The sequence below is a fragment of the Manihot esculenta genome, chromosome 17, assembly GCF_001659605.2.
Source record: "Manihot esculenta cultivar AM560-2 chromosome 17, M.esculenta_v8, whole genome shotgun sequence".
In the NCBI taxonomy this organism is placed as follows: domain Eukaryota; kingdom Viridiplantae; phylum Streptophyta; class Magnoliopsida; order Malpighiales; family Euphorbiaceae; genus Manihot; species Manihot esculenta.
Window position 1 is genome coordinate 31,779,979 of NC_035177.2, and position 144,179 is coordinate 31,924,157.

At 33.6% G+C, this 144,179-nt stretch overlaps 9 protein-coding genes, 1 non-coding gene and 1 pseudogene across 37 annotated transcripts; 7 read left to right on the plus strand and 4 right to left on the minus strand.

Moving 5' to 3' along the window:
* Positions 1–5,655: 5,655 nt before the first annotated feature.
* On the minus strand, positions 5,656–8,272 carry LOC110605054 (SUPPRESSOR OF GAMMA RESPONSE 1). The gene is made up of 5 exons (XM_021743355.2): positions 7,571–8,272; positions 7,301–7,487; positions 6,731–7,206; positions 6,317–6,652; positions 5,656–6,217 (listed from the first exon to the last, which is right to left on the minus strand). The coding sequence occupies exons 1-5, from the start codon at positions 7,715–7,717 to the stop codon at positions 6,164–6,166; spliced, it is 1,200 nt and encodes a 399-aa protein (XP_021599047.1). The 5' UTR covers positions 7,718–8,272; the 3' UTR covers positions 5,656–6,163.
* A 4,769-nt stretch (positions 8,273–13,041) lies between these two features.
* TRNAD-GUC lies at positions 13,042–13,113 on the plus strand. The gene has a single exon. It is a non-coding gene; the product is annotated as a tRNA-Asp (tRNA).
* Positions 13,114–15,991: 2,878 nt separating this feature from the next.
* LOC110604955 (alkane hydroxylase MAH1) lies at positions 15,992–17,590 on the plus strand. Its single transcript, XM_021743237.1, has one exon. The coding sequence runs from the start codon at positions 15,992–15,994 to the stop codon at positions 17,588–17,590; it is 1,599 nt and encodes a 532-aa protein (XP_021598929.1).
* Positions 17,591–19,671: 2,081 nt separating this feature from the next.
* Positions 19,672–21,255, plus strand: LOC110604956 (alkane hydroxylase MAH1; the record flags this gene model as incomplete). Its single annotated transcript, XM_021743238.1, has 1 exon — positions 19,672–21,255. A coding segment is annotated over one exon (1,584 nt), but the record flags the coding sequence as incomplete, so codon positions are not given.
* Positions 21,256–25,406: 4,151 nt separating this feature from the next.
* Positions 25,407–27,063, plus strand: LOC110604469 (alkane hydroxylase MAH1). Its single transcript, XM_021742643.2, has one exon. The coding sequence runs from the start codon at positions 25,407–25,409 to the stop codon at positions 26,988–26,990; it is 1,584 nt and encodes a 527-aa protein (XP_021598335.1). The 3' UTR covers positions 26,991–27,063.
* A 1,281-nt stretch (positions 27,064–28,344) lies between these two features.
* Positions 28,345–29,592, plus strand: LOC110605568 (annotated as a pseudogene).
* Positions 29,593–31,888: 2,296 nt separating this feature from the next.
* Positions 31,889–36,144, minus strand: LOC110605458. Its single transcript, XM_021744051.2, has 5 exons — positions 35,716–36,144; positions 35,524–35,609; positions 34,187–34,492; positions 34,030–34,113; positions 31,889–32,524 (listed from the first exon to the last, which is right to left on the minus strand). Exons 1-5 carry the CDS (start codon positions 36,124–36,126, stop codon positions 32,164–32,166), a joined length of 1,248 nt encoding a protein of 415 aa, XP_021599743.1. The 5' UTR covers positions 36,127–36,144; the 3' UTR covers positions 31,889–32,163.
* Positions 36,145–41,537: 5,393 nt separating this feature from the next.
* On the minus strand, positions 41,538–85,744 carry LOC110605204 (nuclear pore complex protein GP210). Of its 2 annotated transcripts, XM_021743599.2 has the most exons (41): positions 85,307–85,744; positions 83,585–83,850; positions 82,702–82,868; positions 82,396–82,612; positions 81,138–81,484; positions 79,638–79,817; positions 79,393–79,531; positions 79,167–79,315; positions 77,240–77,351; positions 76,535–77,130; positions 76,314–76,437; positions 75,930–76,204; positions 69,382–69,489; positions 69,151–69,213; positions 67,322–67,513; positions 66,336–66,395; positions 66,192–66,260; positions 65,734–65,880; positions 63,886–64,005; positions 63,466–63,585; positions 62,145–62,300; positions 61,998–62,060; positions 61,822–61,922; positions 61,190–61,598; positions 60,089–60,191; positions 59,886–59,998; positions 59,617–59,688; positions 58,368–58,443; positions 58,094–58,201; positions 57,840–57,981; positions 57,105–57,185; positions 56,792–57,014; positions 56,360–56,426; positions 50,514–50,605; positions 50,176–50,236; positions 49,743–50,070; positions 44,864–44,904; positions 44,602–44,765; positions 44,374–44,473; positions 44,111–44,280; positions 41,538–42,438 (listed from the first exon to the last, which is right to left on the minus strand). In XM_021743599.2, the coding sequence occupies exons 1-41, from the start codon at positions 85,474–85,476 to the stop codon at positions 41,896–41,898; spliced, it is 6,834 nt and encodes a 2,277-aa protein (XP_021599291.1). In that variant the 5' UTR covers positions 85,477–85,744; the 3' UTR covers positions 41,538–41,895. The 2 variants fall into 2 exon arrangements, with proteins under 2 accessions (XP_021599291.1, XP_043808457.1); XM_043952522.1 differs by lacking the exons at positions 41,538–42,438; positions 44,111–44,280; positions 44,374–44,473; ... (1 more) ...; positions 44,864–44,904; positions 62,145–62,300 and having other exon boundaries at positions 49,488–50,070.
* A 7,938-nt stretch (positions 85,745–93,682) lies between these two features.
* On the plus strand, positions 93,683–98,119 carry LOC110605388 (glycosylphosphatidylinositol anchor attachment 1 protein). The gene is made up of 6 exons (XM_021743951.2): positions 93,683–93,932; positions 94,033–94,124; positions 94,272–94,371; positions 95,060–95,915; positions 96,082–96,215; positions 96,976–98,119. The coding sequence occupies exons 1-6, from the start codon at positions 93,823–93,825 to the stop codon at positions 97,841–97,843; spliced, it is 2,160 nt and encodes a 719-aa protein (XP_021599643.1). The 5' UTR covers positions 93,683–93,822; the 3' UTR covers positions 97,844–98,119.
* A 6,360-nt stretch (positions 98,120–104,479) lies between these two features.
* LOC110605556 (cyclin-dependent protein kinase inhibitor SMR6) lies at positions 104,480–105,542 on the minus strand. The gene has a single exon (XM_021744177.2). The coding sequence runs from the start codon at positions 105,255–105,257 to the stop codon at positions 104,928–104,930; it is 330 nt and encodes a 109-aa protein (XP_021599869.1). The 5' UTR covers positions 105,258–105,542; the 3' UTR covers positions 104,480–104,927.
* A 6,284-nt stretch (positions 105,543–111,826) lies between these two features.
* Positions 111,827–134,327, plus strand: LOC110605373 (titin). 27 transcript variants are annotated; one of them, XM_043952201.1, is made up of 47 exons: positions 111,827–111,983; positions 113,220–115,424; positions 115,556–115,783; positions 115,933–116,163; positions 116,300–116,761; positions 116,895–117,158; positions 117,239–117,649; positions 117,732–118,271; positions 118,352–119,137; positions 119,223–119,732; positions 119,843–119,995; positions 120,100–120,258; positions 120,348–120,467; positions 120,650–120,820; positions 120,901–122,094; positions 122,356–122,622; positions 122,754–125,030; positions 125,113–125,256; positions 125,389–125,547; positions 125,688–125,846; positions 125,981–126,127; positions 126,221–126,364; positions 126,494–126,646; positions 126,789–126,947; positions 127,082–127,231; positions 127,337–127,480; positions 127,601–127,747; positions 127,863–128,006; positions 128,139–128,219; positions 128,315–128,458; positions 128,593–128,739; positions 128,878–129,036; positions 129,123–129,320; positions 129,428–129,571; positions 129,707–129,838; positions 129,927–130,103; positions 130,199–130,387; positions 130,471–130,611; positions 130,741–130,899; positions 131,036–131,194; positions 131,275–131,472; positions 131,569–131,712; positions 131,847–132,005; positions 132,388–132,597; positions 132,682–132,891; positions 132,979–133,221; positions 133,396–134,327. In XM_043952201.1, the coding sequence occupies exons 1-47, from the start codon at positions 111,942–111,944 to the stop codon at positions 134,095–134,097; spliced, it is 15,366 nt and encodes a 5,121-aa protein (XP_043808136.1). In that variant the 5' UTR covers positions 111,827–111,941; the 3' UTR covers positions 134,098–134,327. The 27 variants fall into 27 exon arrangements, with proteins under 27 accessions (XP_043808136.1, XP_021599593.1, XP_043808140.1 ...); XM_021743901.2 differs by having other exon boundaries at positions 130,483–130,611; XM_043952205.1 differs by having other exon boundaries at positions 129,978–130,103.
* Positions 134,328–144,179: the final 9,852 nt, after the last annotated feature.

The following is a 144,179-nucleotide window of genomic DNA, read 5'->3' on the forward strand; positions in this document are numbered from 1 at the left end:
TTAATCTTTTCTATAAAAGAAAAAAAGAATGAAAAATATATATATATTTGTTGAAATTTTAAGGTTGGCTGTAAAATCCCAGGTTGGCAAGTTAGAGAGAAAATTAATAAATGAAAAATAGACGAGGTCGGACTGACATTTCAGGTCGGATAGGGCGTCAGGTCGAAGGAGACACGAGTCATAGCCATCCAACTCGATTGCAGAGCAACGCCCCTCAAGTATCAGAGCAACCTGGAGACAATAGGAAATAATCAAATATCCAGGCAGGTCGAGGTGGATAAGTTCAGACGCAGTATGTCATCCAGCTCGAAGACAAGGTGAACTGAGATACCCAGGTCGGCATGGTTGGCCTTAGTCCGTCTGATTGTCGAGAGAACGACTGATCAAACACCGCTGGTAAGGCCGTCAATGGTTTCGCTGGTCGGAGTAGCAGAACTGAAAGGAGCTCGACATATCCAATGACCCCAGCGTCAGATTACTCGCCGAGGTCGGATCCGTGCTCGAGCTTAGACCTGTGATCGAGGTCGGAGCTGCGTTGGAGATCGGGCTCACTTTTCAGGTCGGATAAAAATGATCGTCGCGTCCAGTCGCCCCAGTCCGTCTCCAGTCACCCATTGAAGATCCTCTCTACGAGCATATCTCTCCATTTCTCTCTGAAACAGAGTTCAAAAACGTAAGATAGTCCCAAAACACCCCAGTGTTTCCAATGGATCTATCAATGACAAAGGAACCTGCATCGTCGCCTCTGGTGGCACAATGGCAGCAGCAATTACAGTCTGCGCCGCTTGGTTCCCCAGTCATGCCGATGGTGAATAAGTTGCAGGACATATTCACGCAGCTCGAGAACCAGTCGACGATCGAGCTGCCGCAGCAGGTGGCGGTCGTTGGAAACCAGAGCAGTGGGAAATCCAACGTGCTGGAAACTCTCGACGGGAGGGATTTCTTGCCTCGGGGGAAAGATATTCGCACCCGGCGGCCGTCGGTTTTGCAGCGGTCGCAGACTAAAAGGAAGGCCGATGCCATAGAGGAGGGGTGGGGTGAGTTCCTGCGTCTTCCTGGAAAACGCCTCCATGATTTCTCAGAGATTCGGAAAGAAATTCAAAATGAAATTCTAGCTTATTACAAGTGCTATTCAAGTGACGCTGTCAAAAGAGGCTTTGCGTAAGTCACGTGACTGAGATGGATGCATCTTCTCAACTAACTGGGCAATCCCAAGGGATCCAGCGGTGGATCTAGGAGGTGGGACCCAGTAAAAGAAACCAGGGAGGGAGGAAAGCCAATCCTTTGACCGATGAAGAGTCCCTCTCTGTGACCACACTCAAAGATTGGCCTTCCTCTGATTACTTTATTAAAGGGGCACTCCCGCATTCAACGGAACTGATCTTGACATCGAATAAAGAAGTGGAGACGAAGGCAACCTCCAATGATGCATCTAAATCTGAAGAGGAGGCCCGCCACATTTGGGATAATCATGCCAATTGATGTTGAAATAAGGTACACATAACTTACCACGTGTTATTAGCATAATTACTGTAGGAAAAATTTATAAGCTCTTAATCACTTATTTTACATACTCATGATATATACGTATGCTCCAGTTGCTCAAAACGCGCTTTGCTGAGTATATTTATTATCTTGGTTTATAATTTCAAGAATGCTTTAGTTATTGACAATTATCTTTAATTAATTAAACATCATAAAAAACAAATGATTTTATAAATTGATTAAAAGGCATGCTTCGCATGTAAATAGTAAGACTAAGTTTAATATACCTCTATGAGTTTAGATATCCTGATAATTACTTACATTTTATAGATTGAAAAATCCTGGAGAAATTTACACATGCAAAATATTATTTATTGCATCTCTAAAACTGCATGAGTTAACGTTGATAGAGTTAATACTTGCATTCGTCCATCTGAAGTATGAAACTAAGTGACATGTGCGACATATTATTTATTGGTGAATATTATTGAATTAACAACGAGCATTCTCGTTATATACGCTCTGTGCAAGCTCTTATTTTGCAGAAAAATTCAGAAAAATGAACAAGACCTCAGTTAGGCACAAAACCAGCTGAGATGACGAAGCGACAGTAAGGCCAATGAGTCTGAATCTTACCCAAGACCTCAGTTAGGCACAAAACCAGCTGAGATGACGAAGCGACAGTAAGGCCAATGAGCCTGAACCTTGTGCAAGACCTCCTAAGGGAGCAAAGAAGGCCGGCAGGATCACAAAGATCTCCCCGGAACAAAAAAGGCCGACGGGATCACAAAGATCTCCCCGGAACAAAAACGGCCGGTGAGGATCTTAAAAGACCTCCCGGAGCATGAAGACCGGGATCCCCTAGAACTCCCGGGAAAACAAAGAAGACCGGAATCCCCTAGAACTCCCGGAAAAATAAAATAAAAATGGCCGGTGAGGATCTTAAAAGACCTCCCGGAGCATGAAGACCGGGATCCCCTAGAACTCCCGGGAAAACAAAGAAGACCGGAATCCCCTAGAACTCCCGGAAAAATAAAATAAAAACGGCCGGTGAGGATCTTAAAAGACTTCCCGGAGCATGAAGACTGGGATCCCCTAGAACTCCTGAGAAAACAAAGAAGACCGGGATCCCCTAGAACTCCCGGGAAAACAAAATAAAAACGGCCGGTGAGGATCTTAAAAGACCTCCCGGAGCATGAAGACCGGGATCCTCTAGAACTCCCGGGAAAACAAAGAAGACCGGGATCCCCTAGAACTCCCGGGAAAATAAAATAAAAACGGCCAGTGAGGATCTTAAAAGACCTCCCGGAGCATGAAGACCAGGATCCCCTAGAACTCCCGGAAAAACAAAGAAGATCGGGATCCCCTAGAACTCCCGGGAAAACAAAATAAAAACGGCCGGTGAGGATCTTAAAAGACCTCCCGGAGCATGAAGACCAGGATCCCCTAGAACTCCCGGGAAAACAAAGAAGACCGGGATCCCCTAGAACTCCCGGGAAAACAAAACAAAAATGGCGGGCGAAGATCTCCAAGATCTCCCGGAGCAACAAAGACCAGGATCTCCAAGATTTCTTGGCAAAAGAAGACCTCAGTGAGGTCCTGGCAAAAGAAGACCTCACTGAGCCATAGAAGACCTCAGTGAGGTCCTGGCAAAAGAAGACCTCACTGAGCCATAGAAGACCTCAGTGAGGTCCTGGCAAAAGAAGACCTCACTGAGCTATAGAAGACCTCAGTGAGGTCCTGGCAAAAGAAGACCTCACTGAGCCATAGAAGACCTCAGTGAGGTTCTGGCAAAAGAAGACCTCACTGAGCCATAGAAGACCTCAGTGAGGTCTTGGCAAAAGAAGACCTCACTGAGCTATAGAAGATCTCAGTGAGGTCCTGGAAAAAGAAGACCTCACTGAGCCATAGAAGACCTCAGTGAGGTCCTGGCAAAAGAAGACCTCAGTGAGGTCCTGGCAAAAGAAGACCTCACTGAGCCATAGAAGACCTCAGTGAGGTCCTGGCAAAAGAAGACCTCACTGAGACATAGAAGACCTCAGTGAGGTCCTGGCAAAAGAAGACCTCACTGAGCTATAGAAGACCTCAGTGAGGTCCTGGCAAAAGAAGACCTCACTGAGCCATAGAAGATCTCAGTGAGGTCCTGGCAAAAGAAGACCTCACTGAGACATAGAAGACCTCAGTGAGGTCCTGGCAAAAGAAGACCTCACTGAGCTATAGAAGACCTCAGTGAGGTCCTGGCAAAAGAAGACCTCACTGAGCCATAGAAGACCTCAGTGAGGTCCTGGCAAAAGAAGACCTCACTGAGCTATAGAAGATCTCAGTGAGGTCCTGGAAAAAGAAGACCTCACTGAGCCATAGAAGACCTCAGTGAGGTCCTGGCAAAAAAAGACCTCACTGAGCCATAGAAGACCTTAACTGCATACCAAAATACAAAGCCAAACAGAGAATCAGGGGCAATCATAAGAGGCACCGACCTCGAGAATTGACTGCTAGCACTAAACTAACTCAGCTGGCCTAGAGAGAGGTCCAGGCAACAAAGAGCCCGCAAAACGCTCGGGAGCAGACAACCCATAAATACTCGGGGGCAAAAAACATACACGAGAGTCCAACGCTCAGATAAAAAAATAATAAGGCAAGTAAAGGACGTTTTGACAAGAGCCATTCTCGAGCTGCACGGTCATTAGTGGAGCCTAAGTATTTACCCCCTCACCAGTCATGGAATAACTGCTGAGGAGGTAAAGGGGCAATTGATAACCTCCAGATCTTTCCTAGCCCAGGAATAAGGTCGGGTCCAAAAGAAGGCCACAGGACCAAAGCCCATCAGATCATACACTCGAGAGGCGGCTCGACTTCACGAGCCTGGGCCAGCAACCCAGGATGATCCGGATCAGATGTAAGCACAAGCCCCATAAGGGAGTAGGCCCAATCACTCACCAGCCCTACCCGCATGCGCTCTAGAGAGCATTAAATGGTCGTTACGCATGGAGCAGGTGCCTGATACACCCGTACGTACGGGCCTGAGTGACAAGGACAGGAAGCACTATATACCGAGGGGTCTTCTCTTGCAAGGGGGATATCTTCTTCTTTTTCCTCTCCTGCTTGGACTCCATTTTTATATTCTCTGCAACTCTTGCATGAATACACTCTTCTAATTCATGAAACCTGACTTGAACGTCGGAGGGTCTCCGCCAGGGCATCCCCGGTGGACCCCTGACCCCCTTTTCCCTTATTTTGCAAGTCCTTTCCTCAAAAGAAACATGGAGAGACCCATTTGACAGACCCATCAGAGAGCCCAAAAAAGGAATCAGATCCATTTAATAGGGGACGAGGGAGAACCAGATCTATCGGATATGGAACCCAGATGACCCAACGTCATCAGCTATCAATTTATCTTATAGTTGAATAAAAATTTTATATATATTATAAATTCTAAAAACTTTAGGAAATGTACATGCAGCTAATCCATTCAAGAAATATAACATGAGACAATAATTCAAATATAAAAAAATTTAATATTTAATAATTAATTTTGAAAAATTTATTAATTTATTTTTTTATTTTAAAAAATATATTAAAATATTATTAATATTTTAAAAAATTTATTAATTAATCTATCAATTAAATTTATCTGGTAAGTATTATAAAAATATTTAAAATACTTTCCACAATGAAGAATTAATTAATAAATTTTTTATAAATATAAAAAATTAAATAATAAATTTTTTCAAATTATAAAAATTAAATAATAATAAATAATAGTTAAAATTAACATAAAGACTAAATTTTTTAAGACACTATTTTGATATATTTTTTTTAAAGCAAAATATCCGACTAATAAATTTTAAGAACTAAATACTGTTTCCATCTCATAATTTTTTTTATTTTATTTTTAATACATACTAAAATATATAAATTTTTTATTAACTTTCTAATTATATACATACTAAATATATTAACATTTATTAAATACTAAAAGATATTTTAATTTTTTAAAAAATAATATAAAATTAAATAAATTTATAATAATTAATGTCTATGTTATTATAATTTAAAAAATAAAATGTACAATAATTTGGACCGTAAAATCTAAGTTTAGAGTTAATTGTGATTTTTTTAAAAAAAAAATCTAACATACCATAAATAGCAAACATGTACTGAAATGATATAACAAATCAAGAAATTAGAACTAGTCAGCATTCAGCGAAATTCTCCTTCAATGCACAACAACGATTTCCTCTAAAATATTCAAGTTTCATCCAGGAATCTAGATGCTAGATTCATTTGTTGCTTCCATATAGTTCTCAATTTCTAAGAGATCATCTGCTGAAACAGCCGTAGAAGCAGTAGATTTATCAAGGCCAATAGCTCCCCTGATTAAAAAACATCCTTCATCAACCATAACATCAAACACACTTTTTAGGACATTTAGATAGAGACCAGACCACAAAGACACACAGCTACATCAGTCTTTAACAACCCCACAGCCTCATATTTTGAGCTTGATGGAGTTTCACTTTCATACACTTCAATAACCAGAAATAAAGCAATGAAGCGGACTCTATGCTGCTGAAGCAAATGCTGGGAAAACCAGACAGCTTCCGCCAGAAACTTGGACGGCACAAAATGAAGTGGTAAGCCATGTCATTCTCGGGAGGCTTAGCCCAATTATGAATCTTCATAATCTGTCAATCCAACCAAGAATACTATCTTGAGAACTAAACTGCAGATCCTGCAGAACATATCAGAAGTTCAGATCATAATTTCAACTCATGCATTAGTTTAAATAAAGTAAACTTGCTGATGAATTGGGATGAGAGGTGAGGTTTACAGCAAGCTGGAAATCCGGTGGAGTGTCAAGCTCCAGATTCTCAAGGTCAGCAATTCCACAAGGCGCATTATTATTGTTGTTGTTGTTGGTAGTATCTCCGGTCACTTCATTTCTAGTATGAGCAGAGCCATTGTATGAGACATTTCCTGAATTGCTGAGAAAAAGTGAAGAAGAATCGAAAATTTCTTTGCACAACAAGGAATCATCAATGCTGCTGAAATCATAGTTCTCTACAGCCTGAGATTCGCCAGCCAACCATGCTGAATATCCCACATCATCTTCAGGATGAACAGCAGGTACTTGGACATCAGATGCTCCTTTGATAATGTCTTGTTCCTGGAACAGACACAAAAAAAATCAAACTTGGTAAGAATTGTGCTTCAAATGAAATGAATTTGAGCAAGTGCTTCATACCTTCTCATCAGCAACATCATCAAGTATATCAGATTTCTTCGGCCGAGGTGGATTGGGAGGATTGGTAATGGGTGTCCTTGGACTAGTATGAAGTGCCAAAGTATCAGAATCTTCAAAACCAAGACCATCATCATTCAGATCATGCTGCTTTTGCTGTTGGTAGAAAATTTTGGAAACAACATATTCACCCTCTTTTTCATCTTCATCAGTCCCCAGATGGTACTGATGCATCACCCAATTGGACTTATCTGGCTTGGTCCCCTTCTTTGAGCTTTTATAAAGAACCATGATCTTCTTGCAGCCCTTCTGCACTCCATTTTCCATGACAGATTTTGTCTTGCCTGTCTTATGCCAGCGGACATGCTCCTCACTTGAACCTTGTTGATTGTGGACCTTGCGACGCTTCCTTCGGCCAGTAGCATAAGCATTGATGTTTCTGTGAAAAAAATGGATATTGCTTCCATTTTTCTTGGCACCTGAAACCAAATTTGAACAGAGTTATCAGAAATCAGGACAATAATTTGACTCATCCAATGCCAAGATTGTGTAATAGAATTGGGAAGTTCTTACCAGGAAGATTTTCAGGGTGAGTATAGCAAATCCCTTTGTCGTCATGTAATGTAGGAATAAATTCGTCGATGAACGCATGTGGATTTGTGTCTCCAACACCACATTTAGCAGATAAATGCTCTAAGAGCTCTGCATCAGATGGATCAAATTTTACACCAGCTGGAAGACCAGGCCAATCATGACAAACCTGAACAGAAGAAATTATCAATTGCAAAAGCTATTTCGCCACATTCAAAACAGAGAGAGCAAGAGAGCTCATATGCAGCTTACATCACTGTTATCTATACAATGATGACAATTTGGGCATTCACGATTTGCTCCATAGTCTTTGATTTGATAAGCAGAAGCTCGAGTCGGATTTCTAACTTTCCTCGCAATTGTTCTGCTATCAATAAGCCAAGCCCTGCCAAACATCATAAACACACTAAAGATTTAGACTCAGAAGCTGCTACGAAAGACAGTATTCAGACAATAAAACTGAACCAGACAACCATGATCAATCTGATAACCATTTGCCATTTCCATTAACAGATTTGGGGGAAAATTTTGAAAGTTTATCAAAAGTGGGCACAAGAAGCAATAACAAAAGAATCTTTAAGCAATGCTTTACCGTAAATATTAGAACACACAGAAGCTGAACTTGAAACGACTGATTCGGAGGAACCAGACCAGACCACAAATGATCGTAGACACCATTACCATTTACAATCAATCAATTTGGGAGAAAAAAAAGCAAGAGACGGCATTAAAAAATTCAATCAGACCCATCAAAACCATGACAACAAAAAGCAAAAATCAAATGAACCCATCAACCAAGATCAAAAGAAATGTTCGTTAGGTCGTGTAAATTTTAATTTCTCTTCAACTAGTGTTTGAATGATCAAACAAAATCAAAGCAAAGATGGACGTTCTTCAAGAGGGAAATAATTTTCAGATTAAAAAAATCACAAATTTGTTTCCAATTCGTCATTAGCTTACCTTGCCATGTCTAAACAGAGAAAGAAGTGTGTGTCGTAAGCTTTATAATACTCTCCTCGGTCTCTTTCCACTAGTTATATGAACTCAGGAGAGAGAATGTCGCCTAGTCTAGTCTCTGTAGAGCGGGAAATTTTAGCTCAATGGAAGCCGTAGGTTCAGACACGAAACCTGAGGTTCGGGGACAGGCATTTTCCTAAACAATGCATGCCACGTAGGTGTATTGTGGGTCCAAGGTTGACTAGAGGTAAGACCGAGGCTGTAGGTTAGGACACGAACCTGAGCCCTGTCGAAAACTGTAAATGGCTGGACGCTGGGGAACCGAGTTGGAGTGGCATAATTGTAAATAAAGGGAAAAATGACTTGGGTCGCAAGCAATAAATGGGAACTTCTTGGATTTGAAAGCGGTGTTTCCTTTTCCTTACGCGGTGAGATGTTTTTGCCTCGCTAATTGAGAATCTTTGAAGGATTAATGTGTAAATTTACTCCTATATTTATTAGAGAACTCTAGTATTTCCATTTTTAACTTTTTATCTATATATTATAGAAATTTTAATTTAATCTTCATTTAGTTTAAAATTCAAACAAATTAAGAAATTAAAATTTTCTATTTTTGGGAAAATCAATAAATTAAAATATTGAACTCATTTAATACATTAAAAATTTTAAATTAGTTGAAATAGTGAGCTCTCCAATAAATTTAAATAAAAAAAACTCCAAAAATCATGAAATTGAGTTTTCATTTTTTTTAATAAAATTAATAAATTTAGAAAAGAATTTATATTTTGTCAATATCAAATTTAAATTGGGAATTTCATGCTCATTTGAAGAAAAATGAAGACTTGGTAAATTAAAATTTTCTCAATAATTACATAAGTAATATTGTTATATTTATAACTCATACTTATACTGGGATATTTTTTTTAATTAAAGTATAAGATTTATTTCATAATAAATTTAAAATTATAAAAAGTAAATATTTTATTTGTATTATTCATAAATTAAATAAAATTTTTAATTAGATTAATATCGAAAGTCAACAATATAAATAAAATAATATGGGCCCAGAGAGATTTTTGTTCATTGTGAAAATAAGTTTTGTTGATCTTAGTACAATACAATGCAGTTCTATCGAGGAAGAGAGATTTCAATTTAAAGTAAAACAAAAAGAGTTTTACTTACATAAAAGAAATATAGTTATAATAAATATATTAAAATTATTTTTATAGAAGATTGAGAAGATATAACTAATAGTATAATATAATTATAGTAAAAATATTGAGTTATTTTAAAAAAAATAAGTTAAAATTAAGTATTATTTTATTATTATTTATGAATGATTATTACAACAATAATTAAAATTAAACATTTAGCTATAATTGCCAAAATTCAATACTACTATAAAAATGCATTTAAAGTAAATAATTATCTTATATACTTAAGACTTGAATCACAATGGAGCTATTATTCAGAAAAATACTTTCTTATAAATATTATTTAAAATATATTAAAAAATAATTTAAAATTATTTTTGACATAATTTAATTATAAGAATCCCAAACTAATAAAATAATTTTTTCTAAACAGTTTTTTTAACATCATCTAAAATGTTTTTTTTTTTTTTTTTTTTTTTTCCAAAAATCACGTTTTTTAACCTCAAAACTCAATATCAATATCAATATCAAATAGACTCTTAAACTGTAATATGATAAGTCAATAGAAATGGGTAAGTTTCGGTACCTTATAAGGCAACCATTTACATACTTTTTTGATACATATAAAAAATTATTAAAATTATGATTTTATTAAATATAAAATAAATTATTTATTAAAATATATTATTATATGGACTGAAAAGTTAAAATTTTTCAATAATTTTAAATTATTGCTAAATTGTTATTTTAGTATATTAAGGTAGTAATTTTAAACCCCTACTACCATACTACAGTATAAACCTTAAAATGTAATAGTATAATTTCATAGTTTTATTTTTAATTTGATTTATTTTGATGTATTTTATTTTTTAATATTTTAATTTAATTTAGTTTAATTTTTAATATTTTTAATTCATTTAATTATTTTTTTAGTTTAACTTATTTTTTAATTATTTAATTTAGTTTTTAAAATTAAAAAAATAAGATTATTATTATAAATAATTGTAGATGGATGTTTAAAACGTAATGTAGTTGCTCGGGTCATTCACCAAATTGAAGGGAGGACCCCTTATCTGGATTAGATAATAAAACGACATTTGGTCAAAAAGTTCTCAAACTTTCTATTCTACTCATGTTTTTCCTCTATACCTAGTTTTTCCGTTGATTTTTCCTCTCCCTATAATTATAGGATGGGATGAATTTTTTTTAAAATTTTTCTAAAGTAGTTTTTTCTTTGATTTTAATCATTATCATTAGTTTAAATTTATATTTACATGTATATATGAAATTATTTTATAATATTTAAACTAACGACTGTTTATTTAAGAATTTTATTAATTTTCGATGTTTAGTAGTAAAGTCATCTCTAGAACGCTCACAATTACTATCGTTGGATTGCTCCGGTTACTCACGAGTTCTATCCTACCGCCATATGCAAGCCCGTCATTCTTTTATACCTCTATTTTATGGCTCTCAAGATTCATCCTAACCACAATTTATTTTAGTCCTTTTGGCTTTTCATCATTTGCCTCTTTGTTACCTTATAGAAAAACTTCTAGAAGTACAAGCCAATAGTTTTGATATAGTGATCTATATATGAGAGGGTTCTCCTTTTAGATTTGGCTTTGGAAAGATATTTAGAATTGAACACCTTTACCGCAATCCAGATTGCTTTCTTTTGCTTTTGAGGTCGGTTAGTCTTATTAAGGTTAACCCAGTTATTTAATATTTGTATGGGCAAATCAGAGTTTTTTTTTTAAATTTTAAATTTTAATGGCTCTCTTTTTATTTACATCGTTAAATACTTTAATTAGACAAATTTTTAAGCTTATTGGACTGAACAATATTTAACAGTTATCAATCTATAAGAAAAAAAAAAATCTTAGAGTAAATTCATATATAAGTCCATTTTATAGCTAACACTATTAGATTAAATGTTAGTCCACAATTCGAGCTCTTTATATAATATTCTAAAAAGGAAAGTGCTTTGATACGGATAATAACCAATAGCTTGAATTAAAAAGGTCTCTCTTTTTTTAACTATTACTAAAATATGTGATGATTAAAAAATTAATTTTAAGTTTGCAAAGGAATTCCATCTCTTGAGAAATAGAGAATAAGCAGCTCGCCGTCAGAAATTTCCGTCAATAAATAAGTTATAAATAGGGGACTCCAACTTGATACCCTTTAAAAATAAGACTCTAATGAGATTTTAAGATTTAGTCTAAATAATCACGCGCTCCTTTTAACACCAAATGAAAAAATATTTTATATGCAATAAAATAAAATTTTAGAGATTAATTTGTTTATGATTAAAAGAATACAGAGTAAATTGTAAATTTTTTTTAAAATAAAAAATTATAGTTTAATTAGGTCATTTAGTTGAACATATGGGATTGAATGAAATATTTAATCAAATGGCTTTTTAATAAAATGTATAATGTTCTTTAAATATAAATATAAAGTTCAATTAGAATTATATTCTTATAAGATTTAAAAATCGCAAGTTAACTTTTAAAAGGCTTTTATTAGAAGTAAATTTACGTCGTGTCTAGGATGTAGCTAAATTACTTGAATTTTCTTTTTATACGATGAAATTATAATTTTGAACACAAACAAAAAATTTAGGCCAAACTTGCAAGAATTTAAGTCAAATTAACTTTTTTTAATTATTATGTTTGGAAGTATAGTAAGTAAAATAATTTAATTTATAACTTAAAAAGAGCTCATTTTAAAAAGATATAAATTATGAAAAAATATAATTAATTATTTGAAAATTACAAGAATTAAATTTATTTTATTTTTAATCTATTCTTATATTTAAAAATATAATAAAAAGATAATTATTGTTTAGTTTTTATAGTGTGAAGAAACTCACTAGTTGATTTATTGATTTTAAAAAATATATTAAAACGTTATAGATTTTTAAAAGTCTACTAATTAGTCTTTTTATTAATTTTAATTGTTAATTATTATAAAAGAGTCTAAAATACTTTTAATATGAAAGGATTAATTACTAGAATTTTTAAAAATTTAAGAGATTAACTAATAATTCTTTTTAAAAGTATAAGGATTAACTAGTAAAATATTTAATGGTTAAAATTAATAAAAGGACGTACTATAGACTTTTTAAAATGTCAAAAATATTTTAATGCAGTTTTTAAAATTGAGAAACCAATTAATAAATTATTTTATATTATAAAAACTATATAATAATTTTTTTATAATAAATAAAAAATTTTAATTATTTTAATTTAATAATTTATTTTTTTAAAAAATTATTTATTTAAATACTACTATTTGATGAATTTAAAGTAATAAATGGCAAATTGATATCATATATTTAAATTATAAATATAATTTAATAATAATTATTTAAAAATCATAAATATATTTTTTGATTTTATGATATAATTATCTTTTCGCAATAAATAACAATTTTATACACAGTTCAAAATTTTGTAGTGAAAAAAATAGTGTGATTATGTGATAATTAAATTTATTTATTTTCTTACATATAGTTTATTTTGAATGAAGATAATTTGATTTTCTGAATTGAATTTATTTATTTTAATAGCTAAATATTAAGACAAGAAACAGAAATCACATAGGGTCGTTGTAGTATAGTGGTGAGTATTCCCGCCTGTCACGCGGGTGACCCGGGTTCGATCCCCGGCAACGGCGATGTTTTTTTATATGTTGTGTAATATTTACTTTTATTTTTTAATTATTTTGGGAGTTGGATATTGTTTTGAATAGGTTTCTAACATCTATTGTCTATAGATCTCTTTAAATTTTTGTAGAGGAAAAAATAAAATATTTTCTAAAACAAAGTCATTGAAATATTATAAAATCGTAACATGTAAAAAAGGAGAGAAAATAATCTTAAACTGATTTATTAAAAATACACATTATACTATATAACAGTTAAATCAATCAGATCCTACATTACATATAAAATTTTTGCAAAACTTGAGACTTTGTCTAATATAGAGAGAATGTATCTACAAGAAAACAAGCCTGCTGTGTGCAGTAGAAATACATATATGAATGCAAATATGTCCCAGAAATCAATAATCATGGTGATTCTTATAAAACTCATTTAGATTCATGATTATCAACAGGAGTCATGAAGCCTTTGAATTATAAACCTTATTTTACAGTAATGATGATATACATCATAGCAAAACCCTAACACCAGGTGAACTTATTCAGAATAAACTGATATATTCATGTCAAGGAATGGAGACTTTCAGTAATTTATACTGGTTAAAGAAGAAAAAAAAAACCTCTTGGTTTGTCTTCCACATGGTCTTTTGGCCCTCTAACAGCCATTGAAGGACTTTATCAGAGCAAGGATGACGGGTTCAAGCGGTGAAATAGTAGAAAAATAGCGCAGGAGCATCTGTATAATCTGGCTGAATTTGGGTCGAGCTTTTGGATTCTCTGGCCAACATGAGGGATCATGATCCTCCCCAAATCCTCGGGGAGGTTTCCGCACTGGGTCTCTGGATTACAATGCCACCTTTTAAGTGGGCTTGTCACATGTAATATTTTATTATTTTTAAATATAAATTAATTTTATATATATAAATTAAATTAAATTTAATTTAATTTTGACTGTTGCTTGCTGGGATATACAAAATGGAAAGGTAGAGAGGTCCACCTCTACTCTAAAAAATTAGAATGAAAATCCTTTTCATGTGTCTCTTAACTCTGAACACAATATGTGCATTTTCCAAACAGATCCTTGTGAGTTTTGTATGACTTCTCTATTCCAAAATCTTCCATTCCATTGATAATTTGGTGTTTTTGTTTCACTTGTTATTATAAATTATGCATTAAATATTTAATAAATCACATAAAAGTATATTTTTATATCCAAACTTTATTTGTTTACATATATCTAAAAAATATTTTTCGTAAAAAATATTTTTTACAAGACATTTAAAAAAATATTTTTTATTATTTAATTTTAATTTAAAAATAAAATATATTAATAAATTTATATATAAAAATATTAATAAAATTTTTAAAATACAGACGTAATTTTTTATTAAAAAAATATTTTTTAATTACTTTTTTAAAATATCTAAATAATAAAAATGTGAAAAATATTTTATATAAATTAAAAGAGACTTATTTTAAAAATAATTTCTATTTAATTAAATTAATTTTGCTCTTATAAATTATATAATTTAGAAAAATACAATTAATTTTTTAATTTTAAAAAATATATTAAAATGTTTATAATATTTTAAAAAATGTATTAGTTAACTTTTTTTTTGTTAGTTTTAATCGATTTTTTATATGGAGAGATTAATTAATATATTTTTAATAAATTTTTTAAAATTATAGAAATTAAATAATAAATATTTAATGAAAAAATTAATTAATAAATTTTTTAAAATTATAAAAATTATATTTTAATATTTTTTTAAATTAAAATAGTAATCTCACCGATAATTTATCTTAACCTGATGCAGATATCTAGAAACTGGTCTGGAAACAGACTCGCACCTTACGGCTAAAATAGGCAATTATTTAAAGGAATGTGATATTTTGAGACGTCATTTCCATTATCGACAAAATTGGAAGCAGGCCGATCTAAGTAATCAGCCTTTTTGAAGTAAATTTAATTTTAAAATATTTATTATAATTTTTTTAATAAAAATATAAAAAAATATTTTTCAAATACAATTTATCCTCCCTAAATAAATGGAGGCTAAAAATAAATTTTGCATTGTACTCCGAGGCTTAGTCTGGTGGAAAGTGCATCCTGTAGCCTTGAAAGGTCTAAGGTTCGACTCCTCCAACCCCTATTTCAAAAAAAAAAAATAAATTTTACATTATAATATAATATAAATCAATGATCATAAATTGATCTCATAATTTTCTTTTTCACAAAAATAGTTTTTTTTTTTTTTGACCTTTTTAAGTAGAGAATTGGGGGAGCAGAGATTCAACTTGAAATTATCATGTGAATTATATATGTTTCTAACTACAGCATTAAATCAGGATAAGTATCTAGATACCATAGGAAAGGGTTTAAAACTCGGAAAATGAAAAACAGGAAAGCAAATGTTACTAATAATATCAGTAAATAGGAAGCAATTATGGAGTTGAGTTACTGAGAATTTGTTGAGAAGAGAAGAGCACCTTTCAGAAGAGAAATTAAAGATGCAATTTGGTTATTCAATCTGCTTCATGAGAAAGGGAATTGAAATGATTTGTTTGAATAATATTTAACGTACGTAACTCAAGAGTTGCATGAGCAACAACAGCATCTACAATCTCATAAGGAAAATCCTCCGCTCTTCCTTCTTCAATCCTATCCAAACAAATTCCAGATTTGGCTCATGCAAAATTTGTGCCAGAAAAATCGCATTATAAACGGCTCATGCAACGTAAGTGCTATTTATACTTCTCGTACCAAAAGGCAACTACACATGCCCTAATCTTCTATATAAACATATGTTTTAGAAGCGTTTTGTAAGAAGATACCAAGAGTTGCTAGTATAAAAATATTCAAGTAAGATTATTAATTACTTGGAAATTTGAAATGGGCATACTTGGTTACTCAGAGATGCTAGAAGCAATTCTAGGATTTCTTGCTATTCTTACATTTGCTCTTTGGGTTTGGTGGTGGAATGCGAACGAGATACTTATCAACTGGCCTGTCGTAGGGATGCTTCCGCAGCTTTCTTGGAACAGCTCTCATCTCCATGATTTTATCACTAAAGTTCTCCAGCAAAGTCAGGGCACATTTTTGCTCAAGGGACATTGGTTTGGTAACAAGGATTATCTTTTAACTAGTGATTCTATGAATGTTCACCACCTTACAAGCAAGAATTTTGCGAACTACCATAAGGGCGAGGAATTTAAGCAGATTTTTGAACCTATGGGAGATGGGATTTTCATTTCTGACTCAGATAATTGGAGAACTCAAAGGAGAATACTTCATTATATACTTAGAAGTAAGAGCTTCGTGTTTGCTGCAAGGAGCACTATGGAGCAGAAGATCTTGAAAGGCCTATTCCCAGTCCTAGAGAATGCTTCAATGCTTTCAACTGAGGTAGATTTACAAGTTATTCTTCAGCAATTCATGTTTGATAATATCTGTTTGTTGGTTTTAGGCTTCGATCCGGATTCTCTTTCCACAGAATTACCTCAAGTTCCTTCTGTTGCAAAGGCATATGATTGCTTGGCGGAGGGTGCAATTTATAGGCACCTCATTCCAGGATGCATTTGGAAGTTGCAAAGATGGTTGCAAATTGGAAATGAGAAAAAGTTTACAGAAGCTTGGAACATCTTTGATGATTTTGCAGAGCAATGCATTACAAGCAAGCGACAACAATTAAGCCAAAGCAGAAAGGATCAAAAAGAACAAGAGGATTTTGACTTGTTGACATATTTTTTAGTGAATGATGATGATTGTGCAGATGATCAAGGAGGAGAAGATGTCACAACGGATACTAAATCAAACAAATTTCTAAGAGACACTGCGTTTAATCTCCTGGCAGCTGGAAGAGACACAATAGCTGCCGGACTTGTTTGGCTTTTCTGGCTAGTGGTAACACACCCATCTGTAGAGAGCAAGATTTTGGAAGAGATGAGAGCAAATTTAAGTCAAGGAACTGATGGTAAGTGGAAGATTTTCAGTATTGAAGAGGTTAACAAACTACTTTATCTGCATGCTGTTGTATGCGAGACACTTCGACTGTATCCACCTGTACCTTTTGAGCATAGAGCTTCTGCAGGACCAGACATTCTTCCAAGTGGCCATAAAATCCCTGGAAATATGAAGATAATATATTCTTCATATTCAATGGGAAGGATGGAAGATATATGGGGCAAAGATTTCTTGGAATTTAAGCCAGAGAGATGGATTTCAGAGAGGGGTGAAATCAAGCATGTACCCTCTTACAAGTTCACAGCATTCCATGCAGGACCTAGAACATGTTTAGGTAAGGATTTGGCTTTTTTGCAAATGAAGATAGTAGCTTCTGCTGTTTTATGGAATTTTTCTCTTAAAGTGGTCGAAAACCAGCCTATCAGTCCAAGGGTTTCTATTGTACTTTCCATGAAAAAGGGTTTCAAGGTTAAGGTCTTTGAAAGATTAGCTTCTTTAAATGGAGGAAATGAAGGAAATCACATGTGACAATTTCCTCTAGAAACTATGAGCTTGCGTGTAAATCAAGCAAATAAAAGTTCTTATACAAGAGCTAGTTTTTAGATTTCTTCCAATAATGAGGAGCCCTAATATTTGTGGGTTTGCTCCACAACTTGTATTTTCCTACCCTTCTTATGAAATTAAAAATTCATAAAATTAATTAAGAATAATTATATAATTTTAATACTTGAATCTAAATATATCAATTATAGTTAATGATTATAAAATAACCACTTAGTAAATATAATGATTATATAATAACATTTCTCTTAAAAAGGTATAAATAAAATAATTAAAAAATATAAATTTATTATATTTAAGCAAACAAAAATAATTAAAGGCAGATTTATATCCAAAAATAATAGAATTTGATCTCTACCATTGAAGGGTAAATTTAACTTTTTAATTCTTTTTAATATTTAAGAATTCTCTTTTTTATATTTAAATTGATGTATAAATACTTTACAAGATTCACACCGCTTACAATTTCACCTTTAAAATTATTTTTAAAATTTATTAACGATCTCTTTTGACTTGAAAAAAAAAAGCTTAATTAGGTATTTTAGTTCAACATATTGGGTTGGATGAAATATTTAATTAAATGACTTTTTAATAAAATGTATAATATTCTTTAAATATAAATAAAAAATTCAATCAGAATTAGAATTATATAAATGTAAAATAATTATTTTTAAAATTTTCTAAAACAATTTTATTTTATTTTTTTTTCTCTTAATTACCTAATTTTTAATTGTAAATAAATAGAAAGACATGGAATTAAAATAAATTAGAAAGGAAATTTTAATCATTATCAAATGATAAATAAAAAGTGGAGAGGAGTATTCTCTATCTAATTTTATCTGTCATTAATTTTTATAAATTAATATTTTAAATATATTAACTATTATTTGTAAATATATTAACTATCTTTATAATGTTTTAAAATAAATTTTCTATTTAATGAAAAAAAATTTAAAATTTTCTATTTTTAATAAATAATACAAATATAGTACGTAGATATAAAAATTTAATAAAAGGTTACTAATTTTATTCTGAAGGTAAAACAGTGATTACATAATTTATAATTTAAAAAATAAAAAATATCAATAATATTTTATATATAATAGTGTTAGTAAAATTTTTAAGATATAAAAAATAATTTATGCACTCAGAGACTTAGCTTGTTGGTAAGTGTATTCGAGTAAACCTGATAGATCTCAGTTTTGAATTCCCAACCCCCCAATTCAAAAAAAAAAATGATTTATTTTTTTTAAAAAAGTCATTTTTATTAAATACAATTAATTTTTTTTCTTTGACTAAATATTTTTTTATTAATTAATTTTTTGAGTGATTCAAATATTAAAAACATATGAAAATAATTTTTAATAAAACAAATAAAAGTTTAATTATCCAACTAGTTGTATATTTTACCCAATTTTTCTAGCTCTACGTGGAAGACAGTTCCTGCTGGCCACGAGGAAGAAATTAAGCAGATGCTAGCGATGATCGATGGCTTTCGGAGGACGAGAGGAGCTTGACAATGGACTCCAATGGCTGCGACAGAGAATCTAGAAGAGAGAGGTAAAAGGATCGGAGGCTATGGTGAAAGCTGAAAAATAAGTTGGGGCGAAGGAATTAGCGACGGGCGAAGAGAAGCCCTTCATACACTAGAAACCCTCTGTAAACCTGTCGTAAACATGCAGTGCAAGAGGAATATTAGCATCCATAGTAATCAACCAATCAGAATAAATCTCCACTTATTTAATTCTATTAAAAATAAATATTTCAAAGAATATACGTAAACTCGAGCATCTGCAATTTCGCAAGGAAAGTCTTCCACTCTTCCTTCTTCAATCTGATCCAAACAAAATGCTGATTTTGCTCATGCAAAATTTGTGCCAGAAAAAGAGCATGATAAATGGCTCATGCAACGTAAGTGCTATTTATAATTCTCGTACCAAAAGGCAACTGCACATGCCCTAATTCTCTATATAAACATATGTTTTAGAAGCATGTCGTAAAATATACAAAGAGTTGCTTGTCCAAAAATATTCTAGTAAGATTATTAATTACTTGGGTACTCAGAGATGCTGGAAGCAATTCTAGGGTTTCTTTCTATTCTTACATTTATCCTTTGGGTTTGGTGGTGGAATGCGAATGAGGTACTTATCAACTGGCCTGTCATAGGGATGTTTCCGCAGTTTACTTGGAACATACCTCGTCTCCATGATTTTCTCACTAATATTCTCCAGCAAAGTCAGGGCACAATTCTACTCAAGGGACATTGGTTTGGTAACAAGGATTATCTATTAACTAGTGATTCTATGAACGTTCACCACATTACGAGCAAGAATTTTGCAAACTACCATAAAGGCGAGGAATTTAAGCAGATTTTTGAACCTATGGGAGATGGGATTTTCATTTCTGACTCAGATAATTGGAGAACTCAAAGGAAAATATTTCATTATATACTTGAAAGCAAGAGGTTCAAGCTTGCTGCAAAGAGTGTGATGGAGCAGAAGATCTTGAAAGGCCTGTTCCCAGTACTAGAGGATGCTTCAATACTTGCAAGTGAGGTAGATTTACAAGTAGTTCTTAAGCAATTCATGTTTGATAATATTTGTTTGTTGGTTTTAGGCTTCGATCCGAATTCACTTTCCACAGAATTACCTCAAATTCCTTCTGTTGCAAAGGCATACGATGTCTTGTCCGAGGGTGCAATTTATAGGCACCTCATTCCAGGATGTATTTGGAAGTTGCAGAGATGGTTGCAAATTGGAAATGAGAAAAAGTTTAGAAAAGCTTGGAACACCTTTGATGATTTTGCAGAGCAATGCATTACAAGCAAGCGACAACAATTAGGTCAAAGCAGCAAAGATCGGAAAGAACAAGATAGTTTCGACTTATTAACGTACTTTTTAGTGAATGATGATGATTGTTCAGATGATCAAGGAGGAGAAGATGTAACCATGGATATTAAATCAAACAAATTTCTAAGAGACACCGCGTTTAATCTCCTGGCAGCCGGGAGAGACACAATAGCTGCTGGACTTGTTTGGCTTTTCTGGCTAGTTGCAACACACCCATATGTAGAGAACAAGATTTTGGAAGAGATGAAAGCGAATTTAAGAGAACGAACCGATGGTAAGTGGAAGATTTTCAGTATTGAAGAGGTAGACAAATTACTTTATCTGCATGCTGTTGTATGCGAGACACTTCGACTATATCCACCTGTACCTTTTGAGCATAGAGCTTCCACAAGGCCAGACATTCTTCCAAGCGGCCATAAAATCCCTGGAAATATGAAGATAATATATTCTTTATATTCGATGGGAAGAATGGAAGATATATGGGGTAAAGATTTCTTGGAATTTAAGCCAGAGAGATGGATTTCAGAGAGAGGTAGAATCAAACATATACCCTCTTACAAGTTCATAACATTCCATACAGGACCCAGAACATGTTTAGGTAAAGATTTGGCTTTTTTGCAAATGAAGATTGTAGCTTCTGCTGTTTTATGGAATTTTTCTCTTCAAGTGGTTAAAAACCATCCTATTGGTCCAAGGATTTCTGTAATACTTTCCATGAAAAAGGGTTTGAAGGTTAAGGTTTTTGAAAGATTTGCTTCTTTAAATGAAGGAAATCACCTGTGACAATTTCCTCCGGAAACTATGAGCTTGCATGTAAACCAAGCAAATAAAAATTCTTACATAATTAGATTTTCTTTTTCTTCAAATATATTTGTTCTTAATAATAATAATAATATCTTAATTTTTTCTTATGATATTTACATCATTAAAAATTTTAAGAATGTATAATTAATAACAAAGCTTTTTCAACTATAATTTTATCAAAATATTAAATTTAGTGCTTCCTATTTCAATTAGACAAGTAAATGATTTTCTATTAAAAATTTAATTTTTAAATATATTATGGGAAATTTATGTGAATAAGTAATTGGATTTTTCACTTATTAATGAAAAAGAAAATACAAATCTACAAATTAGCAGAATCTAAATCAATGGAAAACTAGAAGCCAGCAATAAATTATTCTGCATTTGAGAAAGATTATTGAGAAATTTAATTGTTTCAAACATTATGGATGCTTAATTGGTTAATTTGATTCATTTAATATCACTTTGTAGAAGTTTTATCCATAAGTGTTGTCATTTTGAGATGAGTATACTTAACTTTATTTCCAATTTTACTAATATTTCGACTAAATACAATAATTATAGATACTATTTTATCATTTCTATTTTTATCTCTTTTAATTAGTCCATGTTTCTTGTGATAAAATAATAGAAAGAAATGATATTAAAGTAATTACAAAAAATAATTTAGTCAAATTAAAAAATATTTTATTATATTTAACGTGATTCAAATAATTTTTTTAAAAAAATTAAAGAAATTTCATTATTAGAAATAAAAAATCAGTACATGAAAAAGAAAATCAGGAGGAATAGGACTCCACTTCTGAAGATCCGTCTAAGAAATGCTAAGGTGTGAGTTACGCTATTTGCTAATCTACGAGAAAAACAACAAAGCAATTTGAAAACGTTAAATGATATATAAAAAGCGGAGAGGAGTAATTTACCATCCACTGGAGGTGGAGTCGCGAAGTGAGTCTTGGGCACGTCTCATATTGTGGACACAATTTACTTTACATGGTTTATATTGAGAAGTGAATAAAGGCACGAAATAAATTTTAGACACGTTTTATATTGAGATTATAGGTAGAATTCACCGAGAAGTAAGTAGGGCCGTACTGTAAACTTTGGATAAGGCGTATACAAACTTTGGACACATTTTATGCAATATTACGGGATTTTCATATATCTAATTCTCTGATAAATTGCAGAAATCCGTTCAATAAAAAATGATTTCAATAAGAAAAGAAAATTTTAGAGTATTACTTTCACTTTTAAATGAATTTTCTTTTATTTTCTTTTGTTTAGGATTACTCCTTTAAAAAAGTAAAGTTGTTTGAATTGAATTTTATTTTATGTTGGTTAGAAATATGAGTTTCAGTAGCTAAATTTTTTTATATAATTAAAAAATTTTCGAGGTGTAATTTACAAGAATGGTGAGATTGAATCAATTTTAATTCTCATTCTTATTTTTAATTTCTATGCTATTTATGATATTTTTAAGATTATTATTTATTTAGTTGATACAATATGATCAATTATTCAATTGAGTGAATAGTATATAGTCGTTTAAATTTATTAAGTCTATAATCACGTTTGAGTTTGATACTTATGACAAACAATACTTGATTGTGAAATAATATATTCTGATTTCATAATTGCGCTAAGTGTGAGCTTTTTGGTTAGAGTCCAATCTTTTTAATTTTTAATATTGTTATCAAATTAAAATTATTTAGTTTATTTATTGATTAAAGGCTAAATAATGATCTGATTCTTTTTAATCTATTATTTAAGGAAAGATTAAGTTTTAAAACCGTATCAATAAATATAACTGATTGATCAAAAAATAATTTAGACATTCTTGCATCTATAATTAATTTTGAGAACTAACACTAAAATATTACCAAAATTAAATGTTTTTCTTTTAATATGATTAATCTCTTTAATTATTTATTACTTTTCCGTTCAGTTAAATCTCTTCAATTTAAGACTCATTTTATAATTATATTTTAATTTGATTTGTTCTCACTAAAAATACTAGTTAATTCATTTCATGTGAATTCGATTCTATTCACCATATTTACAATTCATAATTATTGAAAATAACAAAATTTATTTTTGTTGAATTCGACACCCGTTACCTTGTTAAATTAAACAAATTTCTAAGAGACACTGTGTTTAGGGCTGAGCATTCTGTCGGTTCAGTTCAAAATCAAACCGAACCGAATAAACAGAAATTTTAGTATTTATGAAAACAGAACCGATTTTGGTCAGAAACCGAATCGAACCAAATCGGTCTGATTCGGTTCGGTTTAATCGGTTTCGATTTTTAATAATTTTTTTATTTTTTACACTTTATTTTTAACTTTTTAAAATTTAATTAAAATATTTTTAATTTTAATATAATTTAATTTCTCTATATTATTAAAAATAACATATTATTATCACTAATCGGTTCGGTTTGATTTTTTCAATTTTTTCTGATCAAAACCGAACTGAACCGAAATAACTAAAATTTTTGAAATTAAAAACCGAAACAAACCAAATTGAATAAAAAACCGAACCAAATTTTAAAATTAATTCGGTTCGATCGATTTTTTCAGTTTGAACCGAATTTTGCTCACCCATATGTTTAATCTCATGGTAGTGGGAAAAGACACCACAATAGCTGGACTTATTTGGTTTTTTTTGGCTTGTATTAATAATCGAACAATCATACAATCAAATTATAAGAACAAAAAATAAGCAACACATAAGCTATATTTATTTTATTTCTCTATGAATTTTTAGAACATAATATACTAAAAAAATATTATATATTTATATATTCAGAAAAAATACAAAAAAATATAATAATCCATGGTGGCCGAAAGAAATATCATAATAGTTGGGTCTGCTACTGTGGGCTACGGTCTACAGTTCATAATATATCATTACACTCCATATATTAACAACTAGTTGGAACACATAAATAAAGAAAAAAGATTTTGGAAGAAATGAAAGAAAATTTAAAATTAGGAACTGATAGTAAATGGAAGATTTTCAGTATTGAAGAGGTAAGTAATCTAGTTTAATCTCCATGCTGTTGTATGTAGGGGTGAGCAGTATTCGGTTCAAACTGAAAAAATCGACCGAATCGAATTAATTTGAAAATTCAGTTTGATTTTTTATTCAATTCAATTCGATTTTTAGTTTTAGAAATTTCAGTTATTTCAATTTAATTCAATTTTGATAAAAAAAAAATCGAAAAAACCAAATTGAACCGATTAGTGATAATAATATGTTATTTTTAATAATATAGAGAAATTAAATCATATTAAAATTAAAATATTTTAATTAAATTTTAAAATACTAAAATGTAAAAAATAAAAAATTTTATTAAAAATTGAAATCGATCAAACCGAACTGAATCAGACCAGTTTGGTTCGATTCGATTTCTGACTAAAATCGGTTCGATTTTTATAAATACTAAAATTTTAATTTTTTATTTATTCGGTTCGATTTAATTTTAAACCGAATCAACTGAATGCTCATCCTAATTGTATGCGAGACACTTCGACTATATCTACCTATACCTTTAGTACATAAAGATTCCATTGGACCAAAAGTTCTTCCAGGCGGCCATAAAATCCCTAGAAATATGAAAATCATATATTCTTTGTATACAATGAGAAGAATGGAAGATATATGGGGCAAAGATTGGTTAGAATTTAAGCCAGAGAGATGGATTTCAAAGAGAGGTGAAATAAAGCATGTACCATCTTACAAGTTCATAACCTCCAAATCCAATGCAGGACTCAGAACTTGTTTAATTCCATTAAAAATAAATAATTCAAATAATAATAGGTTTTTGCAAATATATATAAACACGAGCATCTACAATTTCATAAGGGAAGTCTTCCACTCTTCCTTCTTCAATCCGATCCAAACAAATTTCTAATTTGTCTCATGCAAAATTTGTGCCAGAAAACGAGCATGATAGATCGCTCATGCAACGTAAGTGCTATTTATATTTCTTGTGCCAAAAGGAAACTGCACTTGCCCTAATCCTCCCTATATATAAACATATGTTTTAGAAGCATGTTGTCAAATATAACAAGAGTTGCTTGTGTAAAAATATTCAAGTAAGATTATTAATTACTTGGAAAATTGAAATGGGCATGGAGATGCTGGAAGCAATTCTAGGATTTCTTGCTATTGTTACATTTATCCTTTGGGTTTGGTGGTGGAATGCGAACGAGATACTTGTCAACTGGCCTGTCGTAGGGATGCTTCCGCAGCTTTCTTGGAACATGTCTCGTCTCCATGATTTTCTCACTTGTATTCTTCAGCAAAGCCAGGGTACTTTTCTGTTTAAAGGACATTGGTTTGGTGACTATGATTTTCTATTAACTAGTGATTCTATGAACATTCGCCACGTCCTAAGCAAGAATTTTGACAATTACCACAAGGGTGAGGATTTCAAGGAGATTTTTGAACCTATGGGAGATGGGATTTTCACTTCTGACTCTGATAATTGGAGATTCTTAAGGAGAATATTTCATTATGTACTTAGAACCAAGAGCTTCGAGCTTGCTGCAAGGAGTAGTATGGAGCAGAAGATCTTGAAAGGCCTATTCCCAATTCTAGAGAATGCTTCCATACTAGCAACTGAGGTAGATTTACAAGATGTGCTTAAGCGATTCATGTTTGATAATATCTGCTTGTTGGTTTTAGGCTTCGATCCCAATTCCCTTTCCATTGAATTCCCTCAAATTCCTTGTGCGAAGGCCTATGATGACATGTCGATAGCTGCAATTCACAGGCATACCATGCCAAAAGGCATTTGGAAGTTGCAAAGATGGTTGCGGATAGGGATAGAGAAGAGGGTTAGGAAAGCACGCGATGTGTTTGATGATTTTGCAGAGCAATGCATTACAAGAAAGCGACAACAATTAGGCCAACGCAGAAGAAATCATGAGGAACAAGAGGATTTCGACTTATTAACATATTTCTTGGTGAAAGATAATGATTTTGGAGGTGATCAAGGAGAAGAAGGTGTCACAATTGATATTAAATCAAATAAATTTCTAAGAGACACTGCATTTAATCTCGTGGCAGCTGGAAGAGATACTATAGCAGCTGGACTTGTTTGGCTTTTTTGGCTAGTTGGAACACATCCATCAGTGGAGAAAAAGATTTTGGAAGAAATGAAAGCAAATTTAAAATCAAGAACTGATAGAAAGTGGAAGATTTTCAGCATTGAAGAGGTAAAGAATCTAGTTTATCTCCATGCAGTTGTATGCGAGACACTTCGACTGTATCCACCTATACCTTTTGAGCACAAAGCTTCGATTGGACCAGACATTCTTCCAAGTGGTCATCAAATACCTAGAAATATGAAGATAATATATTCTTTATATTCAATGGGAAGGATGGAAGATACATGGGGTAAAGATTTCTTGGAATTCAAGCCAGAAAGATGGATTTCAAAGAGAGGAGAAATCAAGCATGTGTCTTCTTACCAATTCATAGCATTCAATGCAGGACCCAGGACTTGTTTAGGTAAGGACTTGGCTTTTTTGCAAATGAAAACAATAGCTTCTGCTGTTTTATGGAATTTTTCTCTTCAAGTGGTTGAAAATCATCATGTTAGTCCAAATTTTTCCATGGTGCTTTTTATGAAAAAGGGTTTGAAGGTCAAGGTATTTGAGAGATTTGCTTGTTCAGCTAGAGGAAATGAAGGAAATCTCATATGACAATTTTCTCCAGATTCTATGAGCTTGCATGTAAACAGAAAATAAAAAAATTCATAATATATATATAAGAGATAGCCAACCGTTGTGGATTATCCTCTCCTTTTTTTTCCATGTGTAAAATTAAAGTTTTTTTATGTGATTCTACTCCACTTGAAAATTTTGTTTATAAGCTCTAAATAAATAAATAAAATTAAAGAACCTGAGTTACCATACTAAATCTTTTTTTATTATTATTTTAAAATTATTATTCATTTTTTTACACTATTCTAATATATAAATTATCTATTATAATTCTATTTAATTTTATTTTATTTTTAATAAATCTCTTAAAATAATTTTTAATAGTTAATAAAATTTTATTATTTTTAAAATAAATATATTAGAAAATTAATAAAAAAATATTTATTTTAATATGTGAAAAAACAATAAAGTGATTAAAAATTATTAATCGATGAAAAAATATAATAAAAAAATATAAAAAACATTAATTTTCACTTAATTCGGTTAAATATTCACTTACGTTATTGATAATAATAAAATATCTTTTTACTATATAAAAAAATTTACAAATGTAATAAAAATATCATAAAAATTTAATTTAATTTATTTTTTATTTATAAAATTTTAATTTTTTTAAAGAATAAATTATACATAATTTTATAAAAATTTATTTAAATTATTTTCTGAGGATAACGATAGCCCAGCATCTACTCTCTTACTAATTATTTTCCTTCCTTTTCTTTCCATATCCTAACAAGTAGATCTGAGCAGTATTCGGTTCAAATTGAAAAATTGACCGAACCGAATTGATTTAAAAATTTGATTTGGTTTTTTATATATTTTGGTTCGATTTGGTTTGTAATTTTAGAAATTTTAGTTATTTCGATTCGGTTCGATTTTAATCGAACCGAACCGATTAGTAATAATAATATATTTTTTCAATAATATAGAGAAATTAAATCATATTAAAATTAAAATATTTTAATTAAATTTTAAAATATTAAAAATAAAATGTAAAAAATAAAAAAATTATTAAAAATCGAAACCGATCAAACCGAACCGAATCAGACCGGTTCGGTTCGATTCGGTTTCTGACCAAAATCGGTTCGGTTCGGGTTTTATAAACACTAAAATTTCGGTTTTCGGTTTATTCGGTTCGGTTCGGTTTTGAACCGAACCGACCGAATGCTCACCCCTGTAACAAGTGATGCATGGTAAATGGATTGCCGCAAGGGGGTAGTTGGTCGTTGGCCTTTAATTGATAATGATGATTTTTGTCTTCTTCTTCAAGTTGATAAATTACTTTTATATATATAAATATGACGCCATGGTTTGGATTTCAGGTGAGTGTAACTTGAAAAATAGAAATGGGTGTGCTTGGGCATTCAGAGATGCTGGTAGCATTTCTCTCTTTTCTTACACTTATCCTTGCTTGGATTTGGTGGTGGAATAGGAACTCTCTACTTATAAATTGGCCTATAGTAGGGATGCTTCCCCAACATTCTTGGAACGTATCTCTTATGCAAGATTATCTCACTTACATTCTCCTGCAAAGTCGAGGCACATTTGTGTTCAAAGGGCATTGGTTTGGTAACATGGATTTTGTGTTCACTAGCGATTCTATGAACATTCACCATATCCTGAGCAAGAATTTCTCTAACTACCACAAGAGTGAGGAACTTAGGCAGATTTTTGAACCTATGGGAGATGGCAATGCATTACAAGAAAGCGACAACAATTAGACGAAAGCAGCAGAAATCACGAGGAACAAGAGGAGTTCAACTTATTAACATACTTCTTAGTGAATGATGATGATTCTAAGGGTGATCTAGGAGAAGGTGTGATAATCCGTACTAAATCAAATAAGTTTCTAAGAGACACTGCATTTAATCTCATGGCAGCAGGAAGAGATGCTATAGCAGCTGAACTTGATTGGTTTTTCTGGCTTGTTGGAACACATCCATCTGTAGAGAAAAAGACTTTGGAAGAAATGGAAGCAAATTTAAGACCAGGAACTGATAGTAAGTGGAAGATTTTCAATGTTGAAGAAGTAAGGAAACTAGTTTATCTCCATGCTGTTGTATTTGAGACACTTCGACTATATCCACCTATACCTTTATTGCACAAAGATTCCTTTGGACCAGACATTCTTCCAAGCGGCCATAAAATCCCTGGAGATATGAAGATCATATATTCTTAATATGCAATGGGAAGAATGGAAGATATATGGGGCAAAGATTGCTTAGAATTCAAGCCAGAGAGATGGATTTCGGAGAGGGGTGAAATCAAGCATGTCCCATCTTACAAGTTCATAACCTTCAATGAAGGACCAAGAACTTGTTTAGGTAAGGACTTGGCTATCTTGCAAATGAAAACAGTTGCTTCTGCTGTTTTATGGAATTTCAAACTTCAAGTGGTTGAAAACCATCCAATTGATCAAAGTGTTTCTATGGTACTTTACATGAAAGGGGGTTTGAAAGTTAAGGTTTGTGAAAGATTTGGATCTTCAAATGGAGGAGATGATGGAAATCTCATGTGATAATATTAATTTTCTCTAGAAACTATGAGCTTGGATGTAAACCAGCAAATGAAAATTTATGTATTAAAATGTTATGCTCTCGGATTGTGGATCTGATTATGGGTTTGTGGACTAAGGGTATGGCAGGAATTTGAGTGTTTAGGTTAAGAGTGTTTTTACGACCTCTGGTCATTAACAATTTAGGCTCTAACAGAGGGAACGAAACCTCTGAAACTTAAAGCGCTTAAAACTTAACTGATTTTGGAAATTGTTCTCTTCATTAATGTTATTGCTTAAATATATAAAGGAAGTATAACTCCTTCCTATATCAAAAGGAGCACTACTTTAATATGGGGAACACCCTCCTCAACTAACCACATGAAATAAAAAGTGATCTTACATCAAATGAGCACTATTTCAACATGAAGGAACACCCTCTTCAGCTAACCACACGAAATAAAAAGTAGAGGAATACTTCCCTACAAATAGGAAATCATTAAAACAATTAACTAAAAGATAACTGAAAGATTTGACTAATTCAGATGCTCAATATGGCTGCTTTGACTTGAATCCATGATTGAATCGGAGTTGCAGTGGTTTGGTAACGTAAAAGTCTTGTCGAGTTCTTCTAGTAAGGGAGCTTAAGGTTTGTAGTTTAGCTACACAACAGGGACTATCCTGTCCTTTTCATGTGTAAAATTAAAGCCAGTTTGTATAATTTTATGTGTTGTTCACTATTTCTGCCATATAAAAGGTTTCTACAATATCAACCCAGTTTGGATCAAGAATTCAATTTAATTTATTTGTTTTTTTTACAATAAAAAATTTAATTCTTATTAACTTCAAAAAAACATCTTAAAAGATATAGAAATGCATACATGTGATTATATACAAATTCAATTAAATTATTTTCTCATAAATGAATTATTTTTCTAAATGAAGTCTTAATGTTTGTAGGGTAGCTGCACAATAGGGATTATATATCCTTTCCTTTTCATGTGTAAAATTGAAGCCAGTTAGTATACTGTTTCTGCTATACAAAAATGTTTTTACATTATCTTACTTTGTGGTAGATCAAGAATTTAATTCAATTTGTTTGTTTTTTTTTACAATTAACTCTTAATAAAATAAAAAATAGAAATGCAGATATGTATGGTTATGTAGGAATTCATAAATTTTTAAGGTTGAGCTCCAAACGGAAATTTCACCTTAAAAGGATCAGGCAGGCATCAGACAAACCAGCTAAAGAAACCCTGAGATGCCGATCCTCATGACAATAAGCACCATCTCCACGGACTACCTAAAATAGAGCAAAGCAACAACAAGAACTCATGCAACGCCTTCAGCAGAATCTACCTCTGTATCTCACCATGCAACAATCAAATTTGCATGCAAAAGAAGCACCATAAGTTTGTGAGGAGAGACCGAGATCCCCCTGGAATTCTGACTTCTCTCAAACATAACCATAAATCTCACAACCATCGAACCTTGCTAAGAAACAAAACTTATCCAAGCAAACTAGGTTTACAAAAATCCTCACACTGATGTTCAAGATCTAGGACCAATATAAAAAACTACTATATACACCCTGCTACAAGTGAGAGAGAGTTAAACCTTCTTTTCTAGTGGGAGAGACTTCTCCCCACCGAGAGAGGCAGAAGGAAGCCCTAAGGGACAGTGAAAACTGGCCTTTATTGAAAAAAGAAATAAAAAAGATGAGAGATGAAGAGGTTTCTAATTTTATGGCCTTGACATTCATAGCTGCGAGTGCATCAGCATTAATTGCAATGGGCAATTCTTGTCTAAACTTCGTCCATCATGCACTCAAAGACACAAACATGTAGATCCCTCCATATAAAAATTATATAAGACCCATGCATTTATGTTTTGAGTTGAATCTAGATAGGTAACAAAACTCAATGTGTGAGCCTTGCCAAGGGCACATTTAACTTCATATAGGAAATAAAAAAGCTCAACAGATCAATCCACATTCCGTTCCTCCCACCCACTCACTGGGACGCGCTAATTCTGTCTCTTTTCATCCATCCAGCAGAACAAAAATATTTCCAGGAAAAATCAGTTCCACTTCTAAGGAAACAATCATCACCCAGGACCAAGAGTTCACATTTCAAACTAAATAGAGTTAAATCATATTAATTTTTATAATACAAATCAAAGTCGAAACATGGCAATTGTGGGATCCCATATCCATAAACAGTTCCATATTGTCTAAACAATATTCACATTGGCACCCTTAAAAATATCCAGAGAGATTCAGTCCACATATCACAATCATCTCTCACAGACCATTAATATCATTGCAACTATACTAGCAGACACCAATTTAAAATGAATCAGGCACTCCAATAATTTTGAGCACTAACCATAAACCATTTACCAGAGGTTGTATATTTCATTCTAGTAGAACAGTAAACAATCTGTTTGGACGTCAAGAAATGAGAAGACTTCTGCTCCCAATTTCACTCAGCCTGCTAAAATTTTGGCGATAAGTTTCCACCCTTAACAAAAACATACAAGTATCATTCTCCCAAGTAGTGGTTTTGGAGGATTATTTTCAGTAGTATTATCTGCTCTAAAAAAAAGCAAAGTTATGTAAACCCACATAAAAATACTAATGCATCTATAAGGCATATTTCAGCACGACCTTTTATACAAGCTATAGGCCACAGCAACAGTTGCAACTGCTCCAATCACACCAACAGTTGTAAGAACATCACTTTGCTCCAATGATGCTATCCAGCTTGACAGTTTACCTAATCCTTTCTTTCCATGAACTTTGATGTTTTCCTCCAGTTTGCTTTCTTCACTCACTTCCAAACTTCCATCTCTGCAGCATGAAAAGCCATTAGCACCCTGGCAACAGCCACCGATATTCTCTTTTTGGACCTCATTCTTGCTTTCTTCATGTTTTTTTCTTTCCTTCACATCTTGCCCATTTGGAAGCTTTTGTTTGGCCACCTTTTCCCCTTCTTCAGTAGGTGCCCCCATTTGGCCCCTGTATTTGATTATCATAAATTCATGCTCCTCAATGTATTAAATGATGCTATACAAATAAATAAAGTAATTACATCTGAATAGAAAAAGAGAAGCAGTCTATTGAATGGCATAAAACTCGAATATTAATGAAAATATTGGAAAACCAATTCACCATGTGGAAATGATAAGGACTTCCTTGTAATAGGTGTTGTCAGAATCTTATGATTCTTTATTCGAATATTATGATTTTCAATTCAATTCCACATCCTAGTGATTCAAATAAATGGGCTAAATTGCAAATGTACCTGAATTATGGCTAAATTAAAAGAATCAATAATGAATCAAGTGAATTGGTATAAATCAACCGAGTCTTCACCCTATTCAATCAATTATTTATAAGGATTGTCAAACTTTATATATTCAAAATTTAAGATCTCATTCATTTTTGTCATGAAAAATATACATAAATCCTTTCCTTAACTATTTTTTTTTCCACCACCCATTCTTTTCCCTTTCCCTCTTCTTTTTGTTTCTTTTTTCATTTTAGTTAATTTATTTAACTATAGTAATCAAGTTATGATAATTTATAATAATAATATTAAAATCTGCTATCATTTTTTGCTATTTGATTATTTCATTAAATTTAAATGAGAATTTCAACACATGTATAATGATAGCTATTGTCTACAATTTAGAATTTATAATTTATAACATAAAACTATAAAACATAGAAAATACATATTATTCTATTACAAAGAATATGTCAAATTATATAAATAATAGTTACATATTTATCAAAATATGTCATTACAAGATATTTTTTTACTTACTTTTAGAACATTTATTATTTTTAATTAATTTTTAGAATTTATATAGAATCTTACGATTCCATTCGATTCTCAATTTTTTATTCATAAAATGAAGAATTCAATTCTCGATTTGAGAACTATGACTATAACAATTTAGAAAGAAGCTACATGTGAAACCTGTTAAGTTTTATTACCTTCAATTGTTGTCCATTTTAATAGTACATCAAACAGAAAAGGAAGAACTTTTAACTCCAAAGCGACTCGGATCACTCTACTTGATTTTGGCTACATTTATAGAAAGGTCAAAGAAACTAAACCGTAAAATGCTGCTTATACTTAGTGCAGTACAAGGCCAGAAAAGGCAACTTCCACAAAATTCATATCAAGAAAAGGAACCAATTAGAGTGGATTTAAATAGAGAATCATTGGCAGAAGCACAACTACACTTCAAACAATTTTTATCAAACTTAAAAGATAAAATTCTTTAAAAAATCAACTGCAGCTGCCTTGGAAGAAAGGTGAATGACCAAAAACAGTGTAAATCTGGAGCAGGAACAACAATTAGAGTGTAAAGATATTGCCGCTGCAGAGAAATTAAAGGGACAATAACTAATGCGGTTGCCAAATGTAAAACCTAGATCATATAATGCATCAGCATCATCCAAAAACAGAATTTTCATAAAAATAGGAAAAGCATTGAAACAGAAACACATACCTCCAAATGCGCTCTATCACTACTCCTTGCCCAATGTGCTGATCCAGAATTTCGGGCACATCATCGGGTGTAACATAGCCATACCTATAAGAACAGAATATTATTAGTTTAATTTGTAATCTGTGGCATTACAAGACAAACAAAGGTCAAATCATACCAGTGGCCCATAATTTTTCCCTCCAAGTCTGGACTGTAGACAATCACGTTCCCAGCATATTTATGCCCCCCAACATGAGAACAGGCACTAACAAACACTTGATTCCTCAGTTCTCGAGATTCAATCCCTTCTTTGAGCTTTTCAATTAGAACAGGTCCACAAACACCACATCTCTTATCCCGACTACCATGTGCACACACAAAGACATATGAACCTGTAAGCTTCTCCTGCAACCCAGAAGCCCACGGCCTTCCACTCACAAGCACATCATCAACAAAACCATCTACATCTGAGTCCTTCAAACGCCTTTGATTTCAAAATGACACAATCTCAGAATAAAAAAGAAAAAAACAGTTGGAAAATAAAGTGAAAAAATCTCGTTGGTTACTTATTTTCAGCTGAACATTACAGGCATATCTGTAAACAAAGAAATATATATAAAGAAAAGCCTGAATCCTCAATCCTACTGGCGTTCAGCAATTTCAAAAGTCAGCAGTATCTCAATCTCAGTGATAAAATAATAATTTAAAAAAAAACACCTTAAACATGACTAACTATGCTCAGCATACTCTCAAAGCTTAGAACAAATAATTTCAATAGAAAAATATCAAGCTATCAAATCTTATCCGAATGTCATAGTCCAATAGTAAAACAGCAGCTGCAAAATTTAAAGAAATGAAAAACTAAACATCCTTGCATTCTTTGGAAAGTTATTATTTATTGAAAAAGGTAAAATCTTACACATAACATTTTCAAAATTTAAAGCAAAATTTGAATTGTAACAGAGGAATGAGTAAGAGTTCAAGAGCTGCCTCAGCGATTAATAGCAGTCCCATAAAGCTTATAAATTGTTCAAGGATTCAATTATTTCCCCAAAATCAGTAGAATCTCAAATTAAACTAAAATCACTGGCACCTTAGACTCAAAAGCTTAATGCTAATCATGCTGCGGCCCAGGTATCTCATCTAAAAGACATAATGGCCAGTCTTCATCAAAAAGACAAAAGAATAAAAAAAAAAAAGGGCGTAAATATATAGCCTATGACTATTTTTCTTATCTCATATTTCACCAATTCGTAGATTAAATTTTGAAGTAATACACTCCGACGTATTCCAGATTTCTTGATAAATATTGATGTGGCCAGGCATTTCCAGAAAAAGAAAAATAGCAAAATCTAAAGCTCAACGAAGAGAAAGGCTAAGTCTAGAACCCTAACCTTCCTAGTCTACTGGCATCTAAATTTAACTGTTCGGTGAAACTTGGCCAATCACAATCTCAAAAACAAATTAAAAAAAAATCTCCAGAGAAAATGAAATAATAGAACACAGAAAACTTACTTGTATTTGATCATATCAGGAAATATTAACACATCTCCCCTCTCAAAATCAGTCCCCTCGCGTTCCTCGCATATCGTTACCTTCGTCTATCGAAAGAAAAAGAGAATACAGGGTAAGGACACCAAGTGGCATCAACGTAAATAAAGGAAAGGGGAAAAAAGCAAAAGGAAATGAAACGCTAATCATGAGTACCTTAATTGTGATGTCGTTCTTACGAGCTTTGACAGCAGAAGAGAAGAGCTTGGGGAGGAGATCAGTCTCAGACTCCTCAACGCGTGGGAGCCATGCGTCAGGGCCTTTAAAGCAAACGAAGATGTGACGGTCATACGGATCCACAGTACCGGCGAGGTTGCTCTTGTGCATCTCCGTCCGAGTGAAGCCAAATTCCGCCTCCTCTTCGGCCGATATCGCCGTCAAAACATTCTCCCTATCCGCCATTGAAACAAGAGTTACAGTTCGTCCAGGTGTTGTATATAGAGCTAGGGCTCCAGGCTTCTGTGATGGAAGAGAGCGAAGCGAGAAAAATCTGCACGGAGAAGAGGACTGACCAGGAAAATGGAGAAAGAGAGAGAACAGAAAACGGGGAGTGGGCGCAATGGGCATTACGTTTTTTGGCCCCTATTTTTTATTTGGTGAAAAGAATGGGCCCTGTCTGCTTGGAAGAAGATGAAAGCGCGGGAGGAGCGTGGGAGCACGCGTAATTCACAAAAATAATAATATACTTTTTTTAATTTGAATAAAAAATTTGTTATGAAATTTATTAATAAAATTATATATTTTTCCGTTTATTTGTTAATTTAATTTTATTTAACTCTAGTTATATTTAAATTTTAGATCCAAAATGTTTATAATTTGTATTTATTTTATATATGGCAAAAAAACAGATCACATCTAAAATAAATTCAAGTAATATTTAATTGTATTAATTTTATAGTGATAAAATCGGCTAAGTTTTATTTGGTCACTCAAGGAGTAAATGTCCATTGTCATTATAAAGAAACCCTTTACAGAAAAAATACATTAATTACATTTCTATTAAAAAAAGAATTTTAAAAAATTGGTTTACATAGATAATATTGAAATAAATATCTTATTTTCTTATCGTGTAATCATTTAATACAAATATTTAAAAACTATAATGGAGAGAGACGAACAAAAAATAATATTTATATAGAACTTTTTTATTTTTTGGCAGAAAACACCATAGTATATATATTTTTTGATATTTTTTTTATTTTTGACTAATTTTTTTAATTTTATAAGTAATTATTGAATTTTATCGTCGATGTACAGATATTTATACTGACATCACAATGGCTCGATTATTATCGGCGTCGTAGCATAATAATAACTTCTGAAGATGGATCCACAATTATGATGTATTAAAATCGTCATGGGCTAACTCCAATGACTAGTGGCAATAATCAAGGAGGGCTAGTGCTTGCATGCGAGATTGGTGATTTATTACTGTGGTAGCCTGGTAAGGTTGGTATGCTGCTTTGGTTGGGTCAATATTCTGTTTGGTTTTTTGCTTTCTCAGCTGGTCGCTGTGGATATGGCTTATGCTATTGCCTCATTGGCTACTTTCCGGTGATGATCGGTGAGGCAGGCATCAGTGTAATGGAGATGTCAATGTGAGGTGTTGTCCGAGGCCGATAATGTTTCACTATTTTCCTTTGTGGTTAAGTTGGGTTTGGCTCTTGAGGATTGGGCTTGTTTATTAATTTTCGCTTCTTGTTGTGAGCTATTTTTAGCAGACCACAAACACAGATGTACCATGGTGGTTGATTTAGCTTGTTAGCATAATTGCTAGATCTTTTTATAACCTTTATTTCATATATATTTGGTAAGATTGTTATTTAATTCGTAATTAAATTCAATTTTTTAATTTAAAATGAAAATTGCATTTTTTTATTTATAAAAATTTTATTTTTAAAAAATAAAACTATATCTAAATTTATAATAATTTATTTAAATTATTTTCCTACAAAATGAATCATGCTAAATAGAATATATAAGATGTATAATTGATTCATTTGGCCATTTTTACAGATTTTTTTAATTATTTATACTTGATTTTTTATTTTAATTTTTTCTGTAGATTATATCATTCATTTTAAATTTATTGAATAATATTTTTAATTTAAATTAACTTTATTTTATTAATACTTAAAATTAGAAAATAATAAATAAATAAATTTATTTCATAAGAGTTACCATATTTATAATGTTCAATATATAATAAAAAAAAATTGAACTTGTTTATATAATTGGTCAGGTTGTGGTTTGTTTTTATAATTTAACTTTCCTCGCCTCTCTCTACACCAAACCAGTTGCAATTGAGTTTCTTCAGGGCGATCTGGCCTTTAGGCCTTTTCGCTTTATTTTGTATAGTTTTCTTTTTATTAGTTTGTTTTTGTTAGTCTCCTTTAAGAGGTTTTGAGTACTCCATTTACTGCAAATAACAGTGTTGGAGTGTTAGCTGTGAATATTCAATCCATTTGGTTTAAAAATAAATTAAATTAAATAAATTAAAAATTAAAATTTTAATATTTATAAAAATTAAATTAAATTAATTTTGATTAAAAATCAAATCGAATTGAATTAATCTGATTCGGTACGATTTGATTCAATTTAATTGGTTTTAATTTTTAATAATTTTTTTATTTTTTATACTTATTTTTAATATTTTAAAATTTAATTAAAATATTTTAATTTTAATATAATTTAATTTTTCTGTATTATTGAAAATAACATATTATTATTATTAATCGATTCGATTTAATTTTTTTGATTTTTTTTTTATTAAAACTGAATTGAACTGAAATAATTAAAATTTTTAAAATTAAAAATCGAATCGAATAGAATTAAATAAAAAATTAAATTAAAATTTTAAATTAATTTAATTCAATCAATTATTTTTTAAATCGAATATTGATCACGGCTGCGCAGATGGCTTGTATAGAACTGTTTTTCGTCCATTTCTGGTGGCTGATTGTTGGCTTGAGGATCCACTGTAGTAAGACATAGAGTCATAGAGTAATAGTGGTGCAGTCATATGGTTCGCTTTATTTTATTGACACAATTTTCTTTTAAATATTTTATAATTTTAGGACTATGAAAAATAGGAGAAAGTACAAAATCTTGATTCCTCTTTATCGAACCCTTCTAATTATGATCGACGAAAATCTTAAGAGAAAAATAGAGTTGAATAGGCAAGCAGCAGAATAAGTTTTTCAATTAATATTTTTATTTCATTATAATACTTTAATATCAATTAATTAATTTTAATTTATACTTAAAATATAAAAATATTATTTTAATAATCTTTTTAATATTTAATATGTTATTTTAATAATTTTTATTTGAAATTTTATTTTTATTATATTTTTATATTTTTAACAAAATTTAAAATTAATTTAAATAATAAAATTATCATCTAATTTTTATTCTTATTTAAAAAATTATAATCTTTTTATATTTTATATATCTTTTGTGATTTTTTTAGTTAACTATAAAAATAATTTAAATAATAAAATTATTATTTATTTTAAGAATTAAAGTTTAAAATAATAAAATTATCAGTTATTTTAAAAATTAAACACTATTATAAATAATTAAAGGTTTAAGGTGTTTATAAGTTGGTTTATCAGTTATCTTTATTGTCAATTAAGCACGCACTTAAATCACTCTGATTGGAGCGTGGGAAGAAGCGCGTGGAAGAGCAGTCCTTTTCCTTTCCTTTTTTTTTTCTTTTATCTTTTCTCATTTTGTTACGGAATGCTTAAAAGGAATAATATTAGGGTGACAAGAAGGCTGCAGTCGCAAATGTCCAAAACTCATAAATTGTATAACGTGTCAAAAGTTTAACCGTCATTTTACTATATTTGCTGAAGTGCTCTGTTCTGATTGGACTGTCTTATTGATAGCTTAGCTACCTATTAAAAAAAGTCAATCCCTCTCCCTATGGTTCTTACGTCATGGATGAGCTTAAAGTTATACTTGTAAAAGGGAAACAATAGTTTTAAAAAGCTAAAATATTTATGGAAGTCGCAATTTTTTTTTTCCAAACCATGGTAAGTTGCAATTTAATTTCTGTATATTAGGGAAATTTAAATATATTTTTATATATTTAAAATTCTCATTATTTAATTTTTATAATTAAAAAAACTATTAAATTAGCCTATATTGAGTAAATATTAATTTTTAATACAAAATTATAATTTATATACATCATCATTTGTAAATATTCGATATCATCGGTTTCTCTTGAATTAGTATGCATGTTCTTTTTTCTTAAATCAGTATGTATGTGTTTGGATGGTTTAAATTCATATTTCTTCTCAGCTCTTTTTTATTTTCTTTTAACTTGTGTTTACTCTTTAAATTTTAATAATTTATTTCAAACTCTTTTGTCATTGTCGCCGGAGATGCTCATATTGCATAGAGAAGGGAAACGGCGGAGTCTTGTTTGATGTTTCAAATAGAAAAGTTGGGCTTACAGGTTTGAATTTCTATGGTTTATTTAGTTTTCTCTTGTTTTATTCTTGAGACCTTTTTAATGGGCTTATCTTGATGGCCTTGGGCCATTATTTATAATCTTGGACTTTTTATAACCTTTCTAATGAATTTTATATTTTTGGTAGAAAAAAAAATCGATTAAAATAATTATTTTAATAGAAATAATTTTTAAAAATTTTGGTTTTCAGTTAAGTTACTTTTGATCAAAATAATCAAATTTTTATTTATTAATATATTAATTATAATTTTATTAAGAAAATATTATATATGATTATCATGTTCATAAAATTATGGACAATATCAAATTTACAAATGATTATTTTAAAAATAAGTTATATTTTATTTTTATAAATAAAAATGATTACTATATATTTTTATTTATATTTTAACTAATAATATAAATATATTTTTAAAATTCAACTGAATATTTCCGCTTTATTTAAATTTGAGTCAATAAAATTTTGCATTAACCGAATCCTCACCATTAAAAAAGTAGAGTAATTCTTAATAATACATTAATAACCTTATTATTTATAATATAGTTAATAATAAATTGAATTATTTATGAATTCATGTGCAACGGATTTTAACCTTAATTAGAGTATGTCGAGTAGTATAAAAGAAAAAATACATATTTGAAAAATAAAAAATCAATGATTGTGATTGGTGATAAGAAACCACGTATCATAGACTGCAAATGAAAAAAACATCATTTGATAAAAAAAAAAAAAAAAAAAAAAAGAAAAAGCACCCAAAAGGAGGAGTGTGCAAGAGCATGGTGGCTGGCACAAATTCATTCCTCATCGTAATTTTATGCTATTTAATTTGACAGTGATAGAAGAAGATTAGTAGTTGAATAGTAGGGCTCTGACACTTAATTAGACATATACATGACCACGGTTGTGTTCGAACCGTGAATTGAATTGATTAATTAATTTTATTTTTTAATTGGATTAAAATTTTAAACTAACGAAATTAATTACAATTTTTTTCAATGTGAATTAAAATTAAAACAGAACAATTCAAACCGGCAATTTGATTCAGTTTCGATTTAATTTTTTATTTTTAAAATATTTATTTTATAAAACTGTAGCATTTTAAATTAATGTATAAGTAAATTAAATTATTAAATAATTATATTTTATTTTATTTTTTATATCATATAAATAAATATATTTTATACAATTTATTTATTTAATAAAATATATATTCAATAATCTTTAAGATTTATATTTTTTTATATTTTATTTAAATTTTTTATTTTTAAATTTTTTTAAATAAATATAAAATTGACCCTTTTTATTGAAATCATGAAAAACCCAAAAACATGAAAAACCCAAAACCAAAATTATAACTGCTTTAAAATCATACAAAATCATATCGAAATCATTTCAAACAGATCAATTTATATTCAATTTAAAAATAAATCAAACCGCTGATTTAAAACTGAAACCGGCCCATGGGCACGAAAATTAGACAAAGTAACATGTCAATTAAAAAAAAGTGCTAATACCAATTTCATTAATCTGTATTTCAGTTCTACTTGAACAATCAGAATGAGGGTACATTTCCACCATTTTTAATTCATGGGTGCTATTTAAATTTCCTTTTTTTTTTCATTCTTTTTTTTTTAAATAAAAATAAAAAAAGACGACCTAGATTTCCTAGTCTCGAAAGAGAGAGAGAGAGAGGTGGAAAAATCCCAGGCACCACCCCGAAAAACTTAAAAACCTGAAAGCACAAGCTGCTGAATCGGCAACTAAAACATTACAGTTGCCAGTGCCACAACTTCACTTGGCTGTTGCACTTCATAATTCCAAAAATCTTTTCATTGTCCTTTTTCTTTTCCTTTTATCTCCCATAAGGGTGGTATCTGCCAATACCTGCGCCACCATATCCTCCTCTACTTCCATAGAAAGAACCTCCACTGCTACCTCCGTACCCACCTCCAAGGCCAGCGTCATAGCTACCTCCATACCCACCACCAGATCCACCTCCACCACCACCACTGCCACTGCCACTGCCATATCCACCATAACCCTCACCAGGGCCACCATAACCACCTCCTAAATTATAACCCCTGCTAAAGCCGCCTCCATAACGACCAGAATATCCATAGGAGGGCTCCCCTCTATAGGCTCCAATACCACCACCACCTTCGTATGCTCCATATCCACCAAATTCACCCCCATTATATCCACCATAAGTACTAGCTCTATCTCCATAGGCTCCAGCAGACCTATAAGCACCACCACCACTACCATAGCCACTGCCTCCATATCCATCATATACATCACCAAATCCACTACCAAATGCAGGTCTTGAATCATTATAACGCTTAGAAGGTGGTGGTGGAAGGTTGGGTTTCTTTGGCTCTGCCTTCTTGATCTCCACCTACAAAAAGAAAAAACAAGTGTCGGCAAACATAATATATAATGCATAAACATCATGTTTTCTATTTAAAAAAAAATTTACTTAAACAATGAAATAAATTGACCTAGCTATCTGCACAAGGGCCTACTACATCCTACTTCACAAATCACAGCCAGCTGGACAATTAAGGATAAGAAAACTGACGCAACTGGCTTTCAATAATATTACAGCTCATAAATGAAAACCAACCTTTGGAAAAAGGGAACACTAGCGCACACAAGTATTTTTGCATGCCTATTAGGCTTTCCTGCATCGTATTGAAGTCACTCACATGCACCATGGCTCATCCTTTAAAGCTTTAAAACCAAGATTCAAGTTTTCTGACTATCAATCATACTGCTAATTTTATTCATTGGCATCTTTAAAATTCCATCAACTATTGCTGCTGATAAACTAAAATATAACTTTTTGATTTTCAAGGAAAAAATATAGGACCATCATAAGACCAGCATAAAATTTATGCTAAGTATTAACAAGGCAAATTACAATCATAATCATTGAACTTTGCATTTAGTCCCTATTTTTGGCACAAATTTGTAATTTGTATCTGTCCATTCCTTAAACCTTAATTCAGGTCAACTGAATTGAAGTAACCACAAATGCATCCAAAGATTCACTTGAAAGTTGAGTATTTGCCAAATTTGATAGAAAAAGGAGATAAAATTTATGCGAAAAGAAGTCAAGAAATTGGTCTTTGCAGGTTCCCAGATGTCGGCCAGGACATTAAAGAGCAGCAGGAGAGACATATCCATATCAGTTTTCCAGTGATATCGGCTCAATTGAGACTAAATTGAAGGTTTACATATAAGGGAGACTGAATTGAATGTTGATGATGACGTGTTAAATTTGGGTCAGGCCTAACTCACCCCAAAAGCTAGCTCAAGGGGGAGGAGTGCCTATAGCCCATATAAGGGGCACATTAACCGATGTGGGACCAAATTAAAACTGGTGCAGAGTTCAACGAGGACGAGTATAATTAACCTAGTGTTGAGTGTTGACAGTTAGGACTCTTAATTTTTTAAGTATGTAAACATCAAACACATCTAGCCAATTGTGAATGAAAATTTACTAGCATAAAACTCATCATGAGTAGATGTAGATTACACTATGAACATTTTCTATAGGGTTAACTATCAACACTATAGAATAATAAAGCTGCATAAAACAAACTAATCTCAGTAATCAAACATATGATACATCATATAAAATGATATGATGAATGAAAAAGTCATAAAATTTTACATGAGTTCACTGCAGAGAGTTGTAGCCTGCAAGTAGACTATTTTGGGTTCTCCGGAAACTGCTTTAGGTTCTTTGGAAACAACTTGGATTTTCCAAGAATGTATCCTTGTGCAACAACTACAATGGATTGAGTTGAGGTCTTTGAAAGTTATTTAAATCATTCCAGTCAGATTTTCAGAACAATAGAAAAGGAGTTTCAACACAAATTATTTTCTGGACCAGTGAAAACCTGCTTTTCTCTTGTAATTATAAGAAGGGAAGCTGTAAATACATAAATATTATCTTAAAAACCTAGGTTAAGAAGGGTACTTGTAGAGACACAGATATTGTCTTTAAGAATTTGGAGAATGAAGAAAACATTGTTGTTGCCATTAGCTGGTTGTATGCTCACCTGAGTTCCAGCTAACTCAAGCTTATTCCCTTTGGCCAAAAGATCATCCACTGCCTGCTCTGAGTCAAATGTAATAAAACCAAACCCACGAGAGCGGTTTGTAGAGTGGTCCCGCATGATCTGGTGTTCAATGACCTCACCATATTGTGCAAAAAATTCCTTCAACTCGTCTGTTGATGGATCCACACCCATTTATCAAATAACCAGCACTTTAATGGATGGCCAGATAAAAACAGCTGCTTAGAGAATTAGTAGTTAAATACCTTCATTCACAGCTGCAGGAATTCCACCAACAAAGATCTTTTTAGTCTTGAAATCCTTAGATCCAATAGCTCCCTTTGGTATAGTTCGCTTGATTTCCACCTACAGAATCCAAAGACCAAACCAAAAATCAATAATCCACACCAAGAAAAGAAGAAAAAGAAATAGTCAGTTTTGAGAAAAAGTAAAATCACAGGTTTAATCCAGCACTGAATCAAACTTCATCCTACTTGTTTCCCATTAATAATATGTGTGTCCTGAATAACTTGATCAACAACTGAAGGATCTGCATAGGTAATGAACCCAAAACCACGAGGTTGGCCAGTCTTCCGATCCTTCATTATAACAGAATCAGTAATTTCACCATATTTACCAAAATGCTTGACAAATAGTGCTGCACAAAGAAACAAAGGAAGAAAAGAAGGTCGATACCACAAATAGTTCTGAAATGAAAATGGTGCAAATTAGTGACTCAGCACAAGACAAACTAACCAGATGTAGTCTCCCTCGCTAAACCTCCAATGAAAATTTTTCTGCAGTAAAAATTAAGGCAACCAATCAAATTCACAGTTGAAGTTTCTCAAAACTCATAAAAGAACCCATTATACTAGAAGGAAAAGAATAACTAAAGCTAATGGGAGAAATGGGACATTACTATTATGTGTATATATCTATTAGGGAGTCATAAAAAGCGAGCAGCAATGGAGAAAATCATTACTGAGATTAAAATTTACCAACAAAACAAAAAATCAAATTCCCCCCCGCATTCCAGGAAAGGCTACCAGGAAATATATGGTAAAGAAAAAAAAAATCATCACTTCCCTCCTTTAATGCCTCATTTCCCATTAACACAGAATGTATAATACAAAGTACACGAATTACAACACCTATGCATTAATATATATTTTTTGCGTTTCCTTGGGCAAGAAACATAAGCAAGAAAGAACTTACCCAGGACTAGCTCCATCCCCAGTGTGAGATTGAGACTTAATCTCATCAGCTTTGTGTGCATCTTGGTCTTGCGGGTCCATGGCTTGAAGATTCAAAGGATGATTACTGGAATTGTAAAGCAGATAACTTGGACGAAGAAGAAGAAGAAGAAGAAGAAGAAGAAGAAGAAGACGAAAAAGAAGAAAGCCCTAGAAGACATTCGCAATTTAAAAAAGGCTAAACCCTTCAGTGGCAGTCAGTTTTATGCAGTTGTGATTGGTAATTAGGGATGGGTGTCCATGGGGACCACCGGTGACCACCATGAAAATGATAATTAATTTTAATAATTTTTTTTTAAATTTATTTTCAAAAAAATATTTTTTTTAAAATTAACCATTAAATCTCCATATTATATATAAAAAAAGTAACCTTGAAAAATGCATTTATTTATAACCTATAAGCACTATTAGCTGACATTATTATTTTAATACTTATAAACATTAATTTATAAGTTGCTAACATTTTTTTACCTATAAAATCAGTTATAAACTCTAAAAATTAACTCATATATTTATAACTTTTTTAATTTGTAAGTTTAGTTTTATAAAAAACAAACTTTTTCTGATAATTGGCTTTGAAATTCTTGATAGTGTATTTTTACCTATTCACATTATTTTCTTTTGCATTCTGTTTTTAATTCAGAAAATGAGTGTAACATCTCTTATTTTGTCAAGGTGTAAACAGAGTAAAAATTATCACAAATTATATTTTTTAAAATATTTCAAAACTAAACCATTCATTTATGTGTAATTACTAAATTATTAGATAGTTTATATAAATTTTATAAAGTGAGTAAAATAAATGTAAGACTTTAAACTAAAATTTTGGCAGAATTTTCTCTATTTTATCAGCATTTAAATCTGTAATATATATGAAAAACATACTTATAATTATCAACGGTCATTTGATATCTTATTATTCTTTAATTTGACACACATTTCATAGCAATATCATTCCTTATTTTTCCATGAAGTTTATCACATGCAAACGTTTAGCTGTTTTTATTTATTCATACATGATTACATTATTTTAAATTATATAACTTTAATAATCCACTCTATTTAATATGTACATACCAAAATATAACTGTACAATGACTCAGATACTCAAAACAATCAGGTATGATAATGGTCTTTATGTCCAATGATGATCTCTAATGACCTTTGTTGTGTCTATTTTATCTACAATCTGCGTGAGGTAAAAACCAACACGCTGAGCTAATGCTCTGGGTGATTATAAACAAATAATAAAATAAATCAAGTATATTCATGTATATAGATAATTAAGTAAATAATAACAAACATGTAATTTATAGTTAACTAAAATGTTGATCTTTATGTCCAATGTTGATCTCTGACAACTTCTGGTGTGTCTACTTTATCTACTATAACCTGTGTGAGGTAAAAATCAACACGCTGAACTAATGCTCAATGGGTGATTGTAAACAAATAATAAAATAAAGTATGTATATTCATGTATATAGATAATTAAGTAAACAATTACAAGCATGTAATTTATAGTTAACATGATACAAAACATATTTGTCAAACTTTTTTGTATAAGATATGAGTATCATTGTATCCTTGTGAACGACAATAATTTCCTTCAGATTTAATAAAAACATCTCATTTTGTCACTATTGTACATTTTGTATTTATAGTAAATCACCATAACTTAGTGCATGCAATAGATGTAAACATGTTAACATTCACCGATAATTTCAAAAAATGAGTATTAATTTTAATTAGATTTTCAACCCTTATAAACAAATAGCAGGATCAACTAGATAGATAAAGAGTTATAAAGATAAGCTCAAATGCCAAAACTGTGATAGCAAGCTCAAAGTTTTTTGAGAATACTTAAAAGTTAGACACTAGTGCGAAAAACTTTCCCTTTTGAAATTTTATTTTCACAATTTTTCTCATTAAAGTTTTTTGTTCTTTTAACAAGGGGTTGAGAGTATTAAACTCTGAGGTTGGTTTAACTAAATGGTATTAACAACTAGACTAAACTTGAGTATTTATCATTAAAGTTTATATTTTTTTTACCAAAGGGGATAAGAGCATCAAACTTAAATTTATATTAACTAAATTATACTAACTAAATTACATTTAAGTATTTATTATTAAAGTTGAGATAAAATGTCATGGATTCCTTCTCCGAAACTGAGCCCTAAATGTGAAGCGGTGTCAATCCGAATTAATCGAGTCAGTGGAGTTTAGATATCAAATAATATATACCAAAAAGTTGACTTATTTAAAATCTAATATTTTCTTACTTTTTCCTAACGATACTCTTAAACGTGTAAAAATTAAACTCAAAGGGCAAAACTAAATATGATAATGTTTTTGAAATGGGATTTTGCCGTTACAACGAAGGAACTTTATTGTATTAAAGAGCTAGGTTTTTTTAATGGAAATAATTAGTCCATCAATAAAATTAACAAAATTTTTTATTTTAAACGGGCAAAGAGAGTAATTTGACAAGTAAAATATAAAAATAACTAGATTTCTTAAATTAACAACTTTAACCTCTATTTTTACAACACATTCATTAACCCATATCTTTTAAAACTGTTAATTATTTAATTTCGTCTATATTTTTATAGAAACAGAAAAAATTATAATTTTATCAGAGTTAATGGAAAAAAATATCTATATTTCTTATTTTGTTACAATTACATTTTATATTTTTTAGATTATATTCTAACTTTTTAAAGTTATTTTAATTGTATCATAATATTATTTGTGCTGTCAAAAACTAACGAAATTGTCACATTCGCCACGTCAGCATGCTATGTCAGTAAATTTCAGAATAAAATTAATAAAAATTTAAAAATTTAGGGTAAAATTACAATAAAACTAAAAGTATATGATTTTTTTGACAATTATCTATCTTATTAATAATTTTTTTAGGAGATGGAGAACTGGAGATTGAATCTAAAATTTTATATGAATTGCATATGTTTTTAGTCACTTAATCAAGTCAGATTAGATAATCAAGTACTTAATCCATATATTATTTTTTTTTTAATTCACTCTAAACATTAGTATAATTTAAAAAAAAAATTGTGGATAATCATTATATTTGAGAGTTAAAACAATAACTAAAAAAAATTTAAAAATTATTTTAATATTTTTAAGTTGAATCATATTAAATATTATTTTAAATTATTTTTTAATACTTCATAATTAATATATTCAATAAAATTATTTCCTTAACCATAATTTTAGTATTAAATTATTTTTTAATACTTCATAACTAATATATTCAATAAGATTATTTTCTTAACCATAATTTTAGAAATAATACTAAATAATAAGTATATTAGATGGATTAAAAAAAATCGGTTGAAAATAATTTTAATTAAAATAAAATTTTATTGATAAAAATAAAAAAATTAAATAATAATATAAATAATAATTTTTAAACATATTTAATAGTGAAAAAAAAGTAACTTATAAATTTATAAATCTCTAACTAGGTAGATTCGTTTAATCAGACATTAAAACAATAAAATTTAATTAATAAAAAATAAAAATATAAGATAAAATTGCAACACAAGAAAAATATAAGATTTTTTTATGATTAATTTAAATTTTATTGATATGGTAATATAACATTATCATGGTGAATAATATGGCAATTCCATTAGTTTAATGGTACAAAAAACTGTTGAATGCATTTAAGATTTTTTTTTTTTTTTGAAAAGTGCATTTGAGGTAATTTTAAAAGGTTAAAATTTAATTGACAATAAAAAAATATAAAATATAATTATAACAAAATTAAAAGTAGAATTTTTTTAACAATCAACTCATTTCCAAACATTAACTAAATAATTTTACATAATTTTAGCCGTTTAAGTAAATGGAAGAACTAAATAATTAATTAATTTTTTTTTATAAAAAAAATCAAGTAAATAATCTCACCTAATTATAAGAACTAAATAGTTATTCCCTTAAAAGAAAACAAAAAGGCATGTACAAGTTTATTATCTCAGCACACATTTCCAAACATTAACTAAATATGTACTCAGGCCGAGTTAGAATTGTTTTTCAAACTAATCTAAACGGGCACAAGCTTGCTTTTCTCATTCGTAGCTGCAATAACAAAATCACAATAGACATTAACATCTTCAATACAATGTTTGTATTACTCTAAACCCGATTAAGGATTAATCTCGAAAAAAATTCACAATCCACGTGTAACATAATCCTAAGATAGAAAATGTGTCTGCACAACAAAGTATAAATGTCCAGATTGCAACAAAATTTTTATCAACACAATGTTATCTAGATCATCACCCTCTAGCAAATCATGCTCAATAATATATTTGCAGGAAGAGAGATGGAAGGTCTAACATGTTCGTTGCGGATTAAACCTCCTCCTAGCTTCCTGCTTGTAATATGGAGTTTCATCTATTGTCCTCCTCACATAGTCTACAAAAGGCTGAGGTGTTCGAGGTGACTGTTCGTTCAAAATAGGGCTGCTACGCTCGGGTGTACGAGGTGCTGCAAAACTCGGAGTAGCAGGGGATGGATATGGCTGAGTTCTGTTGGACATCCTAATGAAATTTTTTAAAATGAATATCGTTCCTAATGCCGTTACTAAAGATCCAGCAATCATTAGAAATATGGTGCTATTAAAGATGGTTTTTGATGCAGCTCCAGCATCAGGTTCATAATTAACATCTATTTCAACTCGCTGACCTGTCATGGAACAAGATGACATATGTTAAGAAATTTTTGTTCCCTCTTTTTTTTTTTTTTTTAAAAAAAAAAAACCATTGTTTCAACAGAGTAAAATAGACTCACTATTGGCTTGAAGTGAAATGATAATTTTATCCTTCAATTGCTTGGCTGTTAGCACTTTGATCTGGAAATATAAAAAAGAATGTTAGTTTTGAAAATTAACATGAGATGAGGAGTTAACTTTTACACCTAATATTTGGGATAAGTTCATTCTGGAAAACATTCCAGATGAGTTGGTCATCGGGATTTTGAGGAGAACATTGAAATTCTACACTTAAACGCTTGCAATGGATTGATTTTTCCTCCATTCATAAGAAAAAAGGGGCAATCTATATCATTTTTTTCTTAACCGCTAATAGCCAACATTCCAGAAATTACTTGAAATGAATTAGATAACTCACCTCATACTCTGCACGCCCACCAATAACAAAATCTTCTTTATGGATAGGGCTAATATTTATCAAATCCCGGTTATGCCATTGGATATCAACATCTACAATAGGAAAATATCAATGCTGTTAACATTTACGATTGATTTTATTGCAGCAGATATGCATTCCAATTATCTTGTTATCATCATAAAAGTCTAAACTAAATGCCTTTTAAGTTATAAAATAAGTGTTGCTGAATAATTTTGGAGAATTTTAAAGTATTCTTGTATTTCACTCTTAACCTTTACAAACGAGTGATTTACATGACTATTAATATACAAAAAATTACAACTAAATAGAAAACAAATAATCAGATAATTTCAGAGATAATTAAAGATTCTAATTTATACCTAAAATTGTAATCAAATCAAATCTATCATTAGAAATCAGCAAATAAGTCAACACTCCTCTTAAGTTGGTGCATAAATGTCGCACATGCCCAACTTGCAAATCAAATTTCGATAAGTTTCATTGTTGATCCCTTTAATAAACACATCTACAAGTTGTCCGGTAGAAGTCACATAAACTAAGCTCAAGACACCGTCTTTTAATTATTTTTTTTTAATGAAATGTCGATCAATCACAATGTACTCGTTCGGTCATGTTGAACTAGATTTTGTACTATATCGATGGTAGCTTCGTTGTTACAATACAAAGTTATTCTATCTCTCTCAAACAACCTTAACTCCTCAAATAACTTTTGTAATCATAAAAGTTCACACACACTTTAGGCTATTGACCGAGCAACAACACTTTATTTTTTGCTCCTCCACGTGATCAGGTTCCCTCCCACAATTGTTTCCCTCCCACAACTGTACAGTAGTCAAAAGTGAATCTCCTGTAATCGAGAGATTCTGTCCAATTAGTATCTGTAAAAACTTCAACTCAAAGATGACCATGTTTTAAGTAAAGAAGCACTTTCCCTGACGCAAACTGCAGATATCTCAAGATGCAAATGACAGCCTGTATATGAGTCTCGCAAGGGTTATGCATGAATTGGCTGACTAAGCTAACAAGATAGGCTATATCCGGTTGAATGCGTAAGAGATAAATTAACCTCCCTACCAATCTCTGGTATCTTCAATATCCACGGACTCACTAGTTCTTGCTTGCATCTTATGATCACTTTCAATGGGAGATTCTGCTGATTTATACTTCAACATATCAATTTCTTTTAAAAGATCCAGAATATACTTTCTTTGGGAGATAAAGATCCCTTTTCTGATCTCGCCACCTCAATACCTAGAAAATATTGAAGTTCTTCTAGATTTTTGATTTCAAATTCTTGAGCCAACAACCTTTTTAGTTGAGCCATTTCCTCTTTGTCATCACCTGTCACCACTATATCATCAACGTACACAATAAGAAGGTTGATTTTACCCTTGTGATGTTTAATAAACAAAGTGTGATCAGTATTGCTCTGTTGGTAACCAAAGGACATCATGCCTCTGCTAAAACTGTCAAACCAAGCTCTGGGAGATTATTTTAGCCCATAAATCTCCATGCAGGAATACATTCTTCACATCAAATTGCTATAAGCCCCAGTCCAAGTTGGCTGTACAAGATAACAGAACTCTGATTGAGTTCATTTTTGCAACTGTAGCAAATGTGCCTTGATAATCCACTCCATAGATTTAGGTGAAACCTTTAGCAACCAATCTGATCTTAAACGGTTCTAATTGTGCCATCAGTTTTGTGTTTCACTGTAAATACCCACTTAAAGCCAACAAGTTTCTTCCCAGCAACTTTCTTCAGAGATAGACAAGCTCCCATGTCTCATTTTTTGTCCGTGCTTTCATCTCTTCAATCATTCCTCCCTTCCATTTGAGATTTGTGAGAGCTTCCTTCCAATCCTGTGGAATAGATAGAGGAAATAGATAAGGCAAAGGCTCTATAGGAGGGAGACAAGAATTCCTAAAAAATAAAGTTAAAAATAAGATGTTTGGTACAAGATTTGACACCTTTTCTTTGTGCAATACGTTTATCTAAATCATTGGAGCATTCAAGAGTCGAAGGTAACTCACCAGAAGAAGATTCTTGACTCTGAATTGGTTGCATATGACTTCTTCTGCCTTGTCTCTCCTCAATACTTCCTCAAATCTAACTTGTCTAAACGTCTAATTCTCTCCCTAGAATTATCCCTTTGAACCATATAATTCAGAATCACAGAATTCGGAACTACTACTTGCTCATTATTCTCCCTATGAAGAGGTGAGTGAATGGTACTGAAGTAGAATTCAGTTTCTCTTAAAGTAACATCCATATTGACAAAGTATTTTCTAGATAGAAAATGATAACAGCTGCATCCCTTCCATGTCGAAGAATACCCAACACACATATTTAAAGGCCTTGGAGTTCAATTTTCTCGTCGTTCTAGCATGGACAAAGCAAACATATTCAAATACTTTTGATGGAATAATAAATAAATTCTTTCTTTATAAAACCTCTAAAGGACTTCATAAAATCAAAGGTCTTGAGTAAGATAAGCAGATACAAGGACTGATTCTCCCAATATGCTTTGAGTAGATTCACGGTGGATATAAAAGATCGAGCTACCTTCAATAGATGCCTGTTTTTCCTTTTAGCAATGCTATTTTGTGCACTGGTATAAAAACTTGTGTAGTGTACCATCCCATTGGACTCCAAATAAGCAAAAAAACCTACTATCCATATATTCTCTTCTATTGTCATTTCTCAAAATTTTCACCATTAAAAATAAAAAAATACATTACTTTTAACTTTAATCAAATATACCCAAGTCATTCGAATGCAATAATCAATAAAACCATCGATTACTAGATAAAGAGACATTTTGAATAGGCCCCCAAATATCAGAATGAATAGTTATTAAAGGAATTTGACTTTTATTATGATTTAAAAGATAAGAGATTCTAGTGTGCTTAACATGCTCACAAGCATCACAAATAAAGAACCAAACTGAGTTTCAACAAACAAACTAAGATACAATTTTTCTAAGACAAAAAAAAAAAAAGATGCCCTAACCATATGTACCACTATTATTTTCTGATTGACATCCTTATTTTCTCCAAAACAGGCTTGAGATATAGGAGAACCTCGATCACCTTCTAACATGTATAAGCGATTATACAATCTACCATTGTCAATCATCTTCCTTATGAGAAGACCCTAAATAACACAATATTGGTGATAGCACCGACAGATAAAAAATTGACAGAAAAATGGAGAATATGAAGAATAAATAATAATTTAATATTAGGTGCACAAATAACAGAATCTGTTCTGAATATAGAACTAAAAGAGCCATCAACAATTCTGACACTGTCTTTAGTCAAAGAAAGAAAATAATTAAGAAAACCTTTAAAAGAGCTTGTCATGTATCCATTCGCACCAAAATCAATAATTCATGGAACAATGTTAAGAGAGATAACATTATCTGACTTCACAAAGTTAGATGTGGCACTAGAGGAGGAGGAAGAGGTGTCATTATGAGACAGAAGGCGTTTGAGACTCTAAATTTCATTAGGCGAAAGGAACTCAGTAGCTGTTGTCTCCTTAAAGGGCTCCTCCACAGTTTCTGATAAATTAACTTGAGCTCTAGAGGTACCTCATTTTCCCCAACGGCCTCTAGTAGGACAACCATGTAACCTCCAGCAAGTTTCCTGGTATATCTCGGTTTCCCACAATAGTCACAATACAAGTGATCTTTCTTAGAATTAGAAGGTTGCAGTGTGGTCAAACTAGTAACCAATCTAGCCTTTTGAACTGATGCAGTAATATAGAGCATAGCATGTATGAACATGGGCATAGGCCTCTTCTAGTGAAGGAAAAGGGGTTTTTCTCCCAACAATTGAACCCAAATTGGATCATATTTGTTATTCAACCCTATAAAAAAAATCATAGACCTACTCCTTTTCAATCATTTTTTGAAATTTGACTGAATTTCCAGTACGGTCTGCCTGAAAGTCCTGATAGTAATCAAACTCTTGTAAGAAGCCACATAGCTCGTAATAAAATTGAGAGAGTCATTTCTCCTTGCTTGATACCATAGATCTTATTCCGAATATCATAAATTTGGGCATCATTCTCAATCTTAAAATAAGTCAATGACAAAGTCTTCCATATCTTTACAGCAGTATCAATTAACAAATAGCACTTAGAAATATAAGGTTGCATAGAGTTAAGTAACCATATCATAACAAAATAATTATTCGAGTCCCATTAAAAAAAATCTAGATCACTCTCATCCGGTTGTTTCTTATTACCGGTGACATAGTAGCTTTGATAAATAATAAATAAGACTTTGACCAAGCAAGATAATTGATTTCATCAAGTTTTATGGATCAATTTACTAGAAAGGGTTATTAGAATTAAAAACCGAGACCTTTTTACGTTCTGTCATGGTAAAAACAAATGAACTGTGAAAGAATAGGAAGTACCCAAGGTTGGATACACAACAAAACCCAATCAAATCACTAAAAGACCAAGTAGAGGCATGGGATGGCTGGCAAAGGGGTCGAAAATAGTGTCGGAGTAGACCGGATGGCATAACAATGTCGGACGGTGTCTCACGCATTGGGAAGGAAAGGCGCGTGAGCCTTATGCACGTGGACTTTCGGCATCGGACTTGGACGGCTGGCCGATGACAGTCCGGTGGCCCTGCTGGTGGCGGCGATGAGACAAAAAAAGGTCATAGATAGAGCAGTACCAAAAAGATAGATCTAGAGTTTTAAAAACTCTAAAGAAGAAAAATTGAATTTAAACTCTAAAATAAAAAAAAAAAAGTTCTGATACCATGAAGAATTTTGAAGAATTTTAGAGTATTCTTGTATTTCACTCTTGATCTTTACAAGTGATTTACATGATTATTTATATACAAAAAAAATGACTAAACAGAAAGCAAATAATTAAATAATTACAGAGATAATTAAGGATCCTAACTTATGCCTAAAATCCGTAATCAAATCAAATCATATTACTAAAGATCATCAAATAAATCAACAGTTGCCAAAACGCTAAGAAGGATATTAAACATACAAGACTGGATGAGATGAGAAGTAAATGCATCTAGTGAACAGTGAGAGCGGCTGGCATCCCTTGAGGACAAGTTAGGGGAGGGTCAACAAGAACGCTTAGTTGTATCCACCGTAGAGTAAGTGTTTGCCATTGCGCATAGGTTACCAATTCAAAAAAGGAATGTATTTAGTATTTGGAGAGAGGAAGAGTTGAATGGATCTAAAATTAACATGGACCAAGAGAGTAGAAGAGTGGCTCAGAACTAGAAGGCTCAATTTAGCCCACCCAAGTCCCAACTAATCAGAACTGAGACTTCGTCGAGTTGTTTTGAGTTACCAATGCACATGGAGGTGCGAGTAGTCAAGTTGACATGAGGACGCTAGGGGCAGCAGGGATGTGACATCTTGGCATAATGGAAACAATGGTTCAAATAATAAAGTAATAATTAGACAAGTTAAACGATCATATATTCCTTAAAGTTCATTAACAGAATCCAAAACATATACATCAACGTACTTGCATAGACGTACATATAAATCACTATTTACACATTCCATGAGACTGGTGGGAGTAGTGGTGGTGTTCTTAGATATTTGAAAGATGGGAGCCTTAATAACATCTAATTCAGAATTAGCAACAAATGGACAGGCAGAGTTTTATGTCACCTTTAGAGAAAGAGAAAGAGAAGGAAAACCCTAATAAAGAACATGATCCAACCCAGAACACAGGAGAGAGATTGGACATATGTTTATTATATTCTTATTTTATTATTTATTTCTTTGTAGGGGAAGCGGAAATGGCACTTTTGGGGGGAGTATTACCTGTATTACCCAAGATGGTGATAATAGTCTTGTTGGAGTCTGGTGTCAGATTCAACTGCATTAAACTCTGCAACATGAAAATATCAAACAGTATATTTCAACTACAACATGGCTGATGCAGATAAGGGAAGAAATTTTTAGAAACTCCTAAAAGGTTCCTTGTCTGTGTCACTCATTTAGAGGGATTCAACTTAACAATTGGTGTTTTTCATCATATGAATATACATATATCACAAAAATGAAATGTTGATTTCATTGTAGAACTATAAGATCTTGTTATAATGTACTACATAGATAGATAGAATCCAATCCGCAACTTAAGGAACTCTAGCATTGTAGCAGTGGATCTAACGTAATGGGCAATTGAATGCAGGTTCCAGGGTAGTGTTGTATGCATTTATTCTGCCTCTACTGTTATAAGACCAAAATTACCTTGTCCATCTCTAAAATGGAAAAGCCTCCAATAAAAAGTGCAGATGCAGATCCAGAGACATGGGTAGCTTCTCTGAGTGAAGCATTAACAGCAATAGATACATATGGTCTCATGTCCTTCAATCCAGGTATTGACCGTAACCGTATCAAATGCTCTGGTGAGTATGGGAAGAAGAGGCAATAGGAATTACCCGTGTCAAGATCCACCCATGGCTTTGCAAACCTTCAGTCCAGAGAAGGAAACAATATCGAAGAGTCAGAATATACCATCTATTTATTATACACACATCAGAAGAAAGAGTCAGAAACATACCCAACAAAAGAAGGATCAACCTTACAGTCGTATGACATTTCTTTACCCTTTTTGACAGCATCAAACTCATGGTGAATGTCACTGATTTAATCAAAAAGAACAACCAAAACCTTAATTATTTCTCCTGTGTCATTGTTTATGAATGTTAGTCTGCAGAACAGAAAGGAATGACCTAGTTCTTCAAATTAGGAAGTTGTGAAATGGTGCATCTATTGATGGTAAAGATGCAGCCTTGAGCAGATCCACATATTACCAGGAAACGATCAAGTTCAGGCTGTAGCCCTTAGCCCCCAAGTACTAAAGAGTAAGGATGATCTTTAAACAGCAAAACAGAAGGAAGTGCTTTTCCCAGAACATTAGAATTCACCCCAAATGGAGAAAAATCCAGAGAGTGAACTAAGTGTTGCCAACAGCATATCTAAGAAAATAATTGCCTCTACATGTCATGATTATCAGCAGCAGTGAAATGATGTGATGAAAATGCTCCAGAGATGCACAATACAGTAATTTGCCACCATTCCATTTCATAAAACCAAAATGAAAAATTGGTACTTCACAAGTGATCAAATGTCAAAGCATTCTCATGTTCTATGTTCATTAAAGGTTATCCATTTTGTGATGCAATCAATTCCTTGTAATCAAAGATCCAGAACAGAAACTTGACAAAATATCACTTGATGCTCTACGTCAGTCACTTAAAATCACTACAGTTTGAGCATGGACTAATTTACAAACCTGAATTTCACGGGGAAGCTATATCCTTTAGATGGGTAAGGAACATTTGTTAGCATCTCTTTCGGAGCATCAACAGTGACAATATTTCCTGATAGCACTGTAACTTCTGTCTGCAATTTCATGCTTGGAGATTCAAAATATACTGTTCAAAAATAACAATTCCAATAATGAAAAATCACAAAGCTCATATTAGTTTTAACTAAACTTGTGTATGACATAAAGATTTTCTTTTTTAAGAAGAAAAAAATCAGCACCTTGGGTTGAACCGATCCCAACTGCCTTAGCTCTTCCTGACATCTTATCTACAGATATGACACTTTCATTAACACTAAGCCAGCGGCCAGAGACATGATCATCAACACCTATCACATATAGGAAAATAAGTAATTAACTAGTTATGATATCCTTGGATCAATATAAAGGTGAAAAGAACTTTTTTCATGCTGTCGATTTCAAATTAAAAACACAGTTACTTCAGAACATTTTAGAAGAAACAAAAAGGAAATTTGAAGTGAATGTTGTACCCACCTTCAATATTGAAATCAAGTGAACTTCCTTGATAGAGGACAGGATTTTGCGGAAATACATGGGCGCCAACAGAGATCTAGAGAAATAAAGTATTCAGATGTCTTGAACTGGACTGAAGTATTCACAGGGGAACCCAACAAAGGGAGATTGGAAATTTTAAAATAACTTGCATATAAGGTATACTATTCACATAATTATCAGAGCAAATAATTATTCACAATTAAACAACAAGATATGCTCCAGGTAATAGTCTAAGCAAATGAGGAGGGTTGCTTACAAACCCCTTGTTATTTGCACCTGTAATTGTGGATCCATGCAGTTACAGAGCAAGAAATAGAATTATGATTGGTTCAAATTCTTAAACAATATCTTAGCAGCAGCCAACACATCCCATGATGATTGACCTAGGACCAAATTGAAAAAAAAAACAAATAATTTGTGTTTAATTATATCAGATAAATAAAAAGAACTGACTTGGAAAGACCAAAACTAATTTGAAATAGAGATTAAGATGTTTCTAAAGAGGTGTAAAATGATCTAATAAAAATTGAAGCAAGCTTAAGAAAATCAGCATGGAAAGTGTTAGTAACTTGGGTAAGGGATCTAGTTATGGGCGATTAGGCAGATTTATGGGTGTAGTGGATGAAGGGGAAGGAACCTATTTCTTTTTTCTACCTACAATGAAGGTTGTACAAGCTCATTAAGAAAGAACTTAAAGATCTCTAGAGTTAAGTACTCAATAATTTTTGCAAAATTCTAATCATGTCTCCTTTATTAATTTACTGCACTTAAATAGCATAGCAAAGGCTCTTCCTACAAACAAAAGAACTCAAAAGCATGAACTAAACATAGAGGATCACCCTCCTACAATTAAGGAATTGGAACCAACAACTAATTAAGTGGAGAATATGGAGAACATGGCTGAACTAAACCCACAGAATATGGCAGCAGCTCAATCATGTTGCAAGAAAAACAAGAATTTATCAAACGCCGTGTTTAGTGGTTTTGATCTGGTTTTGCATTTCAATATTTTTCTTTAGCCGCGTGTAAATCTCTTGTATATTAATAAGGGTTTGCTAACAGAAAGGCAAGCCATTTACCTAATTTCTTTACCCTTTCTATGTTCTAACAACAGTTTAAGGAAACTCAAATTCTCACAATATGGTGAAAGAAAAAATAAGGCTAGATTGCAATCAATTACTTGCAAGATGCAAACAGTTTGAGCGTTCATAAAAAGGCAAACAGTTACCAGCATATAGTCAGACTTCTCTGGATTACTGCTGAATGATACTCGTAAAAGTGCTCTACCACTACGCATTGCCTTCAGCCAGAAAGGAACAGAGTATTTGCAGTTACATACAGCTCAAGAAAATTCAGTAGGTATATGAAAAAGCAAAAGGTGTGCATTTGTATATAAAACAAAGTGATGCTTCATGCTAATCCAGTTTGTATGATAGATTTTAATTGAGAATGTAACAGATCCTGAGTGCATTAATTCTATCAACTTTGTCAACAAACCTTCAGATGGATATTCCCACTAGCATTTTTTGTATAATCTACAGAGACAATATCATGATAGTTTGTCTCAACATGATAGGGAACAACATTGTGTGCTTCAAAGAAGGGATTTCCTGGTTAGATTACAAAACACAAGAATGATGATTACTCATTATGGAGATATGAACTATAAATTATTGAGTATAAAACAAAAAGATAAGTACCTAAAGCATCAAAGTAGCTTATGGGAAGATCTAGTTCAGTGCCGATAGCAACATGAATTACATGGAACGGAAACTCCTTACTTGTTATTCTTATTTGAGCCACCTGACCAGAGTACAACATTAAAATATTTTGTAACTCTTCACAAAATCATCAAGAATATAATGAAGAGCAGATGCAGTCAAAGGAAATAGGCAAAGGCATTAGGTGGTGCCATCAACCAAGCTGATGCCACAAAGTCACCACATCAGAGAGAAAATTTAGGAAAAAATTGAAAACCAAGCCTTGCAGTTTGCTGGTTTCTAATCTAGGAGCAATGATTTTTAGCTTTATTTGCTTAACTTAGATTTCTCTATTACCACCTTAATACACAGTGCCATCTTGATGGACCTCTTTAAAGTTATGTATATTTAGTGCCCATATGATGTAAACTACTCATTCTCTATCATGTTTCATCATATCTAGGTACCACTGAATGATATTCAATCTTAAAATTTATATACTTGGGCACATTTTGTATGATTTTAACATCAGGCAGAAGTCGCATCAAAGTGAAAATATGAACAAAAAAGGCCGGTTAAGCTTTTACTAAATTTTTGAGCTTATAATGATATATAAATATCATGTCATAACAATTACAACTAAATACCTTTTTACTTGGTTGCACAACTTGATGCCTACTAATGATATTTTCTGTTTGGGGAAAGAAACCTAACTCATGGGCACCAGTCTGACAATGTATCATAGGTAGTATCTAGTTTGTAAAGGACTAAGGTTATATTTGGTAGAATGCAACATAAAAAGGTAATAAAGTAAAATAATAATGATTTGTATTGTGGGCATCATTACATCAATGCTACAACCATATTGTATGGAATAAGGATGTTGGGGTCAAATCTAACAACCAAGACATTATTAGTTTGTTAAACTCTGGTCACAGCAAAAACTTCCAATTTAGAAAACTGAGAATGAATATCTTAAACAAAAGTGATAATGCACCAAAAAGTCAAAGACAATATTAGAAAAGTGACTCATTTTCAAAAGATCAGTTGCATAAACACAAATAAATAAATTAATATGAACATAATACTTAACGCTAATACCTCAGCTACCCTAACACAAGACGCAATCTCAATCCTTCCAGTTGTTCGATCTTTGGCCTGTATGCATGCAAGATTGGTGCTCTCCATCGTTTTAATTCTATCTCCATCTATAGAAATTGCATCCTTTTGCCAAACTTCATTCTTTTCGCAGCATCTTAGTAAAGAATAAGTAATTGTTCCTTTGCGACTCTGACAATCCCACAGACCATGTGATTCCAGACAAGAAGGCAAAATACTGGATGTAATGTAATGAGGAGGAAGAATCCATGTTATTGGAACTCCAAGAGCAAGAGGGAGATCAGGAACAACCAATAATGATATGGATGCATTGTAAAGTCTTGTCTGTGAGAAAGAAGTAGAAACAAAATCACACATGAATGTAACCATAGCACTTGTCCTTCCTGCTGATCTGGAATGGAATGATAATTTCACATGAGAATCACTTACATGGTGGATGACAATGAAGATTTACAAAAAGGTGAGGATACAGAAGATGAGCTCCAAAGACTATAAAGGGACACAAACTAGCCTGGTTCCTTAACATAAAAACATCCTAAACAGAATGCTAACTATAAAAAAAAAAATAGCACAAGGATAATTGTTTTTCATCAGTAATTTTCTAGATTTTATACCTTCCATACAAGATTTTGATAAAACCAAGTTCTTTCTCATCATCCAATTGGAACCAATTCTTTTCACCATGTAAGCCTTCTGCTTTGTAGAAACCCAACACCTGAATCCATTAGCAGCAATATATGAGGACAAAAGAAATCCGAAACAACAGTAACAAGACTGCACTTATTCTTACCTTCTCATCATCTACAGTCCACTTGTACTTTTTGCAGAGCTCATAAAAGGAAAATAGATCACCCTGACAACAAAAGCAACTCAGTCAGAACTCAAGAAGCAATAAGGAAAACCAATAAAGACACTCCTTTTGGTTTCTTATTCTTGCCTCAGGAAATGAAGGATAAATTGGCATGTCACGACCAACATTGAGCTGTTCACTTTGTACGTTCAATATCGGTGAAGAAGGAACTCCCACTTTAATGTTACAATATGCTTGACAAATCACAACATCTCCATTCCCATAGACAGTGGAAAGGATTGTCTGACCATCAAAGCAGTACATAAAATGAGACAAGCATGCTATATTGAACTAAAGGCAAACAAGTCAAAGAAAAAGATTAATTTGAAGAGCCAGCAATACCTTGACCATGGAGAGAAATGCCAATGGATAGAACTTCAATGATTGATATAAATATTGGTTTATTAGAAAACAGAATCAGAGAGCCATTTTAGAGTCCTTTATCTAAATGAAATTGGAAAAACTGCAACATATTAAACACCTAACCGTATGCAACACAACCTGATCCTAATCTACATAACATTCATTAAAAGGTAGCAGAGGTCACTATATATCATCAATATTCTCTTGTAAGGGGAAAAATCAGAGCTTGTTTCTTCAGACAGGTTGATGGTCCAAATCAGACCTCACATTCATTTGCGAGCAGAAACAGGGGGAGATAATCTTCTCTACTTGGTTAAAACATAGTGGCATACAGATGACTCCATAGTCCATTCACTGCCATGAGAAAGAGAGAGAGAGAGAGAGAGAGATAGAGAGATAGAGAAACGTTTGTAAGAAATGGGGAGGGGGAAAAGAAAAGAAAAGGTGGGAAAGGAAAAGAGAAGAATGATGGAGCACTGAGAATGTTCCTCCTAAAAAGAAAATATACTTTACGATGTCATATAACCTTAAACTTCAACCAGTTCTAGACTTCTAGATGAGAAAGATAATATGTGCTTCCATTTTGGGACAGAAAAATATAAATACACAAACAAAAGATATTCATCAAATGTTAAACAATCTACAGTTCAAGCATGTAAAAATTAACCTCATCGTAATTCGTATGATACTCAATATGAACATATCTTAATCTAATCCACCATGTCCATCCATTTAAGGCACAGAAATATATAAATAAATAAATAAAAGATATTCATCAAAATTTTAAACAATCTATGCAAAAATTAACCTCATTACTCAACATGGCCATGTCTCAATCCAGTACAGATAGATGTTACAAAAGCAACAGTAGAGAATTGCTATTTCAAGGTTCACAAGCATTAAATTAGCTGAGCATCATATCTTACTGTGTTCCCAGCTGAGCATCATGTCTCAATCCAGTACACATAGATGTTACAAAAGCAACAGTAGAGAATTGCTATTTCAAGGTTCACAAGCATTAAGTTAGCTGAGTATCATATCTTACTGTGTTCCCAGGTGAAATTGCAGATAGTTGTCCAGAAGACCTGTCAATGGTTGCTATTCTGTCATCCAAGGAAGCATACTCAACATTGACACCAATTGTTGGGCCTCCTTTCACAGTAAGCTAAGCACAAAAATGTCTTCAATTCATAAGATGCAAGCAAAAGAGATATTAAGGTAAGAAAGAACTTATGGAATTAAATTAAAAACAAAAGAGATATATTTGATAATTACGATATAATTGAGAATCATGTACTTACATAATTTATTTTAAAAAAAAAAAAAAGAAACTAGTGGAGAATGTAGAATCACATATAAACGTGAATAAAGCAAATACAAGAAATTCTACTTCTATTTTCTTCACACTCCAAACTTGAAAATTTACATCTAAGAAGAAAATAATTCAAAAGATTCATGATCATACCACATAAGATGAACCTGGTACCAAGAATATATCATGCGGGTGAATTCTCAATGGTGCATAGACTTCTATTTTTACTGGTTGGCTCAGTATTTCATTTCCAGAATGTTGTTTGGCACTGACCTGATCTCAAGATCAAACATAAATTGGCATAATCAAGAATTGCCAAATAAAAATGAGATAAAAGTAAGCAAATGGACAATATACACATAGGCACGGGCTTTTTGCAAAATAAAGTGAAAAAAATAATATATTTCTTAAATCCTGGTTTGCGAAAAAATATTTCCCAGATCAGGGTGAATCAGAGCTCTACCGCACTTTATAAGTGCGGTAGACTCTTCCGCACTTTATAAGTGCGGTAGACTCTTCCGCACTTTATAAGTGCGGTAGACTCTTCCGCACTTATAAAATGCGGTAAAGAGCTGTTGAACCAAAATTAAAATTTTTTTAAATAAAAAAAATTCTACTGCACTTCACAAGTGCGGTAGAATTATATTTAAATTTATTTTAAAATATTAAAATTCTACCGCAAACTACAAGTGCGGTAGAATGTATTAATTTCTCAATTTACGTATTAACGCACTTTTAAAGTGCGGTAATACACGTAGGGTTTGTTTAATTTGTTTAATATATATTATATTAATTTTATTTATTTATTTATATATGAAATTTATAGATAATTATAAAAATTATATTAATATTAATTATTTAATATAATTAAAATTTAATATAATAATGATCATATATAAATTTATTTTAATAATTAAAATTATATATATATAACATTATAATTATATTTATTTAAATATAATATCATAATTATATTTATTTTAAAAATAATATCATATATTTTATATTTATTTATAGAATTTATTATTTTTATTAGAATTATATTTATAAATAAATAAATAAAATATTTAAGAATTATAAAAATTTAAAAAAATACATATAAATAATTAAAATTGTGGAATGTAATAAAAATAAAAACAATATAATTACAAATGATAAAATAAAATAAAAAATGCTAATGACATTCTAAATGTGCTCCCGTGCCACATTGACGTCCTCTTCGTTCATGTAGATGTCGAGTTCTATATGGCCGGCCATCACTACTTGTACTCTCACCTTCAGCAGTAGCAGGATTAATATTAAGATCAGGAGCCACCGAACTCGAATCTTGTGTTGCAGTATAATACAATGGTAAATAGATATTATCAGATGCAAAAGTGAAGTACTAATGCCCGATGATGTGTACTGTACAAATATAATTTTAATAAATAAATATAAAATATAATTCTAATAAAAATAATAAATTCTATAAATAAATATAAAATATATGATATTATTTTTAAATTTTATTTTTAAATATAAAATAAAAATAATATTATTTTTAAATTTTATAAATATAAAATAATAAATTCTAATAAAGTGCGGTAGAATTGTATTTAAATTTTTTTAAATAAAAAAAAATTCTACCGCACTTCAAAATTGCGGTAGAATTGTATTTAAAAGTGCGGTAATACGTAAATTGAGAAATTGATATACTCTACCGCACTTTTAGTTTGCGGTAGAATTTTAATTTTTTAAAATAAATTTAAATACAATTCTACCGCAATTTTGAAGTGCGGTAGAATTTTTTTTATTTAAAAAAATTTTAATTTTGGTTCAACGGCTCTTTACCGCATTTTATAAGTGCGGAAGAGCCTACCGCACTTATAAAGTGCGGTAGATCCTTGATTCACCCTGATCTGGGAAATATTTTTTCGCAAACAAGGATTTAAGAAATATATTATTTTTTTCACTTTATTTTGCAAAAAGCCCCATAGGCACAGGCTCAAACAAGGAACTTACATAAAGAGTTGTGATCCCAAGATCTTTAGCAATAATATTGAAGTGTGGTCTATTAACATACCCACCACCAGAACTTGGAATACCATCGTCATCTACAAGTTCAACTATATCGTCCTCAATCCATACATGAAACTCCATGTAAGCATACTGCAACAATATTTACAAACATTAAAATTCTTAGGATCCTAAAACAAGAAGACATGATTCAGATGAAACTACTGCATGCAGAAAAAAAAAAAAAAGAACAACTGAGACCAGTGGATATGAAACAGGAGAGACCAACTAGGCTAAAAAAATTTGCAGGTCTCTATTCTCAGCGTTCATGCCCTTACAAATATCAGAACTCAAATGCAAGTCTGCAATGGATCTTGTTTAACGAGCATGCCAACTTGAGATAAACTGGGAAAAAAAATAGCTGCCTGAAAAGTGCAAATTGATAAATTAAGATCAATTAAAACCTGATTAGAATCAAATGTGCTTCCATCTCTAATACCAGCCATTAGATCTATGGATGATGACTGTCCTTCCTGAAATTGTGAAAGTAAAATAATTAATATTAGTTCAGAACAAACTTAAAAACACTCGGATACCACAAGACGCACCATAAGGCTTATTTCTTCTCCTGACACAATCTTTATCCAGTCTAATTCTGCTACTTGGACCTGGAAACATTTACCCCATGAGAAACTGAACAAGTTACGTACAACAGTGAATACGAGAATTAAAGCATGTAGAATATCAGATTTAACTGAATGAAGGGGGGGGGGGGGGGGAGCTGAGAATTGCAAAGTCATATGGTTTACAAAATGTCTTAAAATATGAATTATCTGGATGAGCAAGATATTGTGTTGATGATAACGGAGTAATGCAAAATAAAACACCGATAGCATATCATTACTTTTTCTCACTTGCTTTAGAGAGAGAATTTAAAGTCACTAAAAATGAAGGGCAGATACAGTTACAATGTCTCACTACGAGCAGCGCAACCCCTTAACTTAATCAACTAATTTTTAATTCCAAACTAGTAGGTATTGGTATATTGATCCTTTCGCTTACTCCATCAAGATTATGGCCTACATACTTAAACAAATTAAGATTACTAAATCCTTTTTCACTAATTAGGTACTTTCCCTAAAGTCACCCTGCTCCTCCCCCTCGATTTCCTTTTTCCTGGAATTTCATTATGCTCAACTTTGCATATCAATAGATTAATGGTCTATAATGCATGAAGTCCAATTCAACTCGTCTCCTCTCAACTTCCCACAATGGGTGCCACTTCCACCTCAGAAATGTGTTCATTTTTTATTTGGTCTATCCTCGTATTTCCACATATCCATCCAAGCACTCTCATTTCTACTATGCTGATCTTGTATTTCTCTTTACCTTACTCAAAAGAAATCTTCCCGCATAAATGAAACCCTTGAAGGTATAGTAAAGTTAGCATAAAACTTGATAGTACATATTAAGATAATAAATTATCAACATTAACAATTAGACCTTGAAACTTTATTGTGGCAACACTAACCCAGCTGAAAATATTCACATTGGATGGCATAATAGAAAAGAAAGAAAAGGAGAAACACAATACCACAGCAGAAGCTGCAGTAGTAGGAGCAAGCCCAATATCATAAACTGTCACAAGTGCAGTCCCCAACCCTTTAGGGGAGAGAGTTAAATGAAAGCACTGCATGCCTGGTGGGGATTGAATAACCTCTACCACACGAGAATCATTAACAGCAGCTTCTAAAAAGCAGCTTCCCCCTGTAATTGACAAATTTACCTGACAAAAAAGACAATTACTTCTGGTGTAAGATTTAACAAGCTAGAATTGGATATAATTTGTCTGACACATTACTTCAAATTTGTATACATTTGGCATCATCTGTGACATCTAAATTTATCCACTTAATAACAAATGTATATATGTTTTCCTAATGAACATCAATATGCTCTGGACAATCTGTCAAAGACATAATATTCGATTTTGCATTGGAACACATACTGAAAACTGAGATCACTGTTATTATTCTCCTGATGAATGTACAAACAACAGTTTACCAACATTTGAACTGCAGTTATTTGTTCTGACATATCATATAGTGAAAAAGAGCCAGATGCATTATCCTGTAAAGCTGACCCAAATTCATGAGAAGACTTTAGAACATCTGACAAACTAACCACAAAAAATAAGGAAAGTTTTCAACTACATCCAGAAGTACCTTCATTATGCTGATCTAGAAAAACCACTGGCACAACATCTGAATCCGCAGTTGTCTCACATCAGAAACATGCTTATAGCATAAAAAACCTTATATATCATTCACCTCAACAAACTAATAGAAACCAAAATGGACAATAATCCAGTTATCAATTAAGGATAACCTATCTCAAACTATCATACATACCAAAAAAAAAAGAAAAAGGAAAAAGATTCCATAGCATAATCCTACTGGAGAAAAGAAAAATCGATTGATTTAGTTTAAAAGAAATATGAAGTCATGAATGGAAAAAAGATTATTGTCCTCATGCATAAACATAATCTTCTTATAAAGCTCCAAAAATTAATGCCATGAAACAATTTACTGCTGAATTTAAAATGCTAATTGATTCACAAATGTGATTGTTTAAAAAAATTTTGGGCAATCGATTTCTTTTATTTAGTTGGTTTTTCAACACAATTAAAGGGAAAATGGTCAATTAGTGAGTCATTCTACTAACCCCCACCCCCAAGGAAGTAAATTTCGACGTAGCAAGGAAAGTGGATTACTTCCTGGGAACTCCTACTCATCCCCCAACCAAAGACAGGCCTAAAAACAAGGCATGTTAAATTAAGTAGGGACATGATGTAACTCCACTAACTATTTAATCAGCAGGTCATGTTAGATTCACCAACCCAAAACTAATTCAAGATGACCCATGTCCTTTTTTTTTATAATTTTCTATTTATTAAAAAATGACAAACTTAATGTGAAATCTATCATCATATTCTGTCAGTCACCCAAAAAATTGTATAAAGAAATGGCTAAAACTGGGATTTTGTTACATGCCATTGCAGACATATTACCCTGAAGACCTAACAGATTATATTGATCACGACCTTTTTGGGTCAACATATCAGATCCAAGACATGATTCTGCTGAGACAAGCATGATTAAGGGTAAACTTAAATCCACATATATGCAATAAGTTTAAGTTGTTCACATGTTATATCCAATATTTTGCCACCTCTTTATGAGGAATACAATTTCTAATCAGAAAGACAAGAACAAGGACAAATCAACTGTTTCAGTTTTTCTTTTATTTTCTTTTAATTAGAACAAGTAAGCAGGACAACCCACAATAGCAAGGCATTTGCAACTCGACTAACTGTGAGATGAAAACAGTATATATGAGCATTAAGATGACATCACAATCTACCTTAGCATTGGGATTGAAAAATAACAGGTTGTACTCTGGATTGACTCTCAATGTAGAAACAAGCTGCATATGTAGGAAAACAAAAAAAAAAAATCAAAAACTAAGAATCAAGCTTGTGGCAACAATAAACCATAATATTCAGAACTTCAACCCCATAAGAATACATAATTCATAAAGAAAAGGACAGATATCTAAGGGCCCCTGTAAAACAATAACAATACAAAAGCATACCTGTAATCGTATAGCATCTGTAAGAACAATCTCTGAAGTTGGCAGTTGGGCAGAACAATGACTACCGATGGCATCGCAAAAGCCAATAACGGTAGCACGAACTATGCACTGAGAAACAAAAATTCAAACCCCAGTTAACATATATAGAACATTAGTGCAAAAGATCCATTACTTGTGGGGTGTAACAGATAAAAGTTTCCGGCACTACTAATGTTTGGTAATGCTAATTTCCCAAGCAAGTTGAATAAGATACAATTCTCATGTACAACACACCATGGATTTAAATCATAGACATGGGTAGGACTAAAATGGACATGACATAATGATAAATAACTATTGCTATGTTTTTTTCTTTTGAAAAAATTACTAAGGTCCAGAAATGAATTTAGATAATTAAAGATTTAATTAAAACTAAGATATACAACTAAATAACAAATATAAATAAATCAATTAAAAACATTAAATCCATGGTTTTAAATATGGATGTGATGAAGCTTTCTTTGGCTCTCTACAGAACAAAAGAAGCAGATTCTATGTCCATTATTACCTGTTAAGTGTAAGCTCCCATTGTTGTGACACCCGTAACAAGGCAAAAGAAAAAAATATGCACCTGTATTGACCTTTATATAATGAAGACCATTATTTGCCATTAAGTAATGGTACTGGTACCGGTCAACTGCATTACTTTCTTTTTCCAGATTGAGGCAGCAGCTCTTACTTTTTCTAGTTCTACACCTCAATATCTTGCAAAAGTGAATTATTAATTTTTGTTCTGTGTCTTCTGCTTATCTATTGAAGAAATTATGTTTGATGCCAGGTTTTATTAAATTTATGGCATGCAGCACTAGTTTGCCCGAAATATAGGTTACTTTTTTTAAGTTTGAACTATTTTCAGAATTAATTTTAGTAAAACACATAATTAATTATAAAATAATATCAAAGAAACTTTTAGGTTTCACTAATGTTTGTGTTATAAGTTATAGAAAGTAAATATGTTAATATAGGAAGTAAATATTGATAGATGGGTCAGTTGCTTAATCTTAGGGATTGTATAATCATAGGCTTGATTTTCCTTCCTGTTTAAATACTGGCTCTCATGTACAAATAGATTGTAATCTCTATTGTGAGACAACAACAAAATATTATATTTGTACATGGTATCAAAGCCTTTCTCGCAGAGATTTAATTTTTCTCTCTCTCATCAAGTTTTAAATTTTTTTTTTTGAGACTTAGGGCTCTGTTCATTTGGGCTACCCATAAAGGGTAACATTTGGATCTCACCGTCGTTAGAGTCGCCACACCGTCCACTTGTCAGATCTGAAGTTTGTTTGCCATTCGGGTGTTGGGTGGAGGTGTTTTAGGTACTATTCATATTCGGGTACTGTTCATCGACATTGTTCACGGTACTGTTCACGAGTACTGTTCACACCGGGTACTGTTTTCTGATTCTGTGTTTCTTTTGTTGCTATCGTTTTGGGTTGGTTGTCCTTATGGCTGAAGTTAAACCCACCACCGTAACTGATGTGATTCACGGAACACAAATTGAATGGATCTTCCGATCATGGAATTTTGATATCTGCAGATGAGTATGCACAATTCATCCAATACCAGGCATCTCTAAAATCCTCTAATTCCTCCTCTATCACTGCAATTGCCGAGTCAGGTAACTCTACTGCATGTCTTGTGTCCAAATCCTCTAAATGGGTTATTGATTCTGGTGCTACCGATCATATGTCAGGTAATTCTACCCTTTTGTCCAATCTTGAGTCTCATACATCGCCTTCTTATGTTACTCTTGCTGATGGCACTAAATCTTCTGTCATGTCAACTTAACTCCTCTTTCTGTATCCTCTGTGTTATGTCTCCCTAAGTTCGCATTTAATTTGCTTTCCGTGAGTAAACTCACTCGTGCATTGAATTGTTGTGTCTCATTCTTTCCTGATCACTGTGTTCTTCAGGATCTTTCGACGAAGCAGATTATTGGTAGAGGGAGTGAGTCAGAGGGCCTGAGTCCGAGGGCCTTTACGTCTTGGATCAGCAACTATCTCGACCTCCTCGATCTCTGGTATGCTCTACGCGTTTAACACCTTTTGATGTTCAATGTCGTTTGGGCCATCCTTCTCTTTCGGCTTTGAAGAAGCTATACCCACAATTTCATTCTTTGTCTATTCTAGATTATGAGTCTTGTCAATTTGCCAAACATCATCGTTTACCTACATTGTCTCGAGTCAATAAATGGGCTTCGTCCCCCTTTGAGTTAGTCCATTCAGATGTTTGGGGTCCTTGTCCTGTTGTGTCTAAGTCTGGCTTTAAGTATTTTGTTACTTTTGTTGATGATTTCTCTCGTACTACTTGGTTATTTTTAATGAAGAGTCGTTTAGAATTATTTTCTATTTTTTGTGCATTTTATACTGAAATCCAAACCCAATTCAATACTTCCATCCGTATATTGCAAAGTGATAATGCTAAAGAGTATCTCTCTAGGGAATTTCAATCTTATTTGTTACAAAAAGGGATTCTTCATCAGTCCTCTTGTGTTGCCACTCCTTCACAAAATGGAGTTGCTGAAAGAAAAAATCGACATCTTCTTGAAGTAGCCAGAGCCCTCTTATTCCAAATGAAGGTACCTAAATGTTTTTGGGCTGATGCTGTATCCACTACTTGTTTTTTGATCAATCGCATGCCTTCCTCCATCCTTCATGGTGATATCCCTTATAACATTTTGTTTCCCACTAAATCTTTGTTTCCTATTGAGCCACGTATCTTTGGTTGTACTTGTTTTGTTCGTGATGTTCGTCCACAGATTACTAAATTGAATCCAAAATCACTCAAATGTGTCTTCCTTGGCTACTCTTGACGTCAGAAAGGGTATCGTTGTTTTTCTCCTTATCTGAATCGGTATCTTGTGTCTGCGGATGTAACATTCTTTGAGTCCACTCCGTTTTTTCCGCCATCATCTGTTTATAACACCCAGGAGGAGGAAGATGACCTCTTGTTATACACTGTTCGCTCTCTGTCTCCTCAGACTACTCCTACACCTTTCGCTCATGTGCCAGGTCGCCCTCCCATCTTTCATGTGTATTCCAGACGCTTAGAGGACTCTGACTCCGTTCCGCTACCCGCTTCTTCGTCGACCGATCCTACTCCCACTGATCCTTCACTGTCTGATTTGGATTTGCCCATTGCTCTTCGCAAAGGTAAACATACTTGCACTTATCCTATTTCATCTTGTGTCTCTTATGATCAATTATCCTCCTCTTCTCGTTGTTTTGTCACTGCTTTAGATTCTATTTCAATTCCCAAAACTGTTATGGAGGCTTTGTCCCATCCTGGTTGGCGTGCTGCAATGGAAGAGGAAATGATGGCCCTTAACACTAATGGTACTTGGGAGTTGATGTCCTTGCCCCCAGGAAAGCGGGCTATTGGGTGCAAATGGGTGTTTGCAGTGAAAGTAAACCCTGATGGATCTATTGCTCGCCTCAAGGCCCGTTTAGTGGCCAAAGGTTATGCACAAACTTATGGAGTTGACTATTCTGATACATTCTCCCCAGTTGCCAAGCTCGCATCTGTCCGATTGTTTATTTCCTTGGCAGCTACTCATGATTGGCCTTTGCATCAATTGGATATTAAAAATGCTTTTCTTCATGGTGATCTTCAGGAGGAGGTTTATATTGAGCAACCACCTGGTTTTGTTGCTCAGGGGGAGTCAGGTAAGGTTTGTAAACTTCGAAAATCCCTTTATGACTTGAAACAGAGTCCTCGGGCATGGTTTGGCAGGTTTAGTGAGGTAGTCCAACAATTTGGAATGAAGATGAGTAAGTGTGATCACTCAGTGTTTTATAGAAATTCTGATAATGGAGTAATTCTGCTTGTAGTATATGTGGATGATATCATTATTACAGGAAGTGACATTGCTGGCATCACATCCCTAAAAGAATTTCTTAAAACACAGTTTCATACAAAGGATTTGGATTCCTTGAAATATTTCTTGGGAATCGAAGTTATGCGGTGTAAAAAAGGCATCTTCTTATCTCAAAGAAAATATGTTCTTGATTTGTTGGCAGAAACAGGAAAATTGGGTGCTAAGCCTTGTAGTGCCCCAATGACTCCTAACCTTCAACTTATCACAGAAGACAGTGAGCCATTTGCAGATCCTGGAAGGTATAGAAGATTAATTGGCAAGCTGAATTATTTGACGGTGACTCGTCCTGATATTGCATATTCAGTGAGTGTGGTAAGACAGTTTATGTCTTCTCCTACTGTTGCCCAGTGAGATGCTCTGGGACAGATTCTTTGTTACCTTAAAGGGGTCCTAGGGCGAGGCCTATTCTATGGTAACCATGGGCACTCAAATATTGAATGTTTTTCTGATGCTGATTGGGCAGGCTCAAAAGTTGATAGGAGGTCAACTACTGGGTATTGTGTTTTTGTGGGAGGTAACTTGGTCTCATGGAAAAGTAAGAAGCAAAATGTGGTCTCCCGTTCTAGTGTTGAATCTGAATATCGAGCCATGGCACAAGCCGTTTGTGAAATCTTGTGGGTACGTCAACTGTTGGAAGAAGTTGGGTTCACAAATTCGGTGCCTGCTAAGTTGTGGTGTGATAATCAAGCAGCTACCCACATTGCCTCCAACCCAGTATTTCACGAGAGGACTAAACACATCGAGATTGATTGTCATTTTATTCGTGAAAAGGTCCAACAAAAGATAATAACAACAGGACATATTCGAACTGGAGAACAATTAGGAGATATTTTCACTAAAGCTCTGAATGGGACTCGAGTTGATTATATATGTAACAAGTTGGGCATGATTAACATTTATGATCCAACTTGAGGGGGAGTGTTATAAGTTATAGAAAGTAAATATGTTAATATAGGAAGTAAATATTGATAGATGGGTCAGTTGCTTAATCTTAGGGATTGTATAATCATAGGCTTGATTTTCCTTCCTGTTTAGATACTGGCTCTCATGTATAAATAGATTGTAATCTCTATTGTGAGACAACAACAAAATATTATATTTCTACAGTTTGTGAAGTATGATGTTAGTTCTCACTATCCAAATAGTTATTTTAGTTTTAAACAGATTAATGCTAATGCTGGCTGAGAATATTGGAATTATTGTCTCTATTTTATTTGTTTACGCTTATTATTCAGTTGTGTATCTTAGTTTTACTTCCATTCTTAAATATCTATTCATTTGTTGAACTTTGAATTCTTTATTTTTCTTTTGATGATTTTTGTTTAGATACTTTCTGTAAATAGCCTAGATTTGTAGTAATGGTATCAGAGTCAAGGTCTTGCGTTCGAATCCTAGCAGGGGCTGGAGAGGGGATTGTTGGCCAAGTGGGCCAGCATCCTGCTCAAATCCCTTCGAATCATGGCACTTGGGCTTGCTACGCTATAAGGAATTGGAGTTGCATCTCTGCTAAAAGCTTAAGCTTTTGGCATGGTAGTAAGCGCTCGATCCTACAATTGGTATCAGAGCCTCCCCATCCGATGTTGAGCCTCCTATAAATATGTCACGCACCAGTAAAATTATGGGCGTGAGGGAGTGTGTTGAATCCCACGTTAGTTGTGGAAAGAGGTAATGTGCCCTTATATGGACCATAGGCACTCCTCCCCCTTGAGCTAGCTTTTGGGGTGAGTTAAGCCTGACCCAAATTTAACAATAATAATTATTTCTATGGAAGTGTTTAAACTCCCAGACTCCCAGTTAAACTTGACGAAATAATTAAATAATACAAAATGATAGCAGGTAAAATTAAAAGATCAAAATGTATTAATATTTAATATAAAATGTCATAACTTGACAACTAGTTTAAGAAATGAAAATAAGAAAAACAAACCAAAAAGGATGAAGAGAGAAAAGAGTGATTGTTGGTAGAAATTAGCTAAGGAAAGGTTTTATGTGCACTTTTTATAGTAAAATCTTAAATTTTGGAACTACAAAGTCTAACAATCCTCCAGAAAAAAATCGACTGATATCAATTCTTACTATTTGGTCACGGTTCAAGTACATCTTGAGTCACCTATAGATCTTAATATCTACAATCCACAATCAGATCAAATCAAGAATCACACAATTCTAACAATAGTGTTTAAAACCATGTCACATACTCTTCATCTCCTTCCCACCTAATATACATATGCATAAATGCACACTACAGTTAAAACCCTCAAGAAAAAGTGAATAAATGAAGTGAAGACACTACTCATTGAATCGATGAGGTTCCAGGCTTCAATTTTGGGCGAGTATTATGAAAAGTCTATATTAATATTTTATATTTCTATTTAGTTATATTCTTATTTAGTTGTGTAGCATAAATTTAGGGACCTGCTAGAGTGATTTTAAGGAAATATGTGTACAAATATGTAAATTTTTTATTTTTATAGATGTAGATAAATATGTAATTTTTTATTTTTATAGATGTAGCCTTTGTGCACTTTCCCTTGTCTTTCTTTCTTCCCTTTTTTCTTTCTTTTTCTGATTCTTAAATCTCAAGGACTATAAAATAAGGATGAAGACATTGAAATTCTGGCAGTACCTCTCCCGATTCATTTTGCAAGGCCAAAAACCTCTCCCAACTTGATTTAGACCACTTAGCTTCATCTGCATCCCAATATGCCAGCCCTTCACAGCTGCTCAATTCCCATTTCAAATAAAGAGAAGATGAGTTTGCAAAAGCTTCTCCAGTAGAATCAATGCTAACTGCAGCTACACGAACTGTTCGCCCATTAGCCACAGTAATGGAGGTGACTCGGATTTTCCCTGTGCTATGTTCAGCAAGAGCAGCATTCCTTATAGCAGCATGTCTGTTTACTGCAGAATGCTACAAATTCAGCCAAACAGCATCTATCTCTGAAGTAAACATCATCAAAACTGAAAAAAGCTCTTGATTGTACATTTGCGAAAAACACAAAATCCTTACCAGGTTCATCAACTATGAGTGCAATTGAAGAAGGCAATCTACATGTGAGAGACAATGTAACTTCCGCTATCACTGGCAGAGGGTGGTTGTCACCAACCGCATTCCCCCGTTTGAAAACCAATTGCTGAAACATTTGAAACCAGAGTGAGAAAATAAATTATGATTTTTTAGTATCAAATAGAACTGGAGGTAGAAGAAGCGAGTGCAGACTGCAGACTCACAAATATTCCGATAGTTTGGCATGAGACCCTATACATACTCTGATATTTCCCAGAAAGTGGATGTACATGAACCCCATCTTTAGAGTAAGCACGTTTGTCATCCAATATTTCAACAGTTTCAATTAAATCAACACCTTTATCCCAGCTTTCGGGTCCTCCTAAAAGAATAACATCTAGACTTGTTCCAGGGACAAGGTATAACCTCTCCAAATTTTCCAATTGATTACTTGCTTCAACATGAGCTAAATCAAACCAGTATCCACCAAACTGGTTTCCATCACCCACTTGACGCACAACTAATGGTGGATATGCTGCAATACGTGATGATGCTTTCAAAATTACAGGTTCATGGAAAGGATGATCATACTGGTCATATTCTTTTGACAGTGTCGCATGCAGCATTGTCTGACCAGAATCAGAAGCATATACAGAGGTCCATGAGCATGGTGGACCAAAAACTGAAACATAGAGTTGAACATCTCCTCGCTTTTCCAAAACAGGTGGCTCCTTTGTTGCATTGACAACAGTAAAAGACTCACTTCCAACTATCCATTTTATGAACGAGTGAAAAGCATTGCACCTATTAAAAAAGGCACCTGAAAACACAAAAAGAAAAATGTAAATTAACTTAAAAGCAAAAGATCAAGAAAATCAACCACCTAGACCCAAAAGCACATTCCACTTGATTGTAGGATATATCATCACCATTAGATGCTTTCATTGTCACAGCAGCATGAAGATGTGATCCTACAACCGTCTCTACAGGGAAGTTTTGAAGCATAATCATAGATGATGGAGTAGAAACTTCCACAATCACCTGTTAAAAAGGAAGGGGCAAAAACTAAATTAGTTTGGGCAAGGAGAAAGTGGAACAAGGGAAAGGAGTTGCATAACATCTTAAGTAACCAGATAACAAAATTTTATGAATGAACAGCAGAAGAAGTATTTAACACAATCCAGAGTAATAAATATACTGCTTGTTCAGGTCCAAGGTGTTGTTAGTAACTTCAGTAACTAAACCTAACACTGTCCCCAACCCCGCCAAAAAAATGAAATAACTAAGGAGACGAAGGCACACCCACTGCAAAGGTATTTACACCATTTTGACATAATTGAGCACAAAAAGCACTTATGCGGCAATCATTTTGTGAAGCATGAACCACTAATAATGTATTGTAGCCTTAGGATGAATTCCATAATAGCACTATCAACAATAATATGGTATTGTCATTAAATAGAGAGCGAGAGGGAGAGAGAGAGAGAGAGAGACACACACACACAAACACAGACATGAGAGTTCAAAAAATATTTGGGGTTTTGAAAAAACATATACATGTGAAATTGTCAATTGCAGACAATCTGATGCCATCTAAATCAGATTATAAATATTCCCTTCATTCCACAAAGATATGCTTACTTTTCTTTTTCATCTGTCCTAAATTATAGATCACTTTCCTTTTTAAATGATAATTTATTTATTTGCTTCCTACTATGCCTATATTTAATAGACATTGAAAAGCTAAATTTATTAGTTCAAAAAATAATTTAGTAATAGAGCTATAAATAAAGGGTATATTAGGAAAGACAATATAAAATTTATTGCTTTAACTATTTTAAATATATTTTCTTAATTAATGTGAAATTAACTATAAGCCTATCTTTGAGGGGCGGGAAGAGTAGAATTTATAAATCAAACTAAAAAATCCAAGAAACATGGTGAAAAATTGGGGAGTGCAGATTAAAGCTGTAGTGATGACAATAAACAACTAAAAAGAATTATGTCGATGGCTGAATGCACTCAACACAATACAGAAGGAAAGCACAAACAGTATGTGATGCATCTACCTGTCAACATAGAGTTCAAGATGCTATGTAATAATGATCAGTTGATAACAAAAGCAGTGAGATTAAAGAATTATTCAAATCCCCAAGTTATTGTGGCTAGATGAGCACTACAGAACTAAGACCAAACACCCATTCTCCGTATGTTTGGGAAAGAATCCTTGATGTAAATAAAAGAGTTGGAAAATAGGAAGAAGAGAGAAACAATCAAATGAGAGAAAATAGGGACTAGAGCTAGAGAAAGCACAGATAAATATAAAAAAGGGAAGATCCAGATAAGATTCTATTACTATAGGAATACTCTCAATCGCAAACTGGAAAATCCCAATCAGAAGGAAAACCTATAATAAGATCTCAACAATTTTTTTTAAAAAAAAGGGAACTGAATATCTCCATATACACATTTAGACTACACCCTTACGATCTCCATAATTCTCTCCCTCTTGGCAGTTGGTAACTCATAACACTGAATTTGATACAATTTAGTCTGAGTACAGTAACTCAGTAGTCAAATAAATTATGGGTGCATGCAAATTAAGTTCAATGATTTTTGGATCTACAATTCCTAAACTGGGAAAAGCTCATATACAAGATTACATCATTAAGCTGACATTATATATGATATCTCGTTACAGTTGACAGTAACTACTTTAATAGTTGGATTTTGGTCCATTTGATAGTTGATACGCCTGGGGTTAATCCCCTGGGTTGAAACTCCCAAGAACGAAGAAATGGAAAAAGGCAAAAACTGAAACAGTTATTAATCATAAATGCATTATAATAATGTTACCTCATCATAATTAAATGGATCACAAATGGACGCTACTCTGATTGTTGCTTTACCAGGCTTCTTTGCCTGGATAATGCCCGATGCAGATATTGATACAACAGTCACATCTGAAGAAAACCATTTGTAATCACTGGATACTTGTGCACAACCTGCATATCACAATAATCTTTGAATGTCTATCACCAATTTCAGGTGAAGGTTAATGATTGAATGCAAAACTACCGACCTCCTAAAGCCTTCAGCTCCATCTCCTGGTAAACAGAAGGGACCCAGGGAAGGAAAATATTTTGAGATGTACCAATTGTTCTGTCCAAACTAAACTTCACTTGGTCACAAACAATCAGTTCTTGCACAACCTCAATAACCTACGAAGAAATAAGGGCCAGATAAAAAGGTTAACTTCCCTGTAAAGGATGGAGGATCATGTTGCCACAATGGAAAAAAGGACAAAAGAAAATACTTTAGCCTCACCTCCTTTGTCTCTTGATGCCCACTAAAATAACTTAAAGAAGCTGCCAATTCTCCCTGCCCCTGTGAGGTTGCTTTCAAGATTCTAGAATCATGTGAGCCATATTTGGCCTCAATATCCTCTGGCAGCAAGAAAGTTGTCCAGCTATCAGACTGCTTGTCATGCAACTTGAGATCATCACTCTGCAATGCAGTGAACAAAGCTCTGAGCAGAAGAAAATCCAAAAAATAATGAGAAATGTAGAAAATTAATATTTGTTATGTATATTACAATAGAGATTACAACATATTTATACATGAAAACCTTATCTAAAAAGAAAAGGGAATCAAACCTATGGTCATGCAATCCCTAAGATCGAGGGACTAATAAATCTATCAATATTTACTTCCTATATCAACATATTTACTTCCTATAACAAGGAACAACATTAAAATATTTTGTCACACAAATTTCATACTTGAGGAAAGTAAGAACAAAGAAGTCCCAAGAAATAGATAGCAAAAGAAAGTAAAGCATCTAGAAATGACAAGCAAAACATCTTGCCTTAATTGAAAGTTTGATAACACTAGGAAAACAGGAAGTGCAAGACTGTGTGCAAAATATTATAAAGACCACAAACTGGTAAGCTTAAGATAGCATGGAGAGCAAAAAATAATTAATATCAGAATCGCTTCCACCCTAATTCACAGAAAACTCATGACAGAACTTAAAGTCTTCTTGTAATTAAAAAATTTATGAGGCAAAACATATAGTTGGAGACATTTTTCGATCATAATAAAAGCACACATTTTAGCAGATGGAAACAAATTTAAATTGTTATTGAACTACAAGAAATTTATGGAACAATAACTACCAAGAACCCAAAAAGCAACTATATAATCAACAACATGGGCAACCTTAATTTTTTTTATGGTCTATATTGGAGAAGAAAACGATAATATTGTTTTCATTAATTATAGTTAGTATGGCATAAAGAGAGAGAATATTGTTCAACTTATTCCTTGATGCAGCATGACTATGTCACTGGCTAGGATATAGCTTTGATGGGTTCAACCATCTTCTTCTTTTTTGTTTATGCGTATGTTATTTGTAACCTAAGATCTATATGCTAAAGCCCAACGATCTAGTGAAGAACTACAGGCATACTTACCTGTTAAAACCAACTTCTACACATCCAAAATTTAGAAATATGATCAAGGAACTTGAGGGGAAAAGAAGTTTATTGATTTTTTTTAACTTAATCAACAGACAAGTGCAGAAAACTTTCATTATTACTTGACTAAAGTAGCTCCTCCAGACTTTTTTATTGTCAGCAGGAGGAAGAGCAAAGGGGAAAAAAGGGAGGGATTTTAGAGGTAATCCTTATGTCTGATGCAGTCATTCAACCAAAATAGGAAATTTCAAATAGAAATGCATGCAAAAAGAAATCACAACTACTAACTTTAACTGACACAAAACCAGACTTAGGTAGCAGTGCTGCAGTAGAAGAAAGCATAAGTTACCTCAGTAATGTAGATCTCATGCACATCAGGTCCCCTCGAGAAAACCTTCATTTGAACAAGATACTGGCGACCAGAGATAACATACCAAGGTTCCACAGATGAAACGGAAGTTATTCCTTCCACATGATCACCAGAAATGGATAATGGCATTATGTACAATCGTAAACTATCTGGGAGAACAACATTAAGTGAAGACATTTGTATGTGGCCAGCAACTCTGGTATCTTCAACAAAAACAGTTGTCACCCCTAAGTTCAGCGCATGAGCAAATCCTATCATAGAGTCCACCTCAGCGACAGAAGAGTTCAAAACAGACCATCTATGATGTGGAGATGGCAGAGTTACAACTGCAAATGCCAACAGAAAAGGTAGTAAGAAATTTGATGATCATGGCAATGGCAAAATGTGATGCAATATGTTCATGCAAGTATGCAAATGGAACAAGAGAATTTAGAATTTCAATGAGAGAAAGAAACATATGAAAGGCCATTATGTTGTTTTTGTGTAGAGGATGGCTTAGAGAATTAGATGTACATATTTATTGTCCAAATGCAAGAAAAACCCTAAAAGAAGAAGCTTAGTTGAAATTGTCCCTGTCAACTAAATGATTTTCTAATTGTCTTCCTTTGAAGATTAATTCCTAAGGATACTCATTGCATGCAAATTTTATAATAATAAATCCAAAAGAATACTAAACTATTCCCACTCAAAGGGAAGAAAAGAGAGAAGGAGAGTGAGAGATGAATTATTTAAACTATAATTTAAATCAGTAAAATCAAAACGCAAAACCTTGTCTAGGATAATGCTGAAGTTGCAAGAAAAAACAACAATGACAGTGTTATAAAACATAGGACTAAAGTTTTAACATTTGAAAGAGAAAAAAAGATACATATACAAAGGTAAAGTATCAGATTCAAACTATCAAACTAATTCAACATGCAGCATCCTCACTATTTCACAACTTAAGCATTGCCAAAATCCCCTACACGATGTAGAGAAAGATTACTGACTGAAGTAATTTCATCCAATGAGCATATCAAGTTATCAACTAGTCTCATGTCTACTCCCTTGCTATATTCAGTTTTAATAGATATCATATGAACAAGAGAATTGAAAAGTTATAATACAAATCATGAAGTCGAAGTTCATATTACATAGACATAATGATGTGATCAAATTCATCAAGCGCGATGGTGAAAAAGTTGACCATAAAATCAACCGACTTAAAGTCTCAGTCAAAAGAAACAAGGGAAAAAACCTTGTAGTATATTTCCACGGATAACCTTAAGGCTATAGTGAAAAGAAGCACCAATGAGAACAAAAACAGGTGAGAGAGGCTCAAGTGACATTGCTTCTGCTACAGTTAGAACAATTTTATCAGTCAGGCGCTTAAATTGTGGCTCGAGCAAATGCACAGAAACATTCTCATGTCCAATACCAACGCCTTTAACCACATATAAATCTGAGAACACACCCTGCACCAGATATAGTTGAAAACTGTGAGATACCAAATATGTGAACTCTCTGAAATTGCTCATGTTATATCAACTTCTTGCAGACGTACACTATCTTCAAGTTTTATTTGGATATTTAAATCTCCACACAATCCACCACAGTCACTCAGGGGAGACTCCTTCAGAGGAACATGAACAAGGTGGTGAGGCAATCCAACAGTTTTAGGTATTAGCAGCCACATGAATTGCAGGCCCACTAATGATGAGAACACATTATCTGCAAAAATATATAGATTAATTAAGTAATTAATTAATTAATTAAAAGAAGTTAATATAAGCAAAGCCAAAGATCAATAAACAACCCGAGAAAATATGAGAGGTAAACTATCAACCTGAAAAGGTGGTATTGAAAATCACAGAGCTAATTGTCATTTGACACAACAACAACTAAGCCTTAATCCCAAACTAGTTGGGATTCATCTATATGGATCCTTCAAAGTTAAGAGTAAGCTTTTTACACAAATTATACAGACATCCAAAATTTCAGGAAACAAAAGAATTCATCAATCATTTGCAATAGCTCAAGGACCAATAAGGTTCAAGCTTTTTCTAGAATTTAATACATTTCTACATACCATCAACTTAACATATGTGAACTGAAACTAAAGTCCATAGCTTCAAAGAGCTTCATATTTAACAAAGAAATTTAATGATGCTTTCTGTTATTCTGAATAGAGGGGAGACCTAACAGTAGCTATTGGATAATCTTTTTTAAGAAATAATAACAGCAGTGAGGAGATACAAAGCATGGAATGTTAACCAATTTCACAGGTATCATAATTACTAAATATAACATGGAAGCATAAATAATCCACAGAACAGGTTGTCAAATGTATTACAAAATCAAACACACGAACAGATGAAAATTTAACATTGAACCATATGTAACCATTAATTCAACATTCCAAATGTAAGGATTAGCATATGAGGCACCTTCAATATCAAAGGCACGAACTCGGAGGGTAGCAAGCCCATCCAAATCCAGTTTAATAGAATTATGGAATATCTGAATTCTGGAAATGTTGTCAATAAAAACTTTGCAGCGAATTACAATTCCTGAGTGTACATCAGCAGCATATACTGCAGTCTCCTTGCGACCGCTAAAAGGGGCAATTGATCTCAACCGAGCACTTGTAGAGCAGTGGCTGGTTAAATTATATTCAGGAAGAACAGACAAAATATCATGGTGATCCCATGACCTGCAATAAATTTTTGAAAACAGAAAAGACAGAAAAAGAATAAGAAGTAACAGGATCAGAATAAACAATGAGGAACTAGATGAAATGAATATCATGCCTGATTTGTCATTTTAAGCTTACTTCCCTCCAATTTCATTACAACAACCTTAACTGGGATCAGGAGGGCAGTAAAAACTCAACGCAGGTATACTCTTTACCAGAGTAGACATTGTTTTGAAAAGGCATCAAGCATATTTCCATGAATCTCTTAATATACTGGTACAGAGTAGGGAATCAAAGTTAAATAAATAAACAGTATTCTTACCAACTTCAAGATTTTGTCAAGAAACAATATGCACATAATTATTATATCAATCACCACAGGGATCTAAATCCAACTAATATCTCAGGTAAAAACCAAAGGTAGCAATTTCTTTATTTGGAACATCGTAATGGTTGGTATATTCCTCTCTGGCAGAGATTTCATAGTCCTATTTCAAAGAGCAAGCACATTAATAGTTTTCGAAATGGCTAAATATATATCACTCATTTATCAACAATTTATATAAGATTCATAGAATGAAAGCACAAAGAGAACCAGCTACTCTATTCAGTCTCTCATATTGTACTCATTCTCCACCCTTTCTCTATTAGTAGTTCTCTGTTTCTTCATAGACCACAAGGCTAGTCAAAGAAACAGCCGACAATTAAACTATACTCCCAAGGAAAGATAGTTATGCAAGATCAGAGGCCACACCAAAGTTCAGACCAACTTAGGCTACATTTGGTAGGACGCAATGGAACATAATATAATCAGACATTGTCTTAAATTTCATTACAATATTTGCGTATGTTACAATTTATTACACAGTACCAAGCATAACCTTTGAGTTCTGGAAACAATCTAACAGCTTACATATCTAGGCACAATTTTGATAATTATTTTAAGGGAAGTCATCAAATAACTAGCTAATTTGCTTTTAGATATTTTTGAAGCAAAAAATTAACATTTGATTAGAGAAGAAAAGCCAAACTCATATTTTATGAAAAGCTGAAAATAACTTAATATTGTAATTTTTTTCTCTTTTTTTCAAGTCAAGCAAAATTCCTGTTTTTCATCAAAGTATTAGTATACTTGCTTAAAATTGCTTTTACTTCATCGCAACATCAAAATGTGAAAAAAATAAATAAATAAACTGGAGCTTATGAAAATTTAAAAATAACAATATTGTAATTTCTTTCTCTTTTTTTTTTTTTCAAGTCAAGCAGAAATCATTTTGTATCAAAGTATACTTTCTCAAAATTGCTTTTGTTTCCTTGCAAAATCAAAATGTGTGATTAAAAAAATTTAAAATGGAGCTTAAAAACTGGATAACTTTTAACAATGATCATGAAGGTTCTGAGAAACATATCTGAAGTTCAAGTGTAACTTGAACATATTTGAAGTGTTAAATCATAATTTGAAGCAGAAAGATACCATTTGAAGCAGCCATCGCTTCCTTGAAGCCGATACTCCACAGGATGCGTCATCTTAGGAGGAAGCAGTATGTTCACATCAGCAATATGAGGTCGAGAAGCTGAATGCGAGGCCGTTTCCTCCGCCATGAAAAGAAGGAAAACGACCAAAAATGCACTTAGCTGCAGCATATCTTCAGCCGAACGTTGATCCAGCTGTGGCTCTGACTTGATAGCTAAATACTAAAGTAGTTCCACTGATATTAGCATATTAATTACTAGTAAATTTTGAGCAAAGAAAATGGAGGGAAACGATTTGATCAACGTTGAAGCGAAAATGGAAAACCCTAGAATCAGGGTTTTAGCGTTTTTCTAAAGGCGCGATCATGGAAGGGCGAAGTGAACTTTTTACTACGTGGCAGATGTTTACTGGTTCTGATGCAAGAACCGACCCAATAAACGTGTGCGCAGAGTAGCGAAGCATTACGAAAAATATATATAAATGAATAAATAAAAGTAGGAAACTATTTCACTGCCTCGAAGAGTCTCATCCAAATTGGGGTTTATTATTAAAATAACGTGAATTAAAAAAAAAATAAAAACTTTAATGTAGTTCTAAAATAATTTAAAAAATTAGTGTTATTATAAGAAAATGTCATTTAGAAAAATATTTTTTTATGTAAATATTTTTAAAAATATTACGAAATGTTATTTATAAAAAGTTAATTTAATTATTAATTTTAAATACATTCATGTTTAATATGAATTAAAAAATTAAGTTTATTAATTTTAATAACAATTTAATATTATAAGTTGAGGATACATTTAAAACAATACAAAGTTTGGGAAAATTATAATTTGGTTTTATAATATAGAGAATTCCATTTATTAGTTTTACGGTTTTTAAATATATATTAAAATATTTTTAAAATTTTAAAAAATTTATTAATTAATCTTTTTTATTAATATTAATAATTATAAAATTAAATAATAATTTTTAAAAATTTTATTATTTCAACCATGTTAATTATATATTTTAATTAATATTAAAATCTATGAATGAACTTTTATGCAACGCAAGAAATAATTCCTTTCAACTAAAAGCTCGTTCAAATTGTGGTTAGAGAAAGCTAACTCAGCTTTATAACGTGTAATTCAGGGGCTTTGGGGGCTTTTAACGTGTACATCGTTGAAGTAATCAAAGTTGGAAAAAAAATTGAGTTTATGAGATTTGTCATAATTAAGGAATCTATTCTTTCTTTCTTTTTATTGAATTTAATGCATCGGTGTTTGACTTTTTTTTTTAAGATAAAGATTCATCGATATAAAAAAAATACACAACAAGTAAAATGAGCATTAAAAATAAGGAAAGGCAGATCAAGCACAGACAAACAAAAATTGAAAATAAATATGCCCATTGATTATCAAGACCCTAAAACAAAAATCTCCTAAAACACCAAAGCCTAATAAGCATAAGTACAATTAAGGCTTAAAATAAACCCAACTCCACATAGATTATCACAGAGAACGGACACCACAATCAATTATCATTATTCCATTGCCTAAAAGATCCTACTCAAATAAAGAATAGAAGAAAATAGCAAAATCTAGAAACTCTAACAAGAGCACTCCAGAAGAGAAAACGAGCTTTGGGAAGGTTACGAAAAATGCACCGGCCATGAAAGAGCTAAATTTGAGTTAAATGAACATCGGAGGGCAAGAAGAGCTCTTTAAACACTTTTAACTCTTAAGAGAATGAGAATCAAGAATAGGCGAAACTGAAAATATCTCCCAGAGATACTAACCTTTAAAATAGACCTAATGCTTCTCATCGACTGCAAAACAGCCGAAGAAAACTAAAAGTCCCTACCTACACACAAAACATATAACCAAATGCAAATCTAACAAAAAGGATAAATAAGTAGTTTAATATAGATAGATTGGCATTTAGAGAACTTAAGGAAGCCCAAATAAATTAGATTTGTCTCATCCCCTACAACTGGTTGAAGGTGAGCAGTCTAAGCAAAACTCCGATGTCACATACAATTAAAGGTTGTTCTCTATCCTCATGGGAAACAAACACAAAGTTCCACTATAAAACTCTCCACAAATCAAGCACTAGATCCATAAATATAAAAAACTCAAAAATCTATCTACAACTCTTATTGAAGGAGAGGAGAAAAATCCACGTCAAAAATGGGAAGGAGACTCTCCTCTATCCAAAAGGGATAGTGATGATCTGAGATCCAATAGAATAGGGTTTTACAAGGGTTTTGGTATTGAAGAATAAAGCTTGGTCCATCTCTCTAGAGGGGTATCCCTTTTATCCTTTCTGTCTGCTTGCTGATGACGTACTACGGCTCTCCTATGATAGGGCCACGCGTCTCTGCCATACAGATATGGGCGTACGAGGATATCAGGCGCCTGCTCCATGCGTAACGGCCTCTGATTCTCCCCCGTGTGTACGCTCGAGCGGATCTGCCAGGCTGTATGACGAGTCTCGTTCTGGATCCTGGGCTGGGCCGATGAGCTGGGCTGGACGCGGAACCCAGGAGGAGAAAGAATCTGTGGGGAGGTTATACGGGCTGGGCCGATCTCGATTAGGAAGAGTCTGGTGGAGTCCGGCCTCAGGGATCTGAAGATCCGAACCTGTTTTACTTGAGAGAGCCTGCGGGCCTTCCTTTCATGGGCCATGGCCTTAATCTAGGCCCAGGATTGGGAGTAGGGAAATCCAGCGGTCATCAATTACCCCTTCACCTTCTTGGCAGTTATTGCTCTGACTGCCGAGGGGGTGAATATCGAGAACCATTATGACCGCGTCTGTTCGCGTACAGATGCCTTTATAACTCCCTTTCATCTTTTTGTCATTCCTCATTTCTTGAATCCTATCTGCCTCTTTCCCTTTCTGGCCTTTCCTTACCTCTCAGATACTCTGCTCTTCTTTACTTCCTTGTCATTATCGCCTGGACATGCTTCTTTTTCTTTTTCCATGAATATCTTTTAAAGATCCTGACATCGTGGGCTTAGAGTCTAGAGTTACTTTGCGCTAAGACTTCAGATTTCGAGTATATATCAGTGTTGACTCTTCTTCACTTCTAGGCCCTTTGTCGGAGAAAAGGAGTCTTTCCTTCCAGCGAGATTCTCCTGTTTTTTCCGCAAAGGATGTATTTGACGCTTTCTTCAAACGGATTAAGGTGAGCCGGGGGCTTCATTGCTTTGCTGCCCCAGGGGTTTGCTTTAACCTTGAGGGAGTCTGAATGTTGCTTCTGAGGTCCTTCTAGCAGGGCGGTTGATGGGTGGAGTCATTTGGCAGGTCGTTGAAACTATTTTACCCAGATCGTCTGGCTGGCCTCCTCATTGGGTTGTTGTTCGGGCTCCAAAGAGGCTATGGGCTGCTGGGAGGTCTGTTTTGACTTTATCTTCCATCGAGAAGGAAATTTCCCCGATGTCCATGTTGTCTGCTTTTGATATAAATGGAAGTGGCGAAAATGATCAATTTATTACCCCTTTTAGTGTGAAGTACCTATATTATGAAAGGCTGAGATCTGCTGCACTCAGTCAAGCTTCCAACGATGCCTTCGAATATATGCTCTGTGATCTTCTTGAAGCCGTAACTCGAAGACTTATGTTTTTCATGCGTGACATACGAACAGCATATAATATCTGAGCTTGTTCGTATGTACCGTGCATCACACTTGGGCAACCGAATGTTTGTCCATAGGGGAACAGTGAGAAATGCTTATGGGAATCAACTTGTTCAGTTCTCCTATAATAACAAAGCAGGGTTCGGCCGACCTACTGAGCTCGTTTCCCGTATTCAAGAGTTCCTTTGTATCGAAAACTAGGATAATGATAGGTGATAATGACGTAAACGTAGACGATGTATCTGGTCATGTAAATCCTCTAAGGATAGCTTTTTGTTCTGTCATGTGGGTATTTGTAACGCGCTGTAATGAAACTTTCATTTTTTCGTTCATATCAGAACTGTTCTTTATTGTGCATGAGATGTTGAGACTCTTTTCTTCGTGGTTTTCTCTGAGAAGTCTACGATATTATTTTTTCCCTCTTACTTTTTAATTGATCCGACCTGGAATCCATTTAGCCAGTGAGTTTTTAGTTTACTCTTTCCGAGCTGTACCGACCGACCTGCGAGCTTGCTTTCGGTTTACTTTGTCCAAGCGAGACTAATCCGACCTCCGAGCTCTGCTTTTAACCAAAGGGTTGAGCTTCTGATCCATAACTTTCACTTTTCTGTTGTCGAGCTGGACTATCCGACCTGTGAGCTCTGTCTGTGTTCAATGATCCGAGCTCTAAGTTTCCTTAGCTTTCGATTTTACCTTTTCCGAGCTGAACTGACCGACCTATGAGCTTTGCTTTTAATCAATGGGTTGAGCTTCTGACCCATAACTTTGTAAGATTCCGAGGTGTCTTCATCGCTTCGTTCTGGGCTCCTGGCCTTTGCTTAATGATGATCCTTCTTAGGTGATAGGCTGGTCTGACCTTTATCATGCTTCTCCCAGTTTGTCTCCTTGGGTCTTTCTATGACTTACTCTTTTTCCTTAGTTTTTACTGCCTGAGTGGTGATGATGTGCATTTTGCGTGTCAGGTCGTCCTGATTGAGAGATTCAATTGAAGCTCGCTCTCAAGGTTTTGACAATTTGGGTTTATTTTATGCAGATAGCGTGTGGGCCTTCGGCTGATGGGCTATTGTCGTGGGCCTGGCCCTTTGTAGGGGTGGAGAAGCCCAGCGGTCATCTCCTTGCCCCTTTACCTTCTCGCCGGTTATTATCTAACCGTTGAGAGGGTAAACTTCGAGAGCAATTAATGATCGCGCCGCTCCAAGACAAAACTGCTCAGAACAACGTTTCATCTCATTATTGCCTTTCACTTCACATTCTCCCTGTCTCCGGAAGAAACTCGCTCTCTTCTGCTCTCTGTTTTCCTGCAACTTCTGTTTCTTCCATCTTATTGTGCTTTCAGGTACGCTTCTTTGCTCTTCCATGGAGGGTCCAAGGCTCCCGGATGTCGCTAATCTTAGGTCACATATCACTTCTTCTATCATAAATAAACATATTTCTCGAAGGTATCTAGATACTCCGCTTTATCTTATTCGAGCGCCTTTCCAAAATGAGAGGATAGTTCTTCCAAACCCTCCCCCCCTGGTTTGATGGATCCCCAGAGAGGGCGTTGCATAATCTTTTTTCTCAAACGGAGGGATTTCGGTCTACCTTTTCCTTTTACTCCTTTTTTTGTCGAGGTTTTCCGATACTTCGGAGTAACCCCCCGGATGTTATCCCCAAATTCTATTCTGTTCATGAGTTGTTTTGAATCCATCTGCCGAAGCTGGAGTTTCACACCCACGGCCTGTCTGTTCGTTACTTTCTTCCGTCTCGTTAGGGCGGTGCAGAATTTCTATTATTTTTCCCCCCGTAGTGGGTTGTCTCTTTTCACGGGCTACAAGGATTCCATAAAGGGATGGGTTGAGAATTTCCTTGTGGCGGAGCTGAAATTAGAATCCGCCTTATCATGGGGAGTGGATCTAAGTTGGGAGGATGTTCCTCCGGGTTGCAATGACCTGCCCCGGTTGAGCCTTATTGAGCAGGTGGGACTGCTTCGACTGACTTCTGTTGAAAAGAAGTATGACGTCGAGAAGTGTATGTTCGTGTCTAATCTTAGGGATATCCGGGACACGGGTATAGTGCCTCGTCCAATGACTCTGTTTCTTTATTGTAAATGATATTATAAAATGCGCTAATCCTTTATAGTTTCGTGTTTTTGCAGCTTCTGTCGTTGAAATGGAAGAGATCAGGCATCCGAAGAATTTAGTCCTGTCTCGGGATAATATGCATGCAATTTTTTATGCCCTTCGGGCTGGGCGTTCTGTGCCTGAGGTCACTGCAGAGGTGGCTCGAGTTGCTTCTGCCAAGAAAGTTAGCCGACCTCCTACTAAGGCTTCCTCTCGAGATCCTAAACTGAGCTCTCGAGGCTCTAAGTCATCTCGGCCCTCTAGTCGCGGCAAGTCGGCCTTGACTATTAAGCCTACTGAAGAATCTAAGTCTGCTCAAGGTTCTTCAGAGGGCGTGAGGGAAGTTTCTCTAGCCATTGTTGTAACAGCCCGGAAATCCGGACCGCTACCGGGGCTAGGATCCAGATCGGCATAAGGCCGCCGGGACCCGTAGCAAGCCTGACATATAACCTGTAAACCTGAAAATCCCATACATGATCAAACAAACTCAAAAGAGTCTGTAAACATTCTCATACATCATCCAAGCTCAACCTGTACATTACATAATCATAAACATAAACCACCACTGGAGCCCTCATCAAATGCTCCAATGGGGTATCTCATCATACATCGAGCTTGGACTATCATAAACATCATAAACATATCTCTGGATCATGTATCAAAAGGGATAACTTTACTCATAGGGTCAAGCACAACTATAACCTCAATATATCTCAATACATAACATGCTATAATCTTTTACATTACATCATAGTACAATTGTCATGTCCACAACCTAACTATTACATAAACATCCTTCAAAACTCTGGCTAACCTCCTGGTCTACCCTGTACCTGCACATCTGGGGTTAGGGGAGAGGGGTGAGCTACAAAGCCCAGTGAGCAGAATAGTAAGGAAGCATTACCTCTACGATTCTACCCCCATTCATCACGATGATCCTATCAGCAGCCTTTATGGTAGAAAGCCTGAAAAATTCTGTCGCAGTGAGGAAATAATCTCAACACTTGAACAACAGAGTGATAATGGGTGAGAGGAAACCTATTAGCTATCACAATGACAGTTCTCGTTTCCTTGTCCTCATTTTTGAACGCTTGAAGCAGCCCCTGAATATGTAATGAAACAGCAGCATGTACATAAGTGATGCTGCACTGTCACTGAGTTTCTGTCTGAAATTATGCTACTTCTCTCTTGCGATATGGAAGTTTCTGACTTTACTTATATCTAACTTCGTACATTGTTAATTTTCTCAGTTTATGTGAAACTTGCCTTGAAATACTGTTCACTTTCTGGATCCAGAGCACTGGTAGCTTCATCAAAAATCAGAATCACAGGGTTCCTAAGAATGGCTCTAGCAATAGCAATCCGCTGCTTCTGTCCACCACTAAGCAAATCATCATCGACGAGGGTTCCATAACCATCAGGAAGTGATAAAATGAATTCATGAGCATAGGCTAGCTTTGCAGCATATTCTATGTCTTCCTGCTTAATGTGTCGATGGCATCCGTATCTAATGTTTGACTTCACATCACTGTGGAAGAGCTTTGGCTTCTGCCTAAAATGAAAGTTTTTAATACAATCTCGTAGCTACTTTGAAGCATATCTCACAAACTTAGTAGTCTAACCTGTCCAACATATCCTATGTTTTCTACCTCATATCCAAATCTTTCAGAGGAAACCCATCAACATAAATCTGAAATTCAAAGCAGTATCCATGTAAAAATAAACTACTAAAAAAGCATAGTAGCTATGCTTAAGGATAAGAATTAGAATCTAAACACACGAGACTTCATTACGATAAAATGCCAAATTTTTTAGAATGGGTACCTGTTCAAATACAAGAGAAAATTAGAGAAGAATGATTGTGTCCTCAGCCTAAGAAGCACAGAAGACCAAATAGTATCACAGGAAGCCATAAACTTATGTTGTCTTGCCCATGAGGAAAAAGAAGAGGTCCAAAATCACAACCATCTCTCTAATGTAGTTCTAAACTGAGTAGAAAAGAGTTAACCAAGGGACAAAATTGCAAGTTCAAGACAATTGAAGCAAGGATATAACGACAAAAAGGCTACAAATTTGTAATACCAGGACAATACAAGTTACTTTAGAAATTATTTTATGCAATATTTGTACGGTACACCATATTGGTTTGTGCCAATCGACTGCAGCATAACTGTTTTTTGTGATGGTAGAAGTTTCTAAAATTCAATTATGTGGTGAAGATTTATAAAATACTGGATTGCTATTCATTTCTATTTCTTTGATAGCCCTTGCATTCTTTTTAAGCCAACAACTAGGTACTTTCACTGCAAAAAGGTCATTAAATTCTAAACAAAGAAAATTGAAGTGTACGCCAAGAATTTATATAAAAACCTAAAACCCATTAGTCTTATATATTTTAATTAATAATTTATATAAAAAATATTTTTTATTAATAATTTTAATTTAAAAAATTTAATATTTTTAAAAAATATTTAAATTTTAATTTTTAAATAAAAATATATAAAAAAATTTATAAATATTATTATAAAATATATATTTTTATATTAAATTAATTATTTATATAAATAACATATATCTATGTATATAAATCTTGAATCCCATTCGAACTCACATATATTATTTATCCGAACACATCACAATTTTCATTATAATTAATCCAAACCTATTTTAGGTCGGGTCGGGTAAGATGGAATACCCGAAAATACTGGATCCTTTTGCCATCCCTAATCCTGATAGCTTCTTCTGGTGATCGAATTTGAAGTAATAGCAAAAGCAGCGATCTTTGTTCAGTTATGGCCCAGACTGAAACGGGTAAGGAGACTGCGAGAGAGATCCCCAAGATGAAGCCAAGACCAATCGTGCTTCTTGGGATCTTCCTCATCTCTCACTGCTTCCTTGTTAGGTATTCTCTTATTCCACTCCCTAGATTTTGAATCTTCTTAGTTCTTATTGATATTTCTTCTTGTGACTGATGTTGGTTTCTTGTGGTGGCTGGCTTTCAGTGTAGTTTGTTGTACGGCGGGGGTTTTAGCTCTTTTACTACTGCCCGTGCTCGCTAAGAACACATACATTTCCGAAAATGCCCTCATGCCTGGTAGGCCTCTTCACTCTTTCTGCTTCATATCTTTGTTATGTAATTTTGCTTAAAAGAACTTTTATTTGGTGCCAAACAACCAAGATTTTGAGATTCTAATGTTTGTGTAAGAGAGTTTTCACTTCTGGCTTTACTATCATTTGATAGGTTCTGCAAGTTCTATGCTGTCTAATCATGACATTTCGGAGGCAAATAGATTGGCGAAGGACTTAAGTGGCTTGAATTTGGGACTCGAGGACACAGGCATGTATGTGCAATTTCAAATGCTTTAGTTTCATTTCACCTCTTGATGCATCGAAACTTCAGTTGAGTAGCATAAGCCGCTGTGTTCAAAATCACAGTTATTTGCATGATTTAATGTTTGATTTTTTAGGAGCGTCCAAATGGGGTATGAGATTCTTAGCCAATTTTGATAAATCTGAAGTCTGAGCATGTGAATGTGCAAGTTTTATGTACATGCTTAAATTGTTAGAAGATAATTTTTGGTCTGGGTATGAGAAGGCTATTTAAGCCCTGTTTGCCGAATTTATGGGATGCTTTGGAGTAGGACTTAGATAGGCTTCTTTATCTAGTATCTGATAAGGGAAAAATTACAAGTCTCCTCTTGTGCAACTCCTAGGCTGAGCAAGAGTATCTAAGAGAATTTAACTAGTAAAATCTCATCATGGTGGCTAGGGTTGGATAATCCAGAAAGCTAACTGCAATATTCTTTATCTGCTACTATGGAAACTTTTATAGTTTTTCTTTTTTTAAATCTTTGCATCATGAAGTGGCATTTTACGGTTCATTTTCTGTATGACTACTGCATCTTGTTTTATTCTTTTCCTGATTCATTACATCTATATTTTGTGTCTTCTGTTCTAGGCCCATAATATGTAGAAGAAACAAAGAAATAATCTTCTGATATTATTTGTACTTCTCACTTTTGTATTTAGAGAAAGTCGAAGGATCCTGGCAAGATATCTTTCAGATTTGGGTGCCGAAGTTAGTTATCACAAGTTCCTTTCACAGCAGAATCATTTACATCCACTGCATTTCTTCTCTAGCCCTGATGGGTTGATGAGAGAGAACTTTAGTTGTTCAAGTTATGGTGTCAACACTGTTGGAATAATAAGAGCACCTCGTGGTGATGGTAAGGAAGCTATTGTCTTTGTGACACCTTACAATTTTGGAAAGAGTGACTTGAGTGAAACTTTATCTTTGAGCATTGCATACTCTGTTTTTTCCTTGCTTACCCAAGTTACATGGCTTGCCAAGGATATTATTTGGCTGATTGCTGATTCACAATATGGCGAATATGACTCTGTTGCTGCTTGGCTAAGAGATTATCATACACCGTCATTTACTGGTTTAGTTTCCTCAAATGTTGATGCATGCGTTGTAGGCAATAATCTTGAGATATCAAATGATAATTCTGTTGTGCAAGGAAAGATATCTGATGGTTTTAGACGTGCTGGGACAATGGCTGCTGCCCTGGTTTTGAAGGTTACAGATGGAAATGAACAGTGGGATGACACTCTTGGTATATATGCTGAGGCATCCAATGGGCAGATGCCAAATCTAGATCTCATCAATATTGTGAATTATTTAGCTGTACATAGGCAAGGTTTACGTGTAAAGGTTCAGAAGTTTTGGTCTTTACTTGATTTAAAATGGCTTGAGTTTTTGGGAAAAACATTTGAGTTACTAGGGAAACTGGCTAGAAGTTTAAATCCTGACTGGAAATTCGGTATCCCAGCTTCAGATTATATTGAAGGCACTGCTACACTTGCAAGTTCATTGTATTTCCAGGTAGACTGTTCTCTTTTCAGTTGGTTTTTTGCGATACTTTTTCTTTTCTCTCTTTGTTTTGGTGATTTTGGATGGCAAGATGGGGGATTTATCTGCTGCTTTCTGTAATCTCAGTTGGATTGGCAACTAAGTAAAAGGTTACATTGCTTCGTTTTCCTGCCACTAGGCACTAGGTATTCCCACAGGTCCTCATGGTGCTTTCCGTGATTTTCAAGTTGATGCAATTACCTTGGAGATCTCACCCAAAGTTTCTTCTTCTAGCAAGGCCAAGCTTAATGAATTTGTTCTGCGAGGTGGCAGGTCAGTGTTGTTCTACATCATTTTTCCATTTTCTTTGAAACTCAGCTTTCAATCACAGAACTATGAACCACGACATGTAGTTCTACTTTTCCAATTGAGTCTATGGCCACTAGTGAGGATATATTTTATCTTGCAGCTTTTATCATCTTTGAGTAAAAGCATTGTTTGTCAAATTTCTAATTAATAGAATGGATAACTTTACTTGCAGTTAAGTTCATTTTGCAACTTTGATTTGTCATTTCTTATTGTTGCATCTCGTTGAAAAACCTCAATGCTCATTCAATCTCAGGGAAATTTTTTATCGATTAGGTTTTGCTTCTTGTGAGCAAATTCAGAAAACAACTGATTTTAGTTGTCTATGAATTGTTAAAAAGATAGATTCCTAAAGAAAGAATGAGATGATCATTGCACTGAGGCAGGATTGAGACCCAAACCAACATATTGTTTTTCTTTAAATTTAAAATCAAGACTGGCCAATTGGAGACAAAACTGTACAATCTGCTGTCATACATCTTTGCATTGAAGTTGTTTTTGTTTTTTTGAACAATCAGTTGAAATGCCTTAGAATATCCTTTGATTCTAGAGTGATTATTTAGGCAATGCTCTTCCTTGATTCCTTTCTTTCTATTCTCCTTTATGTGTGTGATTAAGGACTCATTTATTTGGCAACGCCATCGTGCTACCACTGTCCAATTAAGAATACCCAAGGCTGCAGCTTTTGTGTCCTTTGGCTGAAGGTTTTTCTTGTTATTTGATGCAGGTTGATTGAAGGAGTTATAAGATCCGTGAATAATCTCCTCGAAAAGTTTCACCAGTCATTTTTTCTTTACCTACTAACATCTCCTAGTAAGTTTGTGTCAGTTGGAGTCTACATGATTGCTTTTGCACTCCTTGTAGCTCCACTGCCCCTGGTTGCTGCATCCCTTTATGCTGATGCAAATAAATTGGATTTTGGCATGAAATTCGACAAATCTACTCCTGTAGCTACTGCATCAAGTGAGAGAGACATCACTTTTAGGTCATGGAAATGGCTTAGCGCAGCAAAAGAAGTTTTTGTTATTCATATGTGGGGTGTTGTAGTTTTGTTGCTTCCATATTTGATTTCTCAAATACCAGATTTGAGCCCAACAGCCAGTTTTGTTTCCTGGGTATTGCTTTCGATGCTAAGCCTTCTTATCTTGTACCTGATCTTGGGTTCACCATTTTCTCATTCCCATGCATCTCTGAAAGGAGACTGGGCTATGTTAAAATCAGCAACCATTTCAGCTGTTTTCATCGGTTTGCTGCTCATGTCAGTTGTTAATTTTGCTACAGCAGAAATTGGGGCATTGCTAATGGTACCATTGTGTTTGATGGCTCAGCCATTGAAACTTGACATTAGAGCTGCAAGTTTGAGGAGTTTCTTCAGGGTTAGTTGTACCCTGATCTTGGGTTTCATTGCATTTCCGCCGGTCGCATTCTTTACATCCAAAGCTGTATTTGAAGGTCCTGACAGCATTAACCTTGGTGACTTCTGGAATTGGATGGAGTCCCTCAGGGCTTGGAACAGTGCTACTTATGTGTATATAGGTATGGTCCACTTACCATGTTGGATGTTATGCATACACATTTTATTTCATTCTTGCTGACATGTTTTCTCTGTTTTATCTGTTACATACTTCTGAGCAAAAGATGGAAATCAGTAGATTAAAGAGAATTTTCCTTTCCTGTTCTTGTCATCTCTAAATTGCTTACTAGTAATTGATTTAGAGATTGGAGGTTGTGTTTCTCCCTTTATTGTTGTTATTTTATGATTACTATTCCTTGAGATTTTAAAAAATCTACTAATTAGTCCTTATGTTAGCTTTAATTGTGAAGTGTTTTACTATTTAGTCCTTATAAAAAACTCATTAGTTGATCCTTTAGTTTTGTAAAAATATCTATTAATTAGTCTCTCTGCATTAAGAGTATTTTAAATTTCTCCACAACAATTAATAGTTAAAATTAACTAAGAAAGTAATTAGTGAATTTTTACTATCACATAAATTAAACATTAAAATATTTAATAATTAAAAATAATAAAAAATATATTATTTTAAAATATTATATATATATAGAAGAAAGTTCACAGGAGAGCAATTCTGCCGAGTGAGAAAATTTATTGGGTTTATCATTAAAATAATACAATTTATAAAACAATTTAAATCACTTAAAAGAAAAAAAAATATTCAATATCATTCATATCCCAACTATAACGTTTAAAAAATAAAAATAAAAATATTTTAATTCAAACTTTAAATAATAAAATAAAATCATTTATTAATTGAACTAATCCCTACCTCTTTTTTTTAAAAAAAAATTTTTGGAAGAGAGGAATGCTTTTTTGAATTGCGGAAGAATTTGACTATCAAATTGCAGAAGAATTTAATATATACATAAATTGAATTGGATTTTTTTTTGGAAGAATACAAGGGAAAGAAATTGAATTGAATTGCAGCATGCAATTTACAAATTTCAAAAATTCCCTTTTTATTTTTAAAAAAATAATTATTTTCATACTTATAATACGATAAAAAAATTATTAATTAATTGTTGAATTTTTAAAAATATATTAAAATATTATTTATGTTAAAAAAAATTATTTATTAATTTTTATATTAGCTTTAGATATTAAATGTTTATTATTTGATTCTTTTAGAATATGAAAAAACTTATTAGTAGTTGATTCTTTATTTTTTAAAAAAATAGTAAAATAACTCTTTAAATTTTAAAAATTCATATTAATCAGTATATCGAAAATATTTTAATTTTTTCTCTAATATTTAATTATTAAAATTAATAAAAAATTAGATAATAATTTTTTTTAAATCTCATACATATTATTTTTTAAAACTAAAAAAAATTATTAAAATGTTATCTCATACTATAAAAATTAAATACTTCTTTCATCTTATAATTTTTGTTCACTTTATTTTTTATACATATTAAAAAATAATTTTTTTAATTAAATTTTCAAATATATCTCTATTAAATACATTAAATTTTATTAAATATTAAAAAAATATTTTAAGAGATTTTTTAAAAATAAAATAAAATGAAATAGTATTATAATAATTAATTTATATATTATTATAATTTTAAAAAGTTAATAAATAATAATTTTAAGATAATTATAAAAGCAAGGATGGAAAAAATGATGGGAGGAGTAATAGTTTTTTTTTAACAATTTTTTTAGGTTCTAAATGGCTATAATAAAATAGTGAAGGCCCCACAAGAATATTGGTAATTTCCCATTTTAGACACCCCATATCGTCCAACAACACATCAGCAATATAAAAACTTGCAAGCATTTTAGTCATTTTGCATCCAGCCGCATCTCGCGGGTTAAACTCCAATTCTTGGCGGGAAAATCGGTTTTTGGGTTAGGGTTAGATTCCCGCCAAAAAATGCGGGCAGCTCGGGCAGACCCTCAGGAGGCTAAAACGCGGAAAAATTAAAAACACGTGGGCAAAATCAATTGGGACAAGCAAAGGAATCGAAAGTCGAGGATTGATGGATGGGAGGGTGTGTTTGTTTTGAGATTCTTGGAAAAAAATATTTATTAATTGGTATAGACACAGAATCTTCTTCTTCTCACGTTGGATTCCTTACGAGGCCATGTGTGCATGTCTCTCTCCTTTATTTCATGCATGTGTCCCTTCACTTTTTACCGTTATCATTATGTTTTTAAAATAAATTACATTTTAATATCTGAATTGTATTAATTTTTTTTAAAATTAAATATTTAAATTTTATATTTTTATTTTGTGAGACCTTTTCGTAATAAAATCTATTAAAAAAATAAATAATTTAAATTTTATAAACACCTCTTTTTCAACTCTTCTTCTCTTTCCCACTTTATTTCTCTCAAATTTCATAATTCTTCCTTTCAACACTGACGTCACACTGCTCTCCTTCGAGACTTTCTCCAATGACTAAACGGTTCAATTGAATAAGTGGAGTATTCATTCTATCATGTAGATTAACAAAGAAACAAATGGGTGAAAGAATAATCATCATTATAAGTCGTATATCACTTTATTTTCGAATTTTCATTCGGAGAGGAGTAGTGGAGGTGGAAACCATTTAAGATAGCAACTCTTGTGAGGCTTTTAAAAATAGAGGGTTTGTGATTTGATGATGCTCTTACTGTTCTAAGAGTAAAAATAGATGAGAAATTAGTATTAGAATTATGGAATTTGAAGGAGATAAAATGGAGAAGAGGAGAGTTAAGGAAGAGTATTTATGAAATTTAAATTATTTCTCTATTCTTTTTAATAAATTTTAAGATAAAATAATTTTTAGTTTGGACGGAAGAACCTACCGTTTGAAAGATATAAAAAATACAGATTTAAGTGTTTGATTTTAAAAATAAAAATATTAATCTGTTAATTATATTAAAATATAATTTACCCTTACTTTTATTATTAAAAATTGAATAAATTATATTTTTATCTCTAAATTTTAATATAATTAACGGATCAATCTCTATATTTTTAAAATTGAATATTTTAATTTCTAAATTTTATTAAGATTCAAATTAGAGATACTTTTGTTAAAATTATTGTTAATAAAATATAAACTTAATTAACTTGCAAAATTCCTGATCCCAGAATTCCCTACAGCAAGGACGTTGCAATTCTCATGATTTCTATGGAGACAATCAAACCCCTCAATCCTCACCTCTAGTTTGTTTCCAAAATTTAATTGAATGCAAACCTCTTTTCCTTGAAGAGGAAGTCGAAGATTATGATAAACCCAACAAAAGCAGAATCGGCATGGGTGTAAGAGTTGGATTAACTACTCTATTGGAGGGGCGACGAGGTTATATGGGAATTTGTGTCTCAGTCGTTTTGCTATATGAGTCGTTTTGCTATATGAGTATTGGTGTTTCAAGAGTTTAAACTCATTGCACATATAACCACTTTTTTTTTATTTGTTAAAAATTCTTAATAAGGTCAAAAAGAAAAAAATAAAGTTTTTTTTCTAATCTTTAATTTAAAATTATTAATATTTATTTGTAAGTATTTAATTATAATTTTGAAATTTTAAATTTAAACTCAAAATTATAAATAGTTACTTAATTAGTTCGCACTATAATTGTTACACAAATAAAATTTTAATTAGGTAATTAAAAATAAATAATTATAGAAAATATTAAATTTATTTAAAAATAATTTAAACTTTTTATTGCTTCATTTATTTCAATAACACATGAATGCACTCAACAACTTTTTCTTTTATATAAAAATATATGTATTAATAAAAATAATAAAATAAGATAAATAAATATAAAAATAAAACTATAGCAAAAGAAAAGAAATGAAATTATCAATCAAAATTTTTAAACATTTCAAAATAGTAGAGGAAATAGTAATTAAGGTATTTAATAAAAGTACTATATTTTTAATTTAATAAACATTTTTATAATATTTATATCTAATTTTACTTCATATTGAATTTTAATAATAATTTATTTTATCATTAAAATATTAATTCAATAACTTATTAACATAGTTAGAGCGTAAAAGTATAAATAGAGTTTTTAACAAAATTTTTGAAATATAGAAAATAATTTTTTTCTTTACAAAAGAGATAATCATTTTTTTAAAATAATTTATTTTTTATTTTAATTAAAAAAATATTTTTTATTGACTAATTTTTTTTAAATATTTTAAATATTTAAAAATATAAAAAAATATTTTTATAAAACAAACTTAGTATTTTCCTTTAATGGTCAAGTAACTTAATTTCTCCAAAAGGTTTTCGTATGAAACCTTTAAAATTTATTTAGATAAAGTTTGTGATAACAAATATAATATATTTGGTATTAAAATGTTAACGGCTTCTTTTTTCTCTGCAGAATGGAGTATATATTGAAAATGCCATAATTTTAAGTTTTAATATATTTGGTAATAATAATAGAAAGAAACAGGCTTAGCATTCGGTCGGTTCGGTTTAAAATCGAACTGAATAAATCGAAAATTGAATTTTTAGTGTTTATAAAAACCGAATTGAATCGATTTTAGTTAGAAATCAAATCGAACCGATCTGGTTCGATTCAGTTCGGTTCGGTTTGATTGGTTTCGATTTTTAATAATTTTTTTATTTTTTACACTTTATTTTTAATATTTTAAAATGTAATTAAAATATTTTAACCTTAATATAATTTAATTTCTCTATATTATTGAAAAAACATATTATTATCACTAATTGGTTCGGTTCTGTTTTTCAGTTTTTTTCTGATCAAAATCAAACCGAACCGAAATAATCGAAATTTCTGAAATTAAAAACCGAACCGAACTAAAATGTATAAAAAAATCGAACTAAAATTTCAAATCGATTCGGTTTGATTCAGTCGATTTTTTCGATTTAGACCGAATACTTCTCGCTCCTAGAAAGAAACCCAATTTCTAATATCTCTCTTTCTTGGGTCCCAAGTAGACAAGCAAATCAAGCAAGTTTTTTTACTTTTACCCTTTAAAATCTTGGTTGGAAGTATTGAATGAGGACAAGGAGACAATTCATTCATTCATTCAAATCTGGATAAAATTTGGCTTAAAAATATGCTCATCAATGGCCCATTCATTTACATTACATCACAATCACTTGAATTTTTCTTGCTCTAACTTATACCTAACAACAGCCCTTTTCCATCTTCTTTCATTTTTCTACTTTTGGTAAATATTAAAAAAAAATCAATCAAAAATTTACTATGTAATTATAACATATAAAATATAAGCCTTCTCAAATCAAAACACTTATATTAAGTCTCTTAATCACAATTCAGAAGACTAGTTAATTTTGATGGGCTCTCTTTTTACACAATTTATCAAAATTTTAACATAATATTAATACTAATTTAAATTGAATCGATTTGATTTAGTTTAATTCAATTGAATTTGATAATTTAAATTTTCTAATACAATATAAATAAAATTGTATAAGATTAATAACAAAATCTGTAAGAAGAAAGTTGGTTCAGAAAATCTGTTGCTGCCCTGGTAGTGAATAAAAATAGACAAAATCAAAATTATTCACGAAAAAATTAATGATTTTAATTTATAAGAGAAGACAATGTAAACAACACTTATGTCATGTGGAATGAAGTGCATCATTGATTATAGTGGAGAACTGTAGCTTAACATGCTGATCCAAAATTCAATGATCAAATAAATTTGATAATTTTTAGTACAACCTTTACTATTTGCTTTCTTAAAGTCCCCTAATCCCTAGAGACACCCTTTTGCCTAATAATTATGCTAATTAAAATTTTAATAGAAAAAAAAAAAACTGAGAGAAATCAAAGATTAGGTAAACTACTTCTCCTTGTCACCTTTTAAATCAAAGCACCAATTATCTTATCCACTCCACTAATTTTCTTAAGAAAAAAAAAATCCTCGGAAAATAAATTTTGCAAGTACTTTTTTACATGAATAAGTAGCTAAATTTTACTTTTATCTTTTCTAATATTTATTTACCTTTTTCTTTTTTTTTTTAAAAGTAAAATAAAATGAAGTGAATTTTTCCTTTATTAACTTTTTCAAATTGTATATAAAGTACCTTTAGAATTTATAAGAGAGAATTTTACTTTTTTAATATTTATAAGAGAAAATTTTATCTTTTTAATATTTCTGTTCTACACGATTAATAAATTTTAAATATCAAACGATATATATATATATTAAAAAGAAAATAATTTATAATTTGATACATGTAAAAAATCTATTTTTATAAGATGCAGGAGTTAAAAAAAGAAAAAGAGGTTGATAAATGATACACATGCCTCAATTCTCATCCCCAACAACACCAAATCCAACTTAACTGTCCTTTTCACTAATTGAAAGCAAAACCAAACAATTCTTCTAAACCCCACATAGGATTCTACCCTATCAAATCAATATATGGGTTTTTGTCATTTTGCAATCACATTAAGAAAAAGGAAACTTAGATTGGAGTTTTGGTGGTGAGATCTGAGGTGGGTTATTCAAGTGGGCCAAACAGGAAATCAAACAAGCCCTCTGTTTATGCTCTGTCAACATTGACAGAGAAAGACTACACTATTACAAAATTCCTGGAAAAAAAAATCCCATGAACTTTGTGCCTAATCTACACTATACAAGTGTATTTCTGAATTTTGAGTCTGTGCATTTGTTCCTTAATAGGAAGAGAGTGATCTAATGATAGATTATTAGCTTGTGAACACTCAGATCTTGGCCCAAAATATCTCTGCAAAACTAATTATTGAATGACCAGAGTGGGTTTATAAATGATTGGCTTTACAGAGAATAGGCAGAAGATAAATTGAAGGTACCATCTCTGCCTCTACACTCTGCAGTGCCCATACCACTTTGAAACTAAACCCATCAAAAGTAATTAACCTGATAATGCCTGATTCACGCTGCTTAAGCTTGCTTTTGGTGCCAAAAATCTCATGAAATCTTCAAGTTTTGGTGGTGAAATCAACAAGTGCAAGAGAAACTTCACATTAACCAAGACAAGCTAAACCAAACTAGACTAATCATTTCATCGAATATCTTATCTGTGTACAGCTTCAGCTCCTAATCACTAATCGCTACCAAAACATGAAAACAGAGAGAAAAATTAATATTAATAGTAAAAGGAGGGAAAAAAAAAAGGAAGAAATCTCTAAGCTCTAGTTCGACTCTTGTTTTTAGGCTAAGTGCAAGTCTTTCAATTTGCTTTCTCAACATAGCACTTAAATACAGATTCCAAATCAGGAGGAGTAAAGAACTCTCTAGCACCGTTGTTTTTGCACGTCGAAGAAGGCCGACGCTTCCTTGGAGCCGGCGGGCAGGGCAATCTCTCCGGTATTCTTGCTTCTTTTGCAGTCGGGGTTGTAGAACACTCCTCATCATCTTCACCTTCGTCACTGCTTTTTCCTCTTGGTTTCGTGCTTATAGGCTTCAATGAAGTTCTAATAGCGATTCCAGCAATTACCCATTTTTTCCCTTTCGAGTCTAAACCAGAATCCACTTGAGTCTTCTTTGAAAACCCCATCATTTAATTGAAAGAAGCAAACAAGAAAAATATCTTCAAGTGAAAATGAAGCAAACCCACAAAAGGGTTGGGCAAAAAAAAAAAGAAAGAAAAGATGGGTTTGGATTCAAGAATCAGAACAAATTCAAGAGAACAAGCAAGAGTAGAGGGAATCAGAGAAAAGGGTCTTTGGATACTAATTTCTGCGAAGGAAAGAGAGAAAGAGAGGGAAAATGAGAGAGAAAATGGATTTCAAAGAGGGAATGAAAAGGAGAGGTTTTTTTGAAGGAAAATAGAGATTGAGAGACGAAGAAAAAGAGGGATTTACATATATAATAGAATATTTTTACTTGGGCCAAAAGGCTAAAGCAGAGAGGGATAGGCGGCTAAACCGAGGGAAATGGAGTTTTTTTATTTGGCGCCAAAAATTTCGAGGTTCTGTAATCAACGGCTCTTTTTCCCGCTCTTTTTTTATTTTCTCATATTTACCATTTTACCCTTCTTCTCTGTTAGCTTGTATTTTAGGATATGTACAATCACCGCCACACCGTTTTCATTTGAATAAGTCAAAACGTCGCCGCTTTAAACAAGTGAACTGTGAAAGTCTAGACGCGTCGTCGTTTTAGCCTTCACTCAAAAAGTTTCCTTTCTGGTGAATCTTTGTAAATTAATTCATAATTACAAAAGTCTATTTATCATTCAATTGTTTACTAATATAACAAATAATTTTGTGGAATTTATACATGAAAGCTAAAATTAAAAAGGTTTTTTATAATATTAAATCATTTAATCTCTTTTAATTAACCCGTTTAAAATAATATTATTATTTGAAGAAATTAAACCATTTAATTTTCAAGAGATACTTAAACAATTGGCGAGTGGCATATATATTGTGTATATATTTTTTAAAGAAATATTTTTCCTTCAATTTTTAGTTCAATAATGAAATTTAATATATTTTTAAGAGCATATTTCACTTTTAAAATTAAAACTTCTATTAATGATATTTAAAAAAATTTCCAATATAATTTGTAACTTTTGATGATAAAATTTGAAAAATATAAAAATAAATATTATATTATTAAAATAAAATTATGAATAATAACCATGTAATACAATTAGTTAAATAAGAAAAAAAATTAAAATTAATAACACTCATAAATTTAACTTGATGATAAATACATCTAAATAAAAATATCTCGAATTTTATTTTTAATTTTTTATCTCTATTTAAAAAAAATAAAATAAAAATTAACATGGCCAGGTTTTAGAAACTGTCCTAGGAATTTGATTGAAAGTGCATATGGATAGCCCATTATGGAAAATGAGCCCAGCGAAATGTTGCATATTGTACTCTTTTAAAAGAAAAAAAGAAACTCATTAAGAATGATACATTATAATGTATAAAATGTTAATATTATTATAATTTTTTGAAAAATTCAATCTAAACTATAATTAAAATTAATAAACCAGCAATTTTAAATTAAAACCAAATCGAAATCGGGCGATGGCCAGGTCTATTTAGGTGAGATGATAAAAAGGCAAAACATTCCCATGTAGATGCAGCCAGAAGAAAGCATCCACCGCCTTAGCTCAATAAGAACAAGAAGAAACAAAAGAAGGCCCCCACAGAACGAAACCAATCAGCACCAGTCATGAATCACAGGATCTAAATGTGGGATCCCATGGGCGGCTAGTGGCAACTGGCTAGCCATCATAGACCACCCAATGAGAAGCCTGTTTAATATCAGAGCTGACATGGTTCCACCTAGGTTGTGACTTGCGTTGTATGACCTATGAGACTTCACATGCTTTGTCTTTTTATTATATGTTGAAATGAGTGATTTTATATCTATCTTTTAACTGAAATTAAAAAATTTATCTTTATAAATAAAATAATAGTCGAAAATAGGATAATATAATAAATATGGGTCCCATTAGCGGAGGTGGGCCCAATAATTGAGCCTGACCCATGCCCTTCTTAACTGGGTTGCTGGCCTTTGAGAGTTTGAGAATTTGTATAAAATTCAGAGAACCTACTGTTCAACACTGCAGATTTGCAGAGTGATTGCTGTGAGGGATGGTGGATAATAAGCATCAGCATGAATGTGATAGACCACAAGATAAGTTCATTTGCATAGAGTAGGACTTATAGACTAGGACCCATTTGGGATGTTTATTTGTCCTTTTCCTTTTCTTTTTTTTTTTCCCCTCAGAAAAACATATCTTATTATCCATTTCCACTTTAAGGTTGGGGAGCCTATGAGCTGTGATGATGGTGACACTTCGCAATTCTTTTGGCCAAATCCATCTTGAGCATTACTCTTGATCTTAATTAAACTATTCTTAATTTATTTAATATTATTTAAATTTATTTAACTTTATTATAATAATTAAAAATTTAAATTAAAAGATAAAATTTAATATTTTTAATGTTATATACTTCAAAAATAAAGTTAGCTTTTTTTTTTTTCTTAATCTTTAAGATAAGAGTTTTTTTAAAGTAACCTAATGTGTTTGGAACGAAGATTTTCCAAGTAAGATAAGATTTTTTCAGATATTTTAAAAGTTCAATTAGTCGCTTCCTTAACTCATAATCAATAAATTAGAAAAGTCAATAGCTTAACATAGCATATAACGGTTTTATAAATTAAAGTGAGGTATAAATATTAAAATTCACATTTATAAATTTTAAATTTAATGGTAAGTATATACATATAAATATAAATATGAGAAGTTTTATTTTACTTTTTTAATTTTCAATTCTTAATTTAAATAAAAAATATTAAAATTCATTAATTTAATAAATTAAAAAAAGAGAGAATTTTAAAACTTTATGTTGGTTAAATAGAGTTTATTTTACCTCTAAATATTTTTTTTCTAAATATAGTATTTAAAACTTTTATTCAATCAATCTAAATTTCAATCAATCTAAATTTCAAACAAAAGTTTGAAAAGGATTTTTTTTTTCTGAAAAAATTATTGATTTTCTTAAATTTAAAGATTATTCTATAAATTTTTTTTTAAAAAGCGTGTTGTGATAGGATATAATCCAACCGATTTCTTCTTTTTGAATCCATACTAAATTGAAAATATTGGTAACTTCAAATGAAGCTACGTATGTAGTGGGATCTATCTCTAATTTTTAGGCTAACCATCTTACTTAATGCAATGATATATTAGGATTTTAGAAAGGGTGAGTATTTAGTCGATTCGATTTAAAATTGAATCGAATTGAACAAATGAAAAATTAAAATTTTGATATTTATAAAAATTAAATTGAACTGATTTTGATTAGAAATAAAATTGAACTGAATTGTCCCGATTCAGTTCAATTCGACCGGATCGGTTTAGATTTTTAATAAATTTTTTATTTTTTATACTTTATTTTTAATATTTTAAAATGTAATTAAAATATTTTAATTTTAATATGATATAATCTCTTTAAATTATTGAAAATAATATATTATTATCACTAATCGATTCGGTTTGATTTTTTTAATTTTTTTCAAATCAAAACCGAACCGAATTGAAATAACAAAAAAATTTTAAAATTAAAAACTGAACCGAATACTGTTTGGCTCTGGTTTGAGATTCAGCTGATTTTGACTATTCATATCATATTAACATATTTTAATTTAATATTGAACAATAAATAATAAATATTTTATTTGAATGTAATTTTAATCAAATTTTAAAACCAATGATTGAAAATTTCCATTTGAGATTTAACGAAATATTTATTTATCATGTGTACGATATATACAAAACTGGAATTTCTTATGTTTATTTTTATAGTTTGACTACATTTGAACCCAAATAAAAAAAAATAGTCATTATTGTCTAACATTAAAGTATTTATATTAAAATGCAAAAAACTCTTTATGGACCAATTAAAATTTTTTTATTTATAGCAAATTTAGAAATTAATTTTTTTTTCTGAAATAAAAACAAAGGAGAAATTAGAGTTCTACTTGCATTGATGAAATAAAAATTATTTATTTTATTTATAGCAAGTTTATTATTGGGAACCACCTTTTTTGAATGTTAAAAATCGTTTTTTGTATTTTTAAGTGTTTCAAACATTAATAAAAATATTTTATTGATAAAAAAAATCATTTTTTAAAAAATATGACTTTCTTTTTTTAAAAGAAAAAGTGATTTTATATAAATTTATTAATAAAATTTACTTTTTAAATTAAAATTAAATAATAAAAAATAAATTATCTCATCGATAATGGAGGCTAAGAAAGGAAAATTTTACCCAAGTAACTTCTGTAGTTGGAGAAAATTTCCACATTATGCTATGCCAAGATTTGAAAATTTCCCCTTTTTTATTTAATTTCAAACTTCTAATCATAGTACAGGACACAGTGGATGCATGTTGTGGCCACTGAGCATTGCTCATCAACTTGCATATTCTTCAAAAAAATTATATAAAAAAGAACAAGTTCTAATCAAGTAACACTTTGTAATAAAAAAGCAAAGCCAAATTAGGAGTAGAATCAATTATGAATCATGCATGGGCGGCTAATAAAGACAACAATGTCTTGTTTGGTCGGTTTGATTTGGTTTACTTTCTTGGTTTCTTATGCAACTTTACACATTAAATCGAATATTATAATAATAATAATAACAGCAGACATTATTTATTAGTTGGTACAATTATTATTGCAGCATGCCTAATAAACACAAAATAAATATAAATACAAATAAAGTCTAAATTTATTTAAATTTATTAATTTTTTATTAATAATTTAAAATGAAAATTCTATAATGCTAGAATCACATAAAATATTTTTTTCCTTTTACATAATAAAGCAAAAGTAGTGTGTAATTTCCCTTGAATGTCGATTGCTTCTTTGACTCTGCCAGCAAATTTAGACTTTTGCCACATGGACGGTTGATGGGTCATGGGGACATTACATCAGCACTTAGCCGACTTATCTGTACCATGACCACCGTCCACATCATCTTCTTGTGCCATGACGACCATCCACATCAGATAAAGTTCTCATTGGTTAGTGTTAAATAGAAAGTAAACAAGTGGCCCTAATTTGATTAAATTTAGAATATATCAAAAGTCAGATTTACAAAATGAAAAAATTATTTTTATTCATAATTCATGATTTTGTTTAAAAATAAATTTTATATATTAATAAATATATTTATAGGATAATTTTTTAATGAAAAAACTAAATTAACGATTCAATTCTGAGTCAAAATTAGATTTAAAAAAGAATTGAATCGAGATAAAAAACAAAACCGATTATGTAGTTATGAATTCAATCGACTTGAAACTTGGATGAAACCTCCGGTTTTAGACCCATTATTCAGCCTAACTGCCACGTATAATTCTAAAAGGGTATATATTATAAATGCAGATTGATGAGTTGACAACAGACACTAATAAATTATAACCTTAAAATAGTAACTGTCTAATACATTTGACATCATTAATCAAACAACAGTAAAGTACTAGTTGCAACTATTACGTTAATCTTCAATTTTAATTAACTAATGCTTACATTGAAAGTTCATATGTAGGGGATTGGATTTCTGGGACACCTAATGGTGGACCCCTCCATGGTGGCCAACTGTGATTTTGATGTTTTATGCTAAAAAAAAAAGATTCCATTATGCTCTTAATTAGATTTAGATGAGAATTGTCATTTAAAATATCATTAGCAAATTTGTTGTTATTAGAGAAACTAATCTATCTACTTGGTTACAAACTAACCAATTGCAACCAATAAAAAAAAAAAAAAAAAAAAATAAATCTTGGAATGTATTGTCTTTAGACTAACTTGAAGCTAATCTTAAAACCAAAGTAATAGAAAAGGATCTTGCTTCAATATCACTTCTAATATGGAAGATGATCCTTTGCTTAATCTTACTTCCATATGCATGCATGTAAAATTCAAATCTGAAATAGAAAGATCAACATGATCACAGTAAAATTTTACCCTTCTTAAGCAAGATCTGTCATCACTCCATAACAGCTGATGCAAGTCCTTCAAATAAAACTAATGGTTAAATTCATGGTTTAAAAGTTTTATTTTCTCAAAGTTTAGGCGTTTAAAACTAATGTATTTATAAAATTTACCTGTTTATTAGATCACAATTAAAGTCGAGATGTCTGATGAATAAAAATGCTAAAGTACAGTTGTGCAAGTATGCACCGGTCTAAAAAGAAAAACTCAATGATATGAAAGAAAAGGTACTTCCTTTCTCTTGCCTCAAGTCATATGAACTCTACCTGAAAAGGTATAATCTTGATTCTTAAACCACTTATAGTCAACAAAGGAGCCAGAACCCCACACGAAAACTAATATTAGCATCCTGACAAAAAGGAAACTGTTAAAAGGAATGGCAGCTTCTTTCTGTTGGAGGAAAAATCTCAATTTCTTTGGACGAGGAATAATTGATCGAATGTAAACTGTATAATTTCACTAAAGCTCTATTATTTACTGGGGCATGTGACTGGTCAATCAGTAGGACCATTGCATATCTTGACAACTCATCAATACATTAGCATGACCAAGTGGCATTTTGTCAGTTCTAGCCTACTTTAGCAATATAACTATCGGCAGATTATTACAGGTACCTAATGATCCACATATGCAGAGACGAGATTTTGGCAGGAGAAATAAATTTTAAGACTACCTTTCAGAGTTTTAGATCAAGATTCACCTAGTTCTGCATGAAATGGCAACTGAAGCTGATATTCAAGAGCCTGTATCTCTAGCGGTATGTAAGACTACTCTCCTCTACTGCATGGCTTTACTTTGTGTTTGCTATATGTGATGCTATTCAAAGAATATTAGATTATGCGTTCAGAAATATTCAGGGTATCATAGCAGTTTTACAGATCATTGATACATAAGAGTAAAACAACTTTCACAACTTTGAATAAAAAAAAAGAGATCACCGAGTAAAGCTGTTTATACTAGATTTTCCCTGTTTTGATCAACATAAGCAGCAGGAAATAGAAAGTTTTCAGCCTTCATTTACCTTGTTTCCTACTGGAAAATTTTCTGTCTCTCTCAATCTCTCTCTCTATTGTCTTCCAAAGAGGAAAGAAAACGAGATAACAAGGGATAAAGAGTGGTGAGAATCATCATGTGAAGATAAGCACTTTACATCTTTGGTGTTTTCAATTGTTCATTAAAAAAAAAACATAAAAGCTACCCGACCAGTGTATTTTATATTCTTATGAGTGCCCATGGCTATAGATCATGGGTGCATTGAAAAGTATGAAAAACTTGGAACAGCTGACATTGAAATATCATAACAGAAAATAAAAATCCAAATAAATAAACGGACAGATTACAGAAAGTGGTCATCAACTTCATCAAAATTACATGCTCAATGAAGTTCCTTCTTTCCGAAACTCCTTGACAAATCTGAGCTATCAAGACATGGTAAGAAGTTAATAACCATTTTGTACTCGATATTACTTCAATATTAACACATAACAATAATCCAATTGTTACATATGTCTTTTCAATAGTGAATGTATATTTAAGTTTCAGCATCATCACTTTCCATTTTACTTTCTGTTTCCCCAAGGGAATTGATATTCACCTCATTTTTCCCATGGCCTCATCCATGACTTTAAGACAGCTTTGCCAAATACCTTGACATGCATGCTTACACAACAAGTACAGTATTTTAAGCTTATACCTTATATTATTACTTCTGTAGAATTTTAAGATAGTAAATTTGTATTTTATAAGCCAGCAATTTGTTATAGTTATGAAATCTCAATTAAGCTACATCCTCCATAATCCATATCCTTAAAATCATAGTTATGTGCAAAGCTTCTGCTAATACTTGTCTCAACCATTAAATTGCTTCATATTATTCCCCAAGTTAGATTTATACTAATAAATTCTTTATGGATGTCAATCGATATCTACTTTAAGAAGGTGACGTATAAAGCCGCCACAAATGTAAGCACACAGTTCCTTCCAATTTTTGCAGGAAAACGATGGAGTTAACATACACTTGACTCCCAGAGAATTTAACCAACCTCCTGAAACTGCTGATGACTTGTTAAAACAAGAAAAAAAGGAAGTATCAAGCCATGTTGAAACTTCAGTTAGTGGTTCTGAAGGCAATGCTGCATTGAAAGTGGGTGGAAGTTTTTTTGAATCACCCACAATTGCCAAAGTTCCTGGCGAAGAAACTTGTCATGCTGTTGACATGCCATACCAAGCTGAGAAGGAAATGCCAGAGAATGAAAAACAGATACAGAAAGATGAAAAGTTTAAGGCCGCAGCAGAAGAGATGGAAACTAAGGAGGATGAAGTCATAAGTGAGAAGAAGAAGAAAGCAGAGAAGGATGAAACAAGCTGTGAAATATCAGATGCTACAGAAATCAGTTTAAAGATGGACAAGATTGAGGAACCACGCCTCAGGTTTGGAGAAGAGGAAATTCGAGAGGAGAGAATATCTGATCACAATGAAGAAAACACAAAGACTATTGGAAAAGAAACTATTGGTTTGCAGAAATATGAAGGAGATGGACCAAAGGAAAATGAGGATGCGGAACTCACAACTAGTAAAGAAGCAAGCATAGCTGAGGCCAGCTCAGGTCATAATGAAGAAACAATGGTTCACATTCCTGAACTGACAGTCCATGATTTGGAAACTAATGTTGAACAAAGAACAGAAGCCTGCCTCAAAAATGAAAATGACAAAACTTGGAGCACAGAAACTGCAGTTACTGAAGAAAAGAGTGGAAAAAAAACTTCTGAAGGAGTACAAGAGAAGAAAGAAGAGAGATGTTCCAGCTTTTTGGAAGAGAATAAGAGCCCTGATGAGGATGAGATAGTTGAAAACAAAGGGAGTGAGAAAGAAGGCATCGAACATGAAGCAATTGAAGAAACCTCTCAAACTCTGAGAGAAAGTATAGACATCATTGAAAATGAAGGGGAAGCCAGCTCTGCAATCATAGAGAGAGTGGATGTCACATTGGCAACAGACACGTCAAGAATCCAAGAAGATGATGTGCTTCAAGTTGGAGACAAGGTAGAAGAGACCTTCAGCCATAAAATGAAAGAGGAAAAACAAGACACCAATGAGAATAAGAAAGACATGACCCCAATCATTGGTGAATCCCAAGAGAAGGACCATGTAGACATCCCTGGTGTCACACAGACTGAAGAAAAGTGTCTGCAGAAAGCAGAAGAGACTCAAGTGTCCAATGTGGTTCAAGAAAAGTGGTCAAAGGATGTCAAAGAGAACCCACAAGAAGAAGGCCAAACAGAAATCCTCGAGAAAGCTCAAGGTGATGGAAGTGGAGGTGAAAACATCACGAATGAGATGATTCCTGAACAGAAGCTTGAAAACTTGCTTGTAAACCACAAGGAAGGTAGAGAAAACATAGATGAACAGGTGACAGTAACAGAAACATTAGCAACGGAGAGCATACACGACATTGGGCATACAGTTATAGCAGCTGAAGACATCAATGAGGCATTAACTGCTTCAGGACAAAGCAAAGATGAACCAGAAAATGAAGAGATAAAAACAACTTTGGAAATGGCTTCTATGGAAACAGAAAAAATTGCTTCAGGTGAATGCCCTGAAACAATTGCATGTGCAAAAGAGGATACATCCATCAAAAACGTGGAAGAAATGTGTTTGGAGGAAGTAGACAAGACTCAAGTATCCAATGTGGTCCAAGAAAATTGGACAGAGGATGTCAAAGAAAACCCACAAGAAGAAGGCCAAATAGAAATCCCCAAGAAAGCTGAAGCTGATTGCAGTGAAGGTGAAAATGTTAAAGATGAGATGACTCGTGAACAAAAGCTTGACAGCATGCTTGTAAACCACAAGGAAGATAAAGAAGACATAGATGAACAGTTGGATGTAACAAAGGCATTAGCAGAGAAGAGCAGACACATTGCGCATCCTGTTATAGTAGTTGAAGACATCAATGATGCATTAACTGCTCCAGGGCACAGCATAGATGAACCAGGAAATGAAGAGATAAAAGCATCTTTGGAGAAGGCTTCTGAGGAGATAGAAACAACTGCTTCAGGTGAATGCTCTGAAACAATTGCATGTCCAAAAGAGGATACATCCATCAAAAATGAGGAAGAAAGCTCTGACAGAAAGGACAAAGAAGAAAAATCAATGGACACTGGTGCTATCAGAGAAATCGGAATCCTAAAATTAGAGGTCAACATCATTATTCTTAAAACTTCTTTCAATTCCTAACCTTTCTTTTTGAGGCATTAGAATTGTGCAAATGAATGCTAAAGATTCAATTGTATCCCCAAAGTTTCATATGTTCTGTTTCCTTCTTGCAGAACCTCCAACCAAAAGAACTGAATGAGAAGGTTGAAATTAAAGAAGTTGAGATCCCAAACAAAAGCCTCCATGAGTTAACTGCAACTCATTCATTGGAGAAAAAAACAGGACAACTAGAAGATGAAGAGCTGAGTGTGGTCTCTGAAGAACCTCAAGACCAAGTTGAGGAAGAAGAGAAATCAGTAAAAGTTGATGCTATCAGAGATGATGGAACTCCAAAAATAGAGGTAAACACAATATATTTTTGAACCTTTTTCAACTCTTCATTTATCTGTATTGCTTCCTTTCAACATCATAAAGTGAATACCACCAACAATGACAACTATATCTCCAGACTCCAGACTGGTCTTAACAATTTTTCCTTTCCTTGTTGCAGAATCCCCAATCAACACAAGTGAATGAAAAGATTGAGATGGCTGAAGTTGAGATCCAAAACAAGAGCATTGATGAATTAAATGAAACTCATTCACTGAAACAAGAAAGAGGACCAGTAGAAGGTAAAGAGCTGGGGGAAATCTCTGAATTTGAACCTCAAGACCAAGTTGAAGAAGAAGAGAAATCAGTAGTCATTGATATGATTAGAGATGATGGAATTCCAAAAGTAGAGGTAAAAACAATATTAATCTAGAAATTTTCAATTCCAAAGTTTCATTTATCTGTATTTCTTCCCGCAATACATGAAGTGAATACTACAGATCAACAATAACATCTCTAAAGTTCCACAATTTCTTTCCTTATTGCAGAATCTCTCACCAGCAGAAGTCAATGAAAAGACTGATGTTACAGAAGTTGAGATCTCAAACAAGAGCATTGGCGAGTTCAGTTCAACCCATTCAATGGAACGAGAAATATTACTAGGGGAAGATGAAGAGCTAATGGAAGTCTCTAACTCTAAACCTCAAGACCAAGTTCAAGAAGCTAATGAAGCAGGTACTCAGGAGGGAAACCATGATAAACATAATTATAGCGCTTGTGAAAGAACAAAGGAAGTCAATTTGGAGCTTACAGAACCAAGCTCAGAAACAAGTACAGCAAAGATTGAGAAATTGGAAGAGGCTGGTGCATATGACTCCAAAGAAAAATTAGAGATCAAGGATGCTCCGACAAGCATAGAAGAGCAAAACTTTCAAGCAGCATGTCTTCCAGAAGTGGTGATAACTTTGGAAGGTGAAAAAGAAGAGGCCAAAAGTATAAAAAATGAAGAGGTAAATGCTCTGAGCACAAGTATTGACAGAAATAGAATTTCATTTTTCTTAGTTTTTTTATATTCCCTTATCTTTTCTACAATCATCAAATCATATTCATCTCTAATAAAATGGGTGCAATTATGGACCAAAGATCACAGGCACCAGAGAGGTCAATGATGTACAGAACATAAAAGGCAACATTATGCACCTTCCATCAGAAGTAACTGATGAAGAGACAGTTCAGAGTTCTGAACAGATTGAAAGCGAGGTGCATATATCTACAGGAGAAGATACCATAGGACAGATTGTGGAAGGCAATAATAATGAAGACATCTCACAAGAATCTGTTGAAGAGTGTGCAGTTAAGAATGTCCAAAATGATGAAAAGAACAGTGACAAGTCCGTCATCACAGAGGTCAGCATGAAACGTAACACATAAGTGGCCTCACTAAACTCTAGCTTTACTTGTTTTTCAACTGAAAGTTTCTCGTGCAGATTTTCCATGAGAATGAAACTGTCAAAACAGTAGATTACATAGCAAATGAAGCAGAACAGAATGATGAAAGACCCAACCCAACTCTTCAAAGCTCATTGGTTGACAGTATGCAAAGTGAACATCTGACTTCACATGAGGTTTCATCAGCAGGAGAAACTGTTGAGGATGCATCCTCTATTCAAAAGGATGAATATAAAGAGAACTACACTGCGCAAATAGAAGTTGAGGAGCACAATGAGGAGAAGGACAAAGAAGATTTAGAAACAATAATGAAGACATCTCACAATACTGTAGGACAGATCGTGGAAGACAACAATAATGAAGACATCTCACAAGAATCTGTTGAAGAATGTGCAGTTAAGAATATCCATAATGATAAAAAGAACAGTGACAAGTCCATCATCAAAGAGGTCAGCATGAACATAACACATAAGTGGCCTCAGTAAACTCTTAACTTTTCTTGCTTTTCAACTGAGTTAATTTCTCGTGCAGGTTTTCCAAGAGACTGAAACTGTCAAAACAGTAGATTACATAGCAAATGAAGCAAAACAGAATGATGAAAGACCTAACTCAACTCTTGAAAGCTCATTGGTTGAAAGTACGCAAAGTAAAAATCTAACTTCACATGCAGTTTCATCAGCAGGAGAAACTGTTGAGGATGTATCCTCCATCAAAAAGGATGAATACAAAGAGAATTATACTGGGCAAATAGAGGTTGAGGAGCACAATGAGGAGAAGAAAGAAGAAGATTTAGAAACAACATTCCAGGATAATGAACCCCGAGAAAATATCAAACAGTTATTGAATGCAATATCAGAAGAAACTGAGGCAGGTGTTCTTAGTAAAATGGATAACACTGCAGAAGAAAGACTTGAGGGCACACAAGACATTGAAAGGGGGATAAGAATGGTTACAGAAGAAGAAATCACAAATGAGAGCCATATTAAAAGCCTCTCTCAACAATCTGTTGAACAAGATCAAATTAAGAACTTTCAGAATGATGACATTGGTGCTGAGAAGTCAAACACAGAGGTTAGAACGAAACTGTAAACTGCTTTTATCTCTATCAATTTCAGTTCATTTTGTTGACTAGAAAATAGTTCCTTATGCAGAAATTTGAGGAGTCCAAGACAGCAGGAAGAGGGAAGAGCATTGCACATGAGACAAATCAGATTGAAGAAAGTCTCCCAACATCAATGGTAAAAGAAGTGGAAAGCCTACAGGTTGAGGATAAGAATATTCAAGTCGAGGCTTCACTGGAGGAGAAAAAGGAGGATGGTTCTTCAATCAATATGAATGAGGCAAATGCCAGCCATGCTAGGTTAGAAGAGGATACAATGAACATTGATGTGGAAAAATCCAAAACAGATGATTTTTACCATGAAACGAATCAGAACGATGAAAGTATCAACTCATCAACATCACTAGCAAAAGAAGCAGAAAGTCTACAGGGTGAGGGTAAGAACATTCCGGTTGAAGCCTCACTAGAGGAGAAAAAGGAGACTTGCTCTTCTATCAAAATGGATGAAGTGAATGGAAACAATGCTCAGTTAGAAGAACTTGAAGAGCAAAATGAGGAGTTATTGAAGAGTGAAGAAGATTCAGAACAAATATTGAAAAAGATAGAACCTGGAGAAAAACTTGAGCAGCCGATTACAGTTGTATATGCAGAAAGGGAGGCAGTCACTTGGACTGAAATGGCTAATAACACTGATGCAGAGATAACTGAGAATCCAGAAGACAATGTGGAAGGAGAAATGCCTAAAGAAGAAGATGACACCAAGGAATATATCATAGATGAGCGTGATATTGGAAGCCTCTCAAAAGAATGTATTGAGCAAGGAATGCTTGAGAACTTCCATAATGATGAAATTAATGCTGAAGCATCCAACCAAGAGGTTAGTCTGACACTTAAGCATGATAGCCTCTGAAAAATATTAGTTAAGTCTCATTTGTTTACTAGTAACTTGGTTTGCTTTGTAGATTTTTAAGGAGACTCCAACAAGCAAAACGGGTGAGAGCATTGCACTTGGGACAAATGAAAATAATGAGAACTGCAATGCAACTCATCCAACTGCACCAATGAAAGAAAAGGAAAGCTTGCAGAGTAAGGTTGAGAACATAAATCCGACAGAAGTATTGCCAGAGGACACAACAGAAGAGGATGAATCTTTGACCAAGGCTAGCACAGATAGTGACAATAATACTGAGTCAGCAGAGGCTATGAAGAACGGTGAGAAGGAAAGATCACAAGGGGAAGAAAATAGAGAACCAGAATTGCAGAAGAATGAAACAGAAGAACCTCCTGAATCATCATCAAATGTAATTACAGCAAAAAGTGAGACAGGTAAAATCAGCGAAAAGGCCAATGACATCATAATAGAAAAAGAAGTTGAAGCCATCCAAAATACTGAAGAAACTGTACAGAATGACAATAATGAAGAAGAAAATGAAGATATTGAGAGCAAAATCCAAAAAGTTCCAACCAGAGAGGTATCGATACAAACAGATCTCTCAAAGAACGACTATTTCCTATCTTCTATATCATTCAAGCTACCAATTATCTCTAAGCTAATGACATTATAATCTTATCCACTGGACAGGATCTTAAACCAGAGGCAAAAACATGCATTACAAACGTGAGTGTGAAGAGTGAAGCTGTGGAGATAAAGCCAATAACAAGTGAAATAGACGTAGAGGGAAAACATACAAGCAACAAAACAGAAGAGGAACTAGAGAAGGAAGAGATTGAAGAGGTCCAATTTAATGAATGAATCTTTGCTTAGTTTCCCAGTATTCACTCTTATAATCCTCTTTTCATTTTTATTGTCAACAAAGCTGAAACTCTTATGCCATGCAGGTAAATAATGATACTAAGCCTGCTTGCCTAAATGAATACAACAAAATATACATCACAACAGAAGCACACGCCACCAGAGATATCTCACCACAATTAGCTGAAGAAGAAACAGCTCTAGTCAATAAAGGGGAGAAAGAAGAAGAGAGACCTAAAATGGAGGTTGGCTTGGAAACGTGATTCATATTTCTACTTCCTTTTGCCATTCTTATAATTCATATTCAACATCTAAAATTTTATCCCTTGAGCAGACACAAGAAGTACTAGACACCCAAAAATTAGTTCTAGAGGAGGTAAATGTTATGAAGGACAAATCTAAAGAACCTGCTATTGCAATAGCAGGTGAGATGGAAGTGGTGCCAGAAAAAGAGGTATACCAAATATTATGGCCAAGAACTTGTGAACTTTTCTAGCATGAGATATCATTTTTTTCCATTCAAATAGATAGATGAGATTCAATTGAGAACTTTTCCAGAATGAACTTTCTTTTTTCTTTATGTACTAGTTATTTCTCCTTATCTATTTCAATTAAGAACCTCAACTGTTCACATAGATGCATGAGATTACTCGATCTTCAAAGGATGAGGATATTGGGAAGCAGATCATAGAGGAAGGCAGTGCGACCAAGGACAACGTTGATGTTCCTGTAAGAGGAACAGATGAAGAAGATCCTATGCGGAAGGTAAAAGAAGATGAAAGTGGTACAATGAAGTCAAAAGAAGAGGTCAACTTCTGAATTTCACCCTTTTCTTGGTATCATCTATCCTTTCTTAGTTGCATACTTATATATCTACATGTTAACAGATAAAAAGCTTCAATTCAGAGCCCTCCGAACAGATTGCATCAAGAGGTTACGAAATAGAAAATCAATTCAACAGCATGAAGGACAAAGAAGAACCAAATATGGGCCTTTATCCTGTAGAAGAATCTGAAGAAGGAATGCTGCTTAAAGAAGGCAAAGAAAGCCTTGTTGAAGTCGTCTTCTTAGAGTCCCAGAGCAAAGAAGACACCTTAATGAAAGAAGAGTCACATGTTAATGATTCTAACAATGAATCTGTTATGGAAGTGACAAAAGAAACAAGCGTTGAGGGGGTGGAATTTGAAGTAGAAGCTAAAAGACAGCTTGAAAGTTCAGGATCCTACACTAAAGAGAAGGGACCAGTGTCAATCGTCGCAAAAGGAAATACATTGGATGGTTTTGATATCAATGCCCCAAGAGATGATGCCTCCACCTTGGTTGAGAAGAGGGACCATGACAGACCACAAGAAGCAGATGAAGCTGAAGAAGATATAAAGCATGACATCCAAAACCAAGCACTTATTGCAGGAAGTGACATTCAAAGTGAGCTTATCATTAGTGCAACATTTTCAGGCAAAATATCAGATGATAACCTGATGGAATGCTCTAAAATGTCAACCAAAGATTCTGAGCTCATAACTAGTCAAGAAAGCAAGCCAGTAGATGAAAATTCATCAAAACATCCAACTGCTCATGAAAACATAGAAATTGCTTTGATTTCACAAGCAACAGAACCTACGCACAATGAGGTCACAGCAGCTGAAGAGGTCTCTAGATTAGGTCTTGTGGACACTGGAATAGAGAATACAAATGAAGAAGCCAGGTCTTACGAGAGTGAGGATTTGCATCAGAATCTTGAGCTACATAATGAACAGATTCTCTCTAAACCAGAGGATATTGAAATCTTGAAGACGGAAGAAACAGGAGAGCTAGTTGATCAGGGAGAGGTTTGCAATTCAAAAACTTCAGAAGATGAGACTTCAAAGTGTACTGAATCAATCAATGCAGATAGGAAAGAGACTATCCCAGAGGAGGATTGTGCTAAGAAATCTGAAGACAAGGAAGATGATGCTAAGGATTCTTCTAAGAATTGTAGCTTAAAGAAAGATGATTCAGTAGACAAAGAAGCTGTTGAACTTGCAGAGGAAAAAGAGCTTGAGGCCACTCAGAGCAAAAACTATGGAATTCCAACAGAAGAGGTCAGAGCAAAATAATTATATTTTCTCTTTTGCATAACCTCAAAATGAATTAAGTGACCAGCTTGAGTGAATTCATTTTTCTTCAATCCCTAATGTAAGATCGATCATTGATCCCCAAATGGATTTCATAGTCCCAAAAAGTTCCAATTCCTTACTTCCCTTGACTCCACTAATTAATATACAAACAAGTACATGGTATCTATTTTCTGTGACCACATTTTTTAGCCTTCTAAATTTTTAATAACTGTCATTGTGTAACAGAATCTTGAATCAGAAGAGTCTAGTAAGAAGCTTGATTGCACTTCTGAAGTAGTGAAAAGAGATCAAAGTCATGAAACAATCCTTGAAACCAACCTAAATACAGTTGAGGAAAACATAATTTCTGAATCTGTTGAACAAAGCTCCCAAGAATCACAAGAGCATCAGGAGACAGAAGAGAAAGCAGAGTCAAAGTTGGAGGCTGAAGACCACATTAAAGAAACACAAAATGCAGATGAGACAACAAAGGCTGCCATCTTAACTGAAGAGGTAGGGGAAAAAAACTCATCTATAAGCATAAGTTGCTTTCTCCTCTCAGCTTAACAGTAGGACTATAATGTAATTTTATACCACTTCTAATTTCTATCATAAACAATTATTTGAAACATGAACTTAAACAGGTGAGAGAATTCAGCCTCATATCCACCGAGTCTCTCAAAGCAACAGATTCCAATAAACAGACAGAAAAAGTAAGCTCAGAGGTTCAAGAGGCAAAAGAGAAGGAAGAAAGAGAATTGGGAGATGAAGATAGTGAAAATACTGCAAGTCTCTCACCCACTATACCAACAAAAGAGTCAGAAGAAAAGACTAAGGAGCAGAACAAAGAGGGTGCAGATAGTGGTTATGACAAGATAAAGGCAACAACTGTTGTGAAGGAAGTTCTCTCAGATGACAGGATGGATTCTAAAATCCCCTCAGATGAGAGCAAGCCACATGCAGTTGAAGTTGAGGCAAGTCAACAACACATCATGGTGCCTGAAGAAAATCCCTCAAGCTTAGCATCTCAACTTCCACCTGATGATCATGAAAGCATAAAACAGGAGACTACAACCATGGGAAATGCAAATCTAGATGACACTGAGGATAGTGGAAAAGTTTCTGATGTAGTTTACGGATTCAGTAAACGAAGTGTGGAAGAGCTGCACACAGATGAAATTAGAGAAGAAATCAAAGAAGCCTCTGAAACAGTGGACAAGTCTCATAGTGACGAAACAGTTGCAGGAATTGAAGTTGCTACTGATCAGACTCTCCAAGAAGAGATAACAAAAGAACATGAGACGCCATCTCTAGCAATGCCTTGCAAAGAGGAAGAGCAAGGAATTACAGCAACATTTGAGAATATGGGAGAGAAGATAGAGAAAGTGGGAATAATAAAGGATGAAATGCCAGAAAATTCTACTGCATTAGAGACAACAGAAGACAGATGCTTGGATGTGGAGAAAGGGGAACCTCTAGACAAAGTTAAAGAAGAAATCAAAGAAGTTTCTGAAACAGCATTAAAGTCCAAGCACGAAGTAGCTATGGAAGATGAAGGTTCTGATGATAAAGAGGAGAAATCAGAAGAGCAACATCGAACAGAATCTGGTGCATTACTTTTCAAGGAACATGAGCTTGAATACTCGGCAAATATTGAGAAGATAGAAGAAAGCATAAAGGAAGTGGAATTGCTAGTAGGTGGATCAAAAACAAATGAAGAGATTTTCTTACCAAAGGAAGAATCCAGGGATCTCATTGTCTCCCAATTAAACCTTGAACTTTGTAAAGATAAAGAAGAAAGCCCAAATGAAGCTCAAAGGGAACAAGATGGGACTTCATTAGAAACAGAGGAAAAGAAAGAATCTTCTGATTCCATATTGAAGTCTAATTCAAGAGACAATGAAGAACATAAATCTGAAATTAGTTCTGATAAAACTGATACCATAGAGAAACTGGAAGAACAGAATAAGACACTGTCCTCTTCACTGCTTTCAAAGGAACAAGAGGATGGAACTTCAGCCAAAATCAAGAGCGCAGAAGAGAACAAGGAAAGGGAAATGCTGGAGGATAAATCAGAAGCAATAAACGATGTATTCCTCCAAAAGGAAGATCCCAGAGAGCTTGAAGTCTCCCAATTGGAGTTCCAACCTGATAAAGATGCAAAGGAGGAGAGTCCAAATGAAATACATGATAGACAAGATGGAGCTATAGATGTTACTAAAGAAGCAATTAAAGAAGTTTCTGAATCAGCACTTCAGCCCAGTTCTGAAGACCATGCAGAAGCAGCAGAAAATGAAATTGTTTCTGATCAGTCTCTGTCAGCAGATAAACTACATGAGCAAAATCAGACAGCATCATCTGGATTGCTTTCCAAAGAACAGCAGCATAGCATTTCAACCAACATTGACCGCATAGAAGAAAAGGAAATGGAAGTGAAAGTACTAGAAATTGCACCAAAAGAAACAGGAGAGGGATACATTAAAAAAGAAGAGACTAGAGAGCTCAAACCCTCCCAATTAGATCTTCAAATTGACAACGATATGAAGGATGATGGTCTTGAACTAATCCATGAGGCAGAATATGCGAGTCATGGGACTCCAGATGAACATTTAAAATTGCAGCCTGAACTTGGACAAGAGATAAGAGATGCAGAACACCCATCAGAAAGTGGGAAAATCTCAGAATCAGAAATAACAGGGCCATTTGAGAAAACCAGCAATCTCAAGATTGAGGTAAATGAAGAGAGTCCTGAACCTGAGTCGGATGTTCAGGGTCATGAAGTATTCACTGAATCAGAAGAAACTGAAATCAAGGAAAAGCATTTGGAGGCCACAACTCTGGATTTAATGGAAAAAGAAAATCAAGGTGAAAAAACAACTGGTGCAAATCAAATCATACATAATGACGTCACAAATGAACAGGTAAGATAGAGAACTAGACACCTTGCTCTTTTATTTTTTGCTTTTCATTTGATACTTACTAACTAAGAGCAAAAACCAACAGATCATGGAAGAGGATGATGCCAAGAAATGTGAGGAAATAATCAATGGTGAAGACGGAGCTAAGGAAAGCCACCAAGATCACGAGATAAAGGGTGAAAAAAATCTCGGAGACGAGGCATTGACAAAGGCAAAACAAGACGAAACAGTAAGATTATAACTAGTAAAATTTATTTACATTCCAAGCATTTCCATTACTATAAAGTTTAAGCCTTTATTTGAAATACATATATGCAACAACTTTGAAAAAACTAATGCAAGTGAGACAACTGAAAAACAGATTAGTACAGAAAAAGAAACAGTTGAGAACCTTCAACAAGTTGCTGCAGACAATATCTTGGTTGAAGAAGCAGCTAAGATTATCTACCAAGAACGTGAGATGAAGGATAAAGAAATTCCAGGAGACGAGAAACTAGCAAAGGAAAAACAAAACGAAGAGGTAAGATTGAGCATATTGAATTTTGGTTCACATTTATTTCCTAACCTCTTTATTGCTGAAAATCTACAACCTTTTTATGTAAAATAAAGTTATGGAACAAAATAAAAAAGACTGATTCAAGTGATACAATTGAGCAACAGATCAGCGCAGGAAAAGGGATAATAGAGAACCTTCACCACGATGTTAATGAGAATATCTTAGATGAAGAAAAAACTGAAGAGATCCACCAAGAACATGAGATAAAGGGAGATGAAATTCTAGGGGATAACATGTTAGCAAAGGAAATGCAAAGTGAAGAAGTAAGCTTATAACTTTTGAATTTTGTTTATATTTATTTCCCAACTTTTTCATTACTATACAGTTGAAGCCTTTTATCTGAAATACAATTATGCAAAGAAATTGTAAAGACTAATGCAAGTGAGACATTTCAAAGCAGATGATCACAGAAAAAGGAACAGTAGAGAACCTTCACCAGGTTGTTGTCAACAACTTAAGCAAAGAAGCAATTGAAGAGATCCACCAAGAACATAAGATCAAGGTTGAAGAAAGTCAAGGAGATAATGAAGTCACAAACGAACAGGTCGGATAGAGAATCAGACTTGCTTTCTTTTTTTGCTTTTCCAAGAAGTGTAGAAACTTTTTTAATTGTTAACTGAGAGGGAAAAAACGACAGATCATGGAAGAGAATGATGCCAAGAAATGTGAGGAAATAACCAATGGTGAAGAAGGAGCTAAAGAGAGCTGCAAAGATCACGAGATAAATGGTGAAGAAAGTCTCGGAGACGACGCATTGGCAAAGGCAACACAAGATGAAACAGTAAGACTATAGCTAGTAAAATTTATTTACATTCCAAGCATTTCCATTACTATAAAGTTGCCTTTATTTGAAATACATATATACAACAATATTGAAAAGACTAATGTAAGTGAGACGATTAAAAAACAGATCAGCACAGAAAAGGAAACGGTGGAGAACCATCAACAAGCTGTTGTAAACAGTATCTTGGTTGAAGAAGCAACTAAAATAATCCACCAAGAACATGAGATGAAGGATGAAGAAAATCTAGGCGATGAGACAAAGGAAAAACAAAACGAAGAGGTAAGACTGAGCGTATTGAATTTTAGTTCACATTTATTTTTCGCAACCTCTTCATTACAAAAAATCTAAAACCTTTATATGCAAAATAAAGTTATGGAACAAAATCAAAAAGACTGATTCAAGTGATACAATTGAGCAACAGGTCAGCGTAGGAAAAGGGATAATAGAGAACCTTCACCAAGATGTTGTTGAGAATATCTTAGGTGAAGAAGAAACTATAGAGATCCACCAAGAACATGAGATAAAGGGTGAAGAAATTGTGGGGGATAAAGTGTTAGCAAAGGAAATGCAAAGTGAAGCAGTAAGCTTGTAACTTTGAATTTTATTTATGATTATTTCCCAAATTTTTCATTACTATACAGTTGAAGCCTTTTATCAAAAAAACAATTATGCAAGGAAATTGTAAAGACTAATGCAAGTGAGACATTTGAAAAGCAGATCAGCAAAGAAAAAGGAACAGTAGAGAAACTTTATGAAGCTGTTGTTGACAATATCTCAAGCAAAGAAGCAACTGAAGAGATCTACCAAGAACATGACATCAAGGATGAAGAAAGTCAAGGAGCTAATGAAGTCACAAATGAACAGGTAAAATAGAGAATCAGACAACTTGCTTTCTTCTTTCTTTTTTTTTCCTTTTATAAGAAGTGTAGAAACATTTATATTTATTAACTGAGAGGGAAAAAACAACAGATCATAGAAGAGGATGATGCCAAGAAATGTGAGGAAATAGCCAAAGGTGAAGACGGAGCTAAAGAGAGCCACCAAGATCACGAGATAAATGGAGAAGAAAGTCTCGGAGACGAGGCATTGACAAAGGAAACACAAGATGAAACAGTAAGACAATAACTACTAAAATTTATTTACATTCCAAGCATTTCCATTATTATAAAGTTACTTAAAATACATATACGCAACAACAAGAAGACTAATGTAAGTGACACAATTGAAAAACAGATCAGCACAGAAAAGGAAACAGTTGAGAACCTTCAACAAGCTACTGCCGACAATATCTTGGTTGAAGAAGCAACTAAAATGATCCACCAAGAACGTAAGATCAAGGTTGAAGAAAATCAACGAGATAATGAAGTCACAAATGGACAGGTCGGATAGAGAATCAGACAACTTGCTTTCCTTTTTTGAGTTTTTATTTATTTTTTGCTTTTCTAAAAAGTGTAGAAACATTTATAATTGTTAACTGAGAGGGAAAAAATAACAGATCATGGAAGAGAATGATGACAAGAAATGTGAGGAAATAACCAACGATGAAGACAGAGCTAAAGAGAGCTACCAAGATCACGAGATAAAGGGTGCAGAAAGTCTCGGAGACGAGGCATTGACAACGGCAACACAAGATGAAAGAGTAAGACTGTAACTAGTAAAATTTATTTACGTTCCAAGTATTTCCATTATTATGAAGTTTAAACCTTTATTTGAAATACATATATGCAACAACATCAAAAAGACTAATGCAAGTGACACAATTGAAAAACAGATCAGCACAGAACGGGAAACAGTTGAACATGAGATCAAGGTTGACGAAAGTCAAGGAGACAATGAAGTCACAAATGAACAGGTTGGATAGAGAATCAGACAACTTGCTTGCTTTTTTTTTTTTTTTTTGCTATTCTAAAAAGTGTAGAAACATTTATAATTGTTAATTAATAACAGATCATGGAAGAGAATGATGACAAGAAATGTGAGGAAATAACCACTGATGAAGACGAAGCTAAAGAGAACCACCAAGCTCACGAGATAAAGGGTGCAGAAAGTCTCGGAGACGAGGCATTGACAAAGGCAACACAAGATGAAACAGTAGGACTATAACTAGTGAAATTTGTTTACATTCTGAGGATTTCCATTATTATAAAGTTTAAGCCTTTATTTGAAATACATATATGCAACACCATTGAAAAGAGTACTAATGCAACTGAGACAATTGAAAACAGATCAGCACAAAAGGGGAAACAGTTGAGAACATTCAACAAGCTACTGCAGACAATATCTTGATTGAAGAAGCAACTAAAATGATCCACCAAGAACATGAGATGAAGGGCAAAGAAATTTTAGCAGATGATATATTAGCAAAGGAAGTGGTAAGACTAAATGTCTTGAATCTTGTTGTTGTCTATTTCCTAACCTCTTCATTAGTGTAAAGTAGAAACCTTTCATGTAAAATACAATTATGCAAGGCAACTGGAAATACTGATTCAAACAATACATTTGAGAAACAGATCAGCACAGGGAAAGAAACAATTGAGAACCTTCGCCAAGGTATTCTTGACAATGTCTTAAGTGAAGAAGCAACTAAAGTGATCCACCAAGAATATGAGATAAAGGGTGAAGAAATTCTAGGAGATAAAGCGTTAGTAGAGGAAACGCGAAGTGAAGCGGTAAGCTTATAACTATTAAACTTTGTTTACATTAATTCCCCAACCTTTTCATTACTATAGAGTTGAAGCCTTCATCTACAATACAGTTATGCAAGGAAATTGTAGAGAGTAATGCAAGTGAGACACTTCAAAAGCATATCAGCAAAGAAAAAGGTATAGTAGAGAAACTTCAGGAAGCTATTGTTGACGATATCTCAAGTGAAGCAGCAACTGAAGAGATACTCCAAGAACAGGAGATCAAGGTTGAAGAAAGTCAAGAAGAAGACAAAGTCACAAATGAACAGGTCAGATAAAGTATCAGACAACTTGCTTTTTTTGCCTATTAGCATTAAAAAGCCAAATCTTTGTATTTTACATTTGATAATTGTTAACTAAGAGAGAAAAACAACAGATCCTAGGAGCGAATGAAGCCAAGAATTGTGGCAAAATAACATATATTGAAGAAGGAAATAAGGAGAGCCATCTAGACCATGAGATAAAGGGTGAAGAAAGTCTAGGAGATGAAGCATTAATAAAGGCAACACAAAATGAATTAGTAAGACTGTAACTACTAAATTTTATTTACATCTACTTCCTAGATTTTCATTACTATAAAGTTTAAACTTAACTTGAAACACGGTTATGAAAGGAAATTGAAAAGACTGATTCAAATGAGACAATTGAAAAACAGGTCAGCACAGACATGGAAGCTTTTGAGAACCTTCAACAAGTTGTTACTGACAATATCTTGGTTGAAGATGTGATGAAGGATGAAGAAATTCCAAGAAATGAGATACTAGGAAAGGAAGAACAAAACGAAGAGGTGAGACTAAATGTATTGAATTTTGGTTCATATTTATTTCCGAACTTCTTCGTTAGTGTAAAGCTAAAACCTTTTATGTAAAATAAAGTTACGAAAGGAAATCAGGAAGACTGATTCAAGAGATACAATTGAACAACAGATCAGCACAAAAAAAGGGACAACTGAGAACCTTCACCAAGGCGGTGTTGAGAATATCTTAGGTCACCAAGAACATGAGATAAAAGGTGAAGAAATTCCAGGGGATAAAGTATTAGCAAAGGAAGTGGTAAGCTTAAAACCAATTGATTTTGCTTTGTTTATTTCTCAACCTTTTCTTTACTATAAAGCTGAAGCCTTTTATCTAAAAAACAATTATGCAAGGAAATTGTAAAGACTAACGCAAGTGAGACACTTCAAAAGCAAATCAACGCAGAAAAAGGAACAGTAGATAACCTTCACCAAGCTGTTGTTGACAATATCTCAAGTGAAGAAGCAACTAAAGAGATCAACCAAGAACATGAGATCAAGGTTGAAAAAACTCAACGAGATGATGAAGTCACAAATGAACAGGTCAGTTAGGAATCAGACAATTTTCCTTTTTTTCTCTTTTGCTCTTTTGAGAAGTGTAAAAACATTTGATAATGTTAACTAAGAGGGAAAAACAGATCATGGAAGAGAATCATGAGGAAACAGAAATAATCCATGATGAAGAAGGAGCTAAAGCAAGCCACCAAGATCATGAGGTAAGGGGTCCAGGAGATGAGACTTTAACAAAGGGAACACAAGATGAAGAGGTAAGAATTTAACTACTAAATTTTATTTTACATCCTAGATTTTTCATTACTATGAAGGTTTACCCTTTATTTGAAATAAAATTATAGAAAATTGAAAAATCTAATACTCGTGAGACAATTGAAAAACAGATCAGTAAAAAAAAGGAAACAGCTGAGGTTATCCAACAAGCTATTATTGGCAACAACTTGGTTGAAGAAGCAATTAAAATGGTCCACCAAGAACACGAGATGAAGGATGAAGAAACTCTAAGAGAAAAGACATTAGCAAAGGAAATACAAAGTGAAGTGGTAAGACCAAGTATATTGAATTTTGTTTATGCTTTACTAACCTCTTCTTTAGTGTAAAGTTGAAACCTTTTATGTACAATACAATTATGCAAAAAAGTTGGAAGGACTAATTTCAAGTGATACAATTGAGAAACAGACCAGTCCAGAAAAAGGAGTAATGGAGAATATTCACCAAGGCATTTCTGACACTATCTCAAGTGAAGGAGCAATTAAAGAGATCCACCAAGAAAATGAGATAAAGAGTGAAGAAATTTTAGCTGATCTGGAGTTACCAGGGAAAATGCAAAGTGAAGTGGTAAGCTCTATAATTATTGATTATACTTAGTTTCTAATGTCTTCATCACTATAAAATTGAAGCCTTTATCTAAAATACAGTTATGGAAGGAAATTACAAAGACTGACACAAGTGAAACATTTCAAAAGCATACCAACGCAGAAAAGGGAACAACTGAGAATCTTCAACAAGTCGCAGTTGACAATATCTCAGGTGAAAAAGCAATTGACAAGATTCAACAAGAACGTGGTGTCAAGAGTGAAGAAAATCTAGAAGACAATGAAGTTACAGATAAACAGGTCAAATAGAGAAACACACAACTTGCCTCTTTTTTTCCCTTTTCTGAAAAGTGTAAAAACATTTAATGATTGTTAACTAAGAGGTGAAAACAACAGATCATGGAAGATAATGATGCCAAGAATTGTGAAGCAATAACATATGGTGAAGGAGGAACTAAACAGAGCCACCAAGATCATGAGATAAGGAGTGAAGAAAGTCAGGGATATGAAGAATTAACGAAGGAAATACAAAATGAAATGGTAAGACTGTAGCTACTAAATTTCATGACATACTTCCCTACTTTTTTCATTACTAAAAGTTGAAGCCTTTATTTGAGATACAATTATATAAGGAAATTGAAAAGACTAATGCAAGTGAGACAATTGAAAAACAGATCAGCACAGAAAAGGGAACAGCTAAGAGCCTTCAACAAGCAGTAGCTGACAATAACTTGGTTAAAGAAGGAACTAAAATGATATGCCAAGAACATGAGATGACGGAGGAAGGAATTCAAGGAGATAAGATATTAGCAAAGGAAACACAAAATGAAGTGGTAAGACTAAATGTAATGACTATTGTATATGCGTTGAATTTCATATCGGTTTGGGACAGAGTATCGTGCCTTGTAAGTTACTCCTTCTTGAACTAGTTTTTTGGGTGAATTAGACCTGGTCTAAATTTAACATGATATACGAAAGTCTCCATGTTAGGCCTCCCATAAAATTTTCATGCTCCAGTATACATAAAGAATGTGTTGAATCTCATGTCGGTTTGGGACAAGGGTAACGTGTTATAAGATTTTAAGTACTCCTCTCTCTAGACCTAACTGTACTCCTCCCTAGACCTAGCTTTTGGATTTGTCTCAAATTCAACAATATACTTATTTATTTACCTTTTCATTAGTATATAGTTGAAATCTTTTATGTAAAATACAGCTATGCAAGGAGATTAGAATGACTGATTCAAGTGACACGACTGAGAACCAGATCAACACAGAAAAAGGAACAATCGTGAACCTTCACCAAGGTGTGGATGAAAATATCTCAGGGGAAGAAGCAACTAAAGAGATTCACCAAGAACATGAGATAAAAGGTGAAGATATTCTAGGAGACAAGATGTTGGCAGAGGTTATTCAAAGTGAAGTGGTAAGTCTATGATTATCGAACTTTATTGATATTTGTTTCCTAATCTCTTCATTACTATAAAGTTGAAGCCTTATATATAAACAGTTACACAAGGAAATTACAGAGACTGATGCAAGTGAGATGCTTGCCAAGCATATAATCACAGAGAAAGGAATAGTTGAGAATCTTCACCAAGTTGTTGTTGACAACATCTCAAGTGAAGAAGCAACTGAAGAGGTCCAACAAGAACATGAGATCAAGGGTGAGGAAAGTCCAGGAGAGAATATATTAGCAAAGGAAATGCAGAAAGAAGCTGTAAGACCATAAGCACTGAATTTTGTTTTTATTTATATGCTAACTTCTTCATTACTATAAAGCTGAAGCCTTTATCTAAAAATACAGTTACACAAGGAAATTCAAAAGACCGATGCAAGTGAGACAATTGAAAAACATATCAGCACAAAAATAGTAATAGTTGAGAACTTTCACCAAGCTGTTCAGAATGAGAATGCTGAAGTGCATTTTCCAGATGAAACAGAATGTAGAAAGACTGAGAATGCAGAAAGGAAGCTAAACATTGAAAGTCAGGGTGATGAGACAATATCTAGAGATTGCATAACAGATGCCACAACTGCAACTGAAAAGGTTAGATATAGTCCTAGTCAATCTGAGCTTTCTGAATTTTTTTATTTTTATTTTTTCCCTTTGATATTCCTTAATATTTGGAAGAACCAAATAGAGCCTAAAGATCAAACTGGATGAGAAAAAAAAATTCCACTTAAAAATTCAAATTAAGAATCTTCATATTTTTCCCTGTAGGAATTGGATGTAGATACATCACGAATAGAAGTTGCCATAGGCCTTCCAAAAGCATCTGAAACCATGAAGGACATTCATCAGGAAGAGAAAACATCTGATGGAACATTGGAAAACCAGAGTTTAAGAGAAGTAGAGCCAGAGACAATGGTTTCAATGGGAGAGAAGGATGTTCAACAGGTCCTGAAAGAACCAGTTGCAGAAACCATACAAGTTACTCAAATAGGAGGTTCACAACCTGTATATGCTACAGATGTCGATTTAGAATTAAAAAGAGTTGACCATGGAACAAAGGATATAGTGGATGAGAAAGATGGAAAAGCAATTGAGGAGATTGTTCCAAGGGATTCAGCCAAACTTTCATTATTTGACATGATGCAGAAATCCACAAGAGAAAGGCAAGAAGCTAGAGAATCAGCTGAAGAGAAAGAACCAAAAGCAAGAAAAGAAGAACTGGAACAAACAGAGAAGGCAAAATCAGACGAAGAAGAAGATGATGAAAGAGAGGAGCAAAAAAAGGACGACTCGGGCTCTGATGCTCCAGTAATTGTAGAAGCCTCAAGGGACATAGAGATTAAGGTTGCACACAAGAAATCTCATAACATACTATCCGGTGTAGGATCAAAGGTGAAGCATTCAATTTCCAAGGTGAAAAAGGCCATTACTGGCAAGTCTTCTCATCCAAAGCAACAATCGCCAAAATGAAGAACAAAATAATAGGCGACACGAAGCAGTTAATAACATCTAAATAGCTGCTTGGCCACAAAAACAAAATTCAATCAAAGGGTTGTTCTTATTTGATGTTTTGAATATAGGATTAAGGTTTGAAGTTTGGCGTGTGCATATCCGTAGCTTGTAAGTACAAATTCAGATTCCATGATTGTAACATAATTATATTGTTTGCAATAAAGAGCTTAAAATAGTGTTTGGTTCAATTCAACAGCAAATTTAGAATTAGTTTAAAATGAAACGAATACAACCATTTTGGTACGACATAACTTAAAAACAAAATTAAATTCAATTGAATTCAAGACTATGGAAAACCTTGAACCGGACTTTGTTATTCTTGTTAGACTCGGTTAACTTATTTGATGATTTTAGGGATACCATTCCTTCATTAACCGATTTATGTATAGATTCCATTCACCTCATGGTTGGAAACTAATAATCGGTTCTATCTATAAAGATTTTGAATTTGCCCATAACAATCAAATTATATCTGGCCTTATTTCCAGTTTTCCGGTCATTCTCGATACCATTTTTAAATATTGAATTTTTAGTTATTTAAATCGCATATCTCCATCACTTGCAGTGATTTATCTTTCAATGAATGACTCAAAAATGATCCATGAATCCAATTAAAATCTTTGTTATTTTGTACATAAGTAAAAAATTCAAAATCTTTCTTTATCTTTATATGTACAAATTTCTTTTTTCTATATATCTAAAGGATTCTCTTCCTATATTTTCTATTTTAGATTTAATTTGATTAGAATACTTAATTATCTCTGTAATTATTATTTAATTATTTACTTCCTATTTAGTTATAATTTTTAGTTATATTTTTTGTGTATAAATAGTCATGTAAACCAATTATAAAGATTAAGAGCTCTAAAATTTCTCTAAATTCATCATGATATTAGAATATTTTTTTGATTTTAGAATTTAAATTTAATTTTTTCTCTTTAGAGTTTCAAAAATCTAGATCTATCTTTTTGGTACTAACCCATCTAGAAACCTTTTCACCTCTCATCGCCAGCATCAGCAGAATCGCCGAACCGTTGCCGGTCCGATTTCCTAGCTTCCGCGCATGAGGCTCACACGCCCTCTCTTCCCAGCGCGTGAGACATTTTTCGATGCTGCTTCGCCACTCCAATCACTCCGGCCATAATTTCAACCGTCTTTTCGGCCTTCCCGTGCCGCTACCCAATTTTTTGGTGATTCAATTGGACTCTCTTGTGTGTACTCATGTTCTTTCATGGTTCATTTATTTTTACCATGGCAAAAGGTAAAAGGGCCTCTATTCTTAACTCTGATAAATCTTTCCTTGCAAATTAGTCCTGTAAAATTTGATGGAACCAATTATCTTGTTTGTTTTTTATCAAGACTAGACTGAAGGGCTATGTCACTGGTAATAAAGAAGCAATCGGATGAGAGTGATACGGATTTTCTTCAATGGGACTCGGATAATTGTCTTATTATGACATGGTTATTTAATTCTATGTAAGCTCATATCTTTTAAGTCCTATTTGTTAATTGATACTGTTGCAAAAATATAGAAGACGTTGTCCTTAACTTATTTCAAGATTGAAAATGATGCTAAATTTATGATATTCGGAATAAGATCCATGGTACTAAGTAAGGAGAAATGATTATCTCCCAATTTTATTCAAGATTGAAAATGATGCCAAATTTATGATATTCGGAATAAGATCCATGGTACTAAGTAAGGAGAAATGACTATCTCCCAATTTTATTTTGAGTTATGTAGTTTATGGCAGGAACTTGATTACTATCGGGGCTTTCAGGCAGACTGTATTGGAGATGCAGTTAAATTTCAGAGAATGATTGAAAAGGAGAGGATCTATAATTTTCTTGCAGGGTTGAATAAAGAATATGATCTAATTCGAGTCCAAGTGTTGGGAAAAAATCATTTTTCTTCTCTAGAAGAGGCCCACGTCCATGTTCAATAAGAGAAAAATTATCGACATGCTATGCTCTATACTGCACCAGTTGAAAATGCTGGGTGGGCTACTAGTTTGAGCATATCGCAGCCTCCTAATTTTGAGAAAGATCACTTGTATTGTAACTATTGTGGAAAACTGAGACATACCTAGGGATGTCAGGCGGGCGGATTTTCACGGGTACCCGATCCGCCCAAATCCTATTAGAACGGATTTGGGTTTTTATAAAACGGATTTGGGCGGGTTCGGGTTTGAAAAATTTTATCCGTCTCGGATTCGGGTAGGGTTCGGAATTAAGTGATCGGATACCCGTTACCCGAACCCGATTACCTATATTAACAAACTAACCCTAATCCCTCATTCCATTTTTCATTTTACTGATTCCATTTTTCATTTTATCTCTCTCTCCGTCGGCGCCTCTTTCCCCTGCTTCCCTTCCCTCTCTCCCCACTTCACTGACTGTCGGCACCCCAATCGGCATCGGCACCGGCGACGTCTCCTTTCTCTCCAGTCAGCTATATCTCCTCTCTCCAGTCGGTGACATCTCCCACAATCCCACTTTCCACGGGTCTCTCTCTCCCCACTTCACTGACTGCCGGCACCGGCGATGTCTCCTTTCTCTCCCCGGCGACGTCTCCTTTCTCTCTAGTCAGTGATATCTACTCTCTCCAGTCGGTGACATCTCCCACAGTCCCACTTTCCACGGATAACCACATCTCCCACGCATCTGACATCTCCCACAGTATTCTCAAAAAGAAAAAGAAAAGAAAAAAAGAGTGGGTCTTATTATTTTCTACCCTGCTCCCCTGTGTCCGTCCTCTGATCCGTCGTCTCTTCTTTGCATCCTTTCCTCCGGTAACCACATGAACATTGAAAATAATAATAATAATAATAAGCATTCATATTTTTTTTTTTATATTCTGGTTGTTTTTCTTTTTCTTTCTTTCTTTCTTTTTTCTTAATTTTTAGTATGAATTGCTATATTCTTCATTACTTTGGATTTTCAAATTTCTCTTGAATGTCAGTTGTGGGTTTTGGATATTGCTGATAATATTTTTTGCTTCATTCTTTTTTAATATGTATAATGATGGTTGTGGAATTAAATTCATATAGTGCATAAGAAAAGGAAGATGAGTATTCAGATCTTTAAATTTTTTATCATTGAATTGAATTAAAAAAAATTGGGTTCAGTCGGGTTCGGGTATTATGCGGATATTGTTAAACGGATTTGGAACGGGTACGGGTAATAAAATTAAAATACTAAACGGATTTGGGACGGGTTCAGAAATTTTATATATAATCGGGTTCGGATTTGGGTACCCTCAATTTCACGGGTACCCTACCTGTTTACATCCCTAGACATACCAAGGGGACTTGTTAGAAGTTACTTGGTCGTCCCACTGGAGGCCGTAGGAGGAAATGAGATATCTCCAGAACTCAAGCTAATTTAGTAGAAACTGTGGAGGAGCTTTTTAAGGAGATAACAACAGCTGAGTTCCTTTCTCCTAATGAAATTCAAAGTCTCAAGCGCCTCTTGTCTCATATTAACACCTCTTCATCCTCTGGTGCCACATCCAACTTTGTAAAGTCATGTAATGCTTCCTCTCTTAATACTGTTCCATGGATTATTGATTTTGATGCGAATAAACACATGACAGCCTCTTCTAAAGACTTTCTCAATTACTTTCCTTCTCTAATCAAATATAGTGTTAGAATTGCTGATGGCTTAGAATTGCTGATGGCTCTTTTACTCTCATATTCGGAGCAAGTTCCATTATTTATACACCCAATATTAAATTATCATTTGCCTTTCATGTTTTCCATTTTTCTGTCAACCTTTTATATGTCAATACTATCACCAATGCTCTTAACTGTAAAATTGAATACTTTTCTGATCGTTGTATTATTCATGATCTTTTTATAGAGAAGAGAATTGGCAATGATAGGCTGCATGATGGCTTATGCATGTTGGAAGGTGATTCAAATTGTAAGTAATGTTATGATATGACAGGAAGACCAGGACCCCATTCTACGGCCTGGCACGAATATGATGCTGGGACTATTTGGTGACAGGTTCACCCTTGATGTGATTTGTGTGTGATATGATGCATTACATGATGGCATATGTTTTAAATGTTTTAGTATTCTGCTCACTGGGCTCTAGTAGCTCACCCCTTTCCCTATATCCCCCAGGTTTGCAGGTACGGACTAGTTCAGGGAGTCAAGAAGAGTAAAGCCTTGTGATTTGTAATAGTTAGATGTGGACATGATGATTTGTAAAATGATGTAAGGTTATGATCAGTCATGTTATGTAATATTGATATTGAGGATTAGAATTGTGCTTGACCATAGTATGTTTGAGTAATCCCATGTATATACATGATCTATGTTTATGTTCAACCAAGCTCGATGTTTGATGAGATACCCCATTGGAGCATGTGATGAGACTCCAATGTGTGGTTTACGTTTATGTTTATGTGCATGCACAGGTTGAGCTTGGTAAAAGAAAAGAAAAAGTTCTCATGTTTATGTATATGTGTGATCATATATGGGATTTGACAGGTATTCAGGATATATGTTTGGCTTGCTACGAGTCCCGGCGACCTTATATCGATCTGGACCCTAGCGTCGGTAGCGGTCCGGTTTTCGGGTCGTTACAGAGTGGTATCAGAGCCCTAGGTTCATATGATCGGACCTACAGTGTGTCGGGCTCATAGGTGTCATAGAAGGTCAAGCACAATAGGATGATCATGTCCACTAGGATAGGATAAAGAGTCATGTCTTGAATGATGATGTGAAATGCCATGATTATATGCATGTGCATTAATGTTATGCTCTGATATGTGATGTATGTGATGCGGGTTCATGTGTTCCCACATGAACCATATGATGCTAATGCTTGTATGATATGTGCTGTTTTTCAGAAAACTGGATGAGAAGAACTCGTCGATCTGCACGATTGACTGGAGTACCACCCCAGGACGAGGGCACTGATGCCCGTCCTCCTGCATTGCCTAGGGCAATGTCAAGTAGGTCCAGCAGAGAAAGAGTAGTAAGAGACCCTAGAAGGTCTTTGGATCTGGGTAGAAGCAGATCAGTGAGGGGAACAGTGCAAGGGGATATGTCAGAGGATGTGGGGGATCAGATGGATGTGGATCAGAGGAGGGATGGCAGTCTCGGAGTAAGTATGTCGGAAGAGGGAATGAGAGAGTCCCAAGGAGGCACTCAGGCCTCGGGGTTTGTTCAGCCACCTTACTACCCACCCTTTTCACATAATCCCGAGTATTCGATGGGAGGTATATCGGATTACCCCAGTTTTAACCCTTATCACTCTCAGATGCCATACCCACCTTTCTACCCACCGTATCCATAGTACCCTATGTACCCACCCCCACCCTACCATCCAGGTACGGCAAACCCTACCCCAGGGGATGCTGCACCTCCTCCACCACCAGTAGCACCTACTGTCCCAGAAACCCAAATGCCTAAACCTAGCTCATCTGGGGGGAGCAAGGTCAAGATGACCGATTATATGAAGCTGGGTGCTCCCCAGTTTGAAACCGGTGATGACCTGTTTGTGTACCTCGAAAGGGTCAAGACAATTACAGATGAGATAGGAGCTGATGACAGTAGAGCCATTCAGATGGCTGGGTTCACACTAAAATGCAAGAAGGCCCGAGAGTGGTTTAAGAACTATGTGAACCCGAGGTTGGACAGCCTATCATGGGAGGAGTTTGCAAATGAGTTTGCAGGATGGGCTTTCCCTGACAGTTCAAGAGAATTGAAGATGATTGAGTTTGAGCAGCTGAGGCAAACGGATGAGATGAGTGTGGATGAGTATACAGACAGATTCTTGGAGCTGTTGCCGTTTGCTGGGCAGAATTTGGATACAGATCAGAAAAAGTCAAGGAGGTATATCATGAAGCTCCATTCCAGGTATTCCTCCTTGATTCAGTCAGCAGAGAGGGAGAGTTTCCATGCCATAGTGGATATGGCTCGGAGGATGGAGGCTAGTGCAATAATCGAGGGGAAAGTCAAGCAGTCAGTGGCACAGCCTTCTGGTTCCAAGACCCCAGGTGGGAGAAAGTTAGACCCTTCTTCTCTGAGTTCAGGCAGTAAGAGATGGGGTAAAGTCAAGTCTAAGAAGAACAAGTTCTGGAGCAAGATCAAGTCAGGTCTGGGATTAGGGAGTGGCTCAAGCTCTGGTGCAGATAATGCAGTATGCAAGAAGTGTGGGAAGCCGTACAAAGGAGTATGTCTTGTTGGGACGACAGCCTGCTTCAGATGTGGGCAGGAGGGACACATGGCACGGGAGTGTCCTAGGGCAGCTTTTGTGGCACAGTCTCAGTAGACAGCTTCAGGTAGTGTGGCACAGCCAGTAGCTCCAGCCGCGACTCAGGCTAGTGGCAGAGGCAGAGGGAGAGGGGCAGCCTCTTTTTCAGCGGGTTTCAGGGGTGAGGGTCCATCAGCTCCGGCACGGATCTTCACCATGACTCAGCAGGAGGCAAACACATCCAACACCGTGGTGTTAGGTAATCTCATCATTGGTTGTTCCGATGTGTATGCATTATTGGACCCTGGTGCATCTCATTTTTTCATTGCTCCGAGGGCCGTCGAGGGGTTAGGATTGATGGTCTCTGGGTTAGAGTGTCCCCTATGGGTCAGTGGACTCAAGTGTGACCCGTCAGTGGCAGAGTCAGTCTGTCAGTGTAGTCCAGTTTTTGTGAAGGGAAGATGCCTGTCCGCCGACCTTGTGGTTCTAGATTTGACAGATTTTGACGTCATTCTAGGGATGGACTGGTTATCTACCCATGGTGCTACCTTGGATTGCAGAGACAAGGTAGTCAGGTTCAGATGTCAGGATGGGTCAGAGGTTGTCTTCAGAGGAGACAGGGGGTACACCTAGAGGTTTGATATCAGCCCTACAGGCTCGTAGGCTCCTCAGGAGGGGTTGTCAGGGTTTTCTAGCTCATGTGAGAGAGCTGGATAGTCATGTCAGAGAGCCCGCCTCGGTGCCAGTGGTTAGAGAGTTTTTAGATGTGTTCCCAGACGAGCTGCCAGGTTTACCACCTGCTAGGGAGATAGAGTTCGAGATAGAATTGATGTCTGGAACCAGACCAATCTCTATCCCTCCCTACAGGATGACACCAGCAGAATTGAAGGAGCTTAAGGAGCAGTTGCAAGAGCTGGTAGACAAGGGCTTCATCCGACCGAGTACCTCACCTTGGGGTGCTCCAGTATTGTTTGTGAGAAAGAAGGATGGGTCCCTCAGACTTTGTATCGACTTCAAGCAGTTGAACAAGGTCACTACCAAGAATAAGTACCCGTTGCCAAGGATCGATGATCTATTCGACCAGCTAACAGGAGCAGGTTGTTTCTCCAAGATAGATCTGAGATCAGGGTACCATCAGCTGAGGATAAGGGAAGAGGATGTACCGAAGACAGCCTTCAGGACCAGATATGGGCATTTTGAGTTCCTTGTGATGCCGTTTGGGTTAACCAATGCCCCTGCAGCATTCATGGATCTCATGAACAGGGTTTTCAGTCACTACCTGGATCACTTTGTTATTGTCTTCATAGATGATATCTTAGTGTATTCCAGGAATGCAGGAGAGCATGCCCATCATCTGAGGTTAGTTCTGCAGACGTTGAGGGAACACGGCTTGTATGCCAAGTTCTCCAAATGTGAGTTCTGGCTGAGGAGTATATCATTCTTGGGGCACGTTGTGTCAGAAAATGGGATTGAAGTGGACCCCAAGAAGGTAGAAGCTGTGGCTAACTGGCCTAGACCCACTTCAGTGACAGAGATCAGGAGTTTTTTGGGTTTGGCAGGTTACTACAGGAGGTTCGTTCAGGACTTCTCTAAAATTGCAGCTCCTTTGACCAGATTAACCAGGAAGAATCAGAAGTTTGTGTGGACCGACCAGTGCGAAGAGAGTTTTGAAGAGCTTAAGACGAGGTTAACGTCAGCACCGGTGTTAGCTTTGCCTAACAGTCAGGAGAATTTCACAGTATTCTGTGATGCATCTCGAGTGGGATTGGGTTGTGTGCTAATGCAGAATAAAAGGGTGATTGCTTATGCTTCTAGGCAGCTGAAGAAGCATGAGTTGAATTACCCTACACATGACCTGGAAATGGCAGCCGTAATCTTTACACTCAAGATGTGGAGGCATTACCTTTATGGGGTAAAATGTGAGATCTTCACCGATCATAAAAGCCTGCAGTACATCCTGAGTCAAAGAGATTTGAACTTGAGATAGAGAAGATGGGTGGAGCTACTGAGTGATTATGATTGCAAGATTCAGTACCATCCGGGTAAGGCGAATGTGGTGGCAGACGCCCTAAGCCGGAAATCACTAGGCAGCTTATCCCACATCACGGCTGAGAGGAGACCGGTGGTGAAAGAGTTTTACAAGCTCATTGAGGAAGGTCTACAGCTAGAGTTGTCTGGTACAGGTGCTTTGATAGCCCAAATGAGAGTGACACCTGTGTTCCTAGAGCAGGTGGCTCAAAAACAACATGAGGACCCAAAGTTAGTAAAGATTGCCAGGACGGTTCAGTCAGGCAAGAATGAAGAGTTCAGATTCGACAGCAAGGGGATCCTCCGCTATGGGAATAGACTATATGTACCAGAAGACATCAGTTTAAAGGGAGACATTATGAGGAAAGCTCATAATGCCAAGTATAGTGTTCACCTTGGAGCCACCAAGATGTATCAAGATCTGAAGAGAGTGTATTGGTGGCCAGCTATGAAGAGAGAAGTGGCACAGTTTGTGTCAGCCTGCAAAGTATGTCAGAGGGTGAAGCTGGAACATCAGAAGCCAGCTGAAATGCTTAACCCACTACCTATTCCAGAGTGGAAATGGGAGAATATAGCTATGGACTTCGTAGTGGGGTTACCAGCAGCATCCAACAGGTTAGACTCCATATGGGTGATTGTGGACATACTGACCAAATCTGCTCACTTCATCCCTGTCAAGAGCAACTACTCAGTGGATAAGTTAGCACAGGTGTATGTGGATGAAGTGGTAAGGCTATATGGGGTTCCTGTTTCGATAGTGTCTGATAGAGGGCCCTAGTTCACCTCTAGATTTTGGCGGAGTCTGCAGAATGCTATGGGTACCAGGTTAGATTTCAGTACTGCCTTCCATCCACAGACGGACGGACAGTCAGAGAGGACCATCCAAACGATAGAAGATATGCTCAAAATGTGTGTGCTAGATTTTGGCGGTTCTTGGAGGCAGCATCTACCCTTGGTGGAGTTTGCCTACAATAACAACTATCATGCTAGCATAGGGATGGCTCCATATGAAGCTTTGTATGGGAGGAAGTGCAGGTCACCTGTTTGCTGGAAAGAAGTGGGGGAAAAGGCCTTGGCAGGCCCTGAACTTGTTGAGATCACCAGCAGGGTGGTGCCCATTATCAGAGAAAGGATCAGAACTGCTGTGAGTAGATAGAAAAGCTATGCAGACATCCGCAGGAGGCAGGTAGAGTTTCAGGAGGGAGATCTGGTATTGCTCAAAGTGTCTCCTATGAAAGGAGTGCTTCGTTTTGGAGAGAGAGATAAACTAGCCCCACGATACATCGGACCCTTTGAAATCTTGCAGAAGATTGGGAATGTGTCGTACAAGCTGGATTTACCTGCTTCAATAGAAAGAATCCATCCGGTTTTCTATGTTTCCATGTTGAGGAAGTTCGTGTCAGATCCGGGCAAGGTTCTTAGTGAGCCTGATGTGGAGATCCAAGAAGATCTCACCTATGTTGAACAGCCAGTGCGAATTCTTGACACCCAGATCAGGAAGCTGAGAAACAAGAAAATCCCGATGGTGAAAGTCCTTTGGAACTACCACAATATGGAAGAATGCACCTGGAAGACACGGGAGTCTATGCTCCAGCAATACCCTTATCTTTTCTAAGGTTAGTTTCTTGTGTGTTTCATGTGTTTTATGTGTATGATGTGTTATATGCCTTGCATGTGCTAGTTGAGGAACATTCGGGGACGAATGTTCTTAGGGGGGGAGAATGTAATACCCGGCCAGACTCCGGTATCGAAATTCCTACCGTCCGGTGGAATCTCGGGAGTCGGAGACTTCTAGAAGGGGT

What these genes read in the sequence shown, in the direction of transcription:
- LOC110605458 (XM_021744051.2), bottom strand. Translation starts at nt 36,126, where the DNA reads ATGCCCATTGCGCCCACTCCCCGTTTTCTGTTCTCTCTCTTTCTCCAT. An exon ending in AGAACGACATCACAATTAAG is followed by an intron (nt 35,610 to 35,715) that starts GTACTCATGATT and finishes TTCTTTCGATAG; the next exon opens with ACGAAGGTAACGATATGCGA. An exon ending in CCTGATATGATCAAATACAA is followed by an intron (nt 34,493 to 35,523) that starts GTAAGTTTTCTG and finishes TTGAAATCAAAG; the next exon opens with GCGTTTGAAGGACTCAGATG.
- LOC110604469 (XM_021742643.2), top strand. Translation starts at nt 25,407, where the DNA reads ATGGGCATGGAGATGCTGGAAGCAATTCTAGGATTTCTTGCTATTGTT.
- LOC110605204 (XM_021743599.2), bottom strand. Translation starts at nt 85,476, where the DNA reads ATGCTGCAGCTAAGTGCATTTTTGGTCGTTTTCCTTCTTTTCATGGCG. An exon ending in CACCATCTTGGGTAATACAG is followed by an intron (nt 50,606 to 56,359) that starts GTAATACTCCCC and finishes TTCCTATTGTAG; the next exon opens with ATGTTGATATCCAATGGCAT. An exon ending in CATTTCACTTCAAGCCAATA is followed by an intron (nt 50,071 to 50,175) that starts GTGAGTCTATTT and finishes GTTCCATGACAG; the next exon opens with GTCAGCGAGTTGAAATAGAT.
- LOC110605054 (XM_021743355.2), bottom strand. Translation starts at nt 7,717, where the DNA reads ATGATGTTTGGCAGGGCTTGGCTTATTGATAGCAGAACAATTGCGAGG. An exon ending in ATGATGTTGCTGATGAGAAG is followed by an intron (nt 6,653 to 6,730) that starts GTATGAAGCACT and finishes TGTCTGTTCCAG; the next exon opens with GAACAAGACATTATCAAAGG. An exon ending in CACCGGATTTCCAGCTTGCT is followed by an intron (nt 6,218 to 6,316) that starts GTAAACCTCACC and finishes TATGTTCTGCAG; the next exon opens with GATCTGCAGTTTAGTTCTCA.
- LOC110605373 (XM_043952201.1), top strand. Translation starts at nt 111,942, where the DNA reads ATGGCAACTGAAGCTGATATTCAAGAGCCTGTATCTCTAGCG. An exon ending in TCGGAATCCTAAAATTAGAG is followed by an intron (nt 115,425 to 115,555) that starts GTCAACATCATT and finishes TCCTTCTTGCAG; the next exon opens with AACCTCCAACCAAAAGAACT. An exon ending in ATGGAATTCCAAAAGTAGAG is followed by an intron (nt 116,164 to 116,299) that starts GTAAAAACAATA and finishes TCCTTATTGCAG; the next exon opens with AATCTCTCACCAGCAGAAGT.
- LOC110604955 (XM_021743237.1), top strand. Translation starts at nt 15,992, where the DNA reads ATGGGCATACTTGGTTACTCAGAGATGCTAGAAGCAATTCTAGGATTT.
- LOC110605556 (XM_021744177.2), bottom strand. Translation starts at nt 105,257, where the DNA reads ATGATGGGGTTTTCAAAGAAGACTCAAGTGGATTCTGGTTTAGACTCG.
- LOC110605388 (XM_021743951.2), top strand. Translation starts at nt 93,823, where the DNA reads ATGGCCCAGACTGAAACGGGTAAGGAGACTGCGAGAGAGATCCCCAAG. An exon ending in CGAAAATGCCCTCATGCCTG is followed by an intron (nt 94,125 to 94,271) that starts GTAGGCCTCTTC and finishes ATCATTTGATAG; the next exon opens with GTTCTGCAAGTTCTATGCTG. An exon ending in GGACTCGAGGACACAGGCAT is followed by an intron (nt 94,372 to 95,059) that starts GTATGTGCAATT and finishes TTTTGTATTTAG; the next exon opens with AGAAAGTCGAAGGATCCTGG.